We start from the raw sequence: 116,096 nt of genomic DNA on the forward strand, positions 1-116,096 counted from the left end.
GCTGCTGAATGCTGTGTGTTCACTCGTTCCAGCTGCACGACAGTCCACAGGGATGAACTATGATCCTCCCCATTTTCCAGATGAGAAATGGAAGCCCAGCAACCAGGCTGCATACTGACCAAAAACGAGTTGCTAATCCCAGACACAGCAGCAAGAAACAGGGGTTTATCATTCGCTTTCATTCACTCATCAAACATTTGGTGAGCAGCCCCTACCCTCAAGACGCTTGCACTGCTGGAGGAGACAGACAAGAAGAGCCCCTAATTATAACAGTGGGTGGTCAACAGTCTACTGGGGAAAAGCCAGGAGAGGCATCCACTCTTTGGTCTTTGTTGCGGGGGCGGTGGTCAGGGAGAGCTTCCTGGAGGAAGCAGTCACAGAGTCCCGTCCTGAAAAGGAGTGGGAATTGGCCAGGTAGAAAGGCATTCCAGTGGAGGAGGCAGACGTGTGGCAGACTAGAAGCCAGAAGACGGCGAGGGCCTTTGAAGGAAAAGGAGGGGCAGCAGGAGACTGAAGCCAGATGTGTCCAAGGAAGCGCTCTGACCCACGGCCATACTTCAAGCTAGAAAACCTAGATATGAACTCTGACCCCACCTGTTCCTAGCTGGGTGACCTTGGGCAAACCACCCCTCTGGGCCACAGCTTCCCCTGTCTGGAGCATGCAGAAAGGAGCAGGATTTCCCACAGAGGGTTCCTGTAAGGGTGACGGGAGCGGGAAGCACTTGGCCTCTCTAGAGGCCCAGGCTCCGGGCATCCTCACTCTCCTCCGACAGCGTCAGCCCCGCACAAGGCAACACTCAGCCCAGGGTCCAGTGAAGCAGAGAGGCGGGCCTGCGGCTCCCACAAAGGAGAAGAATCTTGAGTCTTGGCATCAGTGAGACCCCAGGAAACCCACCCTCCCACGACTGACCCAAACCTTCAGGTTGCCTCCTCCTTCCCAAGAGAAGGCTCGGCCCAGAAGCTGCACTGAAATTCCAAGAAAGGTCACTGTGAGTTTCCCCTAGTCCTAAGCAGAAATGCACAGCGCAGAGGAAAACATGGAGCGGTTTCTCCGCGTGAGGAAGCCAGCCGGGCAGGGAGAAACCCCACCCGCCTGCCTCTTCACCAGGCCCCCCTGTGTCCCTGGGCAACACAGCAGGAGGTGCGTGTGGAGCACCCCAGCCGTGGGGATGGCAGGCTGCACAGGCAGGGAGGAGGCTCAAGGAGCTGTGACAAGGAGTGTGCTCACCCCACGGCTCGTGAATTTGGAAGGGAAGCAGCGGATTTAAAGTAACCATTAAAAATAACCAGACAGGGACACCTGGGTGGCTCGGTTGGTTGGGCGGCTGCCTTCAGTTCAGGTCATGGTCCCCGGGTACTGGGATCAAGTCCCATGTTGGGCTCCTTGCTCCTTGCTCAGCGGGGAGCCTGCTTCTCTCTCTGCCTCTGCCTGCCACTTTACCTGCTTGTGTTCTTTCTTTCTCTCTCTCTCTGACAAATAAATAAATACAAAATCTTAAAAAACAAAAACAAAAACAAACAACCAGACAGAACCGTGGGCTGGAGCAACCCGTACCTGGATCCCTTCCCAGGCAGAGTCGTGGAAACCTTCCCAGGAAACTTCTCAAGTGGTCATCTGGCCTTCCCAGCTAGTGGGAATCCTCTGAAAAAGGACTCCAACGCCGGTCTTCAGCCACCCTGGGTCTAATGGGGGAGCGGCTGCTCCTTGACCCTTGACCTCACTGTTTCCACAGCCTTCAGGCTTGGTCAGTCATGGTAATGAGCACAGGCCACCGTGGGAGAAACCAGGTCTTACTCTGGTTTGTACAACTAGCCTCCAAACACCCCTCTTTAGGTTTTAAAGATTTATTTTGAGAAAGAGAGAAAGAGCGTACGCGCACACAAGCGCTGCACGGGGAAGGGGCAGAGGGAGAGAGAGAATCCTAAGAAGGCTCCCCCTAGAGCCCAGAGCCTGAGGCAGGGCTCGATCCCACGACCCTGAGATCATGACCTGAGCCGAAACACTCAACCAACGGAGCCACCCAGGCGCCCCCAATACCGATTCTCTAAAATAACCCTGATTATAATAAATCATACGGAAGAAACTGCCCTTTGCGGGAGGAGGGGATTTTAATCTCATTTATTTAAAAACAAAATAAAACGACTCACCAACTCATGAAAGCCACCAGCTACAGTTTGCCTCTCTGGACTCACGCCTTGCCGGTCAGAAGAGAAGGGTGGGGCCGCTGAGGGGAAAGGTGAGAAGAAATGTCCCCTGTAGGCCACGAGGACTGAGCCACTGACTGTCAAGTGTGGGGAGAGCAACCATGTGGAAGTTACCAGAAAGCACGAGGGTAACGTGTTTCTGAAGAAATTCACACACCACATGGAGACTACTTTCCTGCCTCTGATGTTCCTTGAGAGACAGAGTCGGCATCTACCTTTAATTGCCTCCAAGGTGCCACACTATATTCCTTGAAAGCAGCTTCCCACAGAGACCGGGACACAGGGGACCCATGGTAATAACCTGGTTACCTCAAACTCAGTGTCTGGAAGAGTCAATACTAAATAAATGATCTTTGACTGTTATTAATAATCCACTCAGACTGTTTGATCTGAGGAGGGAGATCCCCAAATAGAAGCCTCCAAAGCCCTGGGTCATTGGTCTCCTTCCCTACACGGACACCCAACCCAGCCTGTGCCTGTTGTTGTTGTTGTTGACTTTTTGAGTGTTCATGTACCTCGAGTTTAGAGACCCATGGAGAAAGGTGCCTCCTGGCCAGGCCACGGCACCCACAAATGAACAGCCCATTGGACCCTGGGGCCTCCCAGAAGGTTCCAGAATGCTGATGGATGGAGCCTAACTCATCTATCTGTCAGGAGTCCAGAGGCAGCCTCAAGCCACAGGCTTCATCCCAAAAGACAGAAGTGTCTCTGAGTGATTGCCAACCTACTGTTTTTCCATACACCCTAAAAACACCCACGACCAGCTGGTGACAGCTTAGAGAAATGCTGTCTTTTTCCTCCGTGGGGGCTGCCTTGAGAATTTAGAAGTAAGAAGTGGGACCACCAGGAGCTTGTGATACTGTGGGGCAACCTGTGTATCTGGGACTTTCTTTACAGGTGTCTGTCCTAGGGGACTATGAAGGCAGATCAGTATTTTTGGACCATCTCATTTATGTGAGTCTTTAAGATTTCTTGGGTTTTGTTCTAGGGGCTTTTTTTGCTGGTGTTTTTCCCTCCAAAAAAAAAAAAAAAATCCTAGCAGTTCCTAGGCCTGTGAGCAGAGAAGGTCACCCCCACTTCCCAACCCAGTTGTGAAGCCCGGGGTTCACAACTATGTCCCAAAGCCCCCAGACACAAAGGGAGCCACTCCCAGTTCTCCGCTTTCAGGACCTGGTGACCCCCGGAGGAAACAGGTGATATCCAATGGCATCTCTGGTTTCTGGCCTCCCCTGAGTGCCAAGTCCATATGGAGAAACCTAGCATCAAGCTCACTGCATTCTCACAGCAGACTGAGAGGGGCTACTGCTATCCCCACTTGAGGTAGAGAAGCAGAGGCCCAGGGAGGTAGACCAGTTCTCCCAAGGCCAGAGAGCCATAGGAGATTCAAACCACGTTCTGGCTCATTCCAGAGCCCACACACTTACTACTTGATACCACAGGAGACGGGAAGGAATCTGCTCCAGGTACCTTGGGCCCGTGGCCTGCTGCCAGCGTGCATTGAGGTCATGTGGGGACACTGAGAAGAGCACTGCCTCGGCCTCAGGAAGCACCTGAGAGTGGGAGAACGCCAAGCCCCAGCCCCTAAGAGCCTGCTATGTCAGCTTTTCCCTGGCTGCCTTCCGCAGCACAGTCCCTGAGATAAGAGGCCATGTGGGAGGAGTATCTGCCCTGGGGCTCCTCTGTGCCGCCTTCTGCCTCCCAACAAGCACCGGGAGAGGCTCTGGCTCTCTCTCTTGACCTCATGGCAAGGCACTGCCTGCTCTGGCGCTTCACTCGGGGACAACTGTAATTTGAGGGGACCAGAGTACAGAAGGCAAAGCAGTACCTGTCCATCCTACTCAGCAGCTTTTCCCCAGCTCACATCATCTCCCAAGAACCCTGTGCAGTGAGTGGGGCAGGACCGAGGATCCCTATGTGACAGATGAAACAGCAGAGGCTCCGAGGGCTTTGCCTGATGTCCTGAGCTTTAATGGAAGAACTGGCTCTGTGCCATCTGCCCTGTGCACAGACTGCCAGCTTTCTCTTCCACTTTTTACTGCTTTCCTTAATGTTCCCAAGGCTCTGAGTACTTGCCTTGAAATACTCCTCCGCAAACCAGTACCCTGGACAGAGCAACCATGAACAGCCACACAGGTTGCACACTGCACAACTCCAGGGAGTACCACTCACTTGGAGTATGATGCCCAGAGTTGTGCCCTGAGTCCAGACCCCACACAGGCCTGGCCCAGCATCTCCCCCAGTTATACAGAGCCCGATGCTCCCTGTGCCCTGGTCTTCTGGACTCCTTCAGTTGGGCATGGCCTCATCAGCCTGGACAGACAATCACACTCAAAAGCCTACTGGTCCCAACCAATTCTCACTCTAAACCAAGCCCTATCTGAGGCCACGGCACAATCCAAGAGGACTGGCTGGAGAAGCCTGTGGGGCTGTACTTAGGTCAGCACAGCAGGAAATCCACCTTCCACAGCCGCAGTCCCATCTTCCCCGCCCCTCGGCTTTACTTTCCGATGCGCCCCGCAGGACCATTATTCAGGTCCACAGCGTAAACATATGCACTGAGTAAATCTAGCCCGAGTCCCCGGGAAGAGGACTTGAGGAGTGTACAGCACTGCCAACAGCTAATGAAATCCCAGCCCTGGATAGGAACCAGGCTCACACAGTGATTTATCCCCACGCAGTTAATTCTCCCCCATTATCGATCCAACCAGAGACTTGTAACCATGGGCTTGTTAGCAAGAAGGGGGATAAAACTAGCCCTGCAGACTCATCATTTGGAACAAGAGAAGCTTAGAGTCACAGAACCAGCTTATTTATATTCATTGCCCCCGAAGTGACCGTCATTAACTGAGCACAAACTATGTGTCGGGGACTCTCTGAAATTCCTTCCGTGTGTCACCTCCATTAGATTTCAGGACAACAGAGTGAGGTGAGCACTTTGCTGTGCCCATTTTAAAGATGGGAAACCAAAGGCATAAAGGTAGCTGGATGATCTTGCCTACGATCATCAGGTGGCGGACGGCACAGACCCAGCTCCTGGCCCAGGTATATATTTGTCCAGCCGCTGCCTCCTCTGTGCCACAGACTTGCCGGGTGCAGCTCATGGACAGCAGAGCCCATCACAAGCCTGCCGCCTTTGGAGGCTGACGGCAAAGGCGGCTTTCATCACACGGATGACGCGAAATGCACCCGTGGAAGGTGGCCAGGGGAGAATGTGGGGGCCTTCTGGTCCAGGGGTGGGAGGAGGTCTGGGAAGGCTTCTCTGAGGAGCCAAGGAGAGCTAAGGGATGCCAAACAGAGAGGAGGAGGAATATGGAAAGAGGAAGGTCAGACCCCATGGCAAGAGGGCAGCAGGATTCCAAGGACCTGAAAAGAGACCATATAGAAGACAAGAACACTTACTGGAAGGTTCTAGCAAAAGTCATCCATCTGTGGTGGCAGTGGTTGCCTGGGCTGGGAGGCAGGACAGGGGAGAGATTACCAAGGGTCACTGACCTGTTCACTATCCTGACGGTGGTGACAGCTACACGGGTGTATACTTAAGTCAAAGCTCGTGGAACTGCACACCGTCCAGCTTACTCACCATCCATTACAATGGGCCACCAAAGCTGTTAAGAAATGAATATGGGAGGCCGGGGTGGCCGGAGAGGGATGGGAGAGGAGGCTGGAGGCCCAGGAGGGGCTGGCTCAGCCAGGCTTTACCACTGAGGGCTGGGGCCATATTCTGAAGCACTGGCGACCAGGAGTCGAACATGGAAATTTGTGGGTGTCACAATTCAACCCCCAACAGGCAGTCTGAGAAGAAGTACTCAGCGAGATGAAGGAAGGAGGAACAGTGGCGGAGAGCCGGCCCAAGTTAGAATTCTGTTTTGCTACCTCCTCTGAGAGTCGGGGCCACACTCCTGCCACAGTGACATGCATGACAGTACACCCAGGGCCAGGAGAGCACAGAGGACAGCCCAGCTCCCCAGCCTCCTACGATCCAGGACTCCTCTCCAGCACCTGAACTGAGACACCAAAGAAAAACTGTTAGGGCTCCCGTTCTAAGCCTCAGAGGGAGGGTAGCGTGGTAGACAAAATAATGCCTTCCCCCGAAATGTCCACACCCTCATGCCCCGGAAACTGGGGTTACCTTGCATGGCCACAGGACTGACAAATGTGAGGAAGGTTAAGGATCTTTAGATAGGGAGACTATCCTGGATCACCTGGTACCTGAGCCACTGGAGGCCTTAAAAGAGGAGGTGGCAGAGGGAGTCGGAGAACGCTGAAAGGAAGGAGGGTTCGGAAATTAGACTCCGCCCACTGGCTCTGCAGTGGGGAGGAAAGGGCCATAAGGCAAAGGATGCAGGTGACCTCTAGAAACTGGGAGAGGCAAGAAAACGGGTTGTCCCTGAGCCTCCAGGAGCAACGCAGCCCCGCCCACCTGATTTTAGCACAGTGAAATTTGTGCCAAACACTGACCCAACTGTTAGAAAAATCAGTCTGTGCAGTTTTAAGCCACTAAGTTTATGGTGGGTTGCAGCACGGGAAAGCTCATGTGGGTGGGGCTGGACACTCTGGCCCCGAGAAGAGGATGGGCCCAGGCAGCGTCTAAGAAGCGAAGCGAGGCTGACCCTGGTCCCCACCCTCCAACAGCAAAGGTCCTCACTGGGTCCCCTCCAACGAGTGAGGAGCTCATCACAGCCACACTGAAGGACTGCTGGAGTATTAACTCATGGGGGAGGAGGCCTCTGGGGCTGGGACATGAGCAAAGGGACCCCAGATGACAGGAAAGCTGGGCTGTCGGACCTCACATCACTCCTGTAAACTCCTTGCTTTGCTAAGGAGAAACATGAAGGAGAAAGGACACTTGTCTGGGGTCCCTAGGAAGTTAGAGGCCAGAGCCAAAGGAAAACCAAGGTCTCCCACCATCCAGGCCGGCAGGCCAGGAGGGCTGCAGCCCTCGGCAGAGGCTCCCCGCATCACAACGAGGCCTCCTGATGGAGTTTTCTACCTAGGCACAGATCTCAGGCCCCACAAGAACCCTGCAACCCGCACTCGCAGCCTCTGGGGACCTGGCTCCCAGGCAGCTCACAAGCCCACCGGGTGCCCCACAACGCCCAGCACCATCTCAGGGAAGCCTCCTGCGGCTGCCAGACAGTGCTGAGACAAGTACAAAGGCCGCCAAGCACATGGTAAAACTCATTCCCAGGGAGGGCTCCGGAGGCTTGTCCCGCAAGGATTCGTTTGCACCCTCTGGCCGGGAGGGCCTCAGCAGGCCCAGCTGGGGATCTGCATATCCTATCGGCCCTTCTGGACAGGCAGCAGGCACCAAGGTCAGCTACGTGCTGGAAGTGGAGGGAAGTGAGGAGTATGGGAGCTGGAGGTTCCAGCTTCCCAGGGAACGGCATCTCTCAGGTCTCAGATAACTCACTGAACATTGCCAACACATCCCCGTGCAGGATCCTGCCCCTCGGTAGGGTGGTGAAGCCGTCCGGAGCGTCAGCAGTGGGCCAAGACATTACTCCAGGTGGGTTTTGCAAAAACGGTAAAGAATTTTGAAACCTGGCATCCCTCCCAGCACCGCAAGGGCCAAACGAACGGGGCCGCGGCACCGTGGGAGCACGGCTGAGAGAATCCGTCACCTTGGCCGATTCATAAGACACTGGTTAATGCGAAGAATCATTCATGTGGCTTCTCCTTGCTTTTCTCTGAGTGCCGGGATATTTTATTGTCCTCGTGTGAAGGTCCATTAGCAGCAGTCCTGGAAAATGGCTCTTTCAAGGTCAGGGCGGTACAAGCAAAGGAACAGAAGGAGCAATTATTCCAAACATGGGATCGTTCAGACACTTTACGTTTAGAGAAAGGGAGGCATCCGGTTGGAAATAAAGCCACACACCGCATTCTGGGACTGGCACATTTTCTGATTGAACAGAAGCAGCGGGATCGTGCAAACAGGACGCAGTGCTTCGTACCAGAGATGGCTCAGACGCGACCACAGGCTGGTCCGCGGCAGCCCGACCAGCTGGACGGCTTCCTGGCCGCCCGACCCTGCCCTGCGCATCTCAGCTTTGGGCTGGACTTGTCCAGTGGTGGTCCCGGCAAGAGGGTAAGGTGGTAGGACAGGGTCGTGGGAGAAGGGAGTCCTTGGCTATAGACCAGCAGCTCCCAATTCCCCACCCTCTAGCCAATAGCTCCAGATAAGGTGCTTTGCTCTGCTCCAGGCTCGGACACCACTAGCTGGCCAGGCGTGGTAAGCACCCCATCCCGGGGTAGGGGGGTCCTTTCTTCCCCATCCTCCCCTCTGTGAGCAGTCCCTAAGCCCAGCAACCTCAGGGACCCCCTTGGGCGTGCCCTCTGTTCCTGCCAAGGCCCAAATGACCTTCCCACCTTCTCCAGAAGTTCTCCCTGGACGACTCCAGCCTCCTTCCTTGAGCTGCTAATGAACACAATAGGTCTTCAGATACTGGTCCAGTTGGCCAGGCCCACTTTGGCCCTCCCAGGCAGGAACAAGACTGTACAAACCATTCACCTTCACGCAGTGCCTACAGAGAGTGATCTGGCTGAGCTGGTCAGCCCTTCAGGAGAAAAACCCCTCTTTCCCTGTCAAGTTCATGGGCCTGAAGGCAGTGGCTAGGATGCCCCGGGAGAACGGGACAAGCTTGGGAAAGAGAAACACAAACATAAGTGACCAGAGTCAAGGTAGAGGGGAGGCATCCCTCAAATCCTCTCCCCCCAACCCCTTCTTGCTTCGTGCAACCAGTGGCCTGCCCCAAGGCAAGAGGCAGGGCTATCCTCAAGGTCTGGCATGGAAGAAAACACATCCAGTCAGCGAACGTCGAAAGGTTGTCCAGGCCACACCAAAATCACGCATCTGGGCCATAAACAAACAAGACCTAGATGTGGGCTAGGCTTCTGGCCTCGACCTTCCAAGTTTCCACCAATCAGAGAAGGGGATCCAGTCAGCCTGAGCTTAGCAGTTTGTGGGGTCCCCAAAAGGAGACCCTGATGAAGGATGGGTGTACAGGTAGTTTATCTGGGACACGATCACAAGAAGCACGGGCTCCTGAAGCAGGTACAGCAGGGAAGGGAGGAAGGCCAACGAGAGGTACTGACCACCAGGGGTGGCGGGCTCAATCCACAGCAAACTCCCGGAGACCAGGCAGAGCTGCCCGGAGTTGTCCCACTGAGAGCGACTGCCTGGAGCTTCAGACTAGCCACGCACACAGACCAGCACAGGCCCCGAGAACAGCCTCGGAAAGAGACACAGGAGGTCACCAGGGTGCAGGGACCATCCAGGGGACTTCAGGGATGGGCTGGGGAGCACATCCTCAGCCACTCCCTTCACCTCTCTGAGAAATGGGCACACGTGTTTGGAAGGCTGAGTGGTAGGAAGTTTCAGGACCGTTCTCCATGCAGTACTGAGCAGTCAGGAAGGGCACTGCACAGACAGCCGTGACGTTCCAGAATTATAGCGGTGCCATGTGCCCATGAGCTACAGAGCACGGGGGTCCCGCAGAGGGATTGTAGGCTGGTGCCTGGGAGACTTCCCAGAGGAGGCATCTAAAGACTGGGTAGTATTTGGGGCGCCTGCGTGGCACAACTCTTGAGCGACCAACTCTTGGCTTCAGCTCAGGTCAGGATCTCAGGGCCACGAGGCGAGCCTGCCTCGGGCTCCCGGCTCAGCACGGAGCTGACTTGAGATTCTCTCTCTCTCTGTCCCTCATGCTCGTTCGTTCTCTCTCTCTCTCTCTCTCTCTCTCAAATAAATCAGTCTTTAAGGACGGGGTAGTATTTGATCAGCAGATAAAGAATCCGACTTAATGACCCAACACTTCCTTTGTGGAATCACGGACACTACCTCTGGAAGAGACCTCAGCGGCAATGAAGTGATCCCTCCAGAGGAGAAGGAAGGCAGCCAGGGCCCCAGAAGTGAGGGAGCTCCCAGTGCTTGGCCCCTCCCTGCAGGCAGCTCCAGGGGCCCAGGGAACCATTAGAACAGGTGCCAGTTCTTAAAGGACCAGCTGCCCGGTGCTAGCATCCAACTCAACATGCAAGAGCCTCACAGAAGTGCCTACTTCTGACGGTGCTGGAGCCAAGTATCAAACGCAGGAGAGGAAATGTCATACTCATGCCAGACTCGTCGTCCCACGTGAGTCTCATTCATCTGATTTAAATCCCTTTCATTCTGTCAACACTTACTGAGGCTTTTAGGAACCAGGCTTTGAGGACCAAGTCCAGAGGGTAGACAAACGGAAGGCAACAACAACATTAACCAGAGAAGTGTGATGACCCAGAGACTTAAAGTACAATGGAATGCAGGCAAGGGAGCAATTAGGTAAGCCCGAGGGACAGACACACTGAGAGCCAAACTGGGTCTTAAAGGATGCATAGGAGTTTGCTAGGCCGAAGAAAAGCAGCGCGGGGGAGGCCATTCCAACTGGAAGAATCAGCAGGCACAAAGAGGAGAGGTACGGAATGCTCATGCCCAGGAAAATAGGCTGGGTAAGGCTGAAGAAGCAGGCAGAGAGGAGAGCTGTGGGCATCACCATGGCAACTAAAATTGTTTGTGGGCAGCACCTGTCCTGATTGGTCAGTACCTGTGCTCGGACCAGCTGTTAAACAATTGGACTATCAGACCCTGTTTGGACAGGGGCTCAGAGCAGCAAACTATCAGTAGAGGATTGCTAGGATCCAATTTGTTTTTAAAGAAAACTCCCGCGTTGAGCTCCGGCAGGAGGGGCCCGACGCTGCAGAAGGGCGTGGGCAAGAGCCCAGAGCCAGTCCCCGGCTCCTGGGGCTATTTCCTTCATCCCCACACTGCGCTCAGACATGGGCCGGGATGCCCAGAGAATCCACACACAGCCGTAATACCAACCCAAGGCCCACACTGCTCTGTGAATTAGAATCTCAGAATTTAAGCTCCAGAAGATCCCTCTGGAGACCACCCAGGTCATGTCCCTTGTTTCACAGATGAGTTACCAGAGATGAAATTAGAATAACGCATTCAATCATTCAGCTCATACTGGAGGGCCCCTCTGCGCCACGCACGGCCCGAAGCCTTAAAGGACAGAGCAGAGGACAGAGCAGCCAAGGCTCTCGCCCTTGTGAAGTTCACAGAGCAAACAAAAAAATAAGCAGAATAAAATCATTCCGATTGTGGGAGGTCGCAGGAGGGAAATGCACGGAGTGACACAGCACAGGGTTTGGCAAAGCACGACCCTCCCGCCAAATCCTGCCCTCAGCCTCCTTGGACGCCAGCAAGCTGAGAACACTTTCACATTTTTAAGGGGTTGTACCAAACCAAAAATATGTGCAACAGAGACTGCACAGCCCACAGAGCCTATCATGTGAGTGATCGTGCTGGTCAGAAAAAGTCTGCAGACCCCTGTAGGGAGCTGGAGAGGAAGAGAGCTCTCTAACTAGAAGATCTGGGTTCCGGCCTTGTAATACGGCCTCTTCCTGCTTCCCCAGCCCTGCTTCCACCTTGGGGAGGCTAGAACACTGAAATGGTGCGTCAAAAGTTCAGAGTTGGCAGCCTGCCTGTAGCCAAGAGTCGGGATTTCTGGACGCCTCCTTCCCCACCTGCTGTCTGGGGCCTTTCTCAAGCAACCTGATCCTCACCCCCACTCATCTCCAGCTGGTGGCCAAGAGCCACAGAGACAACCAACAGCTTCTCCTCTGGACCCCTCACCCCTCCAACTCTTGCCTGAACTACTTGGTCAAAAATAGAGCCACATGGATCCCCACTATTTCAGGACATCTCCCCGGGGAGCCAATACCCAGGAACACAGACATATTTCAGTCAAACACGTTTCTTAGTCCACAGTGCAGAGTTCAAGGTTACAAGTCCAATAGTTTGGCAACAAAAATGTTTAGGGGCTGCCTGAGTGGCTCAGTCGGTTGGGCAGCTGCCTTCAGCTCAGGTCATGATCCTAGGGTCCTGGGATCAAGTCCTGAATCCGGCTCCTACTCAGTGGGGTGCCTGCTTCTCCCTCTCCCTCTCCCTCTCCTTCTGCCTGCCACTCTGCCTACTGTGCTGTCAAATGAACAAATAAAATCTTTTTTTAAAATGTTTATGTCCAAACAAAATCAAATGTACAAGTCTCGCTCTCTGGCAAAGAAAGTCCATAGAACACATTCCAGCAGCAATTGTGAATGGAAAGCCACAGGAAGCCAGAAGTATGCCATATATCCCCAAGCTCACCACGCAGCAGCACCTGCGCGACATTCCTGTGCTAAATGGGAACCAAGTGGTCTCAAAAAAATAAATTAAAGTCTGTGCCACCAATGTTCAACACAGAGCCTTTCTTTCCACCCACACAGTCCATCACCCTAGAAGGTTCCAGAAGACCACTTTGTTCGCAGCGAAACCTGTGCTTCACAGGAAAATAAATTACACCTGAGCAGTTAACTGTGAAACTGTTCAAGTAGCCATTCCCTGAAGTTAAAATAACTCACAAAGCGATATGATAAATTCTTACTATGGCACAGTGAAAACATCTGATGAAAGACACATTCACCTGGGATTCCTCCCCGAATCCCATTAAAACCTTAATCAAGGAACAAAATGCACCAGGACAAAAAGAATGAGAGAAACAGCAACAACGAGATTCTGGAACCTGGAAAGCAGAGGGATAAATGGTCACCGATAGAACGGAATGGAGAAAACAGTCTCATCCTGATTTACACCAAATCAGGGTACCCATTGCAAAAGGGGAAAAAGGAGGACTGAAAACATGATGATTGGCTGAAAGCCCACCTATGGAACAGTGAGACCCTGACTACTTCTCCACTTCCTGTAACTGGGCCAAACATCCCTTCTGCCCCTGTGGAAGACAGGAAGCTGGTTCCCTGGAGACAGTAAACAGCGTCTCCATGTTGGGGGACATCCAGGAACCACGGGGAAAGGGAAGGGAACCTGTGCCAAAAACAGGAAATTAAATCGAAGCTTATATATTGGATATTGAGAACCCCGGTGTTCTTCCTTCACTCAAATCTCAGAATGCTAGCCAAAAAAAAGCAGGAGATTGGAAAATTTTTTATTAAATATTTATTTTAGAGCGAGAGTGTGTGTATACACGTGAGTGGGGGAGGGGGAGAGGGCGAGAAGCAGACTCCCTGCTGAGCACGGAACCCGAGGCGGTCTCGATCCCCTGACTTGGAGATCATGACCTGAGTCAAAAATCAAAAGGTGCTCAACCGACTGAGCAAACTACATGCCCCTGGAAAATCCTTTGTGGGGGAAGTTCTCAACAGAAAAGAGTTCCGGGTACGGAAGTGTTTGTTTTGTATCCTGTAAGGACAAATGATAGACAAGTAAAAAACATTTTCCCTGTTTCTCTTTCAGGAATACATAACTTAGAATTAACTTCTGTCAGAGAAAACACAATTTCTTCCACCTACTCCCTGTTATTTCCTATAGTTTCTATTTCAGGACAGGAAAAGGGTACAGTGGGTCTGACATGTAGGATTACCAGGGTAGGGAATTTACTTATATTTCTGCTGTTAACACTGTTCCCCAGGACAGCTGACCTAGACCAACCCACAGCAGCATTCCCAACCTAATCTGCAATTAGAATTGCCCGGGGTGTTTTAAAAACAAACCAATCCCAGAGCCCAGCCCTCCGAGATTCTGATTTCATTAGTCAGGGAAGGGTCAGACCTTGGCGTGGTCAGAGCTCCCCAGGTGACTCTAACTTGCAGCCCAAGTTGAAAACCACAGCTTCTCGGTGAGGCCTAAAGTTGATAAGCCCACTCGTGTAATCAGAGAATCCAACCAGCATACTATCTACCTTTAAATAATACGGCTGGATGGGGTAGGGCTACCAGGCATCAGAGGAAGATCTCTAATGTGAAAGACCAAAATAACAAAGTACACTAGACCCTTGAAGGATGTGAACTGTGTGGGTCCACTTAGATGAGGAAGGGGCACCTGGGTGGCCCAGTTGTTAAGCGTCTGCCTTCAGCTCAGGTCGTGATCCCAGGGTCCCCAGATTGAGCCCCTGCATCAGGCTCGCCGCTCTGCTGGAAGACTGTTCCTCCCTCTCCCAGTGCCCTTGCTTGTGTTCTGTCTCTCGCTCTCTGTCCTTCTGTCAAATAAATTAAATCTTCAAAAAAAAAAAAAAAGTGATGAGGGAGCAGAAGTCCAGCTGAAGAGAAAGCAGAGGCTAACACCCTGTAACCTCTCCCCACCCCCAACTCCCAAGTGGGACAGCAGCGTGATTTCAGGAATCTCCCAAAGATCTTAACGTTAATACCTTGCTAGAGGAGAAAACAACCTTAACTCGACAATGACAAGGTCCTTGGTGTCCTGTAGGTCGGTCTCCTTTAGCCTATTAAAGTTCTTTTAAAACTTCCACTTTTGGGGTGCCTGGGTGCCTCAGTGGTTAAAGTCTCTGCCTTTGGCTCAGGTCATGATCTCAGGGTCCTGGAATCAAGCCCTGCATCGGGCTCTCCGCTCAGCAGGGAGCCTGTTTCCTCCTCTCTCTCTGCCTCTCTGCCTACTTGTGATCTCTAATAAATAAATTTTTAAAACCTTTTTTAAAAATAAATAAAACCTCCACTTTCCTTCGTTTCCCCAACTCCTGAGTCTATAATCACCTCTCAAGACACACACACACACCCCCACCCCCACCACAGCAGTTTTTCTGCCCATGGGCCCTGTCCTTGTGCTTTAATAAATCACCATTTTGCCCCAAAGACGTCTCAAGAATTCTTTCTTGGTCGTTGGCTCCAGACCTCATCCCACCCAATCTCCCCTACATTCCAAAACTCTATCAGATGCAAATTTTTGGATACAATAATGTAAATATATTTTCTCTTCCTTAGGATTAGTAACATTGTCTTTTCTCTAGCTTGCATTTTGTAAGAATACCGTATATGATATGTATACAAAGTATGTATTGATCGACATTATCCGTAAGGCCTGTGATCCGCAGCAGGCTATTAGAGGAGTTCAGTTTTGGAGGAGTTAAAACTTACACACAGACTTTCAACTGCACGGTGGGTCGGTGCCCCTAACCCTTGTGTTGTTCAAGGGTCCGTTATATATAAAACAATTAGGAGGAAACAGACTGCAGGAAGAGAACAAAAATATTTTGTGGGAAGGAGAGAATTTCTTGGATTCTCAAAGAGTTAGCAAAAACATTAAATCTGTAAAATCGGAACAGGATACTATCACTTTAAAAAGAATACTTAGAACCAAATACAGTCTTATGACAGTAGAAATAAAATTGTCCATTGAGGTTTGGAAGTTGAAGATGAAAAAAAAAAAAAAAACCCTCTCCAAAAAGCAGAGCAAATAGAAGAAAGAAAAACAGAAGGGTAAAGGACAAGGTCAAGAGATCTGGCATCGTTCCAAAAAAGAGAAGAGAAAACATCCAAAAAAAGGTATGATGATAATAATAATAATAATAATTCAAGATGAAGGCCCTGAGCTTCCAGATCAAAAAGGCTTACCAAGTACCAGCATAATGTGGGAAAACAACCCTACATGAAGGCATGATGATAATGATTTTCAGACAGGGAGAAGATTCTACAGGTTTACAGAGAAAAGGAGGGGGAAATGTCTACATGTGAAAAAAATAAAAAATTATAACGGTATGAAGTTTCTCCCCATTAAAAGCTAGGCGAGGGTCACCTGGGTGGCTCAGCAGGTTAAAGCCTCTGTCTTCTTCTCGGGTCATGACCTCAGGGTCCTGGGATTGAGCCCCTTGGGCTCCCTGCTCAGTGGGGAGCCTGCTTCCCCCTCTCTCTCTGCCTACTTGTGATCTCTGTCAAATAAATAAAATCTTAAAAAAAAATTAAATCTGTAAAATCGGAACAGGATACTATCATTTTAAAAAGAACACTTAGAACCAAATACAGTCTTATGATAGTAGAAATAAAATCCTCCATTAAGGTTTGGAAGTCAAAGATGAAAAAAAAAAAAAAAAACCTCCCCAAAAAGCAGAGCAGATAAAAGAAAGAAAAACAGAAGGGTAAAGGACAATGTCAAGAGATCTGGCGTCATCCCAAAAAAGAGAGAACAGAGAAAACATCCAAAAAAAGATATGATGATAGTAATAATAATTATAATAATTCAAGATGAAGGCTCTGAACTTCCGGATCAAAAAGGCTTACCAAGTACCAGCATAATGTGGGAAAACAACCCTACATGAAGGTATGATGATAATGATTTTCAGACAGGGAGAAGATTCTACAGGTTTACAGAGAAAAAGAAGGGAAAATGTCTACATGTGAAAAAAATCAAAAATTATAACGGTATGAAGTTTCTCCCCATTAAAAGCTAGGCAAGGGACACCTGCGCGGCTCAGTGGGTTAAAGCCGCTGCCTTCTGCTCGGGTCATGACCTCAGGGTCCTGGAATTGAGCCCCACATTGGGCTCCCTGCTCAGCGGGGAGCCTGCTTCCCTCTTTCTCTCTGCCTGCCTCTCTGTCTACTTGTGATCTCTGTCAAATAAATAAATAAATCTTTAAAAAAAAAATCTAGGAGACAATGCAACAACTCAAAATCCCGATAAATGTTTTCTATCTAGAACCCTATTTCTAGATAACCTGTCCATTAACTGATAGAAGAGACATTTTCAGACTTGGAAGAATCAAGAACATTCTCCCTCTTGTTACTAGAGATGTTCCACTAAAATGAGGAAAAGGAAGACATGGAATCCAGGAAGCAGGGGGTCCGGCACAGAGAGGAAACAAAGGAAACACCTAGAATGATGTTGAAGGGAGCTCCCAGAATCACTTCTGTAAAGCAGATCTGGAAAGCCATTAATCCAGACGGCAGTGGAGCTTTCCCAGAGTCCCTTGCAGCGAGGGTGTGAACATGTGGCCTTGGCCCCATCAACTGGGGGATCCACGTGAGATTTCATTTCAAGAGGAAAAACAGCAGGTGTCCCCTGCTTCTCAGGGGAAGCACCTAACTTTCTGGGACAAGAGCCACAGAAGCTGGACATCCCTGACATTTAGCCCTGCGGTCTGAGAACTGTGCCCAGTCGTGACATCACCAAACCTGAACTCCTAGAGCTGGTCGACATCCTGTAAGGAATTCTTCTTCTAGCTAGAATGAGTTATTTTTTGCAACTCTGATGGATCAACTGTGACAAAAAGGGCTAAATTCATAGGTATACCAAAAATGAAGTAAATAAAATGTGTAAGAAAACAATAATCATGGTTCACTACACGGACCAGTTGGGAGCAACATTTCACCTTATTTATGAGAACACTGTAATCGCATATGAATATATAAACACACCAGAAGAGGGACAGAGCAAGTATGTGGTGTTAGGGTGGGAGGTCTTTTAGTCTTCTATTGCTGTGGTAACAAATTAGTAGTTTAAACAAACCAATATAGTAGTTTAAAAAAATACCAACTTATTTTCTTACCATTCTGGATGTCAAGTCTGAAATGGGTCTCACTAGGCTACAATCAATGTGTGTGCACGGCTGCATCCTCTCTGGAGTTTCCAGGAGAGAATCTATTTCCGTGTTTATTCTGGTTGTTGGTGGAATTCGGTTCCTTGCCATAGGTAGGGCTGAAGTCTCCATTCCCTTGCTGGCTCTCAGCTGAGGTCTGACCCCGCTTCTGGAGGCTGCCCACAAGTCCCTGACTCAAGGTCCCCTTCCTGCCCTCTTCAAAGCCAGCCACAGAGGAAGGGGCTTCACCTCTCCCTAGCCTCTCCTCCCCTTGTCAGATCTCCGACCCACTCACTCTGCTGCCTTTCACTTTTAAGGACTCAAGTGATTAGACTGAGCCCACCCAGACACCCCGGGATAATCTCCCATGTTCAGATTCTTAACCAGCATCACATGAGCAAAAAAATCTCTTTTGCCATATAAGGTAATACAGGTTTGGGGGATTAAGGGATGGACAGCTAGGGGCTGGGGTCAGGGAGGCTAACATAGGTTTAAATCCCCATCTTCCAGAGTAGGAAGTCATCACTGTCTAAAATGGGAACATCAAGAAAGAGCAGCAGAAATATTGGAATACAGATGCAGAAATTTGAAGACCTTTCTGTCTTTTTTTTAGAGGTTAGGGGAGAGGCAGAGGGAGAGAATCTTAAGCAGACTCCATGCTCTGCACAGGGCTCAATCTCACAACCCTGAGATCAATAACCTGAATCAGACATTTAACCAACTGGGCCACCCAGGTGCCCCTAGGAGACATTTCTAGAAAAGAGCAGAAAACATGTGTTACCACTTCGCAGCAAGATGGGGGGCAGGGATAGGGTTTGCAGTTTTTACATTGTCAGCCTCAGAGGGCACTATTTAATGTTTAATTTGTCGAGCTCTGTACCTTGTTGAGCTGTGTGTACGTATTACCTCCAGCATGGGAAACACCTGTGTCCAGTCTACTCCGAACTCAACACTTCCAGCACTTGTGGCCGCTCAACATGAGGGAAGGTTGTCCATACCACCAAGCAATTCTGACACCAACCCAAGCCCACACAACCGCACGCCACACTTCAGACGCCAATCCTAAATCCCAAAGCTGTCACCTGTACTTCTGACCCACGGACTATAAATGAGAAGGCCCCAGCTTCTAGGAAGTGGACTTCCTAGATAACTGGTTTGTATGCTGATGGATGCAAATGGAGAGTCCTAAGAAGGGCTACGTAGGGTAAGGTCTGGAAGGGCTGCCAGCACAGGAGGTCTGTCCCCACAGAGTTGCAGATGTCACCGTCCCAGCACACAGGTGCGGTCTTGTTCACCAATCCTGAAGTTCTGGGAGTGCCCACCCAAGGCTTCATTACATACCCAGATTGATTAAATCATGGGCCATGGGCAACTGGCTCCTCTCTCCTTCCCCAAGGTCGGGGGAGGGGAGGTGGTGGGGGGACAGAAGGTTCCAAGCCTCTCACTACTTGGTTAACTCCCCAGGTCAGCAGGCCCCAGCCTTAAGGGCTTTCCAAAGGGCCCCTCACCAACACAAACTCTTGTATATTGAAAGGGACTTGTTATAAATAACAAAAGACACCTTTGTCCTTACTACTTAGGAAATTCCAAGGGGTTTAGGAGGTGCCAGGAATAGGATCAAGACCAAAGACATATTTTTCTTTTTTTTTTTTTTTTTTAAGATTTTATTTATTTATTTGACAGAGAGACACAGCAAGACAGGAAACACAAACGGGGAGAGGGAGAGGGAGAAGCAGGCTTCCCACAGGGCAGGGAGCCCCATGTGGGGCTCGATCCAAGAACCCTGGGATCATGACCTGAGCCAAATGCAGAGGCTTAACGACTGAGCCACCCAAAGACATATTTCTTATTATAAACCACAGTATCACACCTCCACCACGGGATCTAAACAGCCCTGAATCCTTCCAGGCTCCCCTCTAGCTTTGGTACATTTTAGTTCCTCTGCTGGAACACTCTTTCCTCTAGGCCTCCCTTCACTGTTACCAAACCTCAGTAATCCCACTCTGTGCTCCCACAGCACCTCACACATCCCTGATTACAACTACTTCCCCTTCCAAACTGAAACTACACCAGTCCACCTGCTGGAGAAAGCCTGCATGTAGAGATGAAAATAGAAACAAGCCAGCCAGAGATGGGGAGGGCAAGCACCAATGAGACGCAGTCATCAGTGGGCCATTCTTTCCTGAGGGTTTGAAGCTGAGAGGTTGTGAAGCACGGAGCTGCTGCAGCCATCTTGTGACTCTGAGGTTAGGGCTTGAAAGAGAAGCCAACACAAAGGACTAGAGGAAAAAGGAAAGACAGACATGCCAGGGTATCACTGCAGCTACTGCTGGTCCCCTTCCACATGTACGGCCTCTGGGATTTCTGGTCCTAATGAAAACAATCTCCTTGAAGCCCTGAGAATTACCTGGGAGACCTAAAAGAAAGACAAGGAAAAGAAAAAAAACACTCAAGCCTCGTCCCATTCCCCAGAGATTCTGGTTCATGAGGAGTGCCACAGCCCTGGCAGGATGAGGAGGGAAAGAAAAGGACGGGAGGAGAAAAATAATATTTCAGCCAGAACTTCTCGTTTGAAACACACAGTCTGATAAAGCCTGGCTCCATTGCTATTCATGCAAAACAAACACCAGATAAATTTAGTTTCCTTTCTCCTCCCTATCTGTCTGAAAAGTGGGAACTCCTTGACATTTTGGTGGAAAGTAGGAGCAGAGACTGTAACGAGAAAGCCTTAATTCTAGAAAGCAAACATAGGGAGCTCTTTTGGGAGACGGGGAAGCACTCCTTCACTTACCGAGCCAGCAGTCTGGAAACAAGATGCTGACCCAGCAAGGAGCCCACAGCCTGGGGGAGGTGGTCCGCAAGCGGGCGGGAAGTGCCTGCCGGGTCAGGGAGGGGGCAGGACAATTTGCCTGAGAGTCGTGGGCACCCTCCCACCCCAGGGACTGACTGACCACGGAAGTCAGGAGGGAACAGGGTAGCCATGGCTTGCTGGGCCGGGAGACCAGCTCGCTCAAACGTTTGGAGACACAGGAAGGCATATCCTGGCCTCCAGCTGCTCAGGTGAGGAGAGGGAGAAGAGGGCCCCGAGGCCAGGGCACGGAGGTCTGGGGCACAGGCCCTGTCCAGGCCCTGGAGGGCTGCTGGCTATGCATAGAGGAGTCTGGACTTGGCCCAAGCCAGCTGGACTCTGGTCTGAGAAACCCCCGGTAGGGGCAGAGGCTCTGAGCCGTCCCCAGCCTGACATGTCGCCCTGGATGTACTTAAAACTATTTTGGACTGAGCCCCCGGTCACTCCCCACTGCCTGTCACCGGCAACACCCATGTGGCCCCAGACGGAAGGTATAAAGAAAGTAAGAGCCCTTTGGGGCGATTCATGAAACACCTCCAACGCCTGCCATCTCTTCCCAACACCCCTGGGGCAGCTGATGGAAAGCTGGCCAGGGGGGTGTTACCAAGGACTGTAACTTGCAGAGGAACACGGGTCCTCCTCCGGTCCCCGCAGGTGGCTGCAAACTTTGCAAACTCCTCAACTTTGGGTGAGGGGGCGCTGGCGGCCCCACTGAGCTCAGAGACCCCGTTCTCCCGTCAGAACTCCATTCCCGGCCTTATTCAACCCTCACCCAGGCTCGCCCCGGCTTGTGGGTGACCCGCGTGGCCCCCACGTGGCTCCACACCACTGGTGCTCTGCAGGCAGCCCTGGCTCCTCTCCAGAGGCAGGAACTGGGGAGCCAGAGCTGGAGGCAGACAAAGCGACAAGGAGAGCAAAATGATACAAAATGCATCTCTCCCGGCTGCTAACAGCTACGCTCTAAACAACCCTACAGCTGGGTACTGTTTTTAATACCTCCATTTTACAGGTAAGGAAAGTGAAGCCCAGAGAAGTAAAGGGACTTGCCCGATGGCGTTGGCTGGACTCGCAGCCCGGTCTCCTGATCCTGAGTCCGACATCACAGATCCCCAGACGGAAGGCTGCGGTGCTATCTCCGGGCTCCGACAGGCCAGCAGCATCCCTGTATGGTTTAGGCTCTGACTGCAGGACCAGAGGTCTCCAAGGGACCCTGAGCAGGTCACCATCCTGACCACAGCCCCTGGAAAGGGGATTGTACAGGACACCTGGAACTGTTCCACCATAGCCCCTCATCGTCATTCCCCCCCCCTTCCACTACCCAAGTGCATTTTTAGCCCCCCTCTTGGCGGACACATAGAGGTGTCTGGCTGTGGGAAGAACACCAGTGTCTCCTAGAGCGGGCATTGGGCAGAACTCCGGTGTCACAGATCAAGAGCAAACCCAGCCTGCCCCTGCACAGAGTCCCCTTGGCTCAGGCATGGCCAACCCTAGCCCCAGGCCCATGGACCAGTGTGGGTGCTTCACCCTGGTGGGCTCCCAGCCAGGGCTCCTCGAGCTTGAACATGCACAGCAATCACCAGAGGATCTTGTTAAATACAGAAAGCACAGTGCGGGGCTGGATGCCCTGGGCATCTGCATTCGTTTGCCGGTGGTGCTGATGCTGACCCTGGGCCAGAAACCAGGCTCTAGACCTTAGGACTCAGGTTCTTCCTATTTCCCTTTCCTCTCCCCGCTCCTTCTCTCTCTCCACACCCTCTTCCTCCCACTCTCTGCCTCTCTCTGTGCTCGCTTCTCTCCCACTCTCCCCCCTTCACCCTCTCTTCCTGTGTCTCTCCATCACCCCGGTTCCTGATGCCCACCACCACCTCCCTTCTGGCCTCTCCGTTCCCATGGCTTTCCCCACCCCCGCCCTCGCATTACCAACCCCAGGTGGTGACTGGCACTTGCAGGCAGTATCCATCCTGCAAAGCTAAAATGTCAGCCCCCCCCCCTCCCGCCCATGGCACCTGCACACCTTACTTGCAGAGGGAAAGACAGAAGACCGCTGAACTTAGCATTTTCAGAGCTGGGCTCATTGCCTTCCCTTCTTAATAACCACGTAATGACTTCTATTAACAGCCCATCAAAGGCAATCACTCTTCGGAAGGAACAAAGGCTCCCAGGAGCTATTTTCTCACCATTTGTAGCAAACACTCTCCTTCTCCACCTGCATCCTGGCCACTCTCCCCCTTTCGAGGGCAAATCATACAGATTTGTCTTTCTCCTGGCCTTCCTCCAGCAGCCTCTCCACTGCCAGCAACTCGCCCACCCTTTCCCGCAGACGGGCTGGGAACCTGGGGGGACACCTGCACCACCCTTTCCTCTGGTTCACTTGGTGGGGACATTTGAAGAAGGCACAATCATCGAGAATAGATACGATCTGGGGCGGCTGGCTGGCTCAGTTGGTAGAGCGTGTGACAGTTGATCTCGGCGTTCTCAGTTTGAGCCCTGCGTTGGGTGTAGAGACTATTCTTAAAAAAAAAAAAAAAAAATGTCTTAAAAAGTTAGATACAATCTGTCTTGCAGAAATACTCGTAAATCCTGTGTTTGCAAGCATATTTATGCAGCCTGGATTTGTAAGAGTGGAAAAAAAGGAAACCACCTCCGTGATCATCACTGTCAAATAGAATACCGGAGAACCACGAAAGAGGACTTGGGCTGCCTCCATCTTGACCTCAAACTTTCTAGTTGGGCTCTTTCCAGCTTGTCTCTCTCTGCTCTGGCGTTAGACCCTAAGGCCAAGTACCCCCTGATGGGAACCAAAACTACTCCCTCAAGCCCCACCCCTTTGATGACTCCAAGACAAGGATGGATTTGACCTTCACTGCCGACCTATCCACACCCGCCCACCTTTGCCCCACCTTTTCCTTACATAAACCTGGAAGGCTTTCCAGCACCTAAGAGGCCACCAGTGTTGGCCTCAATGAAGTAAGTTCTGTTTTTTTGTTCCCCGCCGCTGGTTTTCTCTGTCTTTGGATTTTGTCAGCAGTGAGTGGCTAAACCTGGTCTGTTTGGGACCCCAGGAGCCGGGGGCTCTGCCAGGCCTGCCCCCCCAGCTACAGCTAATTTGGACCTTATTAGGTCCAAAACAATAGTAATAGACTACATTAAGTTCACTTACTGCAGGCCTGCCCCTACTCTGAGCACTTTATTATCTCACTTAAAATCACAATGTCCTGGGGCACCTGGGTGGCTCAGTGAGTTAAAGCCTCTGCCTTCAGCTCAGGTCATGATCCCAGGGTCCTGGAATCGAGCCCTGTATCGGGCTCTCTGCTCAGCGGGGAGCCTGCTTCCTCCTCTCTCTCTGTCTGTTTCTCTGCCTACTTGTGATCTCTGTCTGTCAAATAAATAAATTTAAAAAAAAATTTTTTTTTTAAATCACAACGTCCTGGTCCAGTTATTTCCCAGTGAAAGAAGCCAAAGCTTAAGTGTTATGGCCTGTTTTTTGCCCCAAATGGAATTTCACTCCAGACCAACCAATCTCTATGCTTTAAGCAAATTTTAGTTTGTTTTTTAAGCAAAGACCACACGAAGTCAAACAAAAGCTTCTAGAAAGTACCTAGGCTATCTACACGACCTTGGGGTGGGCCAAAATTGCATAAGCAGGACAGAGAAACTGTAAGCTTCCTGGAATTCAGAGCAAGCAAAGGGAGTTATTGGCCCATTTCCTCCCATGCACAGTCTCTCCTGGCACACACGGAAAGTAGAAGGGTGGCTCGCAGAATTTGCTCAGCGAGTGAAGTTCTACTTTACATTTCAGTTCGGAATTCCGTCAGGAAAAGAGAAGGTTGTTAGCTCAGGGAACGGGAACCCATCACTGTGTCTTGCCAAACGAGGCCCGATCATCTGGGTGATGGACACCAGGGGGCGCCCTTCAGACAGCGCATCCTGCCCTGGCCTGCGCTCTGGCTGGAGTCAATTGGCCCCGTGTGTCCCTGCTGTCCCTATCCCCCCTTCCTCTCTGGCAGTGAGGTGACAAGGATCAGAACTGCCTGCAGAGGTCCGCAACCGGGAGGAAAGGCTGAGGTACCACTGCGCCCCCCAAAACTCTCTCAGCTCACAGAACGCCTTCACCTCCTCCCCTTAGCATCCCCTGGTCAGGAGCTTCTCCCCCATGTCGTTGACAATGTGGCTGAGGTTCAGCGAGAGTGTGGTGACCTGTCTGAGGTCTCTCAGCAAGTGGACAGCAAAGACCAACACCCGAACCTAGTGCCAACCTACTGCCCAGATCCCAGCTGCCAAGAGGTTCTTGGGAAACGTCATGACACAGTTTAGAGACATAAGTGTGGGCAAAGTATATAAACCTGGTGGGTGGGGGATGGGCATGATCCTCTATTATGGACACGGGCCATATCCATGGGCAAAGCCACAGAGTGTGCAACACCGGAGGGAACGATACTGTAGACTACGGGCTCTGGGTGATAACGTTGGATCAGTGTAGGTTCACCCACTGTAAGAAATGCACCACTCTGGGGGGTTGTGGATCATGGGGGAGGCTGTGCGCGTGGGGGCAGGAGGATATGGGAACACTCTGTACCTTCCTCTCTGTTTTGCTGGGAACCTAAAACTGCTCTTTTTAAGTCTTCATAAAAATAATCGCAGACATTCTTTAAGTATTAGAAGCCAAACAAGGAGCAGTGCAGGAACTGACTTAAAAATCCATCTGAATTGCAATGTGTTTTGCCTCTCTTCCTGGAAGAGGATTCTTTTAAGGGCTGGAGGTGCAGCTTCTAACCTTACATACCCCAGGGCAACTCTGCCCTCCCACCCAAGGCCCAGGTGGCTGGGTACCCCATGTCTAGCACAGGAGATTTAATTTCAAACGGTCAAGGTCTTATTCTGGCCCCCGTGCTCAGACAGCTAACAGAATCTTCCCATCACCACCCTGGCTGCTGAGTTGGGAGTTTCTAGCTCCCTCCCACCCTGCCCTTGAGAACAGACCTTCCTGATGTCTGGAGTTCACCTGAGCTTCAGAGGACCTGGGACCGGGGAGATGGGATCCAGAGAAATAAGTCTGTTAAGGATCTGTGGCTTGACAATGACCTCAAGGGCCAGTGAGCCCAGCCCAGCATGACAACAAATCACTCTGAACTCACTGTCAAACAAGGCCACAAGTGGCTACCGCCCGCAGAGCCTGGGAAGGCGGGGTCCCAGTTCCCAAGCTGTTCCCTGACGCCTGTCTCCTGGCTACTCCCAAAACCACCCACTGTCGTCCAAATTCATTCACACTCCGAGTGCATCCCGAGTTCCCTCCCTGGCCTGGGCAACGGGCCGCACTATGAACCAGTGCCCTGCTTTCCACCCTCCCCAGCCTGCAGACTCCTGCAATCATCACAGTTTTTGTGCCGGTCTCTTCCCAGCAGTGTGCGGGCCCCAGCTGGAAAGCAGCAGTCTCTGCCCTTCAAAACCAAAAGGTACATGCTTTGTCATTTTAAGGGACCAGGTCTGGTAAGACCTGAAAGCAGCCTCGAGCTTGTGTGAGTGCAGTGGGAATATGAGCCGGAACACCAGCCCCTTCTGCTCCAGCTCCAGACTCGCCCTCTGCATAAGAGCTGCCCAACGGGGGCGCCTGGGTGGCTCAGTGGGCTAAAGCCTCTGCCTTCGGCTCAGGTCATGATCCCAGGGTCCTGGGATCGAGCCCCACATTGGGCTCTCTGCTCTGCAGAGAGCCTACTTCTCTCTCTCTCTCTCTCTCTGCCTGCTTCTCTGCCTTCTTGTGATCTCTATCTGTCAAATAAATAAATAAAATCTTAAAAAAAAAAAAAAAAAAAGAGCTGCCCAAGGGCTGGAGGGATCCTCGGTGGGTAGGGCCCTCCTCAATGAGCCCGCCTGGGGCAGTCACGGGCTGAAATCTGGGCCTCCCTGTCATCGATCCCTAGAGGCAGGCAGCCTCCTTACACCTGTGAGGTCCCTGGTAATGCGGCTTTCCCTTATTTGTACCATCCTCACCCAGTCCTGTGAGGGAGGTGGAGCAAGGACCATTGCTCCCATTTTGCAGATGGGGAAATGAAGGCCCAGGAAGTCATAGGACTCTCCCTAGAAACCCTCTGGGGTCCCCCAGCCAGTGCTCTGCCTGCCTGGCTCTGCCTCTGTGCAGGAGGTGACAGCTTGCCTCTTGGTCACAGCAGGCCTTAGGGGACCTCAAGGAGCAGAACCTGTGCCCACCCTGAGGGCTCTTCTCTCTCTTTAGTCACAGGCTCTCAGAGGTCCCTGGCCTGTGCTTGGCCACAGGCTCTCAGAGGTCTCTGGCCTGCGCGTGAGGAATGTGAGAGCTCAGCCACTGCTCCCAAAATGCCCCTGCAGCTGTCACCTCACCCCAAGGACCTTCATTTATGGAACCAGGGTGCTTTCTTCAGGAAACCAAGAAAGGATCCGTTGGGCGGACTCGGAAAGTTGCCTCCGGCTTCTTCCATCTGCAAGTCACAGCCAAGGGCACCCAGGGCAGGCGGAGCGGGCCAGCCAGTGAGGGCGCAGGTCAGAGACTTCTCCCACAGTCCCCGCGTGGCTGAGACCCCAGGCCAGTTCCCGACCTCAGCCGCACAGGCTCACAAGTTCCGGACCGGCTGTATTTGGATTCTGGGTTTGTTTTTATGGCACAAAAACCAGTTTGCATTTTCTCCTCTAAACCCTGGGCCGGTTACAGAGAGGCTGGGAGGCGGCGAACACATTCACATTAGCCGAGGGAAGAGCTCGGAACACGAGGACCATGACCGCAGAAGCTTCCAGACATTAAAATCCCAGTTTTGTCCTTTGCAGGGGGGCGGGGGGAATACCTCACTTCCAAGCCGCTGGTCTAGCTTTGGGGAATTCTCTACTATTGTCAATTAAATTGGGTCCGCCCCCAAATTCATATGTCGAAATTCTAACCCTCAGGACCTCAGAACGTTACTGTGTTTGGAGAAAAGGTCATGGATGTTAAATGAGGTCTTTGGGGTAGGCCCTAATCCAATACAATTAGTGTCCTTACAAAGAGAGGAAATCAGGACGCTAGCCCACACAGGCAGTAGGCCACACAAGAACATGCAGAGAAGACCACCCTCTCCAGGCCAAGATGAGGGCCTCGGAAGAAACCAGATCTGCCGGCGCCTGGATCTCAGACTCGCAGCTTCCAGAACTGTGAGACAAGACATCGCTATTGTCTACCAGACAAGTAGACACACCTGTCTTTGTCCCCAGCAGACAAACACACCACCACCCCCACCCCGTGAGCCTTGATGAGAGACTGCAGGCGCCAAATACACCAGGGGCTGCCCTGGGACTGGAAGTGGAGCGAGAGGACCAAGGCTCGCCAGGTCCCAGGGACACCAGCTCCCAGGGGGCTGCACAACACAGTGCAACCGAAACAGGTGGGCTGATGCACAAGCCCACCCTTCGGCCCTTCCTCCAGAGCACTGACGACACAGCACCGGTCAAGGTCAAGTCAGCTGGTGTCCCCGTGGGGCAGGAAGGAGTTCCCACAACAGACCTGGGACTGCTGCCCTAAGAATGGCTTCATCCGAGAACCTGGACTTGCCTAGTGTTGCTGCCTCCCCTGACAGAGAGGAGGCACGTCTCAGCTCCTCGGGGAGGGAACGTCTGAGATGTCTGCAGCTTAGGCCGACACCCGCTTTCCTCCTGGAGGTCTGGAGTTCTGGCCCATGCCAGGCGGAGGGTAACTACGTAGCTGACCCCCGGTGAAACCCTGCACTCCCAGGCTCAGACAAGCTTCCACGTAGACAACACTCACACCTGCTGTCACAACCTGACTCTGGAGTCCGCGGTGACTCCCGGGGTCTGGACTCCCGGAGACTTGGGCCCGGTGTCCTCTGGTCTTCGTCCCACGCCCCTTGTCCTTTGCTGCTGTTCTTTGTATCTGCTGTGGCAAATCTTAGCCATGACCGTTCCATGACGACCTGCTGAGCCCTAGGGGTCCCCGTAGGGACTCATGAGACCTGAGGGTGATCTTATGAAACCCCCACAGGCCCACCGACCCACCCCACCCCCACGAAAGATGGCCTTTTGACCCTCCACTCACTCAGGCCATGTTCTCCCCACACTGTGGACCCAGCCCTCCGTCCCAGCGCCGGGTCTCGGGGGCCTGCCTCACGCCTGCCTGGGGAGTCTGCTGACCACATAGGTCCCCGGGGCCCGGCCTCGTCTCCTCAGTGGGTCTGGGGCCAACCCGGGAAACCAGGTGGTTCACAAGCCTCCCGGAGAGTTCTAAGGCCCAGCAGGCTTGGGAGCCCCTGGTTTAGAGGAAGAGCCGCTGCCCAGGAGCTGCGTGCCTGAGGGTCAGTACCCCCTTAGCCACTGACCCGAGGGGCTCTCTCGGGGTAACTCCTCCTCGGGGCTTCATTTTCTTCCACCAGCAAATGAGAGGTTTGGGCCCAGTTCGGGCCTCTTATTCTGGTGCATTATTCTGGTGCTCACAGACCCCTTGGTGGATCTGACAAAAACAAGGAAGCCTCTCACTAGGGCACACACGCATGCACTCACACACACACACACACACACACACACACACACACACACACACACAGAGTGTCTCAGATTCCACATGAAGAGTCCCTGGCAGGATCCCTGCTCAGGCCTTCTGTCTCTCACTCTGTACCCACAACCCAGCCTGCTGTCACCTGGGACCCGCCAGCTCAGGGACCCGTGTTTCTTGCCCCAGTTCCCTGACATCTGTAAGATCGCAAACACCAAGACAAATTTTCTCTCTGGAGCGGCACAGAGATGTAGGGTTAGCACGAGAATCGGCTGTTAAATTTCCATATTCAGACGTGCACGACCACGGTCCTCAGGAGTCCTTCAAAGCCATTCTGGTCCCCATAACCAGATCTGCGCAGCTGCGGTCGGTTCTCAACGTCTTCCTGCAGGTGGAACGGAGGCTCAGGTCCGGTTCCCGGGTCGGCCCAGTGTCAGCGCAGGTCTCGGCTGCCTCTGAGCACAGGCAGAAAGTAAAGAGGGATGCAGGACAGACAGACATCACCTCCTCCGAGAAGCCCTCCTGAGCCCCCAGGCACGATTAATTCCTGCCTCCGTCGAGCTCTGTGTTTTGGTGTGGGGTGTCATGACAGCCTTAGAGAGGGTCTGGCGGGTACCATGGTTCCTTGTGTACTTACCTACCCTCTCCGGACTGTGAGCAACCCAACCGCCACGGAGCTGCCGGCCATTTCCCTGGTATTCTGCAGGTGTTGGAAAACCAACCCCTCAGCTCTGGCGGTGAGCCCCCGACCAAGCCCCAGGCAGAGCATCCAAGGGCCTGAGCACAGTGATGGGGTCAGAGATGGGCACGTGACCTAAGTCAGACCAGTGAGATTCAGTCCTGGGATTTGTGCTCCAATGGCCAGAAAAGAGGCATTTACTTCCCGCAGGGGGATCTGCAGCTGAGGGGGTGGGAGCCTGACCCGCAGGTGTCCACTCCCCTATGCGGGGGAGCACATGCCCATGACAAAGCCGGCTCTGAGGAGGGCAGGGCTGAGCAACGGAGAGAAAGATAGAGTCCTAAAGATCCTGTGTGAAGCTCTGAATCCGGCCACGTCTGAAGCCAGTGGCCTTCTGGAGCCTCCTGATGTCATCAGCCAATCAATCCTCCTTTGGTTTGAGCCGTCTGAGATGGGTTTCCGTCGCCCACCACCGAAGAGTCCTGGATAAAACTCCCAGATGCCTAGCTCACCTCTGTTGTACTGAACTCCTTAGAGAGCATACATCCTGGGACACAAGGAGTGGTGACTTGCTTGAGGTCCTGGGGCTGCTTAGCGAGACAGCAGAGCCCAGAACTAGGGCTGCCTAGCTTGCAGACCATTCTCCCTATGATGCGCTCGTTACCTCTCCTTCTCCCCTGCCCAGAAGTTTGGCACTGGCTCACACCCAAAGCCACCCTAAAGCCAACATACAGAGTGAGACGCTCATTCAGCAACATCCCACCCCACTCTCAAGACTTGGCAGGGTCCAGACCACAGACAAGCCAAGGTCAACAAGAGAGGCACCCCATAGCGCTTGGGGTGGAGGCTGCTTAGAGCCTGAAGGTGGGTTTTTTTCATCCAGACTTGAGTCTGGAGTCGGTGGGGAACCAGGAGAAAGGGAAAGAGAAGACTCCTGAGGTGTCATCCCCAGTTTGTCCCTTGACTCAGCTGCGGCCACTGGAGAGTCAGCCTCGAGGACTCACACACTAGCTACTATGCCCGCGGACTTCACCATCTTCCCTCAGACCCACACAGTGGTCCAGGGAGGGATGATTTGCCCCGAATAACAGAGGATCACTGCCCACAGCGGTAACTGCCAGCCTGGCTCCCGTGTCTGATGTCAGGATGTTGAGAGGATGGTTGGAAATCCTGAGCATAAGCTTTCTCTTTTTTGGCTAACTTTTCACTACTTTTGTAACTTCCTTGTATTGTATATAGTCTCCAGATGATAGTCATTCTTTGGTGTTTGTTGAGACTAGCTTTGGGCTCACAAGTGATCAATTTTTTTAAATGTCCCACATATGCCTGAAAATGCGTATTTAAATGATAAGTGCAAGGTTAGGCTTCTCTCTGTATTCATCCTATCAAGACTGATAAAGACGTTATTCAAAATTTCTGTACCTTTACTAATTTTTTTGTCTACAAGAGCTCTCGTGTTCCAGAAAGCTGTGGGAAAATCTCACACTAAAACTGTAACTCTTTCCATTTCTTCTCATAATTCTGTGTACTTTCTGTATATTTTGTAATAATGTCAGTAGGGGATACAAGTCCAAGTGTATCTTCCTAGTGAGTTGTTCCTCTTGCCTGATGGAAGGCCGTGTTTCTCATTCATTTTGTCCAATAATAACATCGCTACATGGGCTTTCTGTTGGTTGGTATTGTTGGACGTATCTTCTTCTCTATCCTTCTACCTTTCTATATTTCTACTGTTTTAAATGAACCACCGTCAGCTGTACAAAGTTGGATGTGAGGTGTTGGTGGTCTTGCATTTTTTAATCTGTTCTGAAATTTTCTTTTAGATACCCAGTACAGCCCACTTATAGGTATTGTGATGACTGGAGTGTTTAGATTTCCTCTCATACTGTCTTGTGGTTTCCATTTACTCTTTTTCTTTGCTGCTTTTTGATCCTTTCCTGCTTTTTACTGAATTAATCAGGGTTTTGTTTTGTTTTGTTTTGTTTTGTTTTTTCAGAAGTAAAGAGGGGAGAGGAGCAGGGGGAGAGAAAGAATCTCAAGCAGACGCCCCACTGACCACGGTGCCCCACATGGGTCTGGATCCCACCACCCAGAGATCACGACCTGAGGCAGAACTAAGACTCCAGCACCCAACCGACTGAGCCCAGGAGAGAGAGAGAATCTTAAGCAGGCCCCATACCCAGCTCAGAGCCTGATGTGGGGCTCGATTTCACAACCCTGAGATGACTTGATCCGAAATCAAAAGTGAGGCACTTAACCAACTGACCCATCCTGGTGCTCCCATCAGAGTTTTTTTTAAAGATTCCTTTTCTGCTCATTTCAAAGTCACACACTCTATTTATACTATTGTAGCTAGTTCCTAGCATATTTTAATGTGAGTACTTAACAAGGTTCCAAGTCAAGCAACGTCACCGTCCCCCACATCAATGACACAAAGACCAGAACACTTTGCTCCCATCTCACCAAGTTGTTGTGATCTAGTCGTTCCATCCTACCTGTTTCTGGGTCCCCAAAACTGGCTGTTACTTAATGACTGGTTTTCATACACTCAACATTTCTTTGGATTTACCTACACAATTCCCAAATTATTGTCTCAAATTATTTCTTAGGTCTTACCTTTTCCTTCTGGGCTAAACTCCATCTTAAGGAAGCACACCCTTTAGCGATCCTTTCAGGAAGGGTCTGAGAGCCCCAGACTTCTCTTTGTCTGAACATGTCCTTTCTCTGCTCTCACTCTTAGCTGGCTACAGAATTTCTGATATAGTGGCATCTTTATTATACAGTTCCACTGTCTTCTGGCCTCCGTGGTTACTAAGTCTGCCATCAGCCTGATCACCATCCTTGTATAGGGAATCTACCAATGCCATATGGTTGCTTTTAAGATTTCTCTTTGTTTTTGGTTTTCTACAATTTTACTCATCATATATAAGTGTGGACTTACTTGTTTTTATCTTCAGAGGACTCTTTGTTTGTTATCAATATGACAATTCATCACTTTCATTAATTTGAGAAAACTCTCAGCCAGTATCTCTTTGAACACTACTTCTCTCTTATTCTCCCCACTGCCATTCATCCTGGAACAGCTCCTACATGCACACTGGACTTTCTCATTCAATCTTCCATATCACCTAATGTCTCTCATTTTCCCTTTATCATTTGTATTGCATTTGAGTTAATGTCATCACTCATGTTCTCTGGCCTGTGTCTGACCTACGATTCAACCCATCTACTGCGTATCTTCAGTTCGGTGGCTGTCTTTCTTTCATTTCTATAAATTCAATGTAGTTCTTTTTCAAATCTGCTTTTGCTCTTATTATTGGATCCTGTTCTTTCCTTATTGCTTCTTTTCATTTAATTTCTTGAGTATATTTACATTTTCTCCAGTTCTTAAAATTCTGATCCTATATGCTGTCTCTTCCTCCTGGTGATTCTTCCTATCATATCCTTTGTGATTTGGGATTGAATTTATCTACAGCAGTCCCATGGATGTCAGCTATGAAAGAATTTCTATTAAACGTTTCATATTTGCTTCTGCAAGGTGTCTAGGAGGGACTACATTTTTACATCAATATCTCAGTTGGAAAGTCCTCTACCATAGGTTTCAATTCAGTCAGAAGACTGTCATGGGCACAGGGCTTCAGTTTTTCATTGGTTTGTTGGGTTGACTGAGCCCTAGGCCCAAACATGTCTATTTGAATAAAGCTGAGGAGTCAGAATTGCCTGGTGCACTGTAGGGGAGGGTGTCCAAAGACCTGAGGAGATTGGGATGCTGGCGTGGGTTTGCTGTGGGAGTCTTGCTCACCCACCCTAAAACCGTGACCCTTGGGAGGATCCAGAGGACACTCCCTGCACCAAAACTCCAAGAAATACTTTGCTGGGAGTTGCACGGCATCTTGAAGGTCTTTCTAGTGGTTGTTCTCTATAGACCAGGAATGATGGTGGCATCAAACTGGGCTTCCCGAATTCAATAGGAAAGCTGACATCCTAGGAAACAGAAGCCCAGGGATGGAATCCAATCACCAGAGACAAGGTCAGCATGGCCTCTGTAATGTGCAGAACCTAGTGTCATCGGTCTGATAAGCGGAGATGTTTGGCATTGGCAAAGATCATGGCATCCCTAGGACCTAAAGAGACGGGCACCCTGCTACCGATTTCGTTTGTATAAAGAGGAAAGCTCTAGGCCAGGTGAACAAAGGTTTGGCTTGAATAGCACCAGAGAGTCAAAGCCCCTGAGCCCTTCCCAGACTTTAGCCAGTCCAGAGGCCCAGAGGCCCAGAGGCCCTGAAAATAATGCTTATGCCAAACCAGAACTCAGTGCTTAAAACACCATTTATCCTGCTCATAAACTGGCTTTATGGTCAGCCCATCTCTATTCTACTTGGCATCCGCTGGGCAGCGCAAAGGCGGGGGGCTGAAATCATCTGAAGTCTCACCCAGAAGTCTGGCTGTTAAAGCTTAGAGGGTGTAAACATGCACACAGCTGAGGCCTGGAACCCCTGGGCCCTTCAACCACCCCTCTCTATCTTGATGTGGACTTCACATGTGCTCTCTCCAAGATGGCAGCCTCAGGGAAGCTGGTAGACCTCGTATACATTGGCTGAGGATTTCCAAGGCACATGTCCCACATATATGTGTGCATGTGTGTGTATACGTGTGTGTTTGTGATATGTGTGTATATACATACATATGTGTGTGTAGAAAGAGAGAGAAAGAGAACCATATGGAAACTGTATTGCTTTTTATAACCTAGCGTCACGTCAATCATCACTGCTGCCTTTGTACAGGTCAGGGTTCTCTAGAGGAACGAACCAATAGGAGATACACAGATAGAGAGAAGAGAAGATTTATTGCTGGAATTGTCTCACATGGTTATGGAGGCTGAGAAATCCCACGATGGGCCATCTGCTCTGTGGAGAACCAGGAAACCCAGTGGTGTCATTCAGTCTGAGTCCAAAGGCCTGAGAATGCAGGTGGGGAGGGGGGAGCTAATGGTGTGAACCCTGATGGGAGTTAGATGCCCAAGAACCAGGAGTGCTGGTGTCTGAATTTTTTCCCTGCCTCGGCTTTTTTGTTCTAGTTAGACTCTCAGCACCCTGGATGCGTCCAGCCACAGCAGGGAGGACCCTCTGATTTCCTCAGTTCACCAACTCAATTGCTGATCTCTTCCAGAGACACCCTCAGAGACACACCCAGAGATAATGTTTTACCAGGTCTCTGGCGTCCCTTAGCCGGGTCACACTGGCCCATAAATATACCATCACAGCCACATTCTGTGGACTAAGCCCATGTTTTAGGACTAAGATGGACCCAGAGTCAAAGGAAGAGATCACAGGCCCTACCACTCAGTGGAGGGATCTCAACATGGTATCCTACAGAAAACCATGTGGGACGAACCACCTTCCATGAGCCATGAGTTTGGGAAACACAATCTGCCACAGTCCCCTTGAGAAAGAACTCGGCTGCCCTGAAACAGCCTTCTACCAGGTTACCAGGTTTTGCTTTGGAGAAGGGAAAATAACTAGACTTGTAGAGATGACTGGACACTGGCTCTGAACGGACACCCAAGTGGCCGTGGCACTTGGAGAACATGCATGAGCTCAACAACACGCCCCTCCACTCCTTAAGGCTCATCTGGGGACAATGTTTCCACTCCCCAAGGCGACCAGCTCATGATGGTGGCAAGCTGACGACTATGGATCGCTTCCATCATGGAAGGAGCAGCAATGTTTTCTCATTGGAACAGAGTATTTAAATACGGATTTGCCTTTCCTGCTGCCCACGCTTTTGCTGAAACCACCATCCATGGACTTACTGAATACCCAAGTCACAATCATGGTATTTATTGGAGAACCGGTGCAAGGAGGAGATGGTGCTGTCCACAGATGAAAATAAAATATGGACAAATTGTAGAATTAATATTTAATCTCCATCGATTTCAGACTTATCAACGGTTCTTTCTGGCAATTTGAGACCAGCAGATGTTATGTTTCAGGGCAGAATTAGTTAAAAAGAATCCTGCCCCACCACACCACAATTGAAATTACGATGAAAGATTAGCCAAAGGAAAATAAAACGCCTTCTAATTTATTATAGGAAAACATTTCTTCAACTGTCCACCAAGGTTTTGACAAGTTGCAGACCTGGAAACATGCTGATCACTTGATTCCATTTTTTAAAAAATCCATCATAACTTTTATTCTCGCAGCCACTCTAAAAACAGTGCCTGTGTCCCAGGGTTGCATCACCTGAAATAAATCTGAACTCTTCCCCAGGAGCTGAAGCTGTGCATGGCTAAGATTCCTGGCAGGAAGTCAGTTTTCTGTCCAACTCCTGTCTGGATCCTGGCCTCGATACCACAAGGGGACGTGCCCCTGACCTTCTGGCCAGCTCCTGGCTGCCCTCCAAGGAGCCAGAAAGCACTCTGCTGTCAGCTCTGTCCCCGACAGGTGCCAGTGCTATGGCTTCAGGCTCTCTTACTCCTCTGGAAACAGTTTTGTCTTCTCTCAGCCACTGGCAGGTCTGAACTGGATCATCAAGGCACTGCCCCAGCCCAGCCTCATTCCTGAAGTAGGAATGTTGGCTGGTGGGGCTAGGTCTGTTTGTTTTCTTAAAGTTTCCTTGCAAGGTAAGTTCAGATCCAGCTTGTCCTTGAGTAGAAACGTCAGGAGCTGCAGAAAGGGTCTCCATGCACTCATCCCTCCCCCGATTCACTCAATCGCCCTTCACTCATTTTAGTAATACCTGGTCTCAGAGCTGTGGGCTGATAGAGGAGGGAGGTCCTACTGAGGAGGACTATTGCCAGTGGCGATAGTGTAGCACAGAATTATGAGTTACTAACTCCAAGGAGGCACATGGTGAGAGGCCCCCGGGGTGTCAAGGAAGTTGTACTGGTCATTTGTCCTTCAGATGCAAGGAGAAGAACGCTATTTCAAACCAGCTCAACCAAAAAGGAGATGTACTGGCTCACCTAACTGGGAAGTCAGGAGTATCTGCTTCAGGTATAGCTGGATCCAGAGGCTGAAGCATTGTTGTCATTCAGGCTCTGTCTGTATATGGTTTCCTTCTGCACAGAAGTGCTCTTTCTATGCAGGCGAAAGGGCCATCAGTAGCTGCAGAGTCATGGCATCATGGGTAGGCAGAGAATACTTCTCTCCTGCCATATTCTCCTACAAATCTCAGGGAGGGGTCTGATTGGTCCTGTTTGAGTCACATGCCCATCGCTGATCCTGTCTCTGGGACCAAGGGGGGTTGTATCCTCTGACTGGTCAGCTTGTGTCATGTGCCCACTCCTCCGGCAGAGGCTGTGCTGTGACTGACAGCCCTACCAAACCTAGAAGCATGAGGGACTAGAGGAAAGAAGTGTGGGAAAGCATGCTAGGCGGAGGAAACTTTCCCAGTCCGGTGCTAAAGGTCTCACCGAGGAGGCTGCACGTGAGCTGGCCTTGATGGCTGGGCAGGATTTCCTGGGGGAGATGGAGGAGAGCAGAGGGTAGAGGTGTGGGACAGGAGTGACCCCAGAGAGTAGCTGAGAAGGAGAGTGCCATAGACTAAATGTTTGTGTTCTCCCTAAATTCCTAACCTGAAACCTAATCCCCCATGTGAGGGTATTAGGAGGTCTTTGGGGTCTTTGGGAGGTGATTAGGTCATGAGGTTGGGGCCCTCCTGAGTGGGATTAGAGCCCTGATAAAAAAGACCATGTGAGGACACAGGGAGAAAATGGCCATCTATAAACCAGGAAACAGGATGCCCACGAGACACCAAATCTGCTGGTGCCCTGATCTTGGACTTCGAGCCTCCAGAACCATGAACTAAATCTTTGTTGTTTATAAACCACCCAATCTATGATATCGCGCTGTCTTTCACAGAAGCCCAAACTAAGACAGCGGAAAGCGGAGAAGACATCACACAGCGCCATCCGCCTGCCTCACTCTCCCAGCCCATCTCTCCAGGGCCATCATGAGGTTTGAATCTAGGGGTGGGGGCCGGGCGGCAGTGGTGGGAGGTGAAGAAACATATAGGACCCAGAATTCCACTTGGGCTGTTTTGAGAAAGGAATCTGGCACCACAAAATCCCAGCTGAAAGCACACGCATGCGCAGCGCAAGGGACCCAGTGGGAAGAAGGAGAAGGAGCAGGTGTAGCTCCCAAGGCCTTTCCAGCAGGTGTGCCTGGTCCCAGCAGCAAGCTGGCTGCCGTCTCGGGGGACAGGGTGGGACAGTCACTGTTGGGCTTCAATAGCAGCGACAGCAGCACAGACGAGCCCAGAGCACAGGGTTTGGAATCTAGTGTCCTGAATTTGAATTTTGTGTCTCTTTCAGAAATAAGTAAAATATATAACTCTACCAAAAAAAAAAAATCACTCATAATTCCACCACCCAGAGAAGACCAATGTATAGCAATTTTATGTATGTTCTTCTATACTACATATATTTTCATATATATATGAAATATATATTATATTATATATTATATTATATTATATACATATATATATATATATTTTTTTTTTATGCCCAATGTGGGGCTTGAACTCACAACCCCAAGATCAAGAGTCGTATGCTCTATCAACTGAGCCAACCAGGTGCTCCTACAAATTTCTATATTTTTCACACAACATATATAGAGATAAATATACATGCCAACTGTTTCATATGACCATAAAGGGGGGGTTCTACTGTTTCATGATATTGTTTAACGGTGATCTGCATTAACGTTTCCCGTGCCAGTGCCTGTCCTTTCATTGAGCAGTGGAGAGCCTTGCCTCCCAGGACTGCCATCTCTGGCCCTCCAGCTGGACCAGTCACTAGGCAGACAGACGGCCCTAGACTATACCTCTGGCCGAGAGACAAGGTGCAATTGGTTCACCCAAAGGCCATGGGTACACCCTGAGCATGTCCAGGCAGTCAGGATTCATCTTTGGGCTGTCAGGGGACACATGGTGTGTTTTTCCTGTGCCTGGACAATGAATATTCTTTGCCTCCAGGAAAGGAGCTTTTCATCAGCAAAATGTCACATCAGGGGACCTCAGGGGCTCTGAGGTGTCTCCAACCTCCCGGGGAGGTAATTCCATCAGGGCTGAACCTTTCCCAGAGCAGGGCAAGTGTAGAGATTAAAGGACAGCAGGGGACACACCCAACAGGACTGCAGTCCACTGAGGCCATGGAGGAAGACCACAGGAGAGTCAGGGCAAATGGGGTAAAAGCACTGGCTTCAGAGCCTATCAACCTGGGATCAAAGTCCTTTCCAGCCCTTGCTGGCTGTGTGACCTTGGTTGTGTTCTTTCCCTCTCTGAGCCTCACCCTCCACAGCTATAAAATGGGATTATCCATAATACCTATCTCCCTGGGGGCCAGAGATTAAATTAGGTTAACAGCACGGAGCTCCTCCCACACTGCCAGACACAGGACCCACAGTCAATCATTATTTACCTGGTGATAAATAAAGGAAAGAGACCACCTAAGTGAGTACTCGTGCAGGATAGACACGCCAACACCAGTCTACGTGTTAATCATTTTCTAAACCGTGTTCTACATAGCCTGCCTTCTTACACAGATAATTTAGCATTAACAGCTTCCAATGATTATATCCTACCCCCACACAGTACTATCTACAGAGGCCTCCAGATGTGAGTTATCTGTTCAAATGTTCAGTAACCCAACCCAAGGTGGCTCTGCTCTAACAGCGGGCACATGAGCTTCTCTGACAGTTTGCTGGTCTCCTCCCTCCGGGTTGGGTTCCCCTCTTTCAACATCACTCCCTTCTCCATCACCACCAGCTTGTGGTCTGAGCTGAGAAACAACATACAAGGGCTGCTTACAAATGTACGGAGAGTACAAGTTAATAGGTTCTCACAGAGGACCCGAGCCTTCTGCACAGAAAAATGCTTTCGCAGAACTCTGAGATCGTGACCCAAGCCCTCTCCACTCACTTCCTGCTCCTCAGCCCCATCGCACGTGGATGGCTGAGGGTTTGGGGGTCAGACCCTAGAAAAGTGACCACTACAATGTCCACCTGATGACACTGCTCACACGGAGAGTGGCTGAAGAGGTTTCACACAGAGGTATCCTTATCATCCCTGAAACGATGGCCGTCTTCCTGTAGTATTTTTCTAGAAATGAGAGATTTCATCTGAGTTGGACGAAAGCCTCTGATGTGCTGAGTTTCTTGTTCCAGCCCGTAAGAAGACACTCTGAAGACAATGCAGACGTTATCCTGAGGACAGCCAAGGCATGGCCTCTTCCGGATGGCGGGTGTTACCACATCATGTGATCCCTCAGCTCGGTCTTCTCAACTCACTCTGTTCCCCCAGGAGCCTTCCTCCCGGCCTTTACCCCGCACTCTGGGAGCTTCCCTCCGTGGGCAGACATTCGAAAAGCTCTACCCTGTGCCAGGCTCTAGGATGGGCACCAAGTTCCTGGCCTCCAGAAGCCCCCCTCTGGGGAGGGGAGCAGACAGGTAGCAGAAGTCAGTCCTACCTTGTGACCAGGACGTAACAGGTACGAGGTCCCTGGGCCCTCAGAAAAAAGTGACCAGCTCTTCCCTGTAGGAAAGGGGGAAGCTTGACCAAAGTGGGGACATTTGCGCTGAGCTTTGAATGCCAAAAAGGAGGGAGGAAAGGTCCTGGCAGAGCAAACAGCTTGAGCAAAGGCACAGTGAGGCGGACATTCACAGCTTGTCTGGAGCTCGGGGAGAGCTGGGGCAGAGGCTGAGGCCAGCATGTGAAGGTCCCATCAGCACCAACAACCGTCACAGACACAGTCCCCGCAGGGCCAGGAAAGGACCCAGGCATCCCCTGGGGTCCCTTACTTACTGGCTGGAGCCGATCCCAGGAAATCCCCAGTCCTGCTTTAAGATTCAGGAGCCCAAGGTTCCATATCGGTCAGGTCCACCCTAGACCCAGGCAGACCTTCCCGAGTCTGTGGCCACTGCTAGAGGCAGCACGTGGACTGTGGACGGGCTCCAGCCCCAAACCCACGTTTGCACTGAGCGGCTGGTCCTCTGGCCAAGTAGGCTAAAAATAATCTCGGGTAGATTTCCAGACCAGACTCTGACGCATTCAAACCAGAAGAACTCCAAGGCTTCGCACAGTTGATGAAAACTAAAATATCAACAGGCTGCTCCAGCCCTCAGAGCACTTCTCCCAGTCGGCGATCCAGCGAGAGGTCCTTGTTCACTGGGCACCTGCCCGACACAGGAGGGGGCAGGGAGCTTGTCACCACCGCCGAAATAAGCACGGTCCATCTGCTCAGCAGCTAAAAGGAGTGAGGTGGCTCTGTATATACTGACCTGGAAAGCCTCTGAGACACACTAAATGTTAAAAAAACAAACTGCAGGGGCACCTGGGCGGCTCAGTGGGTTAAGCCTCTGCCTTCAGCTCAGGTCATGATCTCAGGGTCCTGGAATCGAGTCCCACATTGGGCTCTCTGCTCTGTGGGGAGCCTGCTTCCTCCTCTCTCTCTCTCTGCTTGCCTCTCTGCCCACTTGTGATCTCTCTCTGTCAAATAAATAAAATCTTTAAAAAAAAAAAAAAAAAAGCAAACTGCAGGAGCGCCTGGGTGGCTCAGTCGTCAGGCATCTGCCTTTGGCTCAGGTCATGATCCCAGGGTCCTGGGGTCGAGCCCCACATCGGGCTCTCTGCTCAGAGGAGAACCTGCATCTTCCTGTATCTGCCATTCCCCCCTGCACATGCTCTCTCTCTCTGACAAATTAATAAGTAAAATCTTGGAAAAAAAAAAAAGTGAACTACAGACCTAGGGGCACTTGACTGGCTTGGTCAGTGGAGCCTGCGACTCTTGATCTCAGGTTTTTAAATTCAAGCCGTACATTGGGTATAGAGATTAAATAAAATCTTGAAAAAGAAGGGGAAAAAAAGAAAAGTAAGCTACAGATCTATACCATGTGGGGAGACCTTGCTAGGAACGTGCCACTCTATTAATCTTTTATACAGACCATCTAGTCTGACAGTTAGGGCTACACTAAGAGGTGAGAACAGCTATTGTATAGACCATTTCTCAACAAGGGGCAATTCTGCCCATAAGGGACATGGGGCAAAGTTTGGAGACATATGTGGCTATCACATTGTGGGGAGGGGACGGTTGCTATGGCATCTAATGGATAGAGCCCACGGAGGCTGCTAGACATCCTATCATGTGCAGGATAGCCCTTACAACCAAGACTTATCTGTCCCAATAGGTCGATAGGGCTGAGGTTAAGAAACACCACTGGGAGAGGGAAAAAAAAAAAAAAAGAAACCCCACTGAAGACAAACTGAGGTTCAAGAGAATAACTTGCTCAGGGTCACACAGCTGGTGTGGCAGGCAGAATAACGGCCACCCAGACTCGTGAGTGCATTACCCTACACGGCAGAGGCTAATGAACGCTGGAGAAGAAATCAAGGTTGTTAATCAGCTGACCTTAACAGAAGGAGATTAGCCTTGATTATCCAGGTGGGTCCACTGTAAACCCAAGAGTCCTTGTCTACGAAAGGTGGAGGCAGGAGCCTCAGTATCAGTGAGACTTGAATTAAGAGACTCAACTGGCCATTGCTGGCTTTGACAGCGGAAGGTCTGTATGACTCCAAAGCCAGCTCTTAACACGACCCTATGTATGTGGACCTTAAAAATTGTGACCCTGTATTTTCATATGACAAATATGTTCTGGAAAATACATGCTATACACTTTTGTTTGGGGGAAATATTTGCCATGAATAGTTGTTCGTTGTTGCCATTTAGCATTTGTTGTTGTTACTTTTTTACACATTTTCATGTTGTCTGATCTAGTGCTTTTACCTTTGGGATTGCATCCATCATCTAAATTTTTAGAAAGACCCTTCCAGGTCAGAGATAGGGAAATGTTTACATGCATTTCATTCTCAGTTGTCTGTGTGTGTCATTTCATTTCTTAAATTTAACTCTTTGATTTATAACTTCATTATGATCAAGAGTTGCTGGCCATGAGGGCAAAGTTCCCTGCAACTTTTTAAAGCTGTAAACAGAGGCAAATAGCTACCCAGGAGACATTCAAGTTGGGCCAAAAGCAATCCCAATTGCGACACACCTAAATTACAAGCATTCTTGCTGTGCCCAGCAGGGCTCCTCACACAAGCAGACCGAGGTTCAAATTTCCTCATCTTCCTGTTTTTATCATCAGAGTAGACGCTGATGTTTTCCTGGACCGCCTCATCCCACCACACCACCTTCAGCTTCACTAAGGACCAAGGGTCCAACCCTGGGGCTCCCTGCACTTCCTTTCCCTATCCATGATCTGCCGCCACCAGAAGGAAGACTGGAAACTCCTCGAAGCCACCCGAAGTCCTGACTGGTGTCTGCCTTGGTGGAGAAGCCTTAGTGGAGAAGCCCAATCATCAGAGTGATACATCAGAGGATGAATGTATACACCACCAGATTGGCGGAATCAATTATTCTGTTACTGTTAAATGTTGACCAGAATGTGGTGGAACTAGAACTCGGGGGCGCCTGGCTGGCTCAGTCAGTAGAGCGTCCCACTCTTGATCTGGGGATTGTAGGTTCGAGCCCCACGTGGGCCATAGAGATTACTTTAAAATAAACCTCTTTAAAAAACAATGTGGCAGGGGCAGATGGCTCAGTGGGTTAAGCCTCTGCCTTAGGCTCTGGTCATGATCTGTGTCCTGGGATCAAGCCCTTTATAGGGCTCTCTGCTCAGCATGGAGCCTGCTTCCTCCTCTCTCTCTGCCTGCCTCTCTGCCTACTTGTGATCTCTCTGTCAAATAAATAAATAAAAATCTTAAAAAAAAAAAAAAAACAATGTGGCAGAATTGGAACTCTTGTGCATGGCCACAGGGGGTGAAATTGGTAAAATCTATTTGGAAAAATATTTGGCAATGTCTAGCGAAGTTGAAACCACACATAACCTTGGACTGAGCAGTCAGTATAAACTTCCCACATTATAATCTTATTTATCCTCTTATTTATTGGCCATTCAAATTTCCTCTGCTATCAGGAACTTTTCATCAGTTTTTCTTTCGGGTTATAAATCATACCAACTTTTTAGGTGTTCTTTTACATATTCTGGGTGCAAAGTCCCTTCCTTATCAATCATATGTATTGCAAATAGCTCCTCTCTGTGACTTGTCTTTTTACTTACTATATGGTGCTTTCTGTGGGACAGGAGTGCTTAATTTTAATTAGGTACTATTTATTAATGTTACAGTTAGTGGAGTTTGTGCGTGTCTTGTTTAAGAAATCCTTTCCTGCCCTAAAGTCATAAAGATATTTTTCTACATTGTCTTTTAAAAGCTAGAGTTTTAGGACGCCTGGGTGGCTCATTCAGTAAAGTGTCTGCCTTCAGCTCAGGTCCTGGTCTCGGGGTCCTGGGGTCCAGCCCAGAGGCTGAGTCCGACTCCCTGCTCGGCGGGGAGTGTGCTTCCTCCTCCTCCGGCCCCTCCCCACTGCTCATTCTCTTGCTCACTGGTATTTTGTTTCAGATTCTTGTAGGTCCACAACTGACCGTGGCTTGTCATTTTCCCTTCTTATATTTGTTGTTTTATATCAGGTTGCACTAGCATTGTAAAATGAATTAGAAAATGATTCTTTCATTTTCTAAACTCTAGAATGGTTTGTGTAGAACTGAAATTATTTATTCCTTGAAAAATAGAACTTATCTCTGAAGTCGCCTGAAGAAAAAAAAAATTACATCAACTGGATCTGGTGTTTTGTGAAAAGATTTTTAAACTCTGACTCAATTTATATAAATGTTGCAGAACGTCGAGGTTTTTCAATTCTTGGGGCACTCAGGTGGCTTGGTCAGGTAAGCATCCTACTCTTGATTTTGTTTTATTTTATTTTTTTAAAGATTTTTTTTATGTTATTTATTTGACAGAGAGAGAGAGATCACAAGTAGGCAGAGAGGCAGGCAGACAGAAGGGGAAGCAGGCTCCCTGCTGAGCAGAGAGCCTGATGCGGGGCTCAATCCCAGGACCCTGAGATCATGACCCGAGCCGAAGGCAGAGGCTTAATCCACTGAGCCACCCAGGCGCCCCCTGCTCTTGTTTTGGCTCAGGTCATGATCTCAGGGTCATGAGATCAAGCCCCGCATCAGGCTCCATGTTCAGCGGGGGTCTGCTTGAGATTCTCTCTCTCTCTGCCCTACCCCCCCCCAAATAAATAAATACACCCATCCATACATGCTTCTTGAGTGAGTTCTTGTTTTCCAGCAATTTTTCCATTTCCTATACATTTTCAGATTTATGAAGCATCAAGTCACAGAAACTGTTCATTTGCATCGTGTCTTAGTCTTGATAAACCCTGCCAAATTAATTGTATTTGTCTTTTTAAGAAGCCACTGTTTAGCTCTGTCAGCCATCTATCATTTCTTTGCTCCCCATTTCATCGGCTCCTTCACTTACCTGTATTATGTTCTTTTCTAGTTATCATCTGCTGTTGATTTCTAACGAAATGGAATTGTGGCCAGAAAATCCAATGTGACACAATCCTATCAAATTTGTTAATACTAGCTGATGGTACAGAATCCGGTCAACTTTTATAAATGCGCTATGAGAGCTGGAAAAGAATGTAAATTCTGCAATTATTTTCTTTAAGATTTTATTTATTTATTTGAAAAAGAGAGAGAGAGAGAGAGAGAGCATGAGTGGGCAAGAGAGGGAGAACCAGACTCCCCAAGGAGCGGGAAGCCCGATGTGGGATTCGATCCCAGAACCTGGGATCACGACCTGAACTGAAGGCAGATGCTTAACTGACTGAGCCACTCAGGCGACCCAAATTCTGCAATTATCAAAGCAGTGTTTACATACGATTTTATATAATGACATGTATATGGGTATGCAGGTACATAAAAATACATAAAGCCAAGCTTGTTAATTGTCATTCAAATCTCCTATATCCTTATTGATATTTCGTCAGGTTTTCATTCATATGCTTTGAAGCTAAATTGTTAGATATATGCTAGTTTAGAATTGTTATATCTTGCTGGTAAAGCGAACCCTTTAGCCGCCCTTTGATCCCTAGTAAAGCTTTTTGCCATAAAGCCTATTAGCCTGCTGTCAGCACAGCTCTGTCAGCCTCCTTTTCAGCATCTACTGGCACGTCTTCTCTCATCCTTTTAACTTTAACCTTTCTGCATCCTTACATTTCATATGTGTTTTTGACAGAGGATATATAGCTGTATGTTTTTTTAAAGTAGGCTCCATGCCCAGTGTGCAGCCCAACGCAGGGCTTGAACTCACGACCCTGAGACCAAGACCTGAGCTGAGATCAAGATTGGATACTTCACCAACTGAGCCACTCAGATACCCCCATATAGCTGGGTTGTTTTGTTTTGTTTTAAGATTTTATTTATTTATTTGACATAGTGAGAGGCAGCAGAGGGAGAGGGAGAAGCAGGCTCCCCACTGAGCAGGGCGCCAGATGTGGGGCTCCTTGAATCCAGGACTCTGGGATCATGACCCAAGCCGCAAGCATACGCTTAACCCACTGAGCCACTCAGGTGCCCTTATAGTTGTTTTCTAAATACAGTCTGAAATTTTGTATTTGAACAGAACCATTTTGTCCACTTACATTTACTAGAAGGATTTTATGTTTGGATTTATTTCCACCATCTTATTGTATACTGCCAATTCGTTCTCCCATTTCCGTGATGATTTTCCTTCTGTCATGCTCTCTCCTGAATTGATTATTTTTTCCTCATTCCATTTCCTTACATCTGCTATTATACCCTCTATCTTTTTCATTGGTTTCCTATATTTATATATATAGACCTAATTTATCAAAATCTAAATTTAATGAACACTGATGTTCAGAATTTTCTTCAAAATGATCCATGGCATGGGAGATGGAGTGAAAAATCAGTGTAGAGATAAGATTCATCATATATCAAGGGTGAATTGGGTTAGAGTTCTTTTTACCATGACCTTTACTTTTGTAATGCTTGAAATTTTCCATAAGTTAAAGAATATCATAGCTGTCAGTATCTTCACCCTCCTCCTGAGCAAGGCAAGGACTGTAGAGCATTTATTCTAGCTGGGGTGTTTTTGTTGTTGTTGTACCTGGCTGTTTGTTTTGTCTGGTTTAATCACAAATTAAGTGACATCATCATCATAACTATTATTTTAAGTTTGTTTAGAGGACCTGACACACACACTAACTACTTCCTTTGCTCTCCATTCCTTCCTGCAACTCGGACCTTTCCATCTGCCTGAGGGCCACACACACACTCACGTACACTGTGTAGGGCCCTCTCACCCCACAGCTTCCCCTGCACCATGTCAGGTCTTGATAGGCAAAGGAAACCTAAATTTACCAGCCCAGTTGACCTCTGGATATGATAAGGTCTTGGGACTCATGACACTCCTCTGCTAAGGGGTCCCCCTGTCCTCTGGGAGGAGGCAGAGGCAGAATAATGGCCCCGAAAGATGTCCCCATCCTAATTCCCCATCCCTGAGAATGCTACCTTAGATGGCAAAGGGGAGTAAAGGTTCTGGGTAGAACGAAGGTTGCTAATGAGATGGCATGAACATGGGGAGATTAGCCTGGATTATCAGGGTAGGTCTGTTGAAATCACACAGCGGAAGAGGGAGGCGGAAGGAACAAGAGAGGTGGCAGGAGAGAGGGACTTAACCTGCTGTTGCTGATTTTGAAAAAGAAAGGAGGCCAGGAGCCCAAGGAATGCAGGCAGCTTCCCCTGAGAGCCTCCAGCCCTGCAGACACCTCGACTGTAGCCCAGTGAGACCCATGTCAGACTTCGGACCTCCAGGATGGGAGGAAAGGAGGTTCTTGTTGTTTCAAGCCTCTAGGCTGGGGGTAATGGGCTACGGTGGCAGCAGGAAGCTAATATGCCTCCCACCAAAACCTCATCACCTGTTTGCTCCATGAGGTCAGAAGGACGTCTGTCTCAACCACCACTCAGTCTGGGACTCGGTCCCAGGCCTTGATGGTGAACACCTAAATTTTGGAACTAGAGAGGACCAAGAAACCAGTCAGCCCAACCAATCATTGTAAGTGAGTGAAAACTGAAGTCCAGAGAAAGGAAATGACTTGCTCAAGGCTACTCAACTTAAACCATCCTAGGCCATCACTGTACTTTCTGCTTCCTGAGCCAGAGATGCCCCAGGACAGACTCCGCTGCCCACTCATCCTCAGCCAGGCACTTTGAGGGCACCAGAAATCCCTGGGGAGGGGTGCCTGGGTGGCTCAGTGGGTTAAAGCCTCTGCCTTCGGCTCGGGTCATGGTCCCAGGGTCTCGGGATCGAGCCCCGCGTCAGGCTCTCTCCTCAGCGGGGAGCCTGCTTCCTCCTCTCTCTCTGCCTGCCTCTCTGCCTACTTGTGATCTCTGTCTGTCAAATAAATAAATAAAATCTTAAAAAAAGAAAAGAAAAGAAAAGAGATCCCTGGGGAACTCGTGACAGCTTGAAAAATACAAATGTAAGCGAGGTAGGGCCAGGAGAAGATGTCTAAAATGACAGAAAAAATTCACCCAGAACTATGAGAGCAGACCTGGGCCAGACCCCTACCTGGTCTGCTCAGTTAACGAGATGTTTCCACCTGAAGTTTTTTAAAAAGGCTCCTTGGGCACCTCGCGAATGGCACACATGAGGTCTGCTTTCAAGAAGCTTAGCATTTCGTGCCTCTGCCTAGCCAAAGCTTTGGGCTTTGGGCCAATTAAGAAAAGGTACTTCTTCCACACGACATCTTTAACCATCTGTCAGAAAAAAACTGTCATAATATACCGAGTCCATCAGAAAAAGATACTTTACACCACATCTGCAGGAAACTATTTGAGATTCACTCATACACATGACCCCAGCTGTGAAGTAAACAGTACCCCCTGCGTGGAAAGCCCTTGTGCAGTGCACAACTTGCAGAAGCATACCCAGCAGCCCCGCTTGGCACTCTGGTCTCATCCCCTTCACTGACCTTTTCTCCTCCCTGCCCCCACTCCAGCCCTCAGGCCCACTGGAGAACAACCTTGACCTTATCATTCACCATTTTATGCATCACTGGAGAACAATCTTGAACAACCTTATAGCTTATCATTTTATGTATGATTCCTCCCCTCCTGCAGACAGAGGGCGTTGAAGAGGAACAAGAGAAGGCCGGTAGTCCCATTTAGGGAAACACCTGAGACAGGAGGCAGGATTTGTGAATTCTAACTGAATGAATGTCCACAGGCCAGGAGACCGTCCAGGCCCACAGCACAGGCCATGGAGAAATCCCACCCACTAACTAGCTGGGTGAAGCTGAGTAGTACACTCTTTCTGCTGCCCCAAACCTGATTTTCCTTTCTGTGAAATGGGTATCACCTCAGGACTGCTGGGAAGGTCTAAGAAAGGACAGGAGTTCATGCTCAGTGCCTTGAAAGGGCTCCATACCTGTGAGCTATTTTTATGATTACTCTGGGCATCATCGACTCCAGGATATCTGCCTTGCAGGCCGTCAGCCTTCCGGGCAGTATGTGCTTTAAACAAAACTGGGACAACCCAGGTTTCTAAGAGGAAACAACATGGCTGGGAGGAGTGGGGCGAGTGTCAAAAAGAGAAAGCCTTACTCACTGGACCAATGTACCCGCCACTGGATAAATAGAAAAATCTAACCTCTTTCAACCAGAATTGGCTTTGTTGGGGGACAATCTCTGACTCGTGGTGGAATGAGCCCAATTTTTCCTCCCGGCTGGCCTCCTCCACCTCTTGGGCCCCAGACATCCCGTGGCCAAGGTATGACCAGGTACTTCCAAGGAGGGACAAGCCCAGCTTTGGAGTGAGAGGAACACTGGTTGGGAGCCATGCCCCTCTCCGTTTGCACCAGGAGGGCAGTCACAGAACCTGCCTCTCGGGGCAGCCAGGTAGCAGGTGGGGGGACCATGAGACGACGCTGTAAAGCCCCTGGTCTGAAGGGGTATGTTATTACTCTCAGCTGGGAGACTTTGGCACAAGACAGGGCTGGTGACAGAGGAGACACTACGAAGCCCCTGCTCCCACTCCCCTTTGTTTCTTCCCACCCCTGTCCATAAGCCCATAGTTCTGACGTGGCTGTCCCCTCCATCTGGCCAGACTGCTGAATCCTACCTTTCTTACAGAATTACCAAATGCATTTTTCTTTCAGAATGCTATGAGTTTCACTTAGAACGAACTCAGCTGTAAGTAAAATCCCTTCCTGACAGTGGCTGAAACGATAAAGTTGTTTAATGGTCTTTTGCAACAAGTCACCAAGTCATCCACAAAAATGTCCCGAGGCTTTTTTTAATAACTTTTCTGGGGCCACCTGGGTCGCTCAGTCGGTTAAGTGTTTGACTCTTGATCTCGGCTTAGGTTTTGATCTCACAGTGGTGAGTTCGAGCCCCACGCTGGGGCTACACATGGCGCCTTCTTAAAAAAGAAGCCGTCCCCAGTGTGCCAGCTTCTGGCCCCTGAGACTTACCACCTCAGGGCGGTCTTGGCTCCGTCACCTGCCAGTGGCTGGAAGAAAGGGAAGCTCCTGGTCTTTGTTTCTTTTCTTTTTACACAAGGGAGCAAATGCCCTCCCAGAGTGCTCCTAACAGACCTCCCCTGACATTTCAGGGACCAGAACTGGGTCATCAGCCCCTCCTAAACCAATCATGCCCAGGGGAAATGAGATCTGTCTGGCTGGATTACACCTGTCACAGCTCAACCCCAGAGACCATGGGAGAGACTCATCTGGAACCAGAATAAGTCAGCGAGAAGGGTGAAGTGCCTGCCCTTTGACATGATGAGCCCCTTGAGGATCAGAGGAAGTTGCTGAAGCCCAGAGAGGTGAAGCACCTCAGCCAAGGCCACACAGGACTCTGCAGAAGCGCCAGGATGAAAACACAGCCACGGCTCAAGGAGCAACCCCCACTTCACCACGGCGCTTCTCAGCTAACTCTAGCTCACTCTAAGCCCCCAAAGGGCAGAAACCCCATCCCTGGGACTCCCTGAGCTTGGCCAAAGGCATGATATGGAGAGTCAACACTCTGACCACACAGAGTCAACACTGTGACAGAAGAGCACCCCCAAGGTACCGAAATATACCCGACCCACCTAGAAAGAGCTTGGCAGGCAGGTCAGCAGGAGCCCAGAGCCTGACAAACAGCATCTCTAGAGCCTCCTGGACACCTGCCAAGCTGCCTCACTCCCCAGGGCTGACCTCATATTTCTTAAGATCCTCCAGATGCCTGAGGCCTGTGTGTTGCCTCTCGGGCTGGGGGCTGGGAGCCATGCGGAGAGGTGGGAATGCTGAATCCCAGCAGCCCACCCCGCCACCCACCCCTGTCCCGCCAGAGCCTCCTGCCTGTGCTGGGCAGGCCCCATTCCAGAAGAAACTGAGCCACACCCTCCATCCTCCGAGAGGAGGCCTGTCCCAACCGGTCTCCTGCCTCCACCTATCGAAGGGGATCCCTTGAAGAAATTCTCACACTCTGGCCATTTCTGTCTGTTTTGGTTCCAGACTTCTAGAAGGGGGATGAAAAGCCGGCAGACCTCACCAAGGTACTAAGAATATCTCTAAAGCAAGTTCCACCACCTCAAAGAGAGCTGGAGAGCTCATGGCCCGGCTAAGGTCTGTGTTTTGTGACAGAAGGAACCGTTTACTAAAGCCAGAACCGGATCAGGCACCCGCCTGGGCCTTTCTATGGTAACTAACAGCAAAGGCTCCCCAGTCCACTGAGGCTGCATGTGCTGGGGGGCATTGGGGGAAGCCTCATGCCCTCTGCCTCCACTTCCAGACAGTCTTCCCAGATCAAACAACTTACTGTGGGCAAGGCCCATAGCAGTTAAGGTGAGCAGCCTGAGGGAAGGGCAGGTAGCAAGCTCCCCAGGACACATGAGCTCCCTTCCACCTCTTTCCAAGGCATCTTTCCGCTGTCACCACAACCCACCCGCTCAGCCCTCAGCCCCATAGCACGGCATTTGTTCTCACCCAGGTTCACTGAAAAGTTTTCATTCCCCTGTAAACAAAACAAACCAAAAAACAAAACAAAACAAAAACAAAACAAACAAAAAAAAAACCCCACAAGGGCTAAAAATCACGTGATGTGGGAGAGGAAAGGTCTCACTTACTTGCCACACTCCCTCTGGCCCGACCCGGGGGAAGCCGACCCAGAAGCTGGCAGTTTTAAACTTTCCTTTCCTTCCACAAGTTTTTCTCAGAACAGTGGCTCCCACTCCTCAGAGCTGAAAAGTCTGCATACCTTGAAAGTATGCGAGCTGCAGGGCTGTGCGAACAGAGTGGAATTTTCCATTTATAGAATAATAATCTTCATACCACTCTAGGGGCCGGTGTTCTTGTGGTCAGAGCTTGGAGCTCAGTGTCAGCAAACCTGCCACGCTTCTGCGGGCTCTTTTATTTATTTTTGGTGGGAGAGGGGGAGGGAAAAAAAAGGCATGACTTTTTAACTTGAATGCCAACACAAACTTGAAAAAGGAATTGGATTGGCAAGTGCAGACTATTACTGCCTGGTTTCATGACCTAAATCAACCGTTACGGAGGAGATGAAGAGGCTGAGAAACATATCTTCAACCCTTCGTGCAGACAGGTGGCTAGAAAAAGCATCAAGTTACTGCCCCAGGTCCTTCCCTGTGCCCGCCACCTGGCTTCCGGCCCGCTCCCTGAGGATAGAGGTCCAAGCAAAAGGCACACGGCCCCATCTCATTTCTCTTCTTTGTTTCCCCCGTGTTCCACATTCAGTTTCTGCTGACGCACACACAGACATATAATCTGAAATACCTTCGGGGTCCATGTGCAACAGGAAGGCCAGCAAGCCATTCGTGAAGGGCCCTGAGTTCTAGTTCTAGCTGTGACATATTCACCATGTGACCTTGAAGAAATCCTTCTCTTCTCTGGGTCTCATCTTCTTCATCTGTAAAGTAAGGCTGGATTGAATGATCCCAAAGGCCCCTTCCACAGGTGACAGTCTGATTCCCTCATTCATTCTCAAGTAAACCAGTGCCAGCATGAGGTTCTGGGCAGCCCCTCCTGGGCCATTCTAAATCTGCTGGACACAGTCAGAGCCAGAAGCATAGCCTCCTGCCTAGTGAGGGCTGTCAGCACCAGCTGCCTCCTGCCCGTTTCTCCAGCCAGAGCACACCACCAGAAAGGGACAGGAAAGTCCCGACCTGCCCACCTGCCTGCCAGCCCAGTCGCCAGAGGCGGCATTTTCCCAGTCCCACAGAACCCTAAAGAATCCTTCCCAGTACCTCAGGCCTTTCCTACCTTCCATTTTTTAAAAGGTGTTGTGTCTTCTCCTAGGAAGGGCATGACCACCCCGCACCCTCCTAAGCATAAATCTTCCAATTTGTTTTCCATCGTTTTTACAAAAATATCTGACTCATTTTAAAGTATTAAATTGTGACGCTGAATATGGTTTATTTTTCAAGCTGCACATACAGCCCATTTTTTGATGCAGCCTCCCCTTCACACACACACCAACCCCTGTCAGAGGATGGGAGATTTTTTGGCCCAGCCCCCATCCCTACCTAAGTCACCAGCTAATGGCCACCCAGGCTCTGAACACCTGTTGGGAGTCTTCTGCACGATGAAGTCCTGATGCCTCCACTACTTACTACGGCGAGAATCATAACCTGTCTCAGCCTCCGAGGTTCGCGCGAAGATTTCACCCAGCTGAAAGCTGTCCAAAGCACTGTGCAAACGGAAGTTACTCGATTGCTGGGCAGCTCTGTCTTGATGACTGCATCCTCAGAGCGCGCCAAACCCTGCCTCCCCACAGCCTTCCCTACTGATGCCTCTGAGCGGGGAGAAGGGCTGACCTGGGGCATTCGGGGCTGGGAGGACGGTGCGCAAACCTTGGGGCATTCCCCCACGCCGCGCCTACCGGCGTCCTCGGGGAGTCTCGCCACCCGGCCGGGGAGACTCGCGCCTGGTCACCTGCTCCAAACTCAAAAGCACAGCGCTCAGGAGAAGGCGTGCCCAAGCAGCAGCCCCTCCCCTCCCTTCCCCTCGTCTCCCCCTACTTCGCCCTCCCCTCCCCGCAGCGCAGGCAGGGCACGCCCCCCCCCACAGATTCACCAATCGGCGTCCCGAGCGGCGCCCGTGGCGCAGGGGGCTGTGGTCAGCAGCCAATTAGCGCCGGGGCCCGAGGCGGCGCTTCGCCCGCCCCCTCGCAGAATGAAAGCCGCCCGCAGCTGGCTCGCCTGGCGCAGCGCGCGGGGCGCGGGAGCTGCGCGGGCCGTAGCGGAGCGCGCGCACTGCCCGCCCGCCCCCGGCGCGCCCGCCTCCGCTCCGCCTCCGTCCAAGGCGCGGACGAGGAGGCCGGGGCGGGGTAGCGCAGGGGGCAGGGCGGCGGCAGCGGGGCCGAGGGGGGGGGGGTGTGTGTGTGGTGGGGGGGGTGGACGGGGAGGAGCGGGGCCCGATAAAAGGCTGCGAGGCGGCCCCACCCCGCGGCAGGCCGGCGGGCAGGCTCAGCGCTCCCCTTCCGTCCGGCCCGCGCGGGTCGCGGGGAGGCGGTGCGCGCGGCCCGCAGCCCGCCCATGGAGGCTTTCCCTTGGGCGCCCCGCTCGCCCAGCCGCGGCCGCGCCCCCCCGCCCATGGCGCTCGTGCCCAGCGCCCGCTACGTGAGCGCCCAGGGCCCGGCGCACCCTCAGCCCTTCAGCTCGTGGAACGACTACCTGGGGCTCGCCACGCTCATCACCAAGGCGGTAGACGGCGAGCCGCGCTTTGGCTGCGCCCGCGGCAGGGACGGCGGCGGCGGCACCTCCCCGCCCTCCTCTTCCTCGTCCTGCTGCTCCCCCCATGCGGGGACCGGGCTCGGGGCGCTGGGGCCGGCGCTGGGGCCGCCCGATTACGAGGACGACGACGACGACAGCGACGAGCCCGGGTCCCGGGGCCGCTACCTGGGCGGCGCGCTGGAGCTGCGCGCCGTGGAGCTGTGCGCCGCGGGCCCCGCCGAGGCCGGGCTGCTGGAGGAGCGCTTCGCCGAGCTGAGCCCGTTCGCGGGTCGCGCCGCCGCCGTGCTGCTGGGCTGCGCGCCCGCCGCTGCAGCCACGACAGCCGCCGAGGTGGCGCCGCGCGAGGAGCGGGCCCCGGCGTGGGCGGCCGAGCCCAGGCTGCACGCCGCCTCCGGGGCGGCGGCCGCCCGACTGCTCAAGCCCGAGCTGCAGGTGTGCGTGTTCTGCCGGAACAACAAGGAGGCGGTGGCGCTCTACACCACCCACATCCTGAAGGGACCCGACGGGCGAGTGCTGTGCCCGGTGCTGCGCCGCTACACGTGTCCCCTGTGCGGCGCCAGCGGCGACAACGCGCACACGATCAAGTACTGCCCGCTCTCCAAAGTGCCGCCGCCGCCCGCCGCCCGCCCGCCGCCGCGCAGCGCCAAGGACTGCCAGCCCGGGAAGAAGCCGCGCTGATGGCCTGGGCTCCGGTCTGCTGCCACCGGACGGCACCAGGGTCCCCGCCTGCTCGCTCTCATTTTCGGTGTGCGCACCAGCTTTCCCTCGCTGCTGGAGAGGCGTGGAGCTCGGCAGTTAGCTCCACTGGGGAAGTCTTGTTTTTGTTTTTGTTTTTGAAAGCAATCCGGCCGTACGGAGAGTACTTTGCTGTCGAAGAGCGGTTGAGACTAGACGCTACAATTTTGATTTATCTCTGGTTTCTAGTTTGTGCACATCCAGACGGTGAAGGCTGGGTGTGTTTCCCACTACCTGAAATCTGGCAACTTAATGGCGCTGTTTATTTACTGTATACGTCGATCTATTTTAGATGCGCATCAGTATGAATTGTCTCAATCTAATCTCGGATGTTTAATTTTATGGAGGCACTTTACTAGGTCTAGAATATTTTTTTAAAAGCCTCATAACTGAACTGAAAACTGGCGATTTTATGGAATGTCGGCAAAATTACTATTTTATTGTTTGGAAACAATATTCTTAGTTGTCCTTAATCAGTTACTCTAATTCCAGGTGAAGCAAGCCCCTGGCAGCATCACCCTTTTGAGAAGTGAAGGTTTGGTAAACTTTCCAGTATTAATTTGTGTGGGTACTCCCTCCTTGTGGTTTGTTTCAGACTTGGCTGGAGGTATAAAAATGCACCATCTGTAGCAGGTAGAATACAGCTCCTTATCTTTTATGTACCAGATCTTTTTATTACTAAACTAGCAACTAGCATTTCCACCTTGAAAATTTGTGCCAAGTTATAATCCTGTTGTGTATACACTTGAAAATTGGTGCTGTTTAAAAACTTGACTTGTGTATTTATACAGTAACAGTATATGAATTCATTGATCTTGCCTATAACTTTGCTACTTGGCCTTTTGTCCATGCACCCACCTCCCCATTTCCAGCTCTTTAAAAACATTTGTGACATTAAGATCAAAAGGGAACAGTATTAATTCACCCTGCTCCATTTCAGAGTTCCCAAATAGCAGAAAGCTCCTTGCAGCTGTAGCCTCTCAAACGAAATGGAAGATGCGATCCTGAGCTCTGGAAGGCTAATGTAACAACAACCTGTGTTCAAGAAAGTTCCACTATGGGCTTTTGTCTGGCTTTAGGGAGCAAGCCGTCCTCAAACCAGAATAAGCACTGAAGGAATTAAATTGTGGAGTGGGGGTTGAAGACAAACACAGCTTCCCCCGTGCTCCCTTTTCCCCTAGAAGACCCTAGTCTGTTTCTGGAATCCCACCACTTACCACAAAGATTAGACCCTATCCTTAGACACACGTTCCTAACCCTAACTTTAGCTCCCACCCTCATTTATAGCCATGTCAGATGCCACACCATGGCTTGTAGCTACCATCAGGACAGATACAGGAGACAAAAATGGAAGTGAATTAGGATGAATGCATATGAAATGTACAAAATACATCACTATCTGAAAATGCCAGCAAGAGACAGTCATACGAATACAGATTCAAGTCGCAGAGCTCAGCTCCTTTAGACTGCTTTTGTATCAAACAGCTAACTTCCTCCACAGCAAACTGGCTTGAACACTCCTTTGAGGATACAAATAGAAGCAGAGGTCAATAATATTGGAAGGCTGTGAGCCTTTTTGGTCAAAGGAAGGGGTGACAGAACAAGGGGGAGAGGGGCAGGTAGTACATTGGCCAAGAGAAAATCCATGCCTGCTAGTCCAGCCCCAGAACAGAGAACTCTGGATGTGATCAGTCTTAAACTCAAGGAGCTTAATAAAATCATGTGATTATTCTCTTTTGTTGTGGTAGAAAATATACCGGTTTAATTTTGGTCTTGGGGAGTTGTCAGGTCATAGAATTCCTGTTACCTCTCCTACTTCTACCTTTTTGAAGAGCACTACAATGTATTCCCCAGCTTAGAAGGACTAAGCAGGCAACTACTCTGTATTTTCAAGGAGCCAAACTGTTACACTGTGTTCTGGGTGTCAAGCACATGGCTTTGATATGTTCAATATGAGAATCCCTCAGTGATGAGAAGTGCCTAATAGAGTTTGATATCGACACCATCACAGTTTTACCAGCAACCATCACATTCATTCATCAAAAACACTAATATCAGCCCCCCTCAAATTTGCCTGCTTTCCAGCTAATATTAAAACACTGGGAGTTCGAGCATGCACAGAGTATTACTACAGTTAACCTTCTAGAGATCTCTTAGGGAAAGTGTACTAACCACACTCTAAGGCCCTTAAGAGGAGCAAGCCTAGAACTCTCAATCTAAAACTAAGTATTTGCAAAAAATTAAATTTAGGGTGTGGGGCACCTGGCTGGTTCCATGATAAAGCATGTCACTCTTGCACTTGGGAGTTGTAAATCTGAGCCTATTGGCAAGTTGACTTTACTTAATTAAAAAAAAAAAAAAATTAGAGTAAGAGAGAAACCCAAGTTTTAAAAGTTAAAAAAAAAAATACTAGTGTGACAAAGTTACCTTGTTTTTATAAGAATATGTCTGTATTTGGCTAAAAACAAAACATATGGATGGAAGCCTCGAAAGTGTTTTACCAGCTGTGCAGGTAGACTGCTTACCTTGCCCATCCTTTTCTATAGACACATTCGCAGTGAGTGGCTTTTTATTTCTTTGGAATTTAATTTTCCTACGCAGTCCTTTTTGGAATGTGCAGAATTAACTTTGATTACAACTTTTGGCTTTAATTGTAAGCCAAAATTGTCTATTTTAAAATTATACTACAAATAGGTCTACCTCAAAGGAAAAGACAGGAAGTTTCAGTGTTAGTCCTCACTTTCTAGTCTGTGCTTAGCCACATGAGAAACATTCCTGCATTCCTTCCTGTGTCCAATATCTATGTCAATTAGATTTGTAAGATTAGAAATGAATCTAGTCAAAATGTCTTTGGTTAAAAAAAACAGAACACAGGTAAAGCCCATAAAAGCATCCCCACACATAGCCACATTACCACCTCTTTCTGGAAGCCAATAAGGACAACTAGGGGGATATAGTCTTTTCTGGGCCACTGTCTCCACCCTCAGATCCACATGTATTAACTGCAATGGCGTTCCTGTTTAAAAATGCAGAAGCCTCTCTCAAATAAAATCTTTAAAAAGATGGTGGGGGGGACGCCTGGGTGGCTCAGTTGGTTAGGCGACTGCCTTCAGCTCAGGTCATGATCCTGGAGTCCCCGGGATCAGGTCTCATCGGGCTCCCTGCTCGGCAGGGAGTCTGCTTCTCCCTCTGACCCTCGCACTTCTCATGTTCATTCTCTCTCTCAAATAAATAAATAAAATCTTTTAAAAATGCAAAAGCCACTGGGAACATGAAGGCATTCTAGACACAGTGAGTAGGCTGGACTGAACATCCGAAGTTTCCTTTGACACATCTGAATACCGGGGGATGGAGGGGAAGGCTGTGAGGTCTTGAGTAGAAACTTAAGAGCTGGACCACAAAGTGCAGCAGACTCTTCTGCCCCCATCCTGTGCTTGGGATTCCAACTCCTAGGACAAAGAACTTGGGGGCATAGTATTTTCCTGGGAAAGGGTCCTGGCAGGAAGGGTACATTTGCAGACTAACCTAACCATCAGACATACATCCATGACTCACCTAAAAAATCAGCTTAAATTAACAGTCCCCTGGGGCCATCAGTGCTGTCCTATTTTTAATGAATGGGGAGACTCAGCAGGTTACTGCCCCAAGTTTTGTCATTTATTAAAAAGAGCAGGCCCTCTCCTCAAAGACCTTTTAACATTTCCACTTGTTTGAAATACTAGATATTAAGAAACTGAATGTTGAAAAAAAGGGGTTTCTGTCACTGGTAATATCAAACAGAAAAGGCTGCATCTGATAATTTAAGTTAAAAAAAGGATCAATACTCCCTCTTCTGGCCTTACTATAGCTGTACCAACAAGTATTCTCACCACCACCCAATACTGGAAATAATTTGCGTACCTGTAGCCACAATCAATTTGCTACTAACATTCTCTGAAATTGTATTTTTTCTAATTTCAGGGGAATACCCAAAATAGTACACCACCCACCTACCCACACCCCATGTATACAAGGCTCACAGAGAGGACAGTATTACAAGAAAACTAAGGGGTTCCTTAATTAAGGAAGCAAACATCCTAGCCATGTTTTTCTAGTTATTTTCTTTGATTCTAAATGTTGAGACATTTAATGGCAACAAAAAAAAATTTTTCAAAACAACAAACTCAACTGGATATGCAAACTCACCACAGTAAGTACAACACTTTGACTGTAACTACAAATCAACACTAAAACAAATTCTGTAAGTATTTTATTTATCATTGAAGAAAAAACACAGCAGCAAGTTCTGTGTTGGCTTCAATAAAACCCAATAGTTAATCTTTGACATAGCTACGACACTCCAAAATTGAAGTCAACACAGTCATTACTACAAATTACTTGTTGAAAGAATCTATCCTGAAGAGAAAGGAAATTAGGAAAAAGAATTTAAACAATTCCTCCAAACCACACATTTATAAATATTGTCATATTTAAAATGCTTGAAAGGCATGAATTCTCCATTAATGGAAAAGCAGTCTGCTATTGGCAACAGAAAAAACTCAGCAATAGTTTTACCAAATGCTTTAAAATTTAAAAGCTGTAACTGTTTTGGATTCACACTTGAGTAGTATTCTTGTCATTACAATAATGACTGCAAATTGCTTTATACTCACCTCTCAAGTAAAATCTACAGAAAATCCCACTGTATCCAATGTTTGTAATGTTTACTGCACTTATAGTGATCCTAAAAACTTTCTAAATGTAGTTAATATAGTAAATACCTCAAAATACCTAGAGGTACGTCTCAACCACGAAGGATGTGGAAGTCATTTTAGCCCCTGCTTTTGAAGAATCTTCAAATACATTTTCTATAACAGAACCATACCTCATTCCAAATCAATAAAGTATTTCAAAAACAAAAGAGAAAGATCAGTTCTATACCAAGATACAGGTGTTATTCCATACCCGACGGGTTCACATTTTAAATTTATTTTTTAGTTTTTCTTTTTTGTAAACAAATGATTGATGAAATAATGCAACACCTTAAATTCCAGAAAATGGCCTGGCCGTCCAACCTCCTGTGGACACAGTGCACATCAATCTATTATAGAGGATTAATACAAGTTCATGCTTTTTGTGTTACGGTGAGACAACATTAAAGAATCCAATTTAGACTGGTTGAAGCACAAGTATAATAATCCTTGAATGTGATCAAACCTATGTGAGACATGAGTTTGAATCCATTATCTTGAGATTTAACGTCGTACCGTGGTCCACCCATCTTCATCAGTCTCGTTTTTAGTACGACGAAGAGATTCTCTATCCTTCTCAGCTCTCCATGAAGCCTTCTCTTTTTCACCTTCTCTTTCCCTGTCCCGGTCTCTTTCTCGGTCTCTTGAAAGAGCTGGGGGAGGAACACGACGAGGGGCTTCCCGCTCTTCTGCCCGCTCATCTTTCCTGTCATCAGCACGCCTCCAAGAACTTACTAAAAAGTGTAATTAAAAGAAAAAGAGTAAAGTTTGTACCTTATTGTACTGGCTCAGACTAAACAGAACTTCAGCAAAAGGAATGCCTCCAATTACTCAGAAATCCTGTACTGTAGAAATAACGATACAGAATCCCCATTTAAAAAAAAAACAATAAAACCTAAATATATTTTAATCATTTTGATACAATTTTTGGCAAATCCTTCAAAATAACATACAGATTTAAAAGATATAACTCAGGGGCACCTGGGTGGCTCAGTGGGTTAAGCCTCTGCCTTTGGCTTAGGTCACGATCTCAGGGTCCTGGGATCGAGCCCCGCGCTGGGCCCTCTGCTTGGCGGGGAGCCTGATCCCCCCACCCCTCCCACCACCTGTTTGTAATCTCTGTCGAATAAATAAATAAAATCTTAAAAAAAGAGAGAGAGAGAGAGAGAGATAACTCAAATTTGCCAACAAGAAGAAACCACTGGCCTGGGAGGTGTTCTAATTGTCACAACAATTTAAGATAAGGTCACAAAAAATCTGAATGAAAACTTTAAAATAAAAAAAACCTTTTGGCTCTTGTTGAAGAAATCATAATACCAAAATGGCCATTAGCGTACTTTACAGGTATAAGAAAAACCCTTGTAATCCCCCTGTACAACTGAAAAAAGTCTGTGAGGTAACTAGTTAGTTAAGTGCAATGGCCATTTTCAACTTTAAAACTTTTTTTTTTGAACTCAAGTTTCGACTATCACAATTTCAGAGTAAGAAAGTTTTACACTTTATGCTTATCTACCAAGATCTTACTTTTAAACAACTGACAAACTGTCTCCTAGTTACATAAACTTCTAAAGCAATATATACCGCTTACCCTCCAATTAGCCTACTACTCTACTTCCAATTTAGGTATGAGCTACTTTACAGGGGGACTACGAAATTTATGAGAACTGTGAATTTTTTTAAAAAATTTATTTATTATCTGAGAGGGAGAGAGGAAGCAAGCTGGGGTGAGGGGGAAGTGGGTACGAGAGAATCTCAAGCAGACTCACTGCTGGGCGTGGAGCCCCATGTGAGGCTCCATGTCACAACCCCAAGATCATGACCTGAGCCAAAATGAAGAGTGAGACACTTAACTGACTGAGCCACCCATGCGCCCAGAGAACTGTGAAATCTAAACTGAATATTCACTATCTTATTTTTGATGTTTGTAAGAACAGATGAGGTAGTAAAACCGCCAATTTCCTGAGATCATGGTTTTCCAATAGTCGGCAACGTGCCCAACATCCATACCTTCTTCACGCTCGGATCGGAGAGGAGGTCCTCTTCTGTCTCGATCATCTCGCCTTTCCCTTAGATCACGGCGATCATCTCTCTCCCGACGACGGTCATCCCGATCCCTATCTTCACGGCGATTTGAATCTCTCCAGCTCGAAGACTCTTCCGCTGGTCCTCTTCTCCAGCCTCCTTCATCCCTGGAACCATTCAAAATGACATGTTAAGTTCTGTCGTCAGACTCTAGACAGCACATCCAAGTTGGTGCTCAGAGAATTTACAAATGTAACCGGGATAACCTCTGAATTTCTAAATTGATCTCAATCTGGTGCCTCACGTGTAAAGGCCGAGTGAGAACATCTGGACCTGTGCTGAACAGCACGGCAGCCACTACTTGTATGCAGCCACTTAAATAGAATTAACGGAATCGGAATCAAGATGTCCTGTCAGTAGCACTAACCACACTCCAAACGTTCAACACCGAATGTGCTTGCTGGCTACCACGCTGTGCCTTGCAGACCGTGTGCTTTCATCCTCACAGAAAACGGCACTGAAGAGTGCTGGTCCAGAGCCAACAGCACGAAGCCACTCAGGTCAGAAGGAGCAAGTCAGAACTGTTACCGCCAATAAAAGTCAAGGAGCTTTGAATAATTTAAGGGCTCTAAAACTGAGTAACTAAACCACAGGGGAAAGGCGATGGACTCGCAAAGATACCTGTAGAACTAGAGTCCTACCCGCCTGCAGTCAGCCACCCACTGTCAGCCTCACCTTCTCAACCTGGCTAAGAGAGGAACGTTCAATTGAGGCACGAGGCACACCATTTCTCAAGACTACATGGTTTCCCAGAGAATTTAAGAGACTCCTAACTGTAATTCCACAAAGAGTTCCAAAGCAAACCTAGGTCGTCTGAAGCGGTCCTCTCGATCCCCATCTCGCTCTCTGTCCCGCTCTCGCTCTCTCTCTCGGTCTCTTTCTTTCTCTGGATCCTTGTCGTTTTCGTCACGATCCTGGTTTTCTCTCTCTCTCTCCTTTTCCCTATCCCATTCACGTTCTTCTGATGGTCTCGATTCTCGAGGTGGACCCCAACTCTCTTCTCTGGCTTTTTCTTTCTCTCTCCATCCACCTGTTTTTATTTTTTAAAAAAGGAAAAACATTTTTATACTCAAGAAACTCAGTAACAATGAACAGATATGTGAATGCTGACATTAATACCACCACTGCAGGTGCTAATTTAAGACACTCCAAACCTCATTTAAAAGAAAACTAAATGAACGCCTGGGTGGTTCAGTGGGTTAAAGCCAGTGTCTTTGGCTCAGGTCATGATCCCAGGGTCCTGGGATGGAGCCCCGTGTCAGGCTCTCTGCTCAGCAGGGCTCCTGTCCCCCACACCCACCCCGCCCACCCCGGTCTCTGCCTGCCTCTCTGCCTACTTCGGATCTCTGTCTGTCAAATAAACAAATAAAATCTTTAAAAACAAAAAACAAGAAACAAAAAAAAAGAGGAAAAAGAAAACTAAAGCTGGGACGCCTGCGTGGCTCGGCAGGTTAAGTGTCTGCCTTTGGCTCAGGTAATGATCCCAGGGTCCTGGGATCAAGTCCCCCATCCCGCTCCTTGCTCAGCAGGGAGGCTGCTTCTCCCTCTGCCTGCTCTGCCTGCTCTGCCTGCAGCTCTCTGTGCCTCTGTTCTCTGACAAATAAGTAAACTCTAAAAAAAGAGAGAGAGAGAGAAAAAACTAAAGCTATTTATCTTACTTTACAGAATCACCGGCTCCTATTTATGACTACCTACCACTGTTTCTCTAACATAAAGGGAGGACCGTGTAAGACAGGAGACATTTACATAGTCTGGGTTGAGTGTTCCATGTGCTGAGATTTCAGATGTAAAAATCTGTTAGTAAACAGATAGTAAACAGACAACTCATTTTAAACAAAAAACCTAAAGAGTCAGGGGTAAGAGCCAGATCTCCGAGAGAGCCCCATTTATAAGTTCATTCACATCCTACATTTTCAAAATGACGTATTATCTAAATTACATATTACCAATAACTTCCTTTTCTATTCTTGCTCTCCATCACTTACCATCCATGCAATCATGGGACAAAGATAAGTCCTTAGACTTATCCCACTTAGACATGGGATGCCCAAATCAAGGAACTTCATATATATGCACAAAAAGGCCAAAGGGAGCAAATATAAATGAAAATCTGTTGCAAGGTTAATTACTGTCGCTATATTTGTATTACCATGTGCCACAGCACTACTCTAAACCTTCTATGTGTATGAACTCATTTAATCCTAGCCACGGTTTTGAGCTACACAGATCCCATACCTAATTTACCTACTTGCTGAAACTGAAACGTGTCTGCAAATCATCCACGGACACCCAGGCACTCTGCACCCGCCCCCCACCAACTCGTGCAGAGCCATCAGGTCCCTGAGCCGCCCGCAGAGCACACTCACAGTCGAGGCTGAACAAGGTTACGCTCTGCTGCGTGCTGCAGCTCTCATACTTTAAACCAAGTACCCTTCTGGTGGTCTGTTTAGTGACAGGTTTTCACATTTTCTTGCATTGTTGGGGATTTCACTGTTCCAAAGGGCCCTTAGGCACTGTGCTCAAATGCTGCTTGTCTAGTGTCCCAAGCACAAGAAGGCAGTGGATGTGCCTTACAGGAAGAATACTCGTGTTAGAGAAGCTCCATTCAGAAGCTACAGTGCTACTAGCCATGAGTTCAATGTTAATGAACCGACAACGTGCATTAAATAAGGTTATCTTTAAAACAGAAACGCACAAAAGGTCACGTTCATTGGTTGACAGAAATTTTGTGACCAGAGACCTTATGAGAACAGTAATGGTTCAGTATTCATAGCAACTTCACATAAAACATTTATCGGGACTTAATAAGAATCTATGACACTGTTCTCCCCACTTCACACAAGAACAGGAAAGTCACACAGCCAGACAGTGGAATCAACTGAGACCAGAAAAGACAGAAATATGAGACAGAAACACAAAGGGCAAGGGAAAGAGGCTACTTGTTGAAATCTTCGTGCAGAATGGATTACTCTGGCTACTGTGCCAAGACTAGACCTGGGAGTGGGGAGCCTGTGGGGAACAGTAGCAGCAAGAGTTCGAGGAAGGAATGATGGCAGCACAGACCTAAGTACGTGCAAGGGGAAAAGAGAAGTGGGCAGATCTGAAGAACATTAAAAAGGTAGAACTGGGGCGCCTGGGTGGCGCAGTGGGTTAAGCTGCTGCCTTCAGCTCAGGTCATGATCTCAGGGTCTGGGATCGAGTCCCGCATCGGGCTCTCTGTTCAGCAGGGATCCTGCTTCCCTCTCTCTCTCTCTCTCTCTCTGCCTGCCTCTCCATCTACGTGATCTCTGTCAAATAAATAAAATCTTTAAAAAAAAAAAAAAAAGGTAGAACTGAACTAAATGAAACATTTAACATAAAAGGACATAAGAAGGCAAAGGGGAACTCCCAGACCCCTAACTTATACAATCAGATGGACGGTGGTGGCCCTTAAGAGATGGGTGTGGGTGAGAACCGTTTCAAAAGGTTGAATGTGACATGTCACAGACACTTCTACGTAGAAATGTCCTATATGCAACATGCAGCTGGAATCATGGGTCTGAAGGCAAGCAAAGAAGGCACCTGGAGAAGATGGTACCAGAAATCAGTAAAATATGAAAAGATGAGCAGGCCCAAGACTGAGAAAGAAAGAAACTGCACTCTTCCCGTAAGAATAACCCCATGGGTGGGCACCTGGGTGGCTCAGTTTGTTAAGCAACTGCCTTCAGCTCAGGTCATGATGCTGGTGTCCTGGGATCGAGTCCCACATCAGGCTCCCAGCTCTAAGGGGAGTTTGCTTCTCCCTCTTTCTCCCCTCTCATGCTCTCTCTCAAATAAATAATCTTTAAAAAAGAAAAAAAGAAAAAAAGAATAACCCCATGGTTGACAGAGGAGTGCAAGACAAATATTTAGTAAGTAATTTTTTCATTATTTATGTGAGAATGCTAGTCTAGGACAGAACCAGAGGAACACCAATACTTCAGGGATAGGCATGGGAACAAGAGCCCCCAAAGGGGTCAACAGGCAGAAAGAAAACAAAGTGCATATCACTAAAGGAGAAAAAGGAGTAAAATTCTTTAACTTCTCTTGGTGTGTGGACATGGAAGTCAAACTCTGAACATAAAAATCACTGCACAGATAACTAAGGAAAGATAAAAGACCCATCCATCTGGAAACTAATAATAATATAGCCTGATTGCTGTCAGACATAATTAAAATTTCACATTTTTAGCTAAAAAATAACTTTTTATTTAGATATCTAAATGTAACCCGTCATTTGAGAGGACCCCTATTTGAAATAACCTGGTATCAACTACGGAACAGTGATTAGCTCACGTAAGATTTCACTCTCTATTTGTAAAACACATCAGATTCTATGGAGCATCTAAGCAAGTTTACGGAATACCAAAATTTTACCTGGCTTGACAAATGGTCTCCAGGGACCAGGTCTTGAGTCATCACCCCTTCTGGGAATCCGATCGTCATCCACGTTTCTCCAAGGCCCCCGGTCATCATCTGCACCACGCCTAGAAATTCTGTCATCATCAGCACTCCTCCAAGGTCCTCGGTCATCATCTAGCCCACGCCTGGGACCCCGGTCATCATCCATGCCCCGCCTGGGACCCCGGTCGTCATCAGCATTACGCCAGGAAGACCGCTCATCATCTGCACCTCCTCGTCGTGGCCCCCGGTCCTCATCCATCCCACGTCTTGGTCCTCTGTCCTCATCAGCTGTTCGCCAGCTTCCTCTGTCCTCATCCAGTCCCCGTCTAGGTGGTCTATCATCATCTGCATGACGCCAGCTCCCCCGATCTTCATCACCCATTCGTCTGGGAGGCCTGTCGTCATCTGCATTACGCCAGGAAGGCCGGTCATCATCTGCCCCACGGCGAGAGAACCGGTCTTCATCAAGACCACGTCTAGGACCTCTGTCATCATCCATGCCACGCCGGGGAACGCGATCATCATCTGGTCTAACAGAAGACTCTCTCTCTTCCTCATCTCCCAAACGCCTTGGTCGATCTTCCTCTCTTCTATGAGGCCTTTCCTCATCCCGCCCCTCTCCACGTCTCCACTCCCTACAGAGCAACAAGGCAAACATCTTTAAGAGTCCATTTTCTTAAAAGCAAATGATTTTGGGGGGAATTATTTCTCTCCCTTTGAAAAACCATTTCAGCCTAAATTCATTATTCCTACTCCTCAAAGAGTATGTGCTCCTGATAAAATATAACACAATATAAAATCTTACACATCAACAAATCAAGCAGACAACTGCCTTAAAAAGTTATCTAACTGTACTTTATAAGAAGTATCCCATTTCTAATCTATTACTATGGCCTTTCAAAATTTAATTTCTGTGTAAGACTTATGACCAGCAATCTTGTTTATCATGAGCAGTCATTTTTAAAGGATGGTTCAATCTACTTAAGAAATTTAAAGAAAAAGAAAAAAAAGCTCTAGAACTGTTCATTCTTACTGTAATCTCTACAGCACTCAGGGAACAAAAAAATCTGAAGCATATATTTGTCAAAATATTTAGAAGTCTGTAATTACAGCATTGTTGAAGTAAACTATGAAAAATATTTCAGTAACAGACATGCACACAGTTCTTCACAATTCTCCTTTCCCCAACTTCACAAAATAAACCAAACTTAAAAACTGTGATAAGGTATTATACAGGACCTATGACTAATTAATACTATTTTCCTCGATTCTACTTACTTCTCTGGTGGGCCTCTTCTCCACTCGGAATCTACTTCAGGTCCTTTCCTCCATGTGCCTTCTGAATCTCTATCTCCCCAACGAGAGTCCTACATTCACCAAAGTTAACGTGAGGCACTAAAATGGCAACACTTATTACAACTACTGGTATTACCACTTACATCGATCTTAAGCCCTTAAATATAAACAAGTTTTAGAGTTGTTTCTTTTTTAATCTTAAGTCAGAGTGACAGTACAGTGGAACTGGCATTCTCACTTATTCTGAGTGACTTTATAAATCAATAAAATACCACCTGAAAGTAATCTGACCCCCACCCACCCTCTGGAATTACTAAAATATCTACAGATCTCCTCTGACCTCAAATTTTCCTTTTGAGATTATGTGAAAAAAGCTCAGTGCCCTAAACGTACATCGCAGTTCCTACTAAACAGAGGTTGAACAAATTAAACGTCAAATGGGGAAGTGGTTCAATTAACAGTTACCTCCCTCTTGGAAATACTATGCTGTCATTAAAAATTATGGAAAGAGGAGATAAACACCCTTCAAGCAGAAATACAAATGTGGTACAGTCTTTGCAGAGACCAAAGCACACAATGTTAATCACCAACACCTCTGACACAGCTTGATTGCTCCAACAAACATAACTTGAGGCCACAACTAGCAATTAAGAACACTCTGGAAAACTGAAACAAGACCTAGGGCGGGGGTGGGAAGAGAAAGATAAAAATCTGACAAAGTTAACAATCCCAAGCAGATGATTAAGAGGATCTTCATTTAAATGTTGAAGTGTTCTGGAAACAAAACCCTCAACAACAACTAGTATAAGCTGCAGTGAAGGAAAAGAGCCAAATAGTTAAGTCATCTGCCATTGTAAGTGACTCTCAACTCTTGTGGTGGATGTTGTTCTAAGAGACTTTCCTGAATGGACACCGGGGATAAAAACCACAAATGCCAATGGAACTTAGTCACCACAATGGAGGGACTGTACATATCCAGAAGACCAAGTTTATCCCACCCTTCACATTCACTCTACAAATCACACTCAACAAAGAATTCAGGTTATTAGAGGTTTTCCTACAACTAGCCCCTCAAAAGAGATTTTTAGGGATGGCTATGATAGCCATTAAACAAAGAAAACGAATTCTAGAAAGTAACACGATTGCCAAAAATTTTTAACTCAGCTGATAGATCAAACAGAACAGGCCCTGCTAATAAACATATAAACTGAACAAGAATCTCAGAGAACCAGTTACAAAAGGACAAAGAGATGAAAAAAATGAAACACTGTAACAGAAAGAATAGGACTTTGAAAAGCAAATATAGACAACTTCCATCAGCTAAGGAAATTTAATCTTCTCTAAGAAAAAAAAATTACATCCTCTGACTAAAAAGGCACAAGTGCCAAAAAGGATTAATAATACAGACTATATATACACTTAGGTGATTAGACAGAGTCTCAGGAGAATCTCTACACTGCCCTTTACTCCAAGGATAGAGAAAATTCTGAAAGTTCCCAAGGAATAAAACAGACTATCTACAGAGGTAACAAGACCAAGACTTTCATCAGATCTCCCCCATCCCCTGTGTACTAGGACAGTAAGTACTGTCTTGAAACTTCTGAGGGAGGATTTTGCAGGGACCAAATGAATCACTGCACAATTTTTCAAATGGGGGGCGGGGGGTGCTCTTTTGAGACATATACAAAGACAGCCTGGAAAAAAAACCTGAAAGGATATACAAAACCAACAAAATGTATCTGCAAAGGAAAAGAGGTGATACAGTATAAACGTATCTGAAACTAAACAGTGTTTGCCAAGACAGCTGTACGAGTGCACTTACTACAATGAAACCAAAGTAAAGACAAGCTCAGAAGTTTTTGTTCAGAGAAGAAGGTCTTCAATCAATACATAGTCTGTTAAGTTTAGATAAATTTTGGGGGGGCGGGGGGAGTGGATGGTAATCACTAAAAGAATACAAAAAACAAAAGTGAACTGAGAAAAGTTCTTAAAATTTGGCTTAAAGGAAGCGGAAGCAAGAACATAGAATAAAAAGCTCCAAACTAAATGTTAAGAATAAAACCAAATACAGTCACTACCATGCTAAATATGAACGGATAAATCTAAAGATTCTCCAACTGAAAGGGAGAGGGAGAGGGAGGCACAAAACAGAAATAAAATGCCAAAAATGAACAAAAGAATGGATATGCAAAAACTAAATAAAACAACAAACACAGAAACCCCTAATCACAGAAAGTTTGCTACCTTTTTTTTTTTTTTTAACATTTTATTTGAGAGAGAGAGGAGGAGCAGAGAGGGAGAGGGAGAGAAAGAGAAAAAGACTCCCAGCTGTGCAGAGTCTGACGAAGGGCTTGATCCCAGGACCCTGAGATCATGACCTGAGCCAAAGGCAGACACTTAATGAACCACCCATGTGCCCCAAGTGACCTTCCTTTCTTCAGAAGATGAAGTACCCATAAGTTAACAGAATGCAGCAAATTAAAATAACCCAACACTTCTGATTCCATACATACCCACAGAAATTCGTGCCCAAAAGAAAAAGAATACACATAACAACATGTTTTAGGACACAAGGGGAAAAATGTACTGAATTCCAAAAAATTAGAAATTATACAGACCAGGGATGCTTGGGTGGCTCAGTTGGTTAAGCATCTATGCTTGGTTTCAACTCAGGTTATGATCCCAGGGTTAAATCAAGCCACATGGGGCTCAGCAGGGAGTCTGCCTGTCCCTCTCCCTTCCGTTCTACCCCTTCCACCACAGGTGAAGGTGCACACCCTCTCTCTCAAATAAATATATATGTATTTTTAAAAGATTTTATTTACTTATTTGTCAGAGAGAGAGAGAGAGAGAGCATAAGCAGGCAGAGGCAGAGAGAGAAGCAGGCTACCCACTGACCAAGGAGCCCAATGCGGGACTCAATCCCAGGACTCTGGAATCATAATCTGAGCCGAAGGCAGCTGCTTAACCGACTAAGCCACCCAGGCATCCCTAAATACATACATACATACATACATATATTTTTTAAGATTTTATTTGACAGACAGAGATTACAAGTAGGCAGAGAGGCAGGCAGAGAGAGAAGGAAGCAGGCTCCCCACTGAGCAGAGAGCCTGATGTGGGGCTCGATCCCAGGACCCTGGGACCATGACTTGAGCTGAAAGCAGAGGCTTTAACCCACTGAGCCACCCAGGTGCCCCTAAATATACTTTTTGAAACAATCAGAGTACATATTCACTAGTAATGAAGAAATAAAAATAAAAATGAGCAATAGGAGTAACAAAACCAAAAATCTACCCATAAACATCTTAAAAAGAAATCAAAGAATAGCAGGTCCTCCAATAAAGAGAAGTGACAATGGTATGGCAGAGATAAAGGAATGGAGAAATGCAGGCAAGAAATCTCCCAGCTACTCACCTCTTAACTTAGAAAGTATCTTCTTTAGGGGGGGGGAACATGGGCACATCCACGGGAAAACAAAGAACATGCAGATAATGTCACAGAAACATGTTAAGGCTTGGAAGAGATAGAGCACAGGAAGCATAGGAAGAGACGGTGACTACGAGGAAAATGGTGGCAGATGAAGCTAATGGAAAGCAGCAAACTAGAAAGGCCTGGACTGCTAAGGCAGGTACTCTGGCCAGAAGTACTCAGTACCAATCAAAAGAGAGATGTGAAACCCAAAAGCAGGTATAATGATCAAATATGCATTATGGAAGAAAAAAAAAAATCAAGCAGGCCACAATGTAGAGGAAGGTCTGAAGCTGGGAAATATTTATAATCACGGAGAATAGTAAGGAGACCAGTAAATAATACAGGCAAAAGGAAATTCTGAATTAAGGCAGTAATGCAGGAAAAGAAAGGAGAGGGAGTGCTAGATTAAAAACTCCACCATTAAGTGGGTAACAGAGTCACCAATCAGGAGCCGGAGTCAGACACACAAGATAGAGGGGGAACACGGGTCAGTTTTGGACATGCGTGCATATTAAGAATAAATATTCAGAGCAGCCTTTGAATCACTTGGGAATATTGGGGGTTTTTTTAAAGATTTTGTTTATTTGATAGACAGAGATCACAAGTAGACTGAGAGGCAGGCAGAGAGAGGGAGGAGGGGAAGCAGGCTCCCCACTGAGCAGAGCCCGATGTGGGGCTCCATCCCAGGACCCTGAGACCATGACCTGAGCTAAGGCAGAGGCTTAACCCACTGACCCACCCAGGCGCCCCCACAATATTGTTAAAATGCAGGTTCTAATTCGGGTTTGGCACTGGGCCGGAGATTCTGCCTTTCTAACAAGTTGCCAGGAGATGGTGAATACGCTGCGATACGCAACGGTCCACCAGGCCGGCTCTGAGCACTAAGAAGTTAGAGAACTCACATCATCTCTGATTCACAGCAACCCTTTAAGGAAGGGAGAACAGTCCTTCCATAAACTAAAGAGTGTTCTTTCGTCAAATACTGACGTCTTAGAAGACTTCATTCTTACTGAGACTTCATTCTTACAGAGAAGATTCCTAAACTGAAGCCTAAAATCCCAGCTTTACTATAAGTTAAGTCTGATTTTCCCCCATTAAGAACCTATCGCTGGGAAGACAAAGTAATACCAGACTTTAAGAGAGATGAATGCAACCAATTTAACAGACCAAGCCCAGACACTGACACCCGCAGAGGTATATGGATCATGCCAGAGAGCTGGATGACAAACACATCACACAAAAACAGAGTAACCCCTACACTCACCTTTCTAGAAAGTGGATCGTCACCAAGTCTTCTCTCTTCCTCTCTGCGTCGTTCCCTTTCTTCAATTTCCAGCTCTCTTTGGCGTTTCTTCCTTTCTACTTCTTCTAATTTCTTGACCCGCTCCTGATACTCTCGGAGTTCTTCCTCGCGTTTGGCCCGTTCAGCACGCTCTCTCTCCTCACGCTCTGCATGATGTAGTAGGTAGCGTTACAAAGTGTGCCTCTACCTGCATCTTTCCCCTCTTTGCTAGGTCTACTTTGTTGGTATTCAGCAGGCAGCATAAAGTAGAAGGAAAATTCTTTCTAGAATTTTTAAGTAGTTTATAACCAGCTTAGGGGCAGAAGATATTCAAGTAAAACAAATATTAATGCACTCAACATGAATAGTTTTGTGATGACAAGGTAAATGCCTCCCCAAACTCCTGAGCATCTGGATTTCCAGATAAAGAATCATTCGACAGATTTCATCTGCCACATGTTCCTCAATAAATGTTACAACTACATAAAATACAGGGATAAAATTAAAAAGTGATACTTTTTTTTTAAGAAACACCAAAAATGTGGAAGTAAGTTGGCAGAGGAAATAACATCCTCGCCTATAACACACTTCAGACAACTAAAAGTTAGGTTCTAGTTAGGTGCAGTGAAGAAGCCAATGATCCGGGACTCCTGCGAGGTCAGTCAGCTGAGCATCTGCTTCAGCTCAGGTTATCAGCTCAGGGTCCCGGGATCCAGTACTGCATCGGGCCCCATGCTCAGCGGGGAGCTGCTTCCCATTCTGCATGCTGCCCCCCTGCTTGCGCATGCTCTCACTCTCTCACAAATAAATAAAATTTTTAAAAAAAGAAGCCAATGGTCGTGGTTCCTTGTTCCTATGTTTCTGAATGTGACTACTATATTTAAATTTCCTTTTTATAAAGGTGCTATTTATTTGAGAGAGACAGAGTGGGCACAACCGGGGGAGAGGCAGAGATAGAGGGAGAAGTCGACTCCCTGCTGAGCAGGGAGCCCAACTTGGAACTTGATCCTAGGACCCTCTGATTATGACCTGAGCCAAAGTGAGATGCTTAACCTACTGAGCCACCGAGGCACCCTGAATATGACTGCTATAAACTGAGTATCAACCTTGCCTTATACTACCTCCAATCGTGGTCTATAGATACCTTTTAGCATTTGTTCTTCTGCCCTTCTCTGTTCCTCCTCTTCTTTTTCTCTATGGTAGGTTATTCTGCGTTCTTCCTTACGTTGCCTTTTACGTTCTTCCAAGCGATTATGCCTTTCTTCTGCTAATCGCTCCTCAAACTGTTTAAGTTTTTCCTATTAACAGAACAGACACAAGAAAAACAAAACAAAAATCAAAAATTTTGAAGACCTACAAACTAGTTAAATTTAAAGTTTACTAAGGCACTACAAACTTCCTGAAACCATAAGAAGCAACTTTCAAGTACAAAAACTTCCAAACGGGGGTGCCTGGTGGCTCAGTCCATTGCGTATTTGACTCCTGGTCGAGAGACTGAGCCCCACACTCTGTGCTGGGTATGGAGCCTGCCTGGGATTCTCTCTGCCCACCCCCCCTCCATAAATAAGTAAGATCTTTAAAATTTCCAAATGACTATGGAGCTTTTCCATGTCAAATTTTTTAAAATTTAAATTGTTGACAGCTATTTTCTACACCTACTGGGTTTGCTTTTATATAAAACAAACCAAAGGATTAAATTAGAATTTAAGAGCAGAACACTTCGATCTGCCTTTTTCCTTTCTAAATCAAATAGTAAACAAGTATCAAAAGCAAATTTTATCCAGTCCACTTTCACCTTCAGAAAAATTTATTTATAGTGATGGCTGACTAACAGCCTATATTTTCAAGAACCTTTCTACTAAAATATTGAATGATCACTACAAAACGTCAAAACAGAATATACCACTCTGTTAAAGAAGAACCTTAAGGCAAAACTAAAAAGCTCATGAATAAACGTTCCCCAGAAATCAGTTAACTTCACCTCATAAACAGACTGTCGTGCAGCCTTGAGTCGCATTACAAATAAATCTCTGTCTTCAAGCATTCGTGACATTCGATTTTTATGTTCAAGAGCCTTTTCACGTTCTAGCTGCATGGTAGTAATCTGCAAGTACATAATACAAAGTTAAATTTCAAAGCAATCATTATCTGATTAATTTACTCTTAATTCTTCACAGATATTCTTGAAGAATGACAAGCAGCTCCTCTGCTCCATCCATCTTGCCATAAATACGGAAACATTACTACATCTGTGCCTAATGTCCCTAGGAAGGCAATCAGGGACAGATGATGGATGATGGAGTTCTGGGAGCATCTTTAAGAAACTGTTTTTATTTAGGCCCAAAAGTACTGCAAATTTTTATGAAAGAAAAACTGTAACATATACCATAAAATACTTCAGAGATAACAAGCACTATGGTTTAATGATAAAAGATATTTTCTCCCTTAAAGAAAACTGGAGGTTAAGGCAGGGTGATTTAAGGAGGCCTTTCCCTTTGCACTCCAAGGGGGAAAAGGAAGGCTTCAGGGCAAAGACTACAGCAGATCATCTCAAGTACTTTATTTGGTCTGCATTCTTATTTCCCTAATTTTACATATTACCACAAAAATCCTAACTTGTGGGGCGCCTTAGTGGCTCAGTTGTTAAGCGTCTGCCTTGGCTCAGGTCGTGATCCCAGGGTCCTGGGATCAAGCCCCACATTGGGAATTCCTGCTCAGCGGGGAGCCTGCTTCTCCCTCTCCCACTCCCCCTGCTTGTGTTTCCTCTCTCACTGGGTCTCTGTCAAATAAACACAATCTTTAAAAAAAAAAATTTCTAGGGGCGCCTGGGTGGCTCAGTTGGTTAAGCCGCTGCCTTTGGCTCAGGTCATGATCCCAGGGTCGTGGGATCGAGTCCCGCATCAGGCTCCTTGCTCAGTGGGGAGCCTGCTTCTCTCTCTGCCTCTGCCTGCCTGTGTGCGCGCGCTCTCTCTCTCTCTCTCTCTCTCTCTGATAAATAAATAAATAAAATTTTTTTAAAAAAAAATTTCTAACTTGTGAAGAAATGCAAGGCACTGGCAAACAAAGCCCAGAATGCAAACACTCCAATGCAACCAAGAGGCTGCATCCCCCACTCCAGTCCCCACAGATGTGCTGTCTATAGTTACTTTTTATTTTTAACCAGAATGGGGCCGCTACAAGCATTCGCAAACCTTGCTTTTGAATCATTAGGGTAAATATAACATATACTAACAAAACTACAGAAGGAACGGCCTAGTCACAAAGAAGGAAATGCCATACATTATGTGGCTCTACTTATATAAAAAGTCTCAAAAACAGGCAAATATAGAGACAGAAAGGGGACTGCTGACTACAAGAGGCCAGGTGGTAGGGAAGGAAATGGGGAACGACTGCCGAAACGTATGGAGCTTCTTTTGGGGTATGTTTTAAAATTAAATGGCTGTGCAATACTAAAAACCATGAACTGTACAGTTTAAATGTGAGAACTGTATGGCATGTGAATTATATGCCCATAAAGCTGCTTTTTTAGTGAACTTTTCAGCTGTCCTTTGTATTGTACAAGTTTCATTTTTAAAACTCTGTTGTGAAAATTTCTATCTGCCAACCAATCTGCTAGTACGCAGCCACTGAAGCACCATTCCTGGCTAAAGAACACAAAATAATCATGGTTTTGAAACCATGGCCCCATTACTGGCAGAGGATTTAATTACAGTTTACAGCCTACAAATGTAACAGTTAAACAAAAACCTTACTCTTTCTTCTTCCTGTTGTTCCCACAGATCCATGTCTTTAATCCTCTGTTCTTCATAAGCACTCTTTATCAACGGGATTTCCTCCAAACGTTTAGCTCTTTCAAAATAGTCAATCTGAATGACATGAAAACAAATGTAGTTTAAAGGAAAATTTTCTGTTAATCTGGCACGTTAAGTTTATCAACAACCAGTTCTTCCACCTACCTTCTTCTCTTGATTTTTCAGGCGTTCCTGAAGTTCCTTCTTTTCTTTCTCCAGCTGTTCAACCTGTTTAGCCATGATGAAATCCGGATCCAACTCTTCGAGATCCTGAAAGTATTACAAATGCACAATCACTAAGAAGAATACAAGAGAAATGTGTATGGAAAATGTGATTTTTCTAAAATCAAAAACCTAAATTACTTTCTATACAGTGAGTAAATGCGCACAATGCGTAAACTTAAGCAACGTAAGAATGCCTTACAACAGTCTTATCTCCACTTCCATGTAGGGAAAACAACACGATCTTAACATCTATTTCTCGTTACTCTAAACTGCACATACCCAACTCCACTTTAACAAGGGTTAAAAACTTAAGAGCCATTAAAAAACAAATGTTTACTTCACCGATTAATGAATCAGCTGTACCAAAGGGAGTGAAAACAACCAGACAACCCAACGTAATCAATAAACAGTAAAGGACTATGCTCTGAGATGTGGATTCAAGTTAAGAAGTAATGTGTTACATACTTCAATATCAATATCTTTGAAAGCTTTGGCACCCAGTTCTGTTTTCTTGATCTGCTCCAAACGCTCACGGACAGTTTTCTTTTTAATTTGTTCATGTTCCTGCAAGATGCGCTCTTTCTCCCTCTCCTTTGCTTCCTGTCGCAGCCTCTCTTCTTCAGCCTTCCGTACTTTCTGGAGCTCAGCTTCCCTCTGCTCCAGTTCTTCTTTCTCACGCTGAATATTCAGACTCTCCAGGCGCTCCTTCCTTTCCTCGATTGTCTGACGGCGGGCCAGAATACGCTGATGCTCTTTTCGTGAATTTTTAAGGTATGCGGTAACAGCCAACTGATGCTGTTCTTCTTTCTCTTGCTTTAAAGACAAATGCATTTTTAAAAATTCTTGTGTGACACACACCATGACATTAGACATCATATAATTATTAAATAACCCTGGTGTGGGCGCCTGGGTGGCTCAGTGTTTAAAGCCTCTGCCTTCAGCTCAGGTCATGATCCCAGCATCCTGGGATCTAGCCCCACATCGGGTTCTCTGATCGGCAGGGAGCCTGCTTCTCCTCTCTCTCTGCCTGCCTCTCTGCCTACTTGTGATAACTGTCTGTCAAATAAATAAATAAAATCTGAAAAAAAAAAAAAAAACATAAAACCCTGGTGCATTACCTTCACGTATCTGCATTTAAGAACAGGAGATGATGTTATTCAAGCTACTAGTTCCCAGCACCAAATACTATGACCTATACAGTCTTATCAATAGGAGTGAGGCAGCTAAAGAACCTTTATTTGCTAGGTCAAGTTTTCTATGCACCAAATCTACTTTAAAGTGTGCAAGCCACGGGGACATGCTCACAGAGCACACAAACAAGACAAGAACTTAAGCCGAGAGAAAAGCCCAAGCACAGTACTCCCTATGGGTGTCGGTGGGGGGTCATGTGTGTAATAGGTAGAATACCAAAACTAGCCAATACAACTGAAGAGGAAATATAGAATAAGCCCATTTTCTCAGACTCATCTCAAACCTTTGTATGTAAGACACAGCATAAGGGCCCCTCAAAAATTCTGTATGTCATTTTCCCCCAAAGATACATACCAGTATATGAGCTGGCTTAATGACTTCAAGTGCCTTTGCAAGTACTGAGGACATCGCTGTCAACTGATTTCTTATCTGTTCTGAAGGCATGCTTTGCAAATGAGGACCAATTGGAGCATCTTCTCGAGTAGCATAATTCAAATCAGATCCAAAACTAAGTGTCCGAGAAGTGTGGTCAATACGAACCTTTGGAGAATTAAGTAACATCATCAATAGTTACATCTATAAATAAGTATGAAATCATTCTAGAAATAAATGACGTTTGACAAAAAATTTCAACTGATCATAAGGAAAAAAAAAAATAAGAATGTTAATTAAATACAAAAGCCAGAAGATTCACTCAGCACAACTTTAAAATGGTGCCAGTGAACCAAAAGCTGAGAAACAAAGCATATGTATTTTTCAGTCCTTAAAAGCCTCCCATCTCCGTGTCCCTTCCGGCACATACCTGCAGGTCACAGTGCCTTGCTGCATCTACTATAGCCCGTTCCAGTTGGAAAGCATCAACAAAAGGAACCAGAGAAGTCAAACGAGAAAACTCAATGCTCTGATAAATTTGTGCCACCTGCGTAAGAAACACAAGGTTAGTAACAACAGCGATCATTTATCCAGCATTTCTTTTAAAAGATTTTATTTATTTGACAGAGAGATAGAGAGAAAGAGCACAAGGAGGCAGAGCGGCAGGCAGAGGGAGAGGGAGAAGCAGGCTCTCCACCAAGCAGGGAGCCTGATTCGGGGCTCGATCCCAGGACCCCGGGACCATGACCTGAACCGAAGGCAGACAGTTAACCAACTGAGCCACCCAAGCACCCCTATTCAGTACTTTTTTTGTGCAGTCTTACACAAGCCTGAGAGTAGAAATTATGCCCATTTCTCAGAGAAAAGAAACTGAAGCTTAGGCTAAGTGTTAACACTACATTGCTGGGGCTGGAATTCCAATTCAAGGTTATAAACCCCAAATGCTATGCTTTGAGCCACCACATTGTACCATTCCTCGGAAGCCCAATCCTTTCAAATTCTAGTTTTATAAAACAGAAAGCCCTAAATCGCCTTATATTTGTAGATAAAGACCTGCTACTTACCTAATTCACCTAAACACTTTCACAACGCAGAGTACTAACCACTATACGATCACGGCACCTAAACGCTTTCAATAAATTTGTCTGAAGGAGACTGGCAGCATTACAATTCAGTTATACTGCTAATTAACCTTCAACTATTTGTGTAGCACATAAGAAATAACACTTCTCACCTATAAAAGAGAGGCAGGCCAAAGGAATGTGCACAAATACTGCAAGCCAATGTATCATAAAAGCCCCTCCCCGTGAAACAAATGAAGGCAAAATAGGAACACTGAAGCCATATTATAAACCATAATCTTTAAACTTATTTAAGTCAGACTAAAATATGACAAAAGACTAACAATAACTAGTGTGAGAAACCGAAAAGGCTTTCCCAATCACTACTGGTAGGAGGGTTCATTAACAGAATCTTGTAGAGCTGCTAAAGCTTAAATGTGTAAGCCCTGTGACTAATTCCACTTCCTAGATGATAGAAAGCCACAGAAGTATGCAAAGATGTATATATGGAAATGTTTAATGCTGCAACATTTTCTAACAGCAAAAAAAACCCTAGAAATACAGACTTCCATCAAAAGGGTCTGAATAAATAAATCACAGTAGTACCCTTTAGACAATGTAAAACCATGAAGGCATTAAAAGGAGTAAATTTACACTGATAACGAGGAAAAATGTACAAAGACGGTGTTCAACAACAATAAAGGAGAAAAAAGCAATTACAATTACATAAAATAATTGCTTTTCAAATCAAACAGAAAGACCAGTTTTGACAAGGCTGGAGTTTGGTGAAGGGTAACTTTCTAGTGGTTCCGACATTTTTTACTGTTGTGATGAAAAAAACAACCGAGGGGAAAAATTCCAGTTGTAAATAGAACACTCGTTTACAACTGTTTACCTGCTGCAGAAGACGGAGTATGGTGTTGTTTTGCAGCTGTGGAACATACTGCTGCAACTCTGGCTCTTTTTCAGGTTGTTCCCGAACCCAATTTAGAACCTGTACAATACAGTACATTAAAAAAGAATTATATTTTCTAAGTAACACTCAAACATTTGTGAAACTTTTCTGGTTTTTTAAACATAAAAACATCGCACAGTGCAGGGAAATACACACATAATACGAAGCTATACTGAGGCTTGTCTGAAGGTGACTGACAGCAATGGCTAAATCAGTCATGCTGCTAATTTACCTCCAAAGGTTTATTTAGCACATCAGAAATATCTTTTTTCCTGATGTAAAGAAAAAAAGACAATGAAATGTGCACTGAATTCAAACGTATAGGACAATACTTGTCCCTCGATATAAAAAGAATCTGTAATAGCACAAGGGCCAGCTATATGGTAGTATAACCAAACTAAAATATAAAATCTTACCTTTGTGACTCTCTCACAGAGTTTTAGTGGGTTAAATTCTACTTCCAGCCAATTGTAAAGGTCTTTCACTTCAGGGACAACATACTGTAGTACGTTGAATCTGACCTATAATAAACAAAAGGTTTAATTTGCTGAAGGAAATATTCCAACTAGATTTCCAACTGAACTGAGTATAAGTAAGAAAAATAGGGGATTGGAAATCTGGAAAACATCTGAAAAATTGGCCTCAACTCTCTTTAAATTCACCAGAAGAATTCAAAGGAAAACTATGTTTGAGTCTCTAACCCCAAATTATACATCTACAGTTAAATGTCCCCCAAGAGTTTAGTAAGGATATAAAAACTCTAAATCAACATGATCAATAAAATATTTACGAAGACAACTCATGTGTACAAGCTAATTTATTACCACTAGTAAGTAAAATACCACAGCTTACAAGTAACTGCATTACACAAAAATTACCTTAGCAACACTACCCATAACAGAGCCAAACCAGGGGGAAAAAAAAAAGTACATATAAGATTTTTTTTTTTTTTTAAGATTATTTATTTGAGAGAGAGAGAAACATGAGCAGGGGGAGGGACAGAGGGAGAAGCAGGTTCCCCACTGAGCAGGGAGCCAGAATCCGGGCTTGATCCCAGGTCCCTGAGATCATGACCTGAGCCAAAAGCAGACGCTGAGTCACCCAGGCGCCCCAGTAAGATGTGCTTATACAAAAATAATCAAAGAAAAAACAGCTACATTCAACATGTTAGTAAGTCTCACAAATATAATGCTAAGAAAAAGAATTTAACGTATTGCATATATACAGAACTGAAATCTCATACAAAGTACACAGGCAAACTAGTAAGTGGTGTTACAAATCAGGGTAGGCTATTGGGGGGGTGGGAAACAGTGACTAGAAACCACCTTATGAGAATTTACCCAATTACATTTAGGATTTATATTCTTACATGGCACTAGAACTCAGCTAAGTATGCCACTGCGTAACATTTCTTAAAAGGAGACAAAAAAGTGGACTAATTTCATAAACCTCGAAACTGCCCTAAGTACATCTTACCTTACACCTAAGCTATAACCTAGAATGCATAATGCATGTGGACCTTTATCCTTCATATACTGGAACTGCCAACCAGTGACAGACTAACTGCAGGGACATACCAAGACCTGCAAGCACAGGAGTGTGTTCCCATACAGACCTACTTACTAGTCACACTGAGGCAAACAGGGGCACCTGGGTGGCTCAGTGGGTTAAAGCCTCTGCCTTCAGCTCAGGTCATGATCCCAGAGTCCTGGCATCAAGCCCTGCATCAGACTCTCTGCTCAGCGGGGAGCCTGCTTCCCCCTCTCTCTCTCTGTCTGCCTCTCTGCCTACTTGTGATCTCTGTCAAATAAATAAAATAAAAATCCTTTAAAAAAAAAAAAACTGAGGCAAACAATGGCAGGTCCTATCTATCCCCACACATGAACACTCTAATCTATCCCCAGTACAAAATGCATGCATGACTAACTGTCCATACTTCTCTTTATAAATGCCCTTATTACTGAAATTAGCCATGATGTAAGAATTCAAATAAAATTCTCCCAGCTCTAATTTTATTCCTATCAAGAAATTATTCTAGGGGCACCTGGGTGGCTCCTGGGATCGAGCCCTGCATCAGGCCCTCTGTTCAGCGGGAAGCCTCCTTTTCCCTCTCCCACTACCCCTGCTTTTATTCCCTCTCTCGCTCTCTGTCAAATAAATAAACTCTTGGGGCACCTGAGTGGCTCAGTGGGCTAAAGCCTCTGCCTTCGGCTCAGGTCATGATCCCAGGGTTCTGGGATCAAGCTCCACATCGGGCTCTCTGCTCAACGGGGAGCCTGCTTCCTCCTCTCTCTCTGCCTGCCTTTCTGCCTGCTTATGATCTGTCTGTCAAATAAATAAATAAAATAAATAAATAAACTCTCTTAAAAAAATTATTCTAGATTCACCATTTAGCATCCCTTCCCCAAAGACGAAATATGCTAAGATAGGCTCAGTCAGCTACTGTCCTAACATCCACCAGTACCCTTGCTATCAACTTCTGAGCTTAGCTATGGATACGATGAGGACTCAAGCTAGACCATCCATCAGAACCACCTGCCATGAATTATAAAACCTGACCGTAAAGTTTTCATTCTGAGCTGTAAGAATGCTCCAACTTATACCAACCATATCATTAATAAGGCCAATTCGTGTTGGTGGAGCTTGAAGACCTAGCAGTGTTGCAAGGCGACGTTGTTTCTCGACTATAATGCCGTCCATATCCAGAAGTCGAGCAATATCAGTACGCTCAGGAGTAATAGGGATAGAAAGAGTGGCCAAAAGGACTCTGGTAGACATTCTGGAGAACAAAATTACAAATCTGTTAAATTTATGTTAACTGATTTAAAAAAAAAAAAAACACTTCTTAACTGTCTGGCAAGACACACGAGAGGCAGAACACGTATACCGTACTGGTGGACCGTATTCATCTATGTTATTCATCAAAACATGAGATGAAGAAAAACGGACTGTGCTAAAACGAATACCTGGGAGAAGCAGACCTTCACCCACCCACTTACTACTGTCAATATTTGCCGGCTACAGAAAAAGACTCTGGGGGCGCCTGGGTGGCTCAGTCATTAACCATCTGCCTTCAGCTCAAGTCATGATCGCAGCTTCCTGGGATCAAGCCCCACACTGGGTTCCCTGCTCAGCGGGAAGCCTGCTTCTCCCTCTCCCACTCCCCCTGCTTGTATTCCCACTCTCGTTGTCTCTGTCAAATAAATAACTAAAATCTTTAAAAAAAAAAAAAAAAAAAGACTGGGTTTAAAATGTAGGTGAACATGACTGGGGGTTGCGGGATCGAGCAAGTACTCATGGGGGGGCTACATCTTAGCTTCCTTAGAACACAAGAGGGAAGTCAGGCTGAACTCAGAGCACTACAGGACATTAAGGATAGTGGGCTCTGGAGCCCAAGGGTCAAGGGTTAGAATATCAGCCTCACCAGTTTCAAGACTGGAACCTAAGGCAAGATAATTAATTTTCGGAGTCAGGAGGCTATTGTGAAGATGAAGCAAAATAATCCATATAGAATTAAACAGCCTAATGTTTATTATCAGAATACTATTATGATAGCACTTTCTAAAGGGATATTCTGTACAGATGTATGTTAAGGAACCCAAGTTTGTTTTTTTAATCTCAGACATGGATTACATAAAGGACAGTGAATGGCGTAATGACCACTCTCCTTAAGAGTTTCAAAGAAAATACACTAGCAAAATTCATTTTGTTGGCTGCACGTATTGGTGTAAAGCTTAAAGAAAAACAATTTGGTGTACAAAATTCTACCAGAGGCCAAAATAACATGGTCTACCAATATGAAGAAAAAGTGTGGGTGTGAGCTCCCTGAGTCCAACTGAAACATAATAAAAAAAACAAACATGATTAAAAGAAAATAGGCTGCATGTATTGTTGAAAAAAAAATAAAGTGGTCTTTAGACTGCTAGGTTATAGACCCCTTTTCTGTATTTGAACACACAATCAGTTTTATTTTATAACTGGAGAAAAAGTGACCTCATGGCAGCATTTAATTTTTTTATCTTATCCTAAGACTAGACTTTAAATACCCTATATGGATAGAAAGCTCATATCTTAACACTGTCTTTCCTAATATTCGATTTTCTCAATCAGGTTTACGGCAGAGTTGGTTATCAGACATAAGACAATTACTTGAAGACCAAGAATTCTACCTGAGAACAACCATGCCTGGAGACACTTCTGATCTGGAGCAGTGTACGAATCATACCGACACTCAGTGGGTATACTAGGGATGGTGCCAAACATCCTAAGGGCAGTCCCCACGACAACAGATTATCCAGCAGCCCCAAATGTCAATGGTGCAGAGGCTGAGAAACCCTAACCTGGAACCATGCCATTTAGTAGAAGGTATTTATTTCATAATTCCAGTATTACTTGACTGTAACATTCTTACCTTTGCATCTCTTCTTGTGTAAGATTCTTTCTCATTTCTCTGGATAGATGGTAAAGACGATGGAGAGTAGATGCATGAAAAAGAGCATTTCCAGATTTCCAAAACACAGTTGAGACTTTATTATAATAATTTGCCATCAACTGAGGTTTAGGTGGTTTTTTAGACAAGGTGAACAGTCCGTGAATATCTTCCACAGCTTTGAATGCTTCCTAAAATTAGTAGTATAAATTAGCCACTGCATTCTAAAGAAACAAATCTAATTCAAATCTCCTTACTCTTTATGAAATCTAAAACACAAAATACTGAATTACAAAAAGTAGAAAGCAAAATCCCTTTATGTGTGGTTCGTTTTATTCACCTGTAATTTAGTACCTGATACATTTCAGAAAACTGCCTTGATCACAAAAATACTAAATCCTTAAACTTCTTCAAATTAGACAGAAGAGACTTAGGAAGAAAAAAGGGAGGGGGCATTGCCTTTCAGCCACAACACGACACTCCACTCAGTCCAGTTCAAGATGCTAATGAACTTCAGCACTGGTGCTCATAACCTTTTAAAGTAGATAAGGTATATCTGAACATGTGCCAACTAATAGAACAGAGGCTGTTGCTTTCTTTGTCCCTTTCTTGGTAGCAAGGGTGAATTTTAAGACGATGCCAGATATCTGTAAGGATATATATCTGCCCCACAGAGAATTTTGTAAAATTCAATTTTATTCATCTTTCTACCAACCAGCCCCAGCCTGAAGCCTGACTTATCTAGGTTAGCTAACAATTATCTTGACAACTTTGTCAATTGTGCTTTAATTTGCAAGTTACTTTTAAATCCTATTGACTGTCCTGAAAATGTTTCAAAATATACTTTAAAAAATGTTACTATATGCTTACAAATTTTTCCATAACAGATCATTTTATTGATTAAATGTCATCCTCCTTTCAATAGATTCTTTTTTTTTAAGATTTTGTTTATTTGACAGAGATCACAAGTAGGCAGAGAGAAAGGGGGAAGCAGGTACCCTGCTGAGCAGAGAGCTGGATTGGGGGGAGGGGCCTCAATCCCAGGACCCTGAGATCATGACCTGAGCCAAAGGCAGAGGCTTAACCCACTGAGCCCCCAGGTACCCTAGATCAATGGATTCTTAAGGATAAGGGTGGAGTCCGTTGCAAAGGGGCACAAGGGAGTTTTGAGGAAATGTTTTACATCCTGATTACGGTGGTGACTATTTTTCAATTTTCAGGGTGAGTTTTGCGGAATGTCAATTACACTTTAATAAATGTGACAAAGATTTTTTTTAAGTGCATCACTATACTACTTGGAAAAATGTGTAAGAAAAATCTGGAAGGACATAAAATACAATATAGAGGTTATTTCTGAGTAATAAGATAAGGGGTGATAGTTTCTTCTTTCTACTTATCCACTTGTTCTAATAACGAGCATGTTTGTCTTCTATAGAACCTCTTTTTCGATATTTCATCAGGCAGTGTTTTAAGGGTGACCCTACAGAAAGGAAAATATTTTGGAGAGCAGGAGATCACAGTTTCAACTGACAGAAAAACTACCAATCTTCTTCCTCTGTAATTTCAATTAGATTTTTTTCTTTGGTCAAATATTTAAAAGCTTCAAACAGGACTACAAAATCATGTGAAAATATCTCTATGGATGGGCGCCTGGGTGGTTCAGTGGGTTAAAGCCTCTGCCTTTGGCTCAGGTCATGATCCCAGGGGCCTGGGATCAAGCCCTGCATCGGGCTCTCTGCTCAGCAGGGAGCCTGCTTCCCCCCCCCTTCTGCCTGCCTCTCTGCCTACTTGTGATCTCTCTCTCTGTGTCAAATAAATAAATAAATAAGATCTTAAAAAAAAGAAAAAAAAAGTATCTCTGTGGAATCCTTAACATAAAAAGCCCAAGTAGTTGACAAGTCTCCCAACACCACCAAGATTTCCAATGTAGGCTCTCCCCACAGGTATACTAAGCCGAAGCAACACTAAGAAATCTAGGAGACAATCTACTATAGTGTTTCTCCAACATCCACAGTAAAGGGACAAATTGTTTTTTTAAAGCTTCCAACCTACTACTGCCAATATTTTTATAAATACAGCAAAATTATTACAAAAATAAATTGAAAAGACAAGCTTAGTTTTCCTAAACTGAGTAAACACCAACGAAATTACCATGAAACTGCTACCAATAACAAAACAAAAAACCCCACCCTTAATAAATGTATATTCCCCTCTGTAAGTATTTCATCCTGGAGCAGTACATAGTTCACAGACAGACACTGAACCACACTTTGAGCAGCAATGAGAATAAACTGTTTTATATGGAAAGCCACCCGGTCCAAAAGAGATTACCTGATTTGGTTCTGATTTCACAGCAGTCAACTAGAACCCATATCCTGAGACTGCCTGTCCAGAACTCTTGGTTATCCACTAGACAATCTTAAATTCCTCAATTATCTACTGAAATTAACCAGTAAGTATCAAGATGAAGATACTCATTTACTCACAAGGGAAAAAAAAGTAATATGGGTTATTATGACTACAAAAGACAGCAAATAGTTCAAAACATACCTGCCATAATTCCATACTGATAGCACTGTCCAACTGAACAAGCCTGGTTTCCAAATGCATGGACTGGCTCTCTGGATTATTAAGATTGATTGCTGTACTCTGGTTATGGTGACGTTGAATCTGTGACAAGTGCATTCTCAAATTGTCACACAGCTTACGGAATTCCGCCTTACGGGTGTACTGGAGGCAGAATTTGAAAGCTACAAGCATAATTCAAAGATATGTCAGGTACTTTCCACCATCACCAAGTATCTGAAATAGTTTTATTTCGAATATTACAATCAGTTATTGTAACAAGATTTTACCAAACTTATAATCAGTCTTCAGAAATCATCAGTCAATGGTCACTTCATCACATGTCCTGACCATCTTTTGGACATAGTCTTGGCCTAGAACTAGAACTTGGTTCTGGTGTTCTAGAAGAGTTTACAAACGGGAAGCCATTGAAATTAAAGTGTAGAAGGGACTCACCTTTCAAAGATCTACCACTTCAAATCCTAAAGGAACAAAAAATTCTAGCCTGAAATATAAAGAGTCTTGCTATCAACAAGCTGCGGGCTTATGGTAACCTGATTCAACTCAGTACACAGATGAGTACCTTAACTACTTGCTGTACTAAAATAATTTTCTACCATCATTTTTGCAATAACAACTGTTTCAGAATTCCTTTGCTCTTGAAAAAAAAAAAAAAGAGAGAGAGAGATTTCTATTTCATTAGGCCCAAAACAAAGGGATGCAGCTTAACTTCAAGTTAACATTTATATCAACAGTTATCAAAAACCCCAAATGTTCTTATGTTAAATGAAAATTCATATATGCTAGCCATGTAAGCGAAACAGAACACAGGTTCTAATACTCACAGTAAAATATTCTTAAAGTTACTTACAACTTGAATAAACAAATGCCAATCGTCCCCAAATTGCAAAGAATGGCAATACAAGGTTGTACTACAGGCAAAGTAAGAAAAAGCCAAAGCCACTCTCAAGTCACATATATTCCATTCATATATAGTTAAAAAGCTGCATTAACAGCAAGTGACAATAAGGAAAAGATACAAGATTAAGAAAACAGACTTCGTATAGTTCAGGATTCAAAGTACAGTTAATCCTTAAACAAGGGTTTGAACTCATAGGTACACGAACATGTAGATTTTTTGGTACAGTACTGTAAATTTATTTTCTCTTCCTTATGATTTTAACACTTTCTTTTCCCTAGCTTCCTGTTTTAAGAATCCAGTATATAACATATGTAACCCACAAAATACATGTTTATCAACTGTTTATGTTACCAATAAGGCTTCTGATTAACAAGCCAGTGGTAACTAAGGTTTTGGGTAGTCAAGTCACAGGTGGATTTTCAATTGTGCAGGAGTGGGGGCAAAGGGGTGTGTCTGTCAGCACCTCTAACAACCCACCCCTCTAGCTATTCAAGCACTATTTGTATATGCAGGTAACAACTGGATACTTTCTATGACTATCCTGACTCATCAAAATCACTTAGTTCTATATTCAGTTATACTGTTTAAGAAAATAAAACTATGCATTTTCCAAGGAATCCTAGAAGTTCAAAGCTTAAGAAGACCTTAGAAATCCATGGCATGGTTGAGAATATCCAACAGTGAAATCAAAAGAAGAACTCAAGTTTATCAGAAAGCAATCAAAAAAGTTCCATTTATGGTTTTAGTCACCCGTAAAGTCCCAAAATGACTTTGTCTTTCAAATATTCATGAAGTGGATTTCATACAGAATTACCCTAACAAGTAAAACAAATTTCTTATAGTCACTTATTTAATATTTAAATGAATGCCAATCATCTTTCAATAAGAATAAAAACTATAAAGTAAGTACTGTGGAGATAATCAGGTTAACTCTGTCCATCTTTTGCAAAATATTTTCCTAAAAGTCAACTTTCAAATTAGTTTTCATCTTACCTTGTTGGGCAATATCATGGTAGAGACGCTCTACTCTAGAATTGTTTCGAAGAAGGTCCAAACACTGTCTATAGGATTCCCAAAGGAACTTCACCCATGGAGTTAAAAGCAGTCTGTCAGTACGATCCTGAGTGTCTTCACCACTTACAGCACTTAGGAGAACACTTTAAAAAAAAAAAAAATGCATTTAAAAAGTTGAAAGCATTTTCGACAGGATTTCCTACTCTGTTCTATGATTAAAAAAACAAAACCAACAACGGTCGATATTAAAAAGTGCAAATTCTTCCTGCAACTGGGGATGCACTGTAAAGCTGTCATGCATCCAAGTATCTGAATCCCCAACACATATTACAACCACTGAAATCAGTATCTGCCTCTCTGAAGATTTTTCCGTCTTACAAATTTTGAATAGTATGGTTTTGTTACTATACATTTAGAATTCCGAAGATAAGCGTTCTTTCTAATGAAAATCTACACCTCAAATGAGGATGATGGAGACACATGTGAAGAAAAACTGAGAAAATGTATCAGCAACTGAACCTCCACACCTCTCAGGGGTTTGAATATTATCCAGATCTTCTATGTCCAGGACCATCTGCTGAGATTCTTCTTTGGCGGCTTCAGTTTTCTCCTCTGCCAACTTCAAATAAGCCCTAACAACATCCTCTAGAGATTTGATGTTCACCTACCAAAGAGAGGAAGAGAGCAAGGAGCCTTAAAACACTTTCTCAACAAACCATGAAATATTTTAAGAGCAAACTTTAGGATATAAAACATACTATAACTCTGGAAAGTAAATGCCTCCGAAAGTTATTAAAAGCACTTCCTAAAAAACATAAAACCCAGCTCGCTTCATACCTGTTGACAAATGTTCTTATACTGGTATAATCCCTCTTTAGCCAAATGGCTCTTGCGAAGATCCACACAAAGTTCCAAGTATTTCAACATAATCGGCTCATGTATCTTTTGCCATGTTCTGTGTTTCTTACTTTTCATAACATCATAAAGAACATCCAAAGCAGGCTGCTTTTTGCCAACCTCAAGAAATTCTGGAAAAATAATTCAGGAAAATCAAAGTTCATCATGTATACTATTTAGAAGTCTAAATCTTGCTTAAATTTGCTATTTTAATTTCTGAAGTCACTACCATCTCTTTTTAGATCACATTTATTTTTGACATCTAAAGCCATGCCAAAATTATCTGAGTTAAAACAATGAAAAACTGGTACTATCTCAAAATATGGTCTACAGATAAAACTGGATTTCACTCAATTACATTGTACCAAATGTGTTCTAAGTTCCAGAAATTGAAGTCATGAGGGGAAAAAAATCTCTCCCCAGCAAACACCATAAACTCAAGTCTATCTTCACTCACAGTGATCTGGCTGAGGAAATTTTTACTAGTTCATGCTAAGACTCCAGGCAGAAAAATCATTAAATTGGCAATTTGACAGCCAATTAGATTGACTCTGTTCCCTTTAAGATCAACTGACTGTTTATGTGGGCCTACTTTTAGGTTCTCTATTCTGATCACTCTATTCCAACGTTTTTAGTCTTTTGCTAATACCTCACCATCTTGATTACTATAGTCTTCAAACCAAGTAGTGAGTACTCCAACTTTGTTCTTCAGTATTATTGGGCCTACTAAGTCTTTTACCTTTCCATATAAACTCAGAATTAGTTTGTTAATATCTATAAATTAGCTCACTGGAATTTTCATTCACATTTTTTATTTGATTTTGAATCTACATATCAAATTTGGAAGAATTGACAATTTAACAACATTTAGTCTTCAAATCTACGGAATAGCTCTCCACTTATTTTTCCAGTGTAAACATGAAAAAAAAAATATTAAGACAAACCCCAAAGTAGGGGGACATTCCACAAAATACTTGACCAGTACTCCTCAAAACTTATCAAGGTTATCAACAAGGAAAATCTAAGGAACTGTAATAACAAGGGGAGGTGTCTAAGGAGATTTGACAATTAAATGTAATATGGTATCCTAGAAGTGATCCTGGAATTCAAAAAAGGACACAAGGAAAAGCTAGAGAAATGTGAAGGAAGAAGTATAGGCTTTCATTAACAATGTATCAGTACTGGTTCATTACTTGTAACAAATATAACAAAATGATATACAATATCAATAGGTTTGGTTTATATGGAAACACTCTGTACTATTTTTGTAATAATAAGTCTTGAACTTCTAGAATTAAGTTTATTTTAAAAAATAGGGGTGCCTGGGTGGCTCACTTAGTTGGGTGCTGGCCTTTGGTTCAGGTCATGATCCCAGGGTCCTGGGATAGAGTCCCTTATCAGGCTCTCTGCTCAGCCAGGAGCCCGCTTCTCTCTCTCTCTCTGAAATAATTAAATAAAATCTTTTTTAAAAAGTTTATTAAAAATAAAGTTTATTTTTAAGACAAAAAATTTCAGAATGCATAGCAAAAATATATATATACTTATGAATTTAGTACCACCTAAACCTGAAGGCATCCTGCATATGGCAATATTTCAAAATCCAGTTCCCATCTCAGGTTTTATGTATACTGCTCATTTTGAAATTCAGTCAAAGCAGACTCCTCCATCACATTTTTTTTTTAAAGATTTTATTTATTGACACAAGTAGGCAGAGCAGCAGGCAGAAGGAAAGGGAGAAGGAGACTCTCCCCCAAGCAGGGAGCTTGATGTGGAACTTGATCCCAGGACCCTGGGATCACTCCTGAGCCAACGGCAGCCACTTAACCGACTGGGCCACCCAGGCGCCCTCCAACACGTTATTTCTGACAAAGGTTAAAATTTAGCCTATTTTTTTCTCATCTTTTATTTTCCTATGCACAAAACTCAGTAAATGGATGGCGGGGAGCAATCGAACCTAAGTCATCTCCTTATGTCCAGCTTAAAAATCAGTAACTGCCAAATTGCACACAAAAAAAATCTTTCCACCAACATTTGGAAAGTAATTTGGGGAACCAAAACACTAGTTTATACCATTTTTAAAAAAGGTCTTAAACACTACATTTCCACTGTTAAATAATCATTCTTTTCGGGGCACCTGGGTGGCTCAGTTTGTTAAGCGACTGCCTTCAGCTCAGGTCATGATCCCAGAGTCCTGGGATCTAGCCCACCACCTTGGGCTCCCTGCTCAGCGGGAAGCCAGTGTCTCCCTCTGCCACTCCCCATTCTGTGCTCTCCTGCTCTGTCAAATAAATAAAATCTTAAAAAAAAAAAAAAAATCGGGGGACCTGGGGGTCTCAGTGGGTTAAGCCTCTGCTTTCTGTTCAGGTCATCATCTCAGGGTCCTCGGATCAAGCTCCACATCGGGCTCTCTGCCTGCCTCTCTGACTACTTGTGATTTATTAAAAAAAAAAAAAAAATCTTTTTAAAAAAATCATTCTTTTCCTTGTAAGGAAAAAATCTTTAACAAAGAATTATTTTCAAGAGTTAACACCATACAACATTATAAACCATGTAACTGTGCTAGGAAGACAACAGGCAGAAATGTCCCTTAGCTGGGAGTTTTACTAGATCTACAGATTTAGTAATTCTCTATTATTTCTTCTCCCAACTATCCCATCTTTCAGGAATGTTGCTTCTGAACATTCCTTCCAGCAGGACAACTACAAACAAAACTCCAACTCTGGTATATTAAGTTTGCAATGAGATAAATCACAAAATACACAGAAATAAGTATCTTTACACAGTAACATGTCACCCCATATTATACCAAATCATATTTTTTTAAAGATTTCATTTACTTATTTGACAGAGAGAGAGAGATCACAAGTAGGCAGAGCCCCAGGCAGAGAGAGAGGGGGAAGTAGGCTCCCTGCTGAGCAGAGAGCATGATGCAGGCCTCAAGCCCAGGACTGAGAGCATGACCCAAGGTGAAGGCAGAGGCTTAACCCACTGAGCCACCCAGACGCCCCTCAAATCATATTCTTCATATGCAAATGAAAACAAACCCTTCTACAATAATTCAAGTCAATGTCAACATTAATCCTGGCAATATGGCGAAAAGTCCATTTTCATTTGAGTCCATTTTATTAGCAAAAAAAAAAAAAAAAACCCAAAACAAAAAACAACTCTCTAAGAGGAAACAAAAATGTAATACAACTACTTTGTTAGAATAATAAGCCTTTCCTGGTCTAAGGGGAGGACCTACCTATCTTCTTCCTGAAGCATACCTATGCAAGGTTATTTTGTAAAATCCAACAGTACCTCAGGTGTTTTTAACAACTATTTAACAGAAAAGGTTTCTATCAGCCAAAAATTTGGAAGTAAATGTTTTTAGTTAAATTTATCATTCACATTATAAATACCACAGCAGCAGCACCAAAATAATCTATTGTATCCAATTCCCAGTCTTACACTGAGGATTTAGATCTTTTAGTATTCTATATAAACTCTTGTCAAAATGCCTGTAACACAGAACAGGCACAAAGAGTTAAAGTTGAGAGCTGGCCACAGCCTGGTGATGACAAAATAATAAACTGTCTAAAAATAATTCCCCTACCCAATCTCTTATTTTTAAATAGGGGAGTGTGATTTTTTTTTAAAGATTTTATTTATTTATTTGACAGAGAGAGAAATCACAAGTAGGCAGAGAGAGAGAGGGAGAAGCAGGCTCCCCGCTGAGCAGAGAGCCCAATGTGGGGCTCGATCGCAGGACCCCGGGATCATGACCCGAGCCGAAGGCAGAGGCTTTAACCCACTGAGCCACCCAGGCGCCCCATGGGAGTGTGATTTTTTAATGTCACTCTAAAAAACTGGAAATCTTGTTTAGGGACAGAAGCAAAACTAATTTTTTTTTTAAGATTTTATTTATTTGTCGGAGAAAGAGGGAGCATGAGCACAAGCAGAGGGAATGGCAGACAGAGGGAGAAGTAGGCTCCCCTCCGAGCAAGGAGCCGGATGCAGGACTGGATCCCAGGACCCCAGGATCATGACCCAAGCAGAAGGCAAACGCTTAACCAACTGAGCCACCCAGGCATCCCTAAAAGTAATCTTCACTTCCTAAACAGCCAATCAAAATTTATGATTCCAAGTTCCACTTTCAAACTCTCAAACAACAGGTTTAAAGAAACCAAAGCAAATGCACTAAAAAAGTATTTTTTTAGGACACCTCCACCAACACCAAGAAAAAAAGCAAACATGGATACCAAGCAAGGATGTTTTTAAAGGGAAAAAATGGAATGGGAACAGATATCATGATAATCCATGAGGGGTGAGTTCCAGTCTTTACCCTAATTTACATACTGGGAGAATTTAGTTCCTCTTAATTATCTAGTAAGGAAAAAGAAAGTTTTTGAGGCTAGAAAGAAATACCACACATTAAAGATCTATTGCAGTGTTTTTAAAAATGTTCGCTTCCCTCATATTCTTGAAATAAAGATTAAAATCTGGAATTATGAACTAATACCCGGAGGATAGGCATTCTGATCTTACCTTTCAGACACAAGGACAAACTGTATCTATCCTAAAAGATATAGTTTAGGTCAGCCCTTCAATATTACTAGTTGATGTGTGCTACAGACCACGTGGATAAGCTACAACGTTACACAATTTGTGGGTTTAATGACAACTTTATAAATCACTGGTAGAATCTAAACTAAAAGGCTGTTACAAGATCAGAAGTAACTAATTCCATACTACTGACAACATAATCTGGAAAAGGGGCTTTCTCCAAATGATTCCGGTGCATGAATTTCTTGCCTGTAACTGCTAGGCCAAGTTCTCACCTTCCCAAATGATTACTACGATCATTTCCAAAAATACTGTTCTGAATTACAAACTCAGAGTAACCTGAACTATTCTAAACTTATTCACATTTTATTAAAATAAAACGGATTAGTTCTGAATGTGTTTGAGGCCACAAATGTTACAGATAAAACCCATACATAAAATGAGATTTTCTCTATCAAATGAAATGTGCTTTTATAATCCTACTTTTGTTAAGTTTTGTAAGCAGTGCCATGTGCCATCCACATTCCGCTAACTTTAACACTTTGAGACAGCAGCTCTCATTCACAAGATCAAAGGTGCAGAAGGTCCTATTTGAAAGTTAAGGCCTCTACTACAGAAACATCCAACCTACCTTTTAAAAAGACTGCAGCAAGGAGACAGTACAGCCTTATAAAAACCTACATAAAATTAAAGTCCCCCCCCACGTGTCCCTTCATCTTCTTGCTCATCTTGCCTACTTTAATTTCAGATGCTTTCCTCAACGTTCCTTCATGAATCAAATCTATTTCAACTTAGAAAACATGTAAAAGCATTTAAGATTTGCTACACATTGGAGAACCCTTCTAATTAAAAAAAATTACTAAAACACTAAGCTCATATGAAGATTCAGAAGGGAGGAGTAATGAAAGAAACAAGGCCTGAACACAACGAATGTGTAATATTTAGGCCATCAAGACTACAGTGCTTCAACTATTAGCATAGGAAAAACTCCTGTCCGTAAACCAAATGACTGTGAAACAGATCTACAAGAGCAATTCGAACAGTAACTGAATCCCAATCATTCTGTATACCATAATATAACTCTAAATTTTTAAACATAGAAAAAAATTCTAACTTTGCTACAGTTCATTTTATAGTGATAAATTTCCACTTCAATCTATTTGCTTTTCTAGAAATTAACATCCTTGGCCGCCTGGGTAGCTCAGTGGCTGGGTGTCTGCCTACAGCTCAGGTCATGACCCCTAGGGTCCTGGCATTCCGAATCCCTGCCCAGCGGGGAGTCTGCTCCTCCCTCTCCCTCTGATCCTCCCCACCCCCCCTTCCTGCATACTCTTTCTCTTACATAAATAAAATCTTACAAAAGCAAAAAAAAAAAAGAAATTAACATTCTTAATTCTTGCCTGTTCTATTAGATCACTGGTTAAAATGAGTAGTCATCAGATCTAAGTTGTGGTTTTAACTGATTTTTAAAACAATTACTGTACTCTATTCCCAAGAATGTGGAATTATATCCCACACTCTTACCAACCCCCCAAATTGTTACTTTTAAAATAACAACGATGGGACAAACACACCTTCAGTCCTGACAAGTTATCAGCAGTATTAATTTTATGTATTGACTGAAACTGAACTTTTCATAAGAGAATTTTCAAACATGCTAACAAAATAAGCTCCATAAACATAAAACTGTAATAGGCGCGGTATATCCACCTACAACGCGGATAAGACCCAAAACCTGTCTGGGTAAAGAAAGGGTGAAAATAAGAGCCATGAATGCCCTACACACTTAGAAATTGCTGGGCTTAAAAAACTCTAAACGATAAAGTTTTTAAAAACTAGAGCAATGCATAATACATTTGCACCCCAAAAATGCCAACGTAATAAATGCCTCTTGAATACACCAGCACACGCACAAGTTTTCCTGAAAAGGGCCCGTGGCTTAAGTACACCTAGAAATAAAAATTGCAGGCAGTAGCGCTGTGGCGAAAAAACGCCTGATCTGAAAGTCTAGAGACCTCGGTTCTAGTCTCCTGGCTCAACAACTAACTCCGAGTGACCTTGGGTAAACATTCTCTCTAGGCCTCAATTTCGTTATTTCTAAGCGAGAACTTGAAGTCCCTCTCTTACAGTATTAACTCTGTTCCAACTTCATGTGATCAGGAATGGACTTTGGGGCTGCCAATAATCAATGCCAGAAAAAACAGGTAACAGGTTAAACGGGTCAGAGCTCCCGAAGCGGAGATACAGTGACGGAAAAAGGGTAAGTGGACCCTGACCCAGCAAAGGTCGGCGCTGGATTTGGGGGACGGAGGTGTCTGCAGGAGGGCGGGAGGTGGGACTGCCCGGCTCCCCGCGCCCGCAGGAGGTGGAGTCGAGGTTCTCGCGTGCATTGTCCCCGGGAGGGAGCCATGTTTCTTCCTCCCCGGCACTCCCAGATGGCGGCTGGGGGCGCGGGGCCTAAGCAACCGAAAGCCCGGCGACCTGGGGCTCCGGGCGGAGGCGGACAAGGGGGGTAAGGAACTCGGGCCCCGGAAACCTGTCTCCCGGACCGCGGCCCCCGAGACCCACCAGGAGGGGGCGGGGGGAAAGAAGGGCCCCCAAAGCGACGGTTCCCAGCTCCGCACCTCCCACCGGCACCGGTCGGTCGGAGCGAGAAGGAAACCATGCCCACCCACGGACCCGGACGGCGGCGGGCAGGTCGCATCGACCACCTCTCCGGCCTCAGCCGGGCAGCGGAGCAGCGAGAAGCAGGCCAGGGATCCTCGACCTCCGAGGCCTCGGGCCGACCCAGCCTGGCGCGCCCCGATCCCCTACCCTACTCACCGTTGGCGCGTTTGAGGGCATTTTCCGGCCTCTGAAAATAGGCCGGCATCTTGGCGGCAGGCTCAGCTCACCCGGCGTCAGCGAACTCCTTAGTGGCCCGGGCCGGGAGAGGAGACGAAGGGGAACCAGCGCGAGGTTCCACGCGCCTCGCCAGCAGTCGCCCGCGCCCAGCCGGCCAGAGACGGAAAGGAAGGAGCCACGTGACCCCCGCACGGCGGCGCCTCCACCGCCCAGGCCCCGGATGTAGGAGTGGGGGGAGAGGTCCTCCGCGCGCAGGCGCGCTCCTCTCGCGCGCGCCGGCTGACGTGGCGCCTGCAGCCATCCTACTTGCGCGCCGCTTCCCCCTCCCGCCTCGTCGGGGAAAACCTATGCGACAAGGTTCTCAGGCCCCTTTCTCCTTGAGGGAGAATGGGGGTGAGAAAGGTGATACTTGTGTCAGAGTCTCTGACTGGCGAGAAAGAAGGCGTGTGCACAGATTTTTGGACGCGCTTTGTGCGGAGTCATGCAAAGTTACAGTCAGGTCCCATTCGCCCAAGGAATGATCTGTCGCCGCTGAATGAAAATGCCGAATATATTCGTTTATCGGACATGCGCTGAGCAACCATCGCTAGGCCAGCGCTGCTCACCGCTGGTTAATAGCAGTGACCTGTCCCTTGACGGACTAGCAGAGGAAGGAGGGACGCGGTAATTACATTAGCAAGCTTATTTTATATCGGTAAAATTAAAAAGTTGCTGACACAAAGGTTGTCCGGAGGATGGGAGCACTCAGAGAAGGCGAGTTTTGAGCTGAGACCTGAAAGACGGGGACAGACTGGAGACATTAATCTGGCAAGAGGACAGAAGTTCGGCAAGAGGACAGAAGTTCTGCATCAGAACAGACTTTGCATAATGTTTGAAGATACATGGGAGTGTTCTAGCCTTGACATTCAGCACGCACCGCAAAGAAACGTAAGGAAAACCAGTGTTAGCTGCAGGGAATCAATTTCTTAGGCCCCTTGCTACATACAGTCTTTTGTTATTGATCTACAGTTTTAATGCTCGGTCATTAACTAGTACACCTAGAACTTGAAAGCCATTTAAATTGAATCTAATAACTCAAGCCCTAAGTATGAAATTAAGATGAGTTCAGAAGAAAAATTCAGGGGCGTCTGGGTGGCTCAGTGGGTTGGTTTAACCTCCGCCTTCAGCCCAGGTCATGATCTCAAGGTCCTGGAATCAAGCCCCGCATCGGGCTCTCTGCTCAGCGAGGAGCCTGCTTCCCCCTCTCTCTCCCTGCCTCTCTGCCTACTTGTGATCTCTCTGTCAAATGGGTAAATAAAATTTAGAAAAAAGAAGAAGAAAAATTCAGAAAGCAGCAGTGGAATAAATTGTTCCAAATTTATTACACATTTTGTAATAATGCATGAACTATGCAAATGAATGACAGTACTGTAACAGGGGAACAAGGAATCCACAGCACATACACACAAAAAGCATTTTCCCCTCATTGTTTCTGCCTCAGCAAAGAGGTTTTTCTATTTAAGTAAATTTATCCCTATAAAGAAAGAAAACTTGGGAAATGCAGAAAAGATCAAAGATACATCACAGATTCTAAAAAGTTTACTTAAAAATTAACTTCAGAGAGTTCTTCCTCCAAAACTCTTGGGCCACTCCAAATGTCTAAATTTACTTCCCCAAAATTAAGAACCAGACAGAGTTGAATAACAAGTACTAAGAAGCTATAGGAACTGTTTTATGGGGAAGGATCAAGAGACTCGTTTGTGTATGCAGTAATTAAGTCAAAATTAAAGAGCTAAACATAAGAGCAAATACAGCTTTTAAATGCTCTAGATAGAAAACTATTTGGTAGGCCATAGAGAAACGTAACAGAATAAAATAAAAGGAAACCTGACCTAAATATCAGAAAAAGCTTTCCAACATTCTTACCTTTTCATTCTCATATCTTGAAGAAGATGGTAAAATAATATCTTTGATTATTACTCATTATGTGGTAGACCTAAAACAAGACAAACACTAGAAAATTTGGAGCAAAAATGAAATTCAATGTTTCTGCATCTTCATTCTTTTCTCTCAAGTTAAAGTAGATAAAGCATTTGGTAATATAATAACCAATGATCATTTAAGTGCATTAAGTACAATTAGTGTCTAGTACTGTATTTGTGAATAGTCTCAACTTCCAGAATAAATTTTATTAAATTCAGCCAATAGGAGGGGATGCCTGGGTGGCTTGGCTGGTTAAGCGTTTGCCTTCAGCTCAGGTCATGATCCCAGGGTCCTGGGATAGCATCCTGCATGCATTGGGCTCCCTGCCCAGCAGGGAGCCTGCTTCTCCCTCTACCTGCCACTCCCTCCTGCTTGTGGTCTCACTTTCCCTCAGACAAATAAATAAATAAATAAAGTCTTAAAAAAAATTTTTTTTTAATTCAGCCAGTAGGTATTAAGTACCAGCTAATAGCCTGTTTTCAAGGAGTTGATGTATCACTGGTGAATATGGATGAGTACACAATGAGGAGCGAGATAGGATCTATTCTGAACCAGAATAAAAGCATAATTACTTGTTGATTAATGCTCACTTTGTAGAAAGCAAGTAACCTGAATATGCTGGAAACCACTTTAGGAAGTAGTAAAGGGAAACAATCAGGCTAGTGAAGGTGTTTCCCTAAACAAGCTACTTTTGTACTACATATAACTAGATAATTTCTCTAATACAGTGTTTGGAGGTTTTGAGTAGAGTAAATAAGATTCTCAAAAAAGAAAAAAACTTATTGGGAGCACAAAAGAATACTACATTGTACATATTTGCAACATGATACAGCTTTAAACCAAGTATCATATTTTATACTTTACAAAATGCTTTCTCATTCGTCATTTTGTTTACAAGAATGCTGGAATGAAGGTATTTACACTGAAACTAAACAGTTTCAGAGTGTTAGACCATGGTTCACCATTACACATTCCTTCAGCAAACCATTATCAAGTACCTACCACATGCCCGGTACCAGAATTAAGTGCCTGATAGACAGGTGCAAAGCAGTGAACAGGACAGACTTGGTTCCTGCCTTCTTGGACTTGGCAGCCTAGAAAGAAGAAAGACTTCAAACAGTTGCCAGAAGCTTCTTGAAGATGGAGACACCACTCCAGTCCAGGTCCCCATTGTCTTTCCAGGTCCATCTGTCACCACACTCAATGTCTTTCAGTTTCTTAAACTGAAAACCCAAGAGTGCCATCCCTTCCCTTGGGACATCTACCACCACCACCCATTCCTTGTTCTCAACAAAAACCTATTTCTCCACATTACTTGTCATTTCCTCCAGGATTCTTACTGAGCCCCCAGATTAGTTTGGATTCCAATGCACAGAACACCAATATCATCCCATCTTAGTACTGATCAGACATCAATGTAATTACTTGCAGACTATAAGCTCCAGAGTGGAAGCTTTTGTATTCTTCACACTACATGTCCAATGCCTGGCAGATGAGATACTCTCAAAAAATGCTGGAGAGATGAATGAATGAATCCCCATATAAAGATTTATATAAAAATTTCTGCTATACCTGTGGGGAAGTAACAAGTGCCAAAGTTCAATGTGTGTCTTCTTTTATTTGTAGAATATCTACCTATCTACATGGGGCTCTCAATCTACTTGAGCCCCAGCATGCAAATACCAAAGAAGAAACAATGCTCTTCACTCAAACCTCCTAATTGCCCTGGTATTAAATGTCCAGCTGTACCAAAGTTCATTTGTGACTTTCTGAGGTCAGTATTCAAATAGATCATGCTTTCCTACACGTGTATATCCCTTCTCTTCTTCCTATCCCACCCATTGTTACCTGATCAACCCCTATGAATACTTTAAGACTCAGCTCAAAGACTTCCTCTGGGGGCACCTGGGAAGCTCAGTGGGTTAAAGCCTCTGCCTTCAGCTCAGGTCATGATCCCAGGGTCTTGGGATTGAGCCCCGTATCAGGCTCTCTGCTCAGCAGGGAGACTGCTTCCTCCTCTCTCTCTGCCTGCTTCTCTGCCTACTTGTGATCTCTGTCTGTCAAATAAATAAATAAAATCTTTAAAAAAAAAAAAAAAACTTCCTCTGCAGAGCCTTTCAGCCAGTGGGAGGCTGCTCAGGCCACCATTAACGTGAGTAACCAGGCCATCTCTGGGCACTCTGCTGCCCCAGCAACTGGTGGCTCTAGTCCTCCCTCAAACCACTGGTGCCTGGATCAGTGACTAACTAGCTCTTCCCTCTAGCTATTTCTAGAACATTCTCTCTCCTCCCTTGAACTGTGAATATTGAACTTCATGCCATTAGACTAGACCACACGTGATTCCCCTATGTGACAGTCCTCTATAGGCATCTGCAGATCTGCAGGTCACAACCCCTCATTCCTTGACTCTTACTTCTAACTCTCTGTCACCAACATGATTGTCATAATTATTAGTGGTTTCTATACCCATGTGGATGATCCTGCCAGTATCCTGGCCACCTGGCCTTCACAATTGTGTCCTCTACCTTACCTCACTCACTCACACACATGGTGATACCCTAGAGTCTAGACTAAGAAAGAGGAAACTTGTTCTGTAAAGGACTAAGTGGTAAATATTATAGGTTTTGCAGGCCAGGAGGCTGTATCTTCAATTCTTGAAGCAACTGTTCTTGCTGAAAGAATAATAGTCCTTGGGGCACCTGGGTGGCTCAGTGGATTAAAGCCTCTGCCTTCAGCTCAGGTCATGATCCCAGGGTCCTGGGATCAAGCCCCATATCGGGCTCTCTGCTCAGCAGGGAGCCTGTTTCCTCCTCTCTCTCTGCCTGCTTGTGATCTCTGTCAAATACATAAATAAAATCTTAAAAAAAAAAAGAAGAAGAAGAAGAATAGTCCTTGTATATATGTGTGTATATTACATTTAAAACTGTAAAAACTAGGGCATCTGGGTGGCTCAGTCAGTTAAACGTCTACCTTTGGCTCAGGTCATGATCATGGGGTCCTGAAATCAAGTCCTGCGTCAGGCTTCTTGCTTGGTGGGGAGTCTGCTTCTCCCTCTCCCTCTGCCCCCATGCCAACCCAGCTTGGGGTCTCTCTCAAATGAGTAAATAAAATATTTTTAAAAACTGTAAAAGCTATCTTGATGAGCACTGAGCAATATATAGAATTGGTGAATCACTCTATACCTGAAACTAATGTAATAATATATGTTAACTATACTGAAATTAAAAATTTTTTTAAATTTGAATGTAATGACTAAAAAATAGTGAAGACTGTTCTTATTCTTTAAAAAAAAAAAAAAAAGATTTTATGCATTTGACAGAGACACAGCCAGAGAAGGCAGTGGGAGAAGAAGCAGCAAGCTTCCCGCAGAACAAGGAGCCAGTGTGGGGCTCAATCCCAGGATCCCAGGATCATGACCTGAGCTGAAGGCAGATGCTTCACTATGGAGCCACCCAGGCACCCCATAAGGACTGTTCTTGGCTCCAGGCTGTGTAAACACAGGCAGTGGGCCCACTTGAGCCCCTAGGCCCTGTTTGCTGACCCCTGCACTACACCTTGTCACACCGCTCTCTCAGTTTCCAGATCTTGATTTCAGGCATCTCACATTCTCGTTCATTCCAGTACACCACAACCCCCAGCAATCCTGCTGCCTGATGAACCTGCAATCCGGTCATCAATCCTACTTCCATTACTCACCGCTGCTCCCCATCCCTCATGTCCTCTGTTAACCCCGCACCCAACTCGGATTCCATCATTTAGTTCTTTCCTTGCTCTGCTTTCCCTTTATTTGGCCCCAACCCTAGCCAATCCAAGCATCCTTCTGCTCCTTGCCCACGGCCCAGTATGACTGGGGAAAAATATACAACTGTGTCAACAAGTCCCACTTTAAATTCATGACCACAAGCTGCAGCAGGCCCCGTGCTTCTCTTCAGCCATCCTACTGCTCTGCTTCTCGAGGCTATGTCCCCATTCTCCCTAGTGACTGTGCCATACTTTTTCCTCTCTCCAGTCCTCTCCCCTCAGCCATTGGCCTCATTTTCTATAGCGCAGCAAACAGTGGAGCAGTTAGACGAGAACGTGCCTCTGCACTCTGCCATTGACCCACCCCTGCTCCTATACTCGAAGCTGCCTCTCTCCTGGTACCCTTCAGTCTGTGCTCCTCTAAAGCCGGCCTTTGGTACTGGTGCCTTGGATTCCATCTCCTCTCACACTGCAGGCTGTTCACTCCAGCCTCCCTGAAACGCTGTCTTCACTTGGCTTCCAAGATCCCCTTTTCCTGATTTTCCTCCTACCTCTTTGACTCCTCTGTCTCTTCGAACTGCCATCTCCTCATCTCTCTGACCTCTGAGGTTGGAAAGCCCCAGGGCTCAGCCCCTGGACGTCTGCCATCCTCTAACTGCATCCATCTCTTGGTTCTAGCTCATGGCTTTAGATATTATCCCTGTGCTTAGAAGTTACAAAACTACATCACCAGAGCTCTACGTCTCTCCTGAAAGCCAGGCTCACACCCCAGTGACTAAATGATACATCCATTAAGAGTTTGACATACATGGGGCTCCTGGGTGGCTCAGAGGGTTAAGCCTCTGCCTTCGGCTTGGGTCATGATCTCAGGGTTTTGGGATCGAGCCCCGCATCAGGCTCTCTGCTCAACAGGGAGCCTGCTTCCTCCTCTCTCTCTGCCTGCCTCTCTGCCTACTTGTGATCTCTGTCAAATAAATAAATAAAATCTTAAAAAAAAAAAAAAAAGAGTTTGACATACAACATATACCCAACCTGCCCCAAACCAGACTCCTGGTCTCTCTGGCCTCCCACCAACTCCTCCCATTATCTTCCCCATGTAAATAATGGCAATCCCCCTCTTCCAGTTGTTCGAACCAAAAATATTGGAGACATCATCCTTAACTCTACTTTTTCTGCCACAGGCCCATATCCAATTGATCCATCAGCCAATCCCATTTCTACCGCCTCCACAGCTATCACTCTGTCTCACCCAGACTATGTAATAACCTATTCACTTGTCTTTCTGTTTCTCTTCGGCCCCCTTCTTGTTACCCTCCACCATAGCAAGCAGGGGGATCTTTTAAAACAAAAGGTAGGTGATTATGTCAGTCCCCTAATCAAGGTCCCCTTGTGGCTGCCCAGCTCAGGCAGGCAAAGTCAAAGTCCTTACAGTGGCCCACAAGATCCTACAGATCTCCTTCTCCTCACCCTTCCTGCCATGCCAGGCCAGTGTCACCTTTTCAGGGCTGTCTTTCCTTACCTCTTAAAGTAGTAACAACCTCCTTTCCTTCCATACTTCCAAGCACCCTTTTCTTGATTTTCCTCCACAGCATTTATTTAGTTATCTCCATCTCATTGATATATTTCATGATCCACCCCTCTAGAATGTAAGATTGATGAAGGCAGGGATTGACTTCTGTTTTGTTCAACTGCTGTCTGTCTAGCATCTGTAACTGCCTGGCACAGAGTAAGCACTCAACAAATATTTGGATTTTTTTATAAGATTTTATTCATTTTTTTTGAGAGAGAGGGAGAGAGAACATGAGTGAGAGAACACAAGCAGAGGGAGCAGCAGAGGGAGAGGGAAAAGCAGAGGGAAGGGAGAAGCGGACTCCTTGCTGAGCAGAGAGCCCAATATGGGGCTTGATCCCATGAACCTAAGATCATGACCTGAGCCGAAGGCAGTCATTTAAGCAAATGAGCCACCCAGGCGCCCCTCAATAATATTTGCTAAAAAAATGACTTCATGGGTTAAAGCAAGCTTTCTGTATTATAATTGCCCATCTGCATGTTAGTCCCCTCCATGACACTGGAAGTCCCTTGAAGGTACTGACTGGGACATTTCATCCTTGTGTGTAGACAGTGCCTGGCACATGGTCAATAGCCAGGAAGTATTTGCTCAGTGCATACTTCAGAGCACCCTGATGGTTCCAACTGCCTGATGATAAAGAAAGTCCAAAACCTTACACTCTTGCATTCTTAACCATGAAAGTGTCCAATGAGGGTTGGAAATCTTTTCAACAGTAGTGTTCCAAAAGCAGATGTGGGGTGCACGGTGCCTGGGTCAGGCAGTTCTTACTGAACATTTAGGTTGTGCAAATTTTTTTTTCAAGATTTTATTTATTTATTAGAGAGAGGGAGAGAGGAAGAGTCCACAAGCAGTGGGGAATGGCAGAGGGAGAGGGAGAAGCAGACTCCCTGCTGAGCAGGGAGCCCGATAGGGGGCTCAATCCCAGGACCCTGAGATCATGACCTGAGCCAAAGGCAGACACTTAACCAACTGAACCACCCAGTCACCCCTAGGTTGTGCAAATTTAAAGCAGGAAATTGGAATGCAGATTCAATGGAGTATATTCTTACCAGGAACGTATCCCGGGAGCATTTGTTATTTATTGGGAGAAAAGCGTCTTACATTCAGGAGTCTTCACCCATTAATATCCTGCCGGACTCCAGGACAAGTCTGAGGGGAAGAAGAGAAGCCTGTTTATGGGAATTGGCATACAAAGTCACACATGCCATTGTCAGGCCACACAACCTAGCTCCTGCTTGGAAATTTAGGAGACTCTGCTCAAAGCCACACAATCCATCAAGGGCCAAGAGCAGAATGAGTAAGACACCGTGCAGAGTAGCTTAAGGTGTGGTTTGAAAATGGGCTTCTCTGTTAAATGTGTGAACTATGATTAGAAGGAACCCTGGAACCGCAGGGTGTGGGCTTTCATCTTGGGCTTGTGGGTACTAGACAATCACATGGACCTTTTCATTGTGTTATATTCTCACGAAGCAACTAAAATGGCACCTCCTCGGAGAGTCCCTTCCTGATCACACGGTCTAAAGCTTGAGACTACCTTAGTTTAATTCTCAGCGGAGCGTTTATCACTCATGGATAGTGTTCATTGTTTCCTTGGTTTCCCTCCCCACTGCACCACACTAAATGGTAAGCTTTAAGCAACCAAGTTCATCGTGTTAAGCACTGTAGCTCCAACTCCCAGAACTATGCTGGACATGGGTCAACTCTGTAAATATGTGATGTGTGAATAAATAAAGGAATGGAGACTGTGGTTAGCAGGATTCCAAGGTGTCCACAAGATTTCTACTCCCTGATTGTACACGCCTTGTATAATATCTGAGACCACAAACATGATGGGGTGTTACTTCTCTGATTAGATTATATTATTTATCTAGTTGATTTTAAGAAGAGAATATCTGAGTGGATCTACCCAATTACATAAGCCCTATAAATCCTGAGGCAGAGGAAGTAAGAAATTCAAAACATGAAAGGATAAATGGAAAGAGCTGCATAGCAAGGAAATGTGGACGACTTCTAGTAGCTGAGGGCAGCCTACAGGCAAAACCCAGCTAGTGCACAGAAGCCTCAGTCCGCAACTGCAAGGAGCTGAATTCCATCAACAACTTGGATGAATATAAAGGGAAATTCTTCTGCAGAGCCTCCAGGAAGGAACACACCCTTGCCATCACCCAGACTTCATCCTGGCAACAGCCTGAGCAGAGACCTCGTTATGCCATGCTGGGACTTCTGGTCTATAGAGCTGTGAGCTGATAAATGGGTGTTGTTTTAAGTCACTAAGTTTGTAGTAATTTGTTACACAGCAAAAGAAAACTAATACAGAGACAGGTTTCCCCATACTAATTTCTAGAGAAAGAAGAATGAAACATGAGTGGAGTCAAATTCTTTTTTTTTTTTTTTAAGATTTTATTTATTTATTTGACAGAGAGAGAGATCACAAGTAGGCAGAGAGGTAGGCAGAGAGAGGGAGAAGCAGGCTCTCTGCTCAGCAGGGAGCCTGATGCGGGGCTTGATCCCAGGACCCTGAGATCATGACCTGAGCTGAAGGCCCAGGCTTAACCCACTGAGCCACCCAGGTGCTCCATGGAGTCAAATTCTAAAGTGACTTTGCTTTGCATGAAATGAATACAAAAGTACAACTCAGTGGAAGGAAAGGGCAAGACTGTGTAAGGTTTAACTATATAAATCAAGCGAAAGGTTTAACTATACAAATTAAGCGAAAGCCCTACAGAAGGAATCTGAGACTACAAACACGTTATAGTATTCCACACTAGTGTTTTTAGAACTAGGGGGTAAGCTTCATTTCCTAGGGAATTTAGGATTATAAATGCATCTCTGTTCAGCCCATAAGCCTGTCACGTTTGGAGCCAGATGGCTTCAAACCCCAGCTTTGCCATTTATTAGCACTAGGGTATTGGGCAAGTAATCTCACCGAGCCTCCATTTTCTCATCTGTGAAATAGGCATGATCGAGTCCTATTATCAGACTCCATGCTCAGCGGGGAGTCTGCTTGTCCCCCTGCCCCCCCCACTCACATTCTCTCTTTCTGAAATAAAATGTTTATTTATTTTTATTTTTTTAAAGATTTTATTTATTTATTTGGCAGAGAGAGCATGAGCACAAGCGAGGGGAACAGCGGACACAGAGAGAGGGAGAAGCAGGCTCCCTGCTGGGCAGGGAGCCCGACTCAGGGCTCAATCCCAGAACCCTGGAACCATGACCTGAGCAGAAGGCAGACGCTTAATGACTGAGCCACCCAGGCACCCCAAATAAATCTTTTAAAAAAAGAAAAGATGGAGCACCGGGGTGGTTCAGTGGGTTAAGCCTCTGCCTTCCGCTCAGGTCATGATCTCAGGGTCCTGAGATCGAGCCCCACATCGGGCTCTCTGCTCAGCAGGGAGCCTGCTTCCCTCTCTCTCTCTGCCTGCCTCTCTGCCTACTTGTAATCTCTCTCTCTGTCAAATAAATAAATAAAATCTTAGAAAAAAAGAAACGGGGAAGAGTAGCTTTGTGGGAGAGAAACTTGACAAATATTGCCTCAGCGGGATGACCAAGGTTTATACCTCAGTGCAGCCTCGATCTGATGTGATGACAGCAGCACTTCTATGGTCTTCCTCCCCAAAACACATGACCAATCATGAGAAAAAACATCAGACAAATCCTAACTGAAAGATGGTCTTCTAAAAGTTCTGGCCAGAACTCCTGAAAACTGTCAAGGTCATTAAAAAACTAGGAAAGTCTGAGAAACTGTCACAGCCAAGAGGAGCCAAAGGAAACATTTTGACTAAATATGTTATCCTGAATAGAATCCTGGGACAGAACAAGGACATTAGGTAAAAACTAAGGAAAAAACATGGACTTTAGATACTAATGTATCAGTATTGGTTCATTATTTGTGACAAATGTACCATATTGATGTAAGATGTTACTAAAAGAAGAAACTTATCGAAGGGTATGTGGTAACTCTCTATCTTTGCAACTTTTTTGTAAATCTAAAACTACTGTAAAAAGAATTTTGGCTTCCAAAAGTTTGAAAAATTAAAAGTGATAAAAAAAAAGAAAATGTCTATTTATAAAATGTGAGGGGAAAGGGATTTTAAGACACTGTAGGTAATGAATTCTATCATCTTTCATATTCTTTGAAAAATCCAAATACAGGTCAGAATTTATCTCAATTACATTTTCTTACTGATCTGTTTCTTTTAATACAACACAGCTTGAAAGCCGGGCTTCTTTGGGCCTGGGATCTACTCAGGTTCCAACATCAGCACCCTGATACTGTGGAGAACACAGGAAGGATGACTTTCCATTGGGAATCTTCTGGAAAGCTCACACAGACAGGAAGCCAGTTAATCATCAGGACAGAGTGTCTAGGCATTTGACTAAAGCCCCTTTCAGAGGGGACTTCTTGGGCCCCAAGCAAGCCTGGAATCCCTTAAAAGAGTTGACATCCCTGGGGCGCTTGGGTGGCTCAGTGGGTTAAAGCCTCTGCCTTCGGCTCAGGTCATGATCTCAGGGTCCTGGGATCAAGCCCCACATTGGGCTCTCTGCTCCGCGGGGAGCCTGCTTCCTCCTCTCTCTCTGCCTGCCTCTCTGCCTACTTGTGATCTATGTCTGTCAAATAAATAAATAAAATCTTAAAAAAAAAAAAAAAAAAGAGTTGACATCCCAATGCTCTCCTGACTGACACATACCTAATATTTGATTAAATATGATTAAGGAAAAATGATGAAAAGAAGAGCCAGGGCTCACAGGACTTGGGAATTAGAACATCTGTAGAAGGTGCTGAGGTCCCTTATCTACATGTCCAGACAGTCTGGGCATTTTTCATATCCGTATCAGTGCCAATATCTGCTTACTCTTTTCTTGGGAACCAGAGAACAAGCAGGCTGTGTGAACGAGACCAAGCAGGCCTCAACCAGCTATCATTAGAAAAGCCTACCGAAAATGAAACAAGATGGGATTGGGAGGGAGACAAACCATAAGTGACTCTTTTTTTTTTTTTTTTTTTTAAGATTTTATTTATTTATTTGAGAGAGAGCATGAGCGAGAAGAAGGTCAGAGAGAGAAGCAGACTCCCCATGGAGCTGGGAGCCCGATGCGGGACTCGATCCCGGGACTCCAGGATCATGACCTGAGCCGAAGGCAGTCGTCCAACCAACTGAGCCACCCAGGCGTCCCAACCATAAGTGACTCTTAATCTCACAAAACAAACTGAGGGTTGCTGGGGGGAGGGGGGTTGTGAGAAGGGGGTGGGGTTATGGACATTGGGGAGGGTATGTGCTATGGTGAGTGCTGTGAAGTGTGTAAACCTGGCAATTCACAGACCTGTACCCCTGGGGCTAAAAATATATGTTTATAAAAAATAAAAAAAATTAAAAAAAAAAAAGCCTACCGATAAAGTAGGCCCTTGGCTGTTATGCGTGAACTTGGATTTCAGAAGTACGCCCGCCATTCTTGGAATTGACTAGAGTGACTATCTAGACTGCTTGCACTGACAATGGTGTTTATGCCGACTACCTGTTTCCTTCGGAAAGACTGGAATTTGTGTACGTGGTAGGCACATGTTGCCACACGACTGCCCCCAATAAAAGCCTGTCTCTAAGAGGCTTCTCTCGTCCATGATATTTTGCTTGCATTGTCACAGCTTGTTGCTGGAGGAATGAAACGTGTCCTGTGTGACTCCACGGAGAGGACTCTTGGAAGCTTGGACCTACTTTCCTTTGGCTATCACTCCATGTGCCTTTTCCCTTTCCTGATAAAGGCTAGCCATGAGCACAGCTATGTGATGAATCCTGTGGGTCCCCCCAAAGAAATCATTGAATCTGGGACTTCTCTTGGGGACCCCTGTATCTATAATAATATAAAGATTCTTCTTGGGGCACCTGGGTGGCTCAGTGGGTTTAAAGCCTCTGCCTTCAGCTCAGGTCCTGATCCCAGGGTTCTGGGATCGAGCCCGGAGTCCGGCTCTCTGCTTGGTGGGGAGCCTGCTTCCTCCTCTCTCTCTCTCTCTCTCTGCCTGCCTCTCTGCCTACTTGTGATCTCTGTCTGTCAAATAAATAAATAAAATCTTAAAAAAAAAAAAAAAAAGATTCTTCTCGAGGGGCACCTGGCTGGCTCAGTGAATGGAGCATGCCACTCGAGATTTCAGGGTTGTGAGTTTGAGTCCCGTATTGGGTGTAAAGATTATTTTTTTTTAAATTTTTTTAAAGATTACTTTAAAAAATATAAAATAAAAAAGATTTTTCTTGATTCAAACTTTATTGGAAGAGGCACAGAAGAAAATATGATTAGCTCCATTTGGTCACTGAGGAAATGAGCACACAGAAGGTGGGCAACATGAATGAATTTTCACCAAGCCAAGATGGGCAGAGCTGAGATTTGAACTCAGGCTCATCTGTTTCCACACCACAGCTCCTTCCATCTAGGACAGTGCAGCTTTATTGCTAAAGATTAAGAATACCTCCCCTTCTCCACCTTCTCTAGTCCTTTTCCTTTAACTCTGTGAACCTGTCTGGCAGGTCTGACAGCACCAGGAGTGAAATCGAAGGGAGGGAGGTGTCAATTCCTTTCTTCTTCTACCTTCCTGTAGATAACTTCTCCACCCCTGCCTGGTATCCTGAGCCTGGCCACAGCCTTCATTGTCCCTCCCTCCCTACACCCACCACCACTTAACTCAAATCCTTTATTATCTGTCCATCATCTCCAATCTCATTTACTTTCTGCATTCTGCCTAAAGGTGGCGTCTGTGGGCCCTGGCCACGTGGGGCCATTCCCTAACTCACTCACAGAGAAAAGAGGCTTCCTGGCATGTACCAGGGACCTCAGGAGGCACAGCAGGAGCAACCCAACTCGGAGCAAGGAGAAGCAGTACACTGAAGATGCTGTCATGCTCTCCTGCCTTTGAGATTTTCTCCTTTTTCTCTTTCCTCAAGTTTGGTTCTCTAGGTCTGGAATCCCAGGAGCAATAGATCTGGCCAAGCCTTTCCTCTCCCCTTTTCTGTTTTCTCACCTGATGGTAAGGGGGTCACAGGCAAGAATTCTGCTATGGTTATCTTACATGTCCATCTCCCCAGAGTCTGGCCCATGGCACACGGTCCACTTTTGCAAATGTTTACGCTCTGTGTAAGGGAAGTCACGTTTTCCTGATCCTATATTCCTGCCGATTTAATTTAATTTAATGGAAAATCATTCCCCAAGCCCCAATACCACAGAAAATTCTGTATTTTGAGCTAAATATGTCTCTGTAAAATTTAGCAAATGACCTTGGTAAAGTGGAAAGTTCAGGAGATCTGGGGCCTATGGATTTTGATGAGGGAACAGAAGGCTGACTGGGGACAAAGCAAAAGCTGACACCCTGCAGCCTTCCCCCACCGCCACTCCTGGGTGGGACATATGTGACATTCTTTAGGAATCTCCCACCAATCTTAATGTTAATACCTTGCTGGAAGGAAAAACCTTGACAATGACGAGGCATCTTGCAGGTCCTCTTTAGCATATGAAAATTCTTTTGTTCCTTACCTCCCCCAACCCTATCTATATAACCTGCCACCCCTCACAACCCCATGGCAGCCCCTCTTTCTGCCCACGGGTCTTGTCCTGGTGCTTTAATAAACCACCACTTTGCACCAAAGATGTCTCAAGAATTCTTTCTTGGTCGTCCACTCCAGACTCCACCCCACTGAACTTCACCTATATTCTAAAACTTCATCAGATTTAACATGTTTTCTCATTTTTTTCTGTTTACTGTTGTTCATAAAATCTAGAAAAGCTATCAGTGACTAGCTTGTCATTTTATATACCATTAAGAAAGGAAAAAAAAACACTTTCAGTCATAATTGTAGCATGCATCCCTATTTTCAGAGATTTTTTAAGATTTGAACTACTGCAAGCAATAAATACAGTATTTTTCAAATTGTAAAGTGGAAGTAAAAGGAAGAGGGAAAATACCTGGTCTTACCCACCTAAAGAAAACCATTGTTATTAGCACCAGAATATTTCTCAGTATTGTTCTATGATATTTTTACAGTTATGGACCTTATACTAGTACATTTAATACACTTATGCATTAAATATATACATTTATACATATTTATAAATATACATTTCCAAATATGTATATTTGCATTTTTTTATATATTTGCATTTTAAAAAATATTTTACTTATTTATTTGACAGAGAGTGAGACAGCAAGAGAGGGAACACAAGCAGGGTGAGTGGGGGAGGGAGAAGCAGGTTCCCCCCACAAGTGGGGAGCCCGATGCAGGGCTCCATCCCAGGACCCTGGGATCTTGACCTGAGCCGAAAGCAGATGCTCAACGACTGAGCCACTCAGGTATTCCATATATTTGCATTTTATTATACAATTCATACTTTCGTTTACCTCATATCCCTAAAATAAATTGCTGAGGATGCACGTCTCCATTTTGATAGATACTGCCAAACTGCCTTCCAGAAAGGCTTCAATTTAGTAAAACATCTTCTTTAAATACAAAAAACCCATATTGAACAAAGTAGGATGTTTCCTAGGTGAAGTCAGTATAAACGGTCACAAACTCAATAAGCAATTATGTTCATATTGTTATCTTTCATAATAAATTCTAGAGCACCCACCTGCCTTATTACCAGTGAATTTAGGGTTCTTTTTTTAAGATTTTATTTATTTATTTTTAGATTTTATTTATTTTATTTTTTTTAAGATTTTATTTATTTATTTGACAGACAGAGATCACAAGTAGGCAGAGAGGCAGGCAGAGAGCGAGGTGGAAGCAGGCTCCCTGCTGAGCAGAGAGCCCAATGCAGGGCTTGATCCCAGGACCCTGAGATCACGACCAGAGCCAAAAGCAGAGGCTTTAACCCACTGAGCCACCCAGGTGCCCCAGATTTTATTTATTTTAGAAAGAGAGGGAAGCAGAGTATAAGAGAGCAGGGAGGGGCAGAGGGAGAGGGAGAGAGAATCTCAAGCAGTCTCCACGGTGAACATGGAGCCTGATCTGAGATCATGTCCTGAGCTGAAATCAAGAGTCAGATGTTTAACCAAATGAGCTACCCAGGTACCCCTTGAATTTGGTATTTCGTAAGGGTTTCTTTCCAATTGTCCCAGACTCCAGGGGCTTACTCTTGGACCAGCAAACAAATCCAGGGAGATTGTGAAGTCATTCTGGGCACTCTGTTTCTGGTTGTGACTCTCATGGCCTCACAGATCACTCTGGAAGACAGCCTACAGCATCTGGCTACCAGACAGGACCTGTGATGTTCCTCCGGCACAGATCACAGATCCTTGTACTGCTCTGAGTACAAGGGAGAGGAGGAATGCTCTCCCTGATTCACTGATGAACTCTTACTCTTCAGAAGGCTAGGGTTTGTTCTGCAGTCCACCACTCCAAACACACAGACCCTTTGTTGCTTTCTCTCCTTGGAGCTATGGGGATTCCCTCGATGTGTTTGGCACATCTTAAACTTCCCAACCACAAAAGGATGTGATGTACATACCAGTTCCAAACAAAGGATCGACTGCCCATCCCAGGAAGACTGCCAGTGAATTCAAGGGGCCTATACCTTTACTGCAGAGAGAAGAGGGGGTAGGTAACCCTTAGTGATTCAAAGGCAATTTTGTCAAGCTTCTTTTTTACTTGAGAGGACAGGGGTGAAACCCACAGAAATATAATCTCCAGGAGGGAGCCTCAGATACATCCAAGACAAGTGGCCAAAGAGTAGCTATACTGGTTTCCTACAGCCACCACCACAATTACCAGAGACTGGGTGGCTTAAACAACAGAAATTTATTTTCTCATAGTTAAGAAGGTTGAAACCCTGAGATCACTGTGTTGGCAGGTTTGATGTCTTCTGAGGCCGCTCTCTTTGGCTTGCAAATGTCTTTCCTCTGTGCGGGCACAGCCCTAGGATCTCTTTGTGTGTCCAAATTCCCTCTTCTTATAAGAACACAGGTCGGATTGGAGTGGGGCCCACCCTTACAGTCTCATTTCAACTGACAGCCTCTTTAAAGGCTCTGTCTCCACAGATGATCACATTCCGAGGCAGTGGGGTTAGCACTACGCCGTAATTACAGAATCATTCCAGCCCATAATAGCAGCTGAGATATGGTAGGATTTTGTGTAATTATCCTAGTTTATTGGAGATAGTCACCTTCACAAAAAGCAGATATTTGAGGTCCAGATCGATGCAGATTGGTGTATTGTTGACATTAAAGGGAATCTACAAGAGCATCTATTTTCCTTGTAAACACTTCAACCATAGAACCTTGCAAGAGATGGCAAAGGCCAATGAAACATGAGTCAAGTGTCTACTTGGTCTCCAAACTGATTGTGATTCTGCATCCCACTCCTTAGCCCCTAATACATTTGTATTTTCTTTGAGAACTAGAAGCATTAGCAATTATGTACTACCATAGTAAGTACAGGGAATCAATCCAAGGGGCATAAAGGTGCTGCCATCCAGAAGTTCAGTCTTATGAGAGAACAGAAGAGCCATATATACTCTAATCCTAATTCTGTGGCCAAATGTTATTAGATCTTGGAAGAGGGAGAAATTAGTTTTGCCTGGGTTTGGGGAAGAAATGTTATTTGAATCTTGAAGATGTAGAATTTTTCCCAATGTAAAGAGCAGGTAGAACAGGGAGACTTGTTCAAATTACAGTAGTACTGTGATCATAAAGTAAAGAGCAGGAAAAATATTGTCATTAGTAGCTGATGGAACTAATCATATTTCCATACTCAAAGCATTACCCAGTTAAAATTACTGAACCAGAATTATGAGTGTTAACTTGGATAAATATCTTAAAAAACAAAATTGAGCAAAGAAGGCAATTTACGAATGAATACAAATCGTATGCAATGGAATGGTAAGCTTTATACACAAGTGATCTCTTGTGTAGCTGGGGTCCCCTTGCTTGGGTCCATATCCTGCTACCACCACTTGAAAGCCGTTTGATCCTGGGCAAATTGTGCCACTTTTCAGTTTTCTCACCTGTACATTGGGGCTCATAATAGGACTTAAACACAGAGGTATTGTGAGGATTTAGGGAAGTAATACAAGTAAAATACCTAGAACAGTGTCCGCCCTTCATAAATGTTAGCTACTGCACTGGTATAAAGTTTTAAAAGAACGAGTACAATATTTTGCTGAGTAAAACATACAAATAAACAGAAACTTAAAAACGTATAGGAAAATGACGATGACTACATTTAGAACAGTGGTTACCTCTGTGGGACAGGGAGGGGAAGGAGATTAGAGAAGAGAATGGAAAGGCTTCAACTACATGTTTTGTTTGTTTTTTTTTTTTTTAAGATTTTTGTTTATTTATTTATTTAACAGACAGTTATCACAGGTAGGCAGAGAAGCAGGCAGAGAGAGAGAGGAAGAGAAGCAGGCTTCACGCCGAGCAGAGAGCCAGATGCAGGGCTCAATCCCAGGACCCCGGGATCATGACCGGAGCCAAAGGCAGAGGCTTTAACCCACTGAGCCACCGAGGCGCCCCAACTACATTGGTAATACTTTATTAAACGGGGTGATAACCACATGTTTTTCTTCAATTGGTATATATTTATGAAATATTTCATATTAAATACCTTAAAACATATAGCAAATGAAATGGGGGTGGGTTTGTATTCCTATAGACACCAAAGACCCTCCTTTATTAACTAGTTTTGTGAGATTTGGGTAAGAGGCACAGAGGCTC

At 45.9% G+C, this 116,096-nt stretch overlaps 2 protein-coding genes across 2 annotated transcripts; one reads left to right on the forward strand and one right to left on the reverse strand.

The window, feature by feature from the left end:
* The first annotated feature begins 54,101 nt into the window (after positions 1-54,101).
* LOC111144694 (nanos C2HC-type zinc finger 1) lies at positions 54,102-54,977 on the forward strand. Its single transcript, XM_022499116.1, has one exon. It carries the CDS (start codon positions 54,102-54,104, stop codon positions 54,975-54,977), a length of 876 nt encoding a protein of 291 aa, XP_022354824.1.
* A 4,291-nt stretch (positions 54,978-59,268) lies between these two features.
* LOC111144783 (eukaryotic translation initiation factor 3 subunit A) lies at positions 59,269-97,283 on the reverse strand. The gene is made up of 22 exons (XM_022499244.1): positions 97,111-97,283; positions 89,683-89,873; positions 89,373-89,509; positions 88,825-88,988; positions 86,895-87,094; positions 84,327-84,535; positions 82,523-82,694; positions 80,332-80,436; positions 79,856-79,954; positions 78,330-78,446; positions 77,882-78,067; positions 76,802-77,149; positions 76,277-76,381; positions 76,073-76,186; positions 74,302-74,424; positions 73,465-73,618; positions 72,303-72,487; positions 67,547-67,635; positions 66,242-66,903; positions 62,651-62,876; positions 61,772-61,953; positions 59,269-60,498 (listed from the first exon to the last, which is right to left on the reverse strand). The coding sequence occupies exons 1-22, from the start codon at positions 97,157-97,159 to the stop codon at positions 60,269-60,271; spliced, it is 4,047 nt and encodes a 1,348-aa protein (XP_022354952.1). The 5' UTR covers positions 97,160-97,283; the 3' UTR covers positions 59,269-60,268.
* Positions 97,284-116,096: the final 18,813 nt, after the last annotated feature.

This window comes from Enhydra lutris, unplaced genomic scaffold (genome assembly GCF_002288905.1).
Source record: "Enhydra lutris kenyoni isolate GAN:26980312 unplaced genomic scaffold, ASM228890v2 scaffoldscaffold12, whole genome shotgun sequence".
Lineage (NCBI taxonomy): Eukaryota > Metazoa > Chordata > Mammalia > Carnivora > Mustelidae > Enhydra > Enhydra lutris.

Bases quoted from the DNA above. Each gene is read 5' to 3' on its own strand.
- LOC111144694 (XM_022499116.1), top strand. From the start codon at position 54,102: ATGGAGGCTTTCCCTTGGGCGCCCCGCTCGCCCAGCCGCGGCCGCGCC.
- LOC111144783 (XM_022499244.1), bottom strand. From the start codon at position 97,159: ATGCCGGCCTATTTTCAGAGGCCGGAAAATGCCCTCAAACGCGCCAAC. The intron at 73,619-74,301 runs GTGAAGTTAACT...TTCTGTTAATAG, and splicing joins CACGACAGTCTGTTTATGAG to GAAAAACTTAAACAGTTTGA. The intron at 62,877-66,241 runs GTAAAATTTTGG...AAATAAAAACAG, and splicing joins GAGACCATTTGTCAAGCCAG to GTGGATGGAGAGAGAAAGAA.